General features: G+C 38.2%; 2 long non-coding RNA genes across 5 annotated transcripts; one reads left to right on the forward strand and one right to left on the reverse strand.

Annotated features, from left to right (window-relative positions):
• The first annotated feature begins 6,859 nt into the window (after nt 1-6,859).
• LOC107313567 lies at nt 6,860-69,785 on the forward strand. Of its 4 annotated transcripts, none has more exons than XR_001555060.1 (12): nt 6,860-6,961; nt 9,586-9,756; nt 10,069-10,157; nt 15,014-15,098; nt 16,846-16,974; nt 27,717-27,880; nt 29,422-29,551; nt 29,932-30,712; nt 34,236-35,791; nt 39,181-39,287; nt 65,374-68,804; nt 69,672-69,785. It is a non-coding gene; the product is annotated as an uncharacterized LOC107313567 (long non-coding RNA). The 4 variants fall into 4 exon arrangements; XR_001555064.1 differs by having other exon boundaries at nt 34,236-34,375; XR_001555063.1 differs by lacking the exon at nt 29,422-29,551.
• Nucleotides 18,915-105,403, reverse strand: LOC107313568. The gene is made up of 4 exons (XR_001555065.2): nt 105,306-105,403; nt 95,499-95,606; nt 23,078-23,115; nt 18,915-20,227 (listed from the first exon to the last, which is right to left on the reverse strand). It is a non-coding gene; the product is annotated as an uncharacterized LOC107313568 (long non-coding RNA).
• Nucleotides 105,404-144,179: the final 38,776 nt, after the last annotated feature.

Consider the following 144,179-nt stretch of genomic DNA (forward strand, 5'->3'; position numbering starts at 1 on the left):
AAATAAGACTTCAGGTACTTCAAATGAAACACCTAGAACTAGATTCACAATATATAAAACAGCTCACAGAAAGTCCCACACTGAGGTAGTTGTACACTCTCTAATTAATTGTAGTAGATTGATAATCCTTGTAGCAAGAATTAGCAGATTTTACAGGAAGGCTGTGAAGAAGACTGTACTGAAATGGAGAATGCCATTCGCAAGGCATTGTTCATACAGTGTGAACTGCCTCTTAGGAATTCGTGATTGAAATGTGGAAGGTAATCAGCACTCCTCACTTGGCTAAAAGGGAGTGCCTTTGTCTATAGATGGGAAAAGAAAGGAAATTAATTCACCTGTAGAGTACAATATTCCTGAGACTGTGCACTGTATGTGCAATAATCAGGAGGTGTTGGGTCACTCCACAGTTTTAGAAAACTTGGGGACACTAGTAAGAAATTTGACCACAAAGTAGTTGAAATATCAAGCCACAGAAAGCAGTCCTTGCAACCCAGTTTTTTACCTCTCAACCATCCCTTCAACATCTGTGTTTTTCCAATAAATTTTTGTAAGGCTAAGGTACAATAAACAACGATCCCTCTGTGGCGATTATTCACCTCCCTGATCTTGAGCGGGTGCTAGTTTGAAAGAGACCTGTATTTTTCTGTTTCTATAGTTTATTTACTGCCACTTCATCTGGTAGTCATAGGAAGGCCATATGACTGGTAGCACATCCTCCAGGGGACAGATGAGTTCCCTGATAACATCGTGCAGGAAGCTTTACGAAGCCCTTCAAACAGGCAGGTATGTTTTTCTTTCAGGATTTGGTGCTGCTATATTTCCTTTAAATGGTTTATGATTCCTCTGCGTGTACTGTGGGAGAGCAGAAGCTGCTTCATTAAACCAGTCTTCATGGGGATCCTCCCATGAAACCAGTAATAACATGTAAGGTGCCATTGTGCAGCAAAGGGTTGCAGAAAAAATATACATAGTTGATGATTAATACAGGTATTAGCAAAGATGCATTAAAAAGAACTTGATGTAGAAAAGCTTCAGAACTGACTAAGACAATGGCAAGTGCCTAAGAGATGAGAATTGGTTTTGATAAGAGCCCAAATGAAATTTCATCCCTCTCTCAAGAAAAAAGCATCCTCTTCAAAGTATCTTCCATTTCTTGAGCTTAAATAAGCAAATACATTATACTCCTGCTTATTGGCTTCAGAGGGCCCAGGAAAGAGTACCAGGGGGACCCAGACCATTTAATGGTCTGAAAGAAAGTATTCCCTAATTAGTCTGGATGAGGTAACATTGGTTCTTGATAATTTTCCACTTTTGTTTTCATAGTAGAGGGGAGTAGCTGAAGAACTGTGTTCACCTATACTTGCATTTGCTATGCACCAAAGAGCTGTGCCGGGTGCTTAAACACAGAAATATTTAATTGCTACAACTTCAGTTTACCTTAGCTCTAAAGGCACATTTTGTTACTGTCTTTAATTATCCAAACAAAATAAACACAGAAGAGTATCTCACTTTAATTTAGAACCTGATTCAGCAAGGCAATTTAATTAAGCACAAGTGTAATTCACAGCCCATTAGAAGTCCCACTGAAACCTACTTTTTAGTGCATACTTCTGTGCATTCTGCAAAACTAGTTTTATTTCTAAAGGTTGCAAGACAAGACTATCTTGGTGCGTGTTTTTCATTTCAGCTCAAGCTGTCATTAGTGAGGAAAGGTACATAAGGTTAAGAGGTGAAAAATTTTGCAGGTGACTTTGGGAAGAGATGGATTTTGACTTACCTGGGTGGGTTTAAACATCCCACAGGAAACTCTGCTCTTCCCAAAAGGCTGATGAAGCTGTGATGAAGGATTTGCCCTCACAAATTTGTATTAAAAATTTTCATAGAAACACTGACATTCACATTAGCTGAGTTGGTATATTTATTTTTGAGATCCAGTTCAGTGCAGCTCCCTGGTATGAATAGCTCCATTATGTTAAAAAGTCACAACTGGATCAATTAGAACAAACTTGGATAATGTGTCCCCTTACAATAAATTGTGGATGCATTTCAAGAATCAGTACGTAGTTGGTATATAAACTGAAAATACACGTAGGATAAAATGGTATCTGTTGTTATCATAGAATCATTAAAGCTGGAAAGACAACTAAGATTGTCTAGTCCCACCATCAAGACACACCTATGGTGGCTCTAAAGCATGTTCCTCAATGCCTCATGCATCATTTTCTTGAACACCTCTGGGGATGATGTCTCTGTCACCTCCTTGGGCAGCTTGGTGTGAATACAAGAATGTTATCACCTACCTTTATTTTAAAAAAAAATAAGGGGCTCTAGGTAGTAAAATCTATTGAATTCATGCCACTAAAAGTAGTGCCAGTCATTTAAAATACAGAACAAACTCAGCCCACATAAAATGTTATTGTTTCAGGAAAAAATCTGAACAACTTTCTACAAGTTTTGGATCACCTGTATGTCTGTTCTAATGATACAGAGAATGCTGGAAGATTAGCAGTTAAAAACCAATTTTTTTGTGTGTAATACAAGAAAAATATTCATGTTAAAGGGGAAAGGATGTAGCAGTGAGGCAGTTTGCCAAATGCCAACATAGGGTTATGAACAGACTCCAAGAAAGCTCTTGGCTCCTTGTCCATTGTGTCATCAGCAGCTTTACTGGGAACCTGGCATACTTGCATATAGAAAAATTGGAAATATGTTTCCATTTTTTATTTATCAATACATGATTCTGAAAAAGATTTCTCTCTTTTTTTTTTTCTTTTTTCTTTTCTTTTTCTTTTTTTCTTTTTTTTTTCCAGTTGTTTCTCTCCTTACCTGCTCCCTTTCTCTGTTTCCCCAAAATTTCAAGTGGAATACTCAGGTGGGTAGAGATGCTTGGAAACATTTTAACTTGGAGGAAGGACATTTAAATGCAAAAAAAAAAATGCTACTTCTAATAATAAATCTTAAAAAATGCTCCTTCAGAAATAGCACTTCTGTGCTTTTACACTAGAATAAAAGCCTGTCAGTTGCTGCCAATAGCTTTCTGGGGGACAGTTTATGAATGACATGATTTGGGTTGGCGAAAAGGAAGACAGTCGCTTTCTGAAGAAATTCATGCTGAGAAAACTTGTAGACAGGAAAACAAATGCCGTATGCTCAGAGGATAACTTGGCAGCTATTCTCTTGGCTTATTACAGGTAGAAAGATGGGAAGTTTTTTGCATTATTATAGGTCTTCAAAATACCAGAGAGTGTGAAGTCAAAGGTATTAGCTGTCTTTTTAGCTGAACCAGCTTGCTCAAGGCTGCTGCTCCAGATCTTTTCAACTACCATATGATGAGAGCAAACTCCCATGGGTGTAGTTCTCTTTGAGTCCCTCCTATCCTGCTGTTCCCAATCTGTAGGAAGCTTTTGCTCGGTTAAGAATATTTGCTTCGCTTACATCTTCTGCATCAGGCAAAAAAAAAAAAAAACACACCCTTGAGAAACAGCTTGGCAGAACTGATCTCAGGAGCAGGTCAGCTGGGACACATCTGCTCATGGGTGAGCATTTCCTCTGGGCCCTTTCTCGTTATTGAGGGGGATAAGCATGGGACCTGCACACTCACTGCACAGACAGCCTCAGATGGTTGATTGAAACTGCAGCCAACATGAGGCTTTGTGTGCCAGCTAATAGTTTCCCAAATCATTTAAAACTATTTACTGCAGCAAGAACTTTTCCTCACTATGAGAAAGACTCTTGAGGTCCTGGAGCACATCCAGAGAAGGGCAAGAAAACTGAAACTGGTGAAATGTCTGGACCACAAGTCTTATGGGGAGCAGCTAAGGGAGCTGGGGTTCTTCAGTCTGGAGGAGGCTCAGGGTTCTCTGCTTATGGCTCTCTGCAACTGCTGGAAAGGAGGTTGTGGTGTGATGGAATCAGCCTCTGCTCCCAGGTAACGGCAGTAGGACAAGAGGGAATGACCTTAAGCTGTGCCAGGAGTTTGGTATTAGGAAAAAATTCTTCTCAGAAAGAGCGGCAATGCAGTGGCACAGGCTGCCCTGGGAGGTGATGAAGTCAGTGTCCTTGGAGGTGTTCAAGAAACACAGAGATGTGGCACTGAAGGACATGGCTTTGTGGGCATGGTGGGGATGTGTTGACAGTTGGACTGGGTGATCTTAGCAGTCCTTTTCAACCTTACTGACTCTACAGTTCTGTGAACTGAACATGCATTTATTTAAGCGCTGTTGATTTGAATGTTGATTGAAGAAAAAGGGAGTGTATTCTATAATAAATCAGTCAAAAAATTAAGTAGAAATAAAAGACAGAATTTCTTTAATTTTTGGCTGTCATTTATGTTTGTCTGCTCAGGATACTCTCCCTAGGAGCTATTTGTCCCTGCAGCAGCCAACGCTGAACTGCACCACATAACAGGAATAAATGTTAAGCTGTTTAAGATGGTTCAGTTGTACTGTAAACAAGCACAAGGACTGCACTTGGATAACTGAAGGAGGAGTGCCAGGACTTTTCTGAATCACTTGTTTCCATTTAGCTCCAACATCTGTGCTGTTTCTGTGCATGGAAGCATTCTGTGTCTCACTCTGTAGAAGGGCTGTGGTACAGGGGAAAGAACTGGAAGCGGTGAGAGCTGCACAAATGTTTGCCAGGACATGTAGCCCTCACAGAAGATACTGAATCAAGAACACCAAGAATAAACCATGCACCAATTTGTAAATTCTCCTAGATTATTTCACACCTTAAATTTATGTAGGTTAGACCAAATTTACTTCATCTGAAAGGATTTACAGTGATCTCTGTAGATCTGAAACCATAGCCCCGCTCTCCAGGGTGACTGATTTAGTGCTTGTAAAAAGTGTCATTCACTTGTTTTTCACTTGCCCTCCAGATTTAGCTCCTGCTGTGCTGGCAGACATGCACTGTGTATGCAGACACCTGTGTGTGTTCTACTAAAGGAGTGTGGTCGCATACAACTCAGGGATGCCTGTGTTGCTCTGGACAGCTGTAGATCTGTCCTTAGAGAAATGACCTTACTTGCACAAATTACTTTCTTTCCTTCCTCTTTGTTCCTTTACTTTTATCTCTAACAATGTTACTGTGTTTCCCACTAGAATACAAGCTGGATGCCTTGTATTTTGCATTCTTCTGCTCCATGTTTATGTAAACTCTAGGTACTTTACATTCCTATTTGGTGTATTTCATCTTTGTTTCCAGAGCTATCCGAGGTCAGTGGTAGGATGAGAAGGAATGGTTTTAAGTTGCACCAGAGGACGTTCAGGTTGGATATCAGGAAGAATTTTTTCTCAGGAAGAGTGGTGATGCACTGGAACAGGCTGCTGAGAGAGGTGGTGGAGTCACAGTTTCTGGAGGTATTCAGGAAAAGGGTGGATGTGGCACTGAGGGAGGTGGTCAAGAGCTTTCACAGTGGGTTCATGGTTTGACTGGATTATCTCAGTGTTCTTTCCAGCCTTAATGATTCTATGATCCTAATGGGAGAGCTGATCAGTCCATGGAAACCATCAAGTCTCTCTTGTTTTATCTGTACTGAGCAGAGAACATTTTTGGGTCAGGGGTGGGGACCCAGCATATTTCCCCACAGCTGGAGGAGCAGGCTGAGACAAAGATATGCAAACCACTAATGAGCTCATAACAGCTAACAGAAAAGAGGAAGATCAGAGTGAAGCAGCTTGAAGCTGAGGGCCAGGTGGTCACCAGAAGGAAGTCCTGAGCTCTCTCTTGCTTTGGCCATGAGGGAAGGCAACTTCAGAGCAAATACTTACACAAGTATGAGGAATGAATGACTATCAGATTGTGATATTTTCAGAAAGTATCCAAATCATGTTGTACAAGTTCATAATTCCTAATACAGTAAAAGTCACAGCAGGGGTGATGGCTCACTTGTGTCTCTGGCACTTCTTGGGCTTCACTGAGCTTAATGTTGGCTAGGGGGTGCTGAACAAATTACTCCTTTCTTCTTAGATGCTCCTCACACATCTGCAGACCTCTGTAACATACTTTTGGGTTGCTTTTCAGATCCCCAGAGTGAACAGCCCTTGTCCTTCAGCCTTAATAAGCCACCTTCCCGAAACTCCTCAACATCCTTGTTCCTGTGCTTTTCTACCCTGTCATATCCTCCTGAATTGCTGGTGCCTGCAGCCAAGTCACATGCTTTCCATCACTATGCTGAATGCCAGTGGTGTGCCATGTGCTTTACAGATGATACTGCCATTTATTCATTTAGTTTTCCCAAAATGGTCTTTCATTTTTTTTCCCAGCAGTATGATATTGTTGACTCGTACCTATGATTTAATACATTATAGCTCATTAGAGAAATGACTGGGGCTTGAGTGGTTCAGGGTGTTGGGTCTTTTTTGTATTTACTTAAAGCAGCCAGTAGTGCTGTAGGATCACTGTTAGATCCAGACTGTGCAATTTAGATTCTTTTAGTTCTGAGGTTGAAAAGCCACATTCACAAAATACCTGACAATGCCATGAATGACATTAGGATTGCAGTGGGCTATTGGAAACATTGCAGTACTCCTTTGAATCAGTATCAGCCAGAGGTTTGTGCTTTACTGCAACTTTGTCTATCATCAGTGAACAATGTACATTGTAATTGGTTCTACCAGGTCCAAATATAGTCTTGGAAAGTGTAGGTCAAATCTGGTATTTTTCTGCCCAGCTTATTTCAGGGAAGCACAAACTGCTTTAGTTACAGGCTCTTTGCTGTCCCTGTTACAACAGTCTGCACTTCTCAGTTATCAGTCTGTCAAAGCATTTTTGCTCATGTCAACAAATACATGTCGATTGAAGGCTCAGTTTTGCTATACATGCTGAAAACTGCCTATGATTTCCTCTACAGGTCTACACTGAAGCCATTATGTAGTGAGAAATATCTGAGAGTAGAAGTCCTGTGAAGTTGTAACTTGTCCAGATTGCTACACTTCAAAAGGATGGGCAGGAAGAAAAGGTATGTTTTTTCTTTTTAACACAGTTTGGAAACAGATGAGTACTTAATCTCTTGAGACTTAACATATGTTAGCACGAAGCAGTGAGCTTGTATGCTTGTTGCCCATTTCATGACTACAAACTGAAAATATTTTGACATCGCTAGCCAAAGTTTGATAAAGCTCATTATTGTCAGAGAAGCACCCAGGATACTTGCCATGTTGGCTGCCTTTCAGTGCATCCCACTGAATATCATGGTGCTCCCCACTCAGATGTTTCCAGAGACCATTTTGTGAACACATATAACAACTTGGCAAAGTTTCCTTCCACTGAAAATGCACTGTCTGCATAAATCCCATGGTACTTTTCCTGCCTCTGTAATTTTCTTCTTAGGAAACCATTCAGTGCACAGAGTATATCTTCTGCGCACATTCAAATGGTAAAAAGAAAGAAAACAACAACAACAAAAACTCTTCCAACAGCTCATTTTCAGCTCATATTTTATGTTTCAAATGAGTCTGTGGGTGTCGCAACAGCTGTAGACTGTGCAAAGCAGAGCAGAAGTCACTCTTGATTTAGTCTGTGGTGTGATTTTGTTCATTCTTCCACTGCTTCCTGAGAGCAGCATGTCCCTGTGTTGTTTGAGTGAGATACCAGTCAGCTGGCTGCTCTTCCCCCAGCACTACTCTCAGCCATGCCTCCCCCTGCAGACAGCAACTTCTGTGATAAAGACAAGTTTTTGGCTCTCGGTGTTCATCAAAAAGCACCATTCCTCTAACAAATATGTTGGGTCTCTGATGCGTGTCCAATTTGTCTCCTGCACAACACTCTCCTTAGTTTGCTGTTTTAGTGCAATGGGATTGGAAATAACCAGACTTTAACTATACCATGTGGATGAGCACACATTACAGAAACCAGAACATATCAAAAGTGCATTATTATCTGTGTTATGCAGACGAAGCAGCCCACGAGAGACAGCCTTTTATCTGCTTTTGTAGCTTACCCCTCTCTCTTATGTACTCCTGGTGGAACTAGAATCTTGCTCTTACCCCAGAGATCTTCCACTCTTTGGCCAACTCTACAGGGGAGAAGGGGTCTTAGCCAGGCTGAGGTGAATGTTAGGCAGAAAAGAAGAACAGAAGATTCTGATTTCTTACTGGCAGCATGAGGAGACTGTTAACAGCTCAGCAGCCATCAGACCTGGAGGTCAGATTGCAACTGAATAACTGCAAAGGCTGCTGATATGGAATTACACTAGAATGAGTATTTCTAAGTTAGGGGGACAAAAGCTGCTATCAATAAAGAATAGGGTTGTTTTAGTTCTTAGGGCATTTAATGATGTACCAGCACATAGTAACTGCACAAAAAATACAGGCTGAAAAAACATGAGCTTAGTTTGGAAGCTGCTCTCCTGCTAAATTATGGGGTTTTGATCCTGACCTAAACTGATCCCACATGTTCCTGGATTCTCCCAACATGAGTGCACAGTAAATCAACCATAGCTTTTGCTTTTTATTGCAGAGAATGAACAGAAGAGTTAGGAAACTTTGGCATCTGTTTATCACGTGGCTTAGGATTGTTTGATATCTTTTTAGCTTTAAGGTTTAAACATAGTTTAGAACAGGTATACGAGTTCAAAACATCTCTGTTGGTGTACAAAGTAGTCAACTGGCATCAGTTTACAGAAAGTAGTCTGAGGTCCCCCAAAACACTCACGTTTCAGAAACATTGAATGCCTCCACAGAGAAAAATGCTATTATTGATTCTCCAAGTATTATCAGATTCTGCTCACAAATATTTTACATTACTGACTGCATGAAGTAGTATTGAACAATGAAGAAGTAGTAATGAACAATGAAGAAAAAAATATCAAGCAATTTTCTTTCTAGTAGCTGTTGTTTTAAAGCAACAGCTGTTTTATGATGGAGTACGCTCCTTCTGCTTAAAACTGTGCATATTCCCTGTGACATTTCTACTCTTCTAAGGCCATCTCATTCCTCTTTTCTTGCTCCTTGTTGGACCAGCTTCAGTGGCCACATTATAAGCAAATGGCTGATCTACAGCATAGATCTTAGCCTTTCCTTCTTAGCTCTGAGGCTCTTTGTGTTTCTGTTCGTGGGCACATTTTTGTCACAGCTAAGCTATATTCTTGGACTCAGCCATCCCAGTGGACCAGATTCCCCCTTAGCAGCATCAGCCTTGCAGCAGGATCTTTGCGAACTGGCTGCCCACACAGCCCCATTGTCATGTGGGCTGTAGAGTCAGCTTGTCTGAAATTTCACATGGTAATTAGCAGGTAATAAAAGTTAACTGCCCCATAAAACCACATGGAAGAACCGCTCTATTGCAGGCTTGTCTTACCAAGCTGTCCTCTTCCTGCCTGCTTGATTTTTGGGTGGGGGTGACTAACTGAGGTCGTTTCGGCCCTCTTTGTGTTTCTGTGATAAGAGCACTGGTGTCCCAGCTGTGGTCTGCAAGGCTCAGAGGACTTCTCTTCTGTTAGACTGGGTTGTAAGAAGTGGATCTGAACTAAATACTTCCTACTTTACTTATCAGGAAAAGGAAGAGGGGAGATATAGAAGGATATAGATATATGGATATAGAAGGCACTCCAAAGTTATCCTCTGACACTAAGTTGCTTTCTAGGTGTCATGAAAAATGCTTCACCTACTGATACTGCAAAGCACTGCAGCACTTAAATCAGCCAGTGAGGTGTGAAGATGTCAAGCATGGACCGAACAGCAGACCCACTACATTGGCTGTGATTCAAGATGGCAGAATGGGAAGGATGATTTTTACTTCTCTGTTCCATTAAGGGTATATAGTATCTTTATGGAGAAATGGAAAATGTCGGCTTTTTGCCAACTTGCTAACAGAATATCTATCCCTGTTGTAGCTTTAGGGTTTTTTGCTTTGTTTTGCTTTTTTCACTGTAGTGCCTGCCAGTACCTTATTTTATCAAATGTGTTTTCTGTCTCATGTTTTACTTCTTTATGTGTTTTCTGTCTCATGTTTTACTTCTTTAACAATTCTATTTGTTCCCTGTTGTTTCGGGTTTTGTGTTTGTTTGTTTGCATTTTCCTTTTATTTTTTTATAATCTACGTGACTAATATTCCTGTCTTCCTCAGTGAATATCTTGTGGGTGTAAGTATATCTGCACAGTGTTCCTGGGAGATTTGTGAAGGAGTTTAACCTGATACAGAAGACTATTAAAATGGTGAGTGGGAAAAAAACAAACAGATAAAAGAAATCACAAAACAACAACAACAAGAAGATTGTTCAATGACTTTTTTCCCGTCTTCTGGCTTTTTCCCCTGATTAAACCACACCTTTGGTCCTATGTGGAGCCAGGTGTTGAACTTGATAATTCTTTTGAACCCCTTCTAATTCAGGATAGTCTGTGATCTTTGCAGTACGGTGCATGAAATTAGACACAGTATGGCAGCAGAGGGCTTCTACTGGGGCTACCCAGATGAGTGCGGAGATAGCTTCCCTTGTAAGTTGTGTTCTCATTTATACAACTCAGTGTGGTATCTGAAGCTATTTACAATGTGATATTGTTCATACCTGTCCTGTCTGTGGTCCACTATAACCCGTGTATCAATTTCTAAGGAACTGAAGTATGATGTAGTTAAGCTTGTACCAGCACTGCAAGACACTATTCATCTCTCCCTCTTTCTACCTTTTTTTTACTGCCTGGAAGCTTAGCCTTGTTCCTTAAAGAAAAACAACCTATTCGGGACAGTGCAAGAAGAGTTCAGCTTCTCTCCTCTTGTAGCCCTGATTTTCTGGCAGTGGAGAAAAGCAACTGTGTGGGGAATGTCTCAGTGTGAAAGGTACTTTCAGAATGAAGGAGATATTTCCAATCCTTGTTGTGGGATTGCTCATTTTAGTGCTAGTAATGCCTGCAGACACGTTAGGGTCTCCCCTTGGCAGAAGGGGTCAGAGCTAAGTGTTCAGAGTGCTGGAATCAAAGCACTTAGCCTCTTGTGTTGCTGTACATGGCCATTCTGCTTTTAGTTAAAACCCAGTGAGCTGTTACGCTGAAGTCTCAGCAAGGCAGCTGTGAAGGCAAAATGCATGCGCGAATGCCTTGATTAATAGCATCTCCATTGACAATGGCTGTATTATAGCCATTATAAGGATTGTGGTGTTTCTCTTGCACTAAAAGAAAATGATGTGGTTGCAATTAATGTAGAGGCTCTTTGCTGAAGTTGTGGACTCTAGGAAAGAACCCAAGGGTTTCTCAGGCTCTTCTGTTATAAAACTAGACTGCTTTGCACACTCCATGGCATATATATATATATGTATGTATATGTATATGTATATATATTATGTATATTATATATATTATATTATGTATATTATATATATTATATTATGTATATTATATATATTATATATTATGTATATACATAAAATGGGCTTATCCCATTAGTAGCTGTAAATGAGCAAATAGCAGAGTGACATTGTTACTCTCCTTGCACATTATGATTGGAACTGTCTTATTGCTTCACATCGGACCTTATAAGTGCATGACAAAATCTCACCAGGCTCCACCTTGAGCTGTAAAAGGGGTTCAGCAACTTCAGGAGCAGACTGGGGGAAAAATAGTTAGGAGTCTGGATCCCTGACGCTTTTCTGGTACAACAGATGCTTCTGCCAGGCCATACAGTGCAGTACTAGCAAAGACACAGATATGATTTAGCCTTACAAGCCCAGCGAACAGTGCTTGTTTTTCTATACTGACTTTGATTTCTCACTGCCAAAATTTATATTCTTTTTCCTGCCTGCGATGACTGAGCAGGCAAATAGTCACATAATTGTATGGTGGCTGTAAAAGATATTTTCAGAATGAAAATTGTAGCAGTCAGGATTAAATTAGCAACATTTCTTAAGCATTTGAATGTGCAACGTGTGAGTAGCACAACTATTTTCCATTTAACCTAACAGAAATGCAGTATGGTGACGGTATAAAAGACTGGAAATTTAGCAAGTAATGGAGCAGAAACACCGTTCATCAGCCCAGGGTGGAGGTTGTAGGCTGGGTCAGGTGTTCAGCAGCAAGCCCTCTCATGCACTCTGTTAGGCCAGGGAAGGTAATGAGTGTCTCTTCTTCCATTCATGCCTTTTTGGATGAAGGCTATAATACTTGACAATGTCCATTCAGTAAGGTGTCTTTTCTAGGAGAATAGTCAGTCTGTCAGGAATTCTTCACAGACCAAAGTGTTCCCAAGGCAAACCTATTTTTGTCTGTCCACATTATTCTACAGACATTGCTTCTGTAATCTTTGCTAAGCACATTTGAAAACTTTAAATATTAGCTTTGACAATAATTTCACATGGATGTGTTTGAGCTCAGCTTGGTTCAAAAATTTCCTTATCACTTTCCACTGTAGAGAGTAAATATTCAGGTAAGAATAAATTATAGAGCTAAATCAAAGATAAATATCTTTCAGTCATGTATTTTGCCTCACGGCTGGTTGTTCCTGAAGACTGTTCAAAGACATCTTTTCTGAGAAATACTTCCATGACTTCAGATGAAATAACAAAGGTACATACGGACAATAAATACCACTAGCATATTACTAGCAGCTTCTGTTGCACATACCTGAAACAGATTTCTTCCTGGCATCAGTGATTTTCTAGAGATATGTCTCAGTGGGCTTGAACTGAATGTTCAATAGGTTTTGAATGAGGGAAAAAAAAGTGCCAGGGGAGGTTAGCATGTGTTGTATGAGTATCTGTTTTATAACAGTCGTGGTTGTCACAATAAACATGATTAACATCTTTTTCATCACCAGACACTCTCTTAGTTCTTCATATGGTGGCAAAGATGAATAGGGAGAAAACTTCATCCTTCTGAAAAGCTGAGAATTTAAGACATTTCTATCGCATAGTTGCAGTCTGTTGACTGATTCACACGAGTGCGCTCTGGCCAGTAGTGCTTTCCTTAGCAATGATTTTTAATGTGCCAGCCTCACTTTTTCCTTAGCACAGTCCCATTTCTTTCAACAATCAAAAGAAAAATAGGAATACTTTTTTCCTTTAGCAAAATTTTTTAGTCTGTGGGCACAGAGTAATTCATACAAGTTATGCAGTTCATAAAAGATAGGCATTACTTTTGTTCCAAGTTCCCCAAAAACACACGTTAATGTTAATGTCTCTCAGTCTGGCCTGTCACTACCACCCAAGCACTTATAAATCACTTTCAATTATACATATATTTAAACTTGGCTTGATTTTGGACAAAGCTTCAATGAAACACAGCCAGCAAGCTCTATAACACATCTGAAAATAAACCAGATAACTATTGGTTATCCTCCACAGATTTTCTCTTCTGTAGAGCCGCTGCTCTGACTGCTGCCTGATTTAGTCAGTATCGATTTGGTCTTCTCAGACTGCGCTAGGTTATTTTTCACAGCCATCCATCTTGCCCGTCAGGCGTTGTTTATCTGGGGTGATGATTGCTTACCCATTAATTAGCAATAGTGACTTAGATGCATGTTTTTTTGTAGGTCTGTATATTTTTAAAGAGGCCCGGACATTTCTGGGTTAAGTTGCATTTCTAGCTCTGCTTTTTGGATATCTGCTAGGTAACAATTGTAAATTTGGGGCTGTAACTTACGAATAATCATGAAGTTTGTTTGCAGGCACATGCAGATGATCAAAATAGACAGGCAGAATTGAAATGCAATGTTTACCCTTTCTCAATAAGTCAGTTTGTGACTTAAAAATGTTGTGGAAGTAGTTAAGGGTTTGTGTTTTTTATACCATGACTCTTGAAAACTCTCCAGACTTTATATGGGGTTGTGTGCTATGATCTGCAGAAATATGTATGGCACAGTCATTTATCTAAACTGACCAAAAAAAAAAAAAGAAGAAAAAGACTAATGTCTGTGCTTGAAGCTTGACATGTGAAGATGTGACAAATCAACCTCAAAATGTGGAAAATCTGTATTCCCTGCCTCAGTGAACAAGACTTGCTGCTGCTTCAATGCAGTATTGGGATTATGTATAGATGCTTACTGAAATTAGATGTGGTTACATGAAGTATTAAGTACTTATCTTGTGTAGTATTTCAGATCCCATTTGAATGTGACATCAAACTTATTATTTGGAGCCAACCATGAGATACAGTTCACAGAAAATAAAACCAGTATTAAAGAAAAGGACACATGATTTGATTGGACTTTGCAAAGACTAAGACAATAAATTAGTAAATAAAAAACACTGCTTAAGGGACAGTATTGAATATACCTGATGATAATGCCAGCACCAAACTCCATGTCTCCAACCTGCCATAGCCTTTTTGCTGTTGGAAGAGGATGATGGTTTGCCGTAGTCTAAAGTAGTGGAGATGGGGTTTTATGTTTATTTGCTTTTTCTTTTGTTTTAGCCTTACACAAAGCTTTATAAGTAACAAATGAGACTGATGGTGATGCAAATTTCCATGAATGATGAAGTAACTAAGTGATTTCTATTAGTAGAGATACCATCTATCAAGCAAGCAGATATTATTGCTCTATTGATTTATTCAGACAATTTTTGATGGATTGAATTAGAGACATTTGTCTTGTGGGCAGACTTTAAAGATGATTGTAATTCTTACTATGACATCTTCACCAGAATGATCTGTTTAGTATCTGTTTACAATTAACAAGAAAATCCAGGGCCAAATGGATAGTGAGAGTTGATTGATTACTCTGATCTATAAGGAAAGTAACTGCCGATGGAATAATTCACACCTGTACTCCACCAGAGCTCACACCTTACAGTAAATAGGTATGTTCAGGTAGAACCTGGGAAAAGGGGGCCTGAGAGATGTTTGGCTTGAGCAGGCACTTTCTGTTAAAGTCTGCTAGCTCTAGTTGAAGTCCTTGAGCAAAAATAGTTGTTATATCCCATGCTTCCAAAGAAGTGATGTATGCCTGGAATCCTACAAATTCTGCTGCTGTAGAATGATTCAATTCATTATTTTCCCTCCCTTCAGGACAAGGTTTTTAACTGAAAGAGAAAACTGGCAGATGTTCCTAGCATTTGAAATGTATTTGTCTGTTTTCTGTCTTGTAGTTCTAAACAAAACGAGACCAGTCCCTGAGTTACAAGATGGGACATGGAGGAGTGACACCACTGTGTCTGCAGAAGAGTGGGTGAGGTAACCTGGAATCTTTCAACCTGCTTGTGAAGGCTAATGTCAAGTAGCAAACAAAATATGAAACTGCCTTATAATTTACAAAATAGCTGTTGAACTGTGGATGTAACATGGACAAGGACTGTTATACTTTTAATGCTTGAGAGTTTGGCTTGTTTGTGCTGATTGAGAGGAATGGGCTGCTTGTAACTTCATAACCAGCCCTCTGCATCCAACTGTCTGGCCAGTCTTTCCTTCATCAGCCTTGGAGATGGATCAGAAGTTCCAGCTGAAGTTGAGACGGGTTTTAATCACCTTGATTTCCTATGAGGTCTATGAGCACTGAAACTGATTGGAAGGAAAAGGTTAACAGTAGTGCTCTTGTGCACAGAAAGCACTGTCAGAAACCATCAGTTACAACAAGGGTTTGATGGGAACTGTGAGGCCAGCCCATGTCTCCATTTCCAGACTGACCACTGCAGGTATCTACAGCCAGGGCCAATGCAAAGGGAGAGCAGATGATCAGGTTATTGCAGTGAGTGGAGATATAGGGGATGAAGAATAAAAATAGAAGAACTCAAGTTTTGCTAACTTTGCTGCTTGTGGAATACACATTTTTATCATAGGAATTAGGGAATAGCCTCATTGATAGCTTTATTTGTTTTTTTGTTTGTCTGTTTGTGTGTTTATTTGCCACAGCATTTCCAGTGCAAGATTCTTCTCACTGATCTAGTTTTCAAAGTAGATATCAGTTCAAACTCTGCATAATTTTCAGGTGTTTTTTTTTTAATGTGTTTGTTTGTTTATTTTTCTGACCTAATATCACTGCTGCAGAAGATTTATTATCCTAAGTATGATCAGAGATTCCAGGGTTTTCTTTCATGTTAAGGACATTTATTGCATGTATATACATAATGTTAGTGGAATGAGGGCATAGTCAGTACATGTGTATTGCCTACTGGGATCAAAACATAGCCAGGCTTATATTTTACTGTTTTTGTGTATGTTTTATGACCCCCTGAGCTGTTGTCAGCTGACTTTGAAGATGGTCAGAAGTGAAAATACCAAGTAACAATTTTGTGAGCAATCTTCCAGCATACCGCAGCTGAAGAAGATAACGCGACAGCTTAATTTCTTAATTCCTTGCATGTCTCTGCAAAGTGGACAACATTCTAGAAAAATACTCCTTCAGTGTTACTGATAAATCCATGAATATAGAGCCAAGTTGCAGCCAGTAAACTCCAACTATCATGCTCAAGCAGACAGATCTGGGGGCAGAACATCTCTTGAAGTCCAGGAGTTGCTTTTAATTGTTTTCCAATAACATTTGTTTTTTGGCCCTTGAATAAAAGGTGGAGGTAATTTACTCTGTTTTTGTGGTCCTGTGCAAAAGGAGATGTGCTTATGTGATAAAAACAGACAGTGTAAGACACAGCAGCCTTGAGTGAATTTCAACTTTCAACCTGGCTGGTTAGTTATTTGTTCAGAGGAGGGAGAGAATAATAAAAGTTATGCATTACAACAGTGAACAGTTGGCTGAAGCTCTAATCAAGAGACAAAGAAAATTATGCCTAATGACTAAAACAGACAGCAGGTTGTACATTTGGACCATGTGATGCATTCCAGTTAACATGAAAGACAGGAAATACTTTACATGTGTTGCCTCTGGGGAACAAGAGAAGATACGGAGGTCAAGCGTGGTTCTATGACGTTTGCTGATAAATCTTTTCAGTGGTGTTTTTTTTTTTTTTCTTTTTGTTTTTCTGAGCAGCGTGGTACTGCCTGCAAAGCAGTGGGAAGATCAAACAGCCAGCTGCTCAACATTGGTCACCGCCTTCAGAGAACGATGAACACATCAGCGTGGCTGAACGCTGCTGTAGATCACCCAGCACACACAGAGGTAAGCCACAAATGACCTTGAGCACTGTAGCAACAGCGCTTGGCCAAGACCAGCAATAATGTTAATCTATTATCTGCCAGTGCAATCCAGCAAGCTACTGGAAGCAGGCTTACAGACTGGAGGCTCTGGAGCAGTTATTAAATGCTTATGTTTGAAAACAATAGCTCATTATTGTTGGCTAATTCACAGGCTACCAAGGATTACAGTCCTTGTTCTGAACATTATCATTTAATAAAGAGTAGAAGTGAAGGAATGTTTCATGCCATTGACGGATTTCTCTTGTTCAGATATTAAATTTTTTTATTGTGGTGACACTACTTATGATTTTCTATATGACCATAGTAAAAAATGAACTCTTCTATTTCAGAATAAATAAGGTGTCTAGACCTTTAGGTTACAGAAAGTGAAGAGAAAGATATAGAGACATGGGAGGTGAATTTCACACTGGATTTTTTCTTCAGTAACTATAGACATTTCAAGGTATGTGGCTGAGCTCTTTGGGCCAAGACCAAGGTTACAATTCAACTAGACAACGTGAGTGGTCTTTTCCAACCTAAATGATTCTGTGATTCTGTTTGTAAATGGAACTGGTCTGTGGTGGCTCCAAAAGTCTCTATGCCACTATTTGACCACCATCTGCAAGATAGTATCAAACTCTGACTCACTGTCTCCCATAGCACAGCTTTGGGCTCCTGTTTGATCTATTCACAGTTTAGGTGAGTGGATGTGTCAGGACTTACAGTGAGAAATTTAGTAACGTTAGATTCCCAGTGGACAATTTTCCTTCAATTCATTTTTGAGACATTTTGATCTGTCATACAACAAATCTTGTGAGATTTCTGATTCTAGTCTGCTTGGAATGTAGATATGCACATAAAAAATTGTGATCATACTATACTAGAAATGGTTGGTTCAGAATATATTCTAGAAAAGAAGAGACAGGGCAAAAAGAGGGTGCATTTTTTTCTTGATTTCTTCAGAAACTGAAAAAACCTGTTTATTGTAAAACGTGCAAGTCTTTTTCCTGTGTGCTTTTTGAATGCTGTAGTAGTCTATGCAGTTTAGAAATAGCAGGGCTAGGGCAAAGAGAGGACTTTATCTAGGATTTCAACCAACTGCAGCTGGAGATCTTCTTAAGCAGCCAGTTGTGTGCTGAATTTAAGCTCAGTCCTGTTTCATCTGTGGGCAATAGCAGAACTCACAACACTTTCAACATTATCTGTTCAGGAATGCTATCCTTGGCTTGGAGGGCAATTAAAAATCTGCTAAGAAACACAGAGAATAAGCAAAAATACCTTTCTGAACTCTGAATTTAATCTGAACAAACAACTGTCAGAGCATCTTGTCACCTCAAAAGGTACAAATTAGGTTATTCTCCCAACTGTGTGTTGTTTGTATAGGGAGTGACACTCATCAACAAAGCTGTCTGTGCGTATATGTATTTTGAGTCTTTCAAGAGCTAGTGACAAGGTAATTGCTTGATAGATGCAATATGTTAGGGGATTGCTATCCAAATAATATGGGAATCAATATTTGGTCACATAGTTGGCATGTAAGCAATCTGTCCTTAAATTGCGTTTGAAAGCAACAAAACCAGATTTTCTCAAGAAAATAACTAACTAACTAAATAAAGTTGCATTTGCATGTGCAGTGGAGAAAAGCTTCCACTGGCAGTAATGTATTGTGGTCAGGTTTTTTAGAACTGCTGAGTAACTTATGCCGGACGTGCTGAACATACTATACGAAGACTCAGCGTGTGTTTGGCTGGTAAAGCTTAACTGTATTCAGACATGCTTAGTCTCCAAAAGGGAACGACTCTTGAAATTCCAACTCAGTGAGTTCAAACTGGCACTGCTTGGAGTGGCACTGAGTTATTGAACAGGAATGGTTCTGTTAAGATGAGCTTTTCAGAAAGCAAATAACACAAAATTAGTCAATGCTGTTGAAAATGTCCTTTATTGCTGCGCTTTGGTCTTCTTGCATTTTGCTTCATAGTCATAAACATTTTCCATTGATAGTATGGAGAGAACAACAATTTTATTTTTCCAATTTGATTAATTTTGAGCAAGATTAACAGCACAGCATTTCCATAAATCAGAAAGAAAGGTGGCATCAGTGATGAGGAAACTTGCTTCAGTTTGGCAGATTTTACTCTTTTAGAAAACTCTCTAAGTTGTGGTTTTGTGAAAGCAGTTAAAAGCAGTTCTGATGTATGAGGTAGTTAATATGATAGAGAAAATTTGTCAATACTTGATTTTAAATCATTTAAGATGACCTTTGCACCTTTGCAGTCTACTTCTTGTTAAGCCAATAAATTAGAAGTGACAGTCTAAATTGTATTAATACAAAATATAAGTAGGCTTAAATGTCTGTGGAAACCACATTCAGATTTATTAAGCATATCAGTGAAAGATAGCTCTGCAATACTTTCACTTGTATTTTTTCCAAATCAGAGAGGATTTTTATTTTATTTATTCTATTTATTTATTTTATTTATTTATTTTATTTTATTTAAACAGACATTTCCCATCCTCTGGAAATGTATTTGAAAGCATGTGTTCTGCTAAGAACTGACACACAGGACCACATCCTAGGAGCCTATTGGAAATACAAGATGTAGCATAACATATACTGTTAGCACACAAGAGTATTTGCAGTAGATCCTCTTTTAGGGAAAAGATTTGGTGTGGATTATTTTGGGCAGGACTTATTTGTGTAACCACTTTGTATAACCCAGGCCAGGAGAGATTCTGCACTCCAGCCCCATGCCATCAGCACATAAGCAGCAGCACATCCTTTGCCATGGAGAACAACTGATTTTTGTGGTCACCAGGGAATGGGGGATGCATGACAGCAGTTGCAACAGCATAGCCACATGCATGTGGTCTATGGCTGTGGCTTGCTCATGAGTGAGATGCACTCTCAGGTGCAAGGGGCAGCAGTGGCAGGATCACTGGGGAAGTGTAAGATGGGGTGGGCAGCTGAGCAGTTTTTTGTGGCTGCAGTCCCACATCATCTGGTTATGTGAAGGGCCCTTCAAAAAGAGTGGCAGGTTGCAAGCAGCAAGCCCACGGTTGCTTGATGAAGGTTGCTGAAGCTGGTGCCTCCCACGCACACATCTCCAGATGGTGCATTTTTCTTTCTGACGGTACAGCCCCAAGGCTGTTCTCATTCAGGTTAGGTGGTGTTATCAACTGCTAGTCAGGCTCTTGCAGGAAGTACTTCAGAAAATGATCCTTGTGTTATTTTTGTCCTGAAAATGAGCCACAAATTCTGATTTAAGACCACATTGCCCATCTTTTAGGAATGGTTTACTTCACCATGGAGAAAAAAGAAAAAATAAGTGCAATTTTTATCTGAATTTATTACCTGCTACTTTTCTTCATGCATTAAATATGATAGCAACCACAAAATAACCAGACTGGCTATATTGTGAAGGGGAAAAACTTGCTAAGCCTTAAAGAGGGCTCACACATTTAAAATAAGTAGCAAAAAGTTAACTTCTGAATGTTCAAAGGCAGGAGCTGGTATACAAGGGAAGGCTGTGCTGGCATTTTGGCTTGGAGTTTAACAGCCCATGTTTTCACTCACAGTGTGTATCTGTCAGTTCTGCTTTTGCAGAGCCCTCAGTCCAGATAAAGGGGTAGCAGGGTGTGTAGCTAAAGTCTGTCTCAGAAGTCAAGCTGCCCATAGGGAAGAAGACAGTTTATCCAGATATTTGGATGGGATGAGTATTTGCACTTGAAAATCATCTGCATCCATATCCTGGTTGAGCCTCAGCTGGGACATGACCAGAATACAGGAAGAGCAGGCTTATTAAATCGATGTTGGCACCTCGTAATTTTGAAGTTTTTTGAGGGCCTGAAGCAGCTGTTTACAAGGCACCCTTGTTTTCTCTCATTTATTCAATAAGAGGTAAAAATAGTTTAGAAAGAGAAATCATCTAATCAGGCATTCATAATGAAGTATTATTGCTTGTCCCATATGTTCCCTTCGGACTGTTGCTGTCATTTATTAACTCAAGCATGTGATTTGTAGCATCCTTTTTGGGAAAGTGTCCTACTCTCTAACATCCTTTTTGGAAGGCTGTTTCCAAAATCTGCCGTGAGTCTATTCCTTCAATGTACACACACATTTCCCTTACAGCAATTTCCCATTTTCTTTCTTGGGAAAAGAAAGTTGGGTGCAAAAATTGCACATAGGTTGTGGTTGGACTCGATGATCTTTAAGGTCTTTTCCAACCTGAGCAATTCTATGGTTCTATGATTCTACGATTATCTTTTGCTCAGTGCCACTGCTGCTGCTCTACTTAGGAAGTCCACTTGGCTGGACTTAAAAAAAAAAAAGATAATAAAAATTAAAGCCTGAACTTGTAGCAATGCTCTTGCCTTTGAACACGGTTCGATGTGCTTTCCTCTCTAGGAAATGGTTCCATGCTATCCAACTCTCCTTCCATTATCACCTAATTTTTCTACTTGTTTGTGCTTTTTTTATTATCCATATATGCTACTTCTTGCAGACCACAGAAGAGTGAGACATTTCCTTTTACCCAAGCTGTCGTCTTCCTGCCTCCCTCTCTGATGACCATCCATAGCCTCGGTGCTGTTGGCACAGGTCCCCTTTTGTACTGTGCTATGCCTAGCAACATAGAAAACCTTCTATGGGCCTTCTGCTTACACTTCCAAAAGTTAAGTTGCAGTTTTTGAGCTCGTAACAGCCTCTGTGACCTGCCTGTGTTTTTGTAAATGTCCCTTTTGCCTGTCACAGCTACTGTGATGAGAATGTGATTGTTTGCACAGTGTCAATGAATGGCCGGAATGTGAGAGAAAAATGATCAAGAACAGCATTTTTCCTGTTTTCTTGACTCTGGGGAGTACTTGCTATTTCTCAGCAAAGAAAACAATGCTATCTGAAATGAAAAAGCAATTTCTTCTAACTAACTCTCAAACATTTTAAAAGAACTTCTCAAAAAAAAAAAAGAAAGAAAAAAGTTCAAAGTTTTCAAGGAAAGCAATTTATTTATTTGAAGATTATTTTTCAGCAGTGTAGTTTTTTAATGAAAGTCATGATATTTGATTAATTTCAATGAATGTCCTTCTCAGCAGAACTAGTGTCTTCTTATCAGTCAGTCATCTGGCAGGTCCTCAGAACTATCCTAATAGAGGAATTTGCAAATTGGAGACTCCACGGGGAGCTTTAAATAAAGCACTACATGTGTGTTGCAATCATCTGTGCTGAGGGAAGCCCAGGCCATTAAAGCAAAACTAGATGTACTGCTTCTGAAGTCATTTGGTTCTTCTCTGTGTCTGAACATAAGCAAACCTTTATGCCATGGCAGAATTTATCTTCTATAGTGTCAGTCTGACTCCTCTGCTTCAGACAAGTAAGATATGTAATGTTCATCATAAGAGGAAGCTGTGAGTTGCAAAAATTAAGATTCATAGCCAAACTTCAGAGAAGCTCTCTGTAGCAGAATTGCTAAATCACAGCCTGAACCAGTGGTGGAGCACCTGCTGGGAAGGCAGGGCCAATGAGGAGAGCTCAGGTGCATGCAATGAACCTGAGTGACTGGAAGGGGTGGAGCCAGGATACACCCCTTCCCAGACCTCATTTAAGGGTTGGCAGTGGAGGTGAGGGGATTTTGTTGGTGATCTCTGTGTGGCTGAGGTCTTCCAAAGGAGAGCAGCTTTTTTATACTGGCTGGCACCTAGTCCTTGGTGTGTTTCAGTGAGCCTCAGCTCCAGTGCAGAGCACCGGTCAACACAAGGTGCTCGCTGGATTTAATTCCAGTTGTAGCTGGGGATACAGGCCATGTTGTAATTTTGGGCTCAAAGCCCATACGGGCTTTATGGACCAAGCTTGCAGTATGATCCTGTGAAAAGACACCAGGTCTGTTTCTGCCAAAAGTGGGAAGCAATGATTTTTACCGTTTTTTCCCTTTAAACTGTTGACACGGTGCTAAATTCAGTATGCTGAAGGTGTTTCCATGTGTCACTTCTAATAGCATACAGGTGTTGGACAATTTGAGATTATTTCAAACCTAATTTTCCTAGAGTGAAGATGCAAACAGTTACACTAGAAGCAGATGTTGGGTCTTACTCACCCCCCAGAAATGTGGTTTGGCATTCATCCATGCTGAGTCTATGGGGAAAAAGAGAAAATTATACTTAATTTTAGCTTGCGTGGTTTCCTCCTTTCAAAATCTATGAGAATGTGCAATAAAATAATTTTTTTTTTTTCTTTCTCCCCCTCCCCCCCCTTCCTTTTTCTTACATAAGGACTAAGTGAAGGCAGGTTGGGACATGAACACTTTTCAGTCTCCTCGCTATTACTGTGTGGCCCAAGACCTGACAAAAAGAAGTGCTATGTTTTCCTTTTCCTCCTTTTCCTCTGTGCTTTTTAGTTTCAGGAACTGCCCATAAACTGCTTCTTGCAGCTCTGTCTCTGGTCTAGCTCTATTGGGACGCTCACTGGGACTGCACTGAGACTTGAGAGAACTGGGAACTTCTCCTCCCTTCTGCCTTCGAGCTGCTAGAATTTCTGTGAGCTTTTCTTGCTTCGTGGTTCCTTTCTACCTCAGTCATGCAGGTCGTCACACAAAAATAGCTGAGGATTGGTCATTTTAACTGAATAATGAGAACTTCAAAAGTGAAGACCCATAAATTATTCTGGAAAGCAAAGGAGTGGGATATTGGTGTCATCAAGCATTATGTGCCAGAGGAAGAAGGGCAAGAAGTCCTCCTACACAAAATGGGGTCTTTGCAGAGGGGGTAAGCATATGACAGAAGAGCTCCCATGTAGTGGGTGGAAGGCTTTACTGCTTCTGTTTATCTGCGCTGTGTCATTACAAATTGCACTGCACTGGAACAGTTCTCTAGTCAGCCCCCCACTGAGGCCACCGGCAGAGGTAAGTAAATGTGATAAATAGGAAGCATCATGTTCTGGCTTGCAAATAAAAGGAAAGCCTTTGGAAACACCACTTTGCAAATTGGGTTTATTGCATTGCCAGGAAGTTATCTATAGAGGCGTTTGGAGACCAACTCAGAAACAGGAAATTAATCAAAAGCTTTTTAGAGTGGCTCCTTGGCCAGTGAGTGCTGTGTTGGTTATTTATACTGCTGAACTGTGGCAATTTAACCTGGTTAAGGGTCTGCTCAGATGTCACGTATTAGCCACTGCCAAAACAGGCAACCTTTTTTTTCACAGTACATTAAGAACAGAACAAAAAGATGGAAATTCCCATTTTCCAAATGTGGTCCAAATAAACCTCTGTGCTCTTGTTAATCCATCTGTGCTGAAGAGGAGTGATTATGACAGGCCTTTTTTTTAGCCTGCACCTGTCTCTCCTTCTGCAGCTGAGGATGTGCTGGAAATCTATTTCCCTATAGGCCCGATTGGGTAAAAGCTTCAGGTGGGAATTAAATTCATCATTATCTACATCTATTTTTACTTAGCCACTTAAGGGGAAAAACACCCTAAAGTCAGCAGTTACTGGAATATGCAACAGCTGCTAATCTGCCCTGAAGAAAAACTTCCTTGATTAGTCCATCACCAAATAGAGGAAAGTCCTCTTGCTCTTGTGGTCACCAAGGCTGTAAGAACAAGAAAGGAGAATGTGCTTCAAGCAGCCTTGCTTGGCTGGTTATTATGGCCCAGCTTGTGAGAAGATTGTATCTTCAAGGTGAGTGTTTCTGTATTGTTTTGGTCCAAAATCACAGGATTCTTCTGTCTTTATTGTATGCATATATATATTAGGTAATGTACAGTCTATATTTCAAAGTAAGAAATCAAAGTGGGACTTGGAAGTGTTTTGTGACAAGATACTGTATGTGGCAGGCAAGATATTATGATGTTCACTGAAAATAACTAAAGTGTGTCAAAACAGAGTGACAGCAATAAATTCATGTCGAAAGAAATGCTGCTTCATGCTGACCTAAATTAATCATATTGTGATTAAAGATGGGGTTTAAGAAATATGAATTTTCCAGGGAAACTGGAGCTACCCCTATTGTACGTTAATTTCTACTGCTTACTTGAAACAAACAATTTTTTAAAACCACGTTCTTAGCACTACTTATACAAGCAGTAATTCCAGTAATGTCTTGCCACAGAATAAAATCCAGGAAATACAAGCAATTTGAACGCATCTCTTAAAGGTTTTTAACAGATAAATTTTAGGAAGATGCAAACTTTAGTGAAGGATTTTTGGTATCCCATGAACAATTAGTTATCAACACGTCTGCACCAAAACACTCACTCAGGGTTGGATTTATTATTATACTATTATTATTTTGAGTTACAAAATAATTTCTGGAAACGCATGTCTTCATTTTGGTCTTTTACCATTTCTCTTTTGAGTGGAATTATATCAATAACTGCAGCCATTCAGAATTATGATTGCATGATAGAAAATGACTACTTTCAGCAAACTAATCAGCAAGTCAATAGAGTTCATAAAAACAAGGGATATGAACCAGAAAATGTTATTCATTAATGTTGTTGATGGTTATTCAACTTTAATCATAATACTTTAGAGCTATTTAAATCTATGGCTCTGTTGTACATAAGTTATCATAGCAAATTTTGCAAAAATAATCAAGGCCTGGTAACATAGATCACTACAGAACCTATAATTAAATCTTTAATTAGTTTCATAGTGATTTTTAAATGTTTGTGCGGATTGTAGAAAGTGCTTTACCAAAGTTGTCATTCTGCCTGCAGGCATGTTTCATGGGTACTGTCCAAGGTAAATTTTCTTTGGAGTTCAAAACAAATGTTTGTTAAGTGAATAGTGACCCTGGTGATAAATATTGTTTGTACACACACAAAATAATTTTCACACTTCTTTTGTAGTGTGAGAAGGAAGAAGAAATATTTTTCTATGAATCATGAAGGCCTTTAATACTACTGTTGCTGTTATGGCTGGTAGAATGGAGCCTCCATTATATCTATTGCAGTGTTTCCTTCTCTGAAGAGGTGATACTGGATCTGACCTTATGGCTCTGATTTTTGGCACCGTCAGATAGTCAAAAGATTTGACCTTGGCACTGACAGCAGAATATACCTCACTGCTCTCTGCATCCTGGATAAGGACTTTGTCAGCTGGAGAATAATTTCTCTGTCATGTCTTGATCTATGTTTTGTGGAAACCTGCACATGCTACTTAACTGTTGTTTCCATTGCAGGTTTTGTTCACTTTCATGCACCCCAAAGCATTCTCTCCACTGTCTCAGCACCCCTGCACATATAAAATAGGGTGTAAATAAGTATGTACTTTTTTTTTTTTTTTCCTGGAATAATTAGAGACAGGGCTTCACTACCTCATGTTACTACATGGGAGCTTGCAGGTTTCCAGCAGTAAGTGGACTGGTTGTAGACAATAAGAAAACTTCAGGGTTGTAAGAGTATGTCTGCTAAAATATGTTTTAGCTCAAGTCATTGTTTAACAACCCATATCTCTTACAGCTGTGAAATTCTCCCATTGTCAAGTAGGTCTCTGAGACTCTCTTAGGAACAGCAGGCTTGAGGTATCCAGCTGCTAGGAACAAAAATAAATCTCTTTGAAGATTTACTTATTTGCTGTCAGATTGTGCACAGACTTATTTACTTAGCCTGAAACATGATAATCATTAATCTCCATTCATCAAATATTGTTGTTCTTTACAAAACTCAAGAATAGTTTCAGATGTGAGTTGGGTGTTGATGACACCAAGCTCTGTACTTTATGCCACACGAGACATGGCTGCTGTAATCAAAACAGCTTGTCCCTATGCAAGGACACTAGAGAGTATTTCATAACTAACTATTATTTAAACGAGCCATAGATGATCTGGGGGAATAATAGCAAGACTTTAATGAATAGCTATCAAACACAAAACTCTGTTACTGAAAAAAAGTTTATAATACTGGTAGTGGTCACAAAGTCTGTAATAAAAATCACACAATTGTTAGATAAGAACAGGTTAGGCTGTCTTGCCAAATGGATACAGCATGGAAAGACAGAATAAATATCCTAGCCCCAAGGTTATTTTCAAGGGCTCTTAATTACTCTTTTGAGAGCTAAGCCAAAGCTAGCCACAGGCATTTGTGGAAGCATTCATGCTAATAGCAGAATTTTGTGTTTCCAGGTTTTGGACCAAGTTCAAGGAAGACAAAACAGCATTAAGACTTATGTGAAATAGGAACAGTTTTGATCTGCTTTTCATTTATTTCTAAGATACTAGTTTAACACTACATTCTGTTAATGTCTGAATAATACGTACTAGAAAAAATCTGCTTTTGTCCAGAAGAGTAGGACAAGAAGCAAGCCCTCCTGCTTTTTCTTTCAAAGACTAGGCCACAGACCTAGGTATGAAAGGGCTCTGGCCCCTTATATTACCACTGACTATTTACAACGGAAGAAACTCATAACCTAGAGCTAGAGGCAAAACAGCTTCAACTAGAGTCACAGAATCAAAAGGCTGGAATGGACAAGATAATCTAGTCCAACTGACCTATAACCATTACTAACCACTAAGCTACTAAACCATATCTTGCAGTAAAACCGTACCTCTCCACAAAATTAACAGCAAGCCAGACATGTTACTGAGCATGTATGCTCTCTTTCTTCCTCTTAAGTGTGGTTTCCTATCAAGCTTCCCATGGCTTCTGATTTTTATTTATTTTTTTTTCTTTCCAGAGAAGATTTTTCCTAGTACTGTTATTTTCCAGACTTGTCTATCTAATTTATGTTCTATTTTCAGGTCTTAATGGAGCAGAACAATAATGTTAGTCTTCAGCAGCCATGGAAAATAACAAAGATCACAAAACCAGTCTCAAGGCGACACAGCTCTCACAGAAGCAATGACTCCAATCTACCTTTCCACCAACTGGGAGCAAACCTCATCAATAGGGCTGGTGAGTACAGGTAAGCTGTATTCACTTACATGAAGTCACCCACACAAATACACTCCAGATTTTGCCATAACTAAGCAATGGCTATTACTGCTTCAGGGAAGAAATAATTAAAGCCATTTCTTGGTTCTGACAGCTTGATGCTGGTGGCTTTCAATGGCAAATCAACATCTGTACAGCAAAATTAAGCTACCATAGCAATTAATCAGCAGGGATGGCTGGAGAGGTGCTGCAACTTGTTCATTTTCTGTTTGTCCCCTGGCTGTGACCTACAGTTGAGACAATAGAAACCAAGGTCTCTGGTGTTACAGATGTAACTAAAACCAGATGGAAAACAATGTTGTGCAAAAACCCCCACGAAAACCAACCCAATGGCAAATGCAAAGACAAAAAAATATATATATTAAAAAAATAGACTGGAAAGACATCTGAATGAGTTTCTTAATCATGTCAGAGCTTCATGTTTCCATAGCAAGTTGTAAGTAGAATTCACTCAGTTCATTCTGTTCCCCTCTAGACTGATGGCTATTCATTCCCGCCTAGTGTTACAGTTGCTTTGCATAGTAAACATGTAAAGCCTGACAGTGCAAGCTGTGAACTCACGTTGGCAGTCCACACCAAGTAAGAGAGCACTGGAACTTGGCTTTGCTTTTGAGCAAAGATAAACTGAAAGTTTGGTAAGCTACTTTTACTCAAAGCCAGACATTTCTTCAAAACACCAGGTGGAGGCAAGAATAAAAATCCAAATAGGAACAAGAGGCCATAGTGTCAAGTATTCCTCTAAGATGACTGGCTTTGTATTCACAAAATTTCTTCGTTATCATTGTACTGCTTATGGTGTAGTTAAGTATCAAGATCTTAAGTTGCAATTGATTTTATTAGAAAAAATACCTATGTATTTTTAACTTCAGTTTAGTTTGCAGATTGGCACTCAGTCTTCAGCTTCAGGTCACTGCTTGAACTTGAGAACCAGATCAAGGCACAACATCCATTCTACTTGAATATAGCACCAAAAGTATGAAAGTTTTCCCTCATGCTTTGTATTTTCCTAACTAAGTGGGCTCTCGTACTGGGCAGCTACAGCTGCACATGCACACCAATACCACTCCCAGCTCCTTCACCTCTTAGAAAGAAGGGGAGAAAAAAGTCACCATACAACCTCTTCTTGCTTTACACAGTTCTCATGCATTGGTGCGTAAGGGCAGAACCCTAACTGTAGGAGATATACCTAACTCCACTACAGCTGCCAGAGATCACATGCAGCTTAATCTAGAAAAAAAGATGGGACTTAAAAGCTTTCCAAGCACTTCAAGATATCCAGGCACTGGAGCTCAAGACCTTCCATAAAGCAAGCAAGGAAGTGGGTTCTCCTTCCAGCCCACTAGGGCACAAATTCCTCTTCCCCCAATCAGTCAGCCCTAGAGAAGGGCCAGGACGCCCTCACTGGCCAAGAAGGAGAACAGTTCTGCAAGGATAATCACCCCAAGCCCAGTAACAGTAGGAGAACCACAGGATCTCCACACAAGTAATAGAACACATCTTTCCCCCCCCCAGGCTGTCACCCAGGGAGAGTCCCCATAGCTGGAGGATTCCCCCCTCAGGATGGATGGTCGTAGCCAAAAGGTTGTTGTCATTGGCTCTGTGTCCAGGTGGTATCTGGTCACAAATACGAGGATACGCTGAGGTGAGGATACGTTGCATCACTGTTTTGTCTTGTTGGTCTTTTGTTTTCTGTTACTGCTGAGTGTTCCACAAGTACTGAATTCTAACCATCTACAGAAAATACGTCCATGTAGGGAAAGCCAATGATCTAAACTGAAGTGAATTTTTCCCATGATTCTGTGTAAACCACTACTTACTTCCATCTACATCTTGATACTTGAGGGCGGTGACTTATTTTTATCAGATTGGTTTATGCAACAAGTTGTACTTGATACAGACCTATCTATTATTTATGTATGTTTGACTAGAGCCGCAAGTGAGTTGCAGAGCAGGGAATCCAACTGTGTCATTAACTAAACCCCAGGGCTTTGTATTCCCACGTATTTCTGTTTCATGTTTCAGGTTCACTACAGCCGGTTGCACTGGTAGGAGGCCAGATGGGTCTTGAATATCCCCAGAGTAGGAGACTCCACAACTTGTCTATGCAGCCTGTTCCAGTGCTCTGGTACTCTCATGGTAAAGTTCTTCCGTGAAGATCAGAAGATAGAGTGGTTGCATCACCAAGGTTCAAAGATAAGTGTTGCTCTCTGCACCTCCATGTTAGGCTTGGAAGAGTATGTGTTGGTGCTCCTGCAAATGTTGCATGTAGATAGAACTGGAGGCCAGAAGCCCCTAGAATCTTGTGTGGTCTTGTGATATGGACTTAACACAGACAATATTAATAAACAGCAGTACATACAGGGATGTTTCCCTGGCCTATTTAAAAAAAAAAAAAAAAGAAAGAAAAAAGAAAATAAAATACACAAACTAGTATTTCTCTCCACTGCCATCTAGTGAAGTTACCACACAGCATAAATAAAGGCTTCAACACTCTGAACTAAACTTTAAAACAGCTAACCTTACCTTAGTGGTATATGAGACTTTGTGCAGGAAACAGAGTTTGAGTGTAATGTGGGTAATATCCTTAGGATAATAGCAAATGGCACAAAATAAACTAGGTAGTTTAAGTCTAATCATAGAATTCTAACAATTATTATGACTATAAAAATACTCAAAAGGGTTTTGAATAAAGCAGGGACCAAATGTCTGCAGGCTGGGTGTGATTTAAATTCAGGATATTATTTTATTATTATTATTATTATTTTTGCAGAAAGAAAACAGTTTTCCAGGGGATGAAAACAAAGTAAGTTCAGAAATAAAAATATAACTCTTCTGGCAATTATATGCTCTCTGTTTTGTGAACTGTCCTAAAAGATTTCAAACTTCATATTTACTTGCTGTTGTTACTTCTGGATACTTGCAGATGGTTTGTCTGTCTTCCCTTCATTCAGGTCTAAAAGGGACCCTGGAGGTCCTTTACACATTGCTCTGTACCAAATCGAGCTCATAACTACTCCATTCCATCTCTTCGAGGAAACAGTCTATCAACAATCTTTTCAGCCTCTGATCTTTCCCGATCCACCTTTTTTTGTCTCATTTGTCAGCCTTCATCTTCTGTGGAGACTTTATATTTTTGTCTCCAAATAATGATGCTCATCAAAATCTTCACTCAAGTTCCTTGGCCTACAATTTCAATAACGTGTGTAAAAATATACGTTTCCCTATGCCTTAAAGATGAGCTGTTGGGGAAGAAGACTGGCATGGATGAACAGGTAGCTTTTCCTGAGGCTCCAGGAGAAAAAGAGAATCTACCTCCTGTGGAAGAAGGGATGGGCAACTTGGGGAGAGTACAAAGAAGTTGTTAGGATGTGCAGGGAGAAAATTAGAAAGGCAAAAGCCCAGCTTCAACTCAGTGTGGCTGTTGGGGTAAAAGAGAAAAAGACCTTTTTTGTCAATGTATTAACAGTAAGAGGAGGGCTAAGGAGATTCTCCATCCTTAATTGCATGTGGCGGGGAATGTGACCTCTGAGACCTGGAGGTGTTCAAGAAACATTTAGATGTTGTACTGAGGGGCATGGTTCAGTGGGAACTATTGGTGATATGTGGATGGTTTGACTAAATGATCTAAGAGGTCTTTTCCAACCTTGGTGATTCTGTGATTCTATGAAACGCAATAATCTGTTGAGATTTTCAGTAATCCCCGATCTGTCAGTATACACAGTGAGGGTGCTCTGTTTTAATGCTTGCAGTGCCTGGATGTGCACGTCCCCAGGTTACACTATGAGCAGTGCATAACCTGCAAATGAAAAAGTTATACTTCTCCATTTCTGTTCAACTCAATGAGATTGATTTTGTTTAAAGATCCTTCGCTATTTTTGTTACTTGAAAGTAGGTCAGCCCATCATTTCCTGATCATTAAAATTGCTAAAATAGGACATGCAGCTCTGCAATCATTACCCTCTTCATGTATCTTTCAGTGAGCAAAATCTCCATCTTAGTACTCCCATGAAAGCCTTTCTAAAATACGAAACTGATCCCAGTGCAAGAGACTAAAATTAATTTAAGATGAAAACATACATAATACTACCACAATTTAGAAGAGGACAAATCAAGACAAAAATAACCTCCTCTGAGCTGAAATCTTTATTTCCATTGCTGTAGCTGAGCAGGATCTGTAGACTCTGATTCATTCTCTAGATCTCAATTTCACTTGCACAGATGATAGAATGGAAAAGTATAAGCTCTTACAAGGTTAGTTCTGTACACTTGTGTCTATCTTTAATAGCAGAGTTGAGCTTTATCTTTTTCTATTTTCAGTTTTGTCCTACTAAACTTGTTATTTCATGCAAAATCTACTAGGCAGCAAGTAATGGCAAACTCTGTCAGTGTATCCTTTAGCCCTAACTGAGGAAATGCTATTTTCAAGTAGAAATAAAGGAGGACTTAATTTATACTTTGACTCAGGTTAACTGCTGAAATCTGCACTTGTAGACAGAAACTGTAGGTGCGTGGACTCACTGCCTTGTGTGGAGTTGTGGAAAAGAGATCAGAGAAGAGTTGAGGTTGGAAGGGATCTTTTGAAGGACAGCTGGACCAATCCATTTGCATAATCAACCTAAAGCATTTTGTTGTTGTTGTTTGTTTGTTTGAAAGTTCTTTAGAGTGGTCCAAACAACTCCCGGATGCAAACTGCTGGTTGTGGACTGTGAACACTCACAGTAAATTATTCACATTTTCTCTTAAATGTCTACTATTGTCACTGAGAATAAGTGTTTGCATTTGAAGACTTCTTCCAATGCATTAGCCAATCTGAACCTGAAAGACTAAACTAGAACATGAAAAATTAAAGTACAGAGTGGAACAAACTGGTCATCTGGCAACCAAAGGACAAGTGTAGGGTATAATAAATCTATGGCTATTATTTCTTCTGGATACAAATGTTAGTTAAAGTTCCCCATGGAACTGCTCTGAAAAGTGTGAATTGCAGAGCAACGTTTCTTAATACTTCTTGCAAAAAAGTTTGAGAAATCCAGGAAACTGAAAAATCTGAAAAATGCAGTTCTTACTGACCTTGCTATATAGAGCAGTTGGAGCAATATTTAAAGAAAGGAAAAGACCTCCTTTCAGTCTACTAAAAAGGGTTAAATTGGAGAGTTGTAGCCAGCACCTGCTGAGGGAAGCTGACTGAGTGACTAAGAAAGGAGTTGCTTTACCTCTCTCTTGAGACCGTCTTATAAATAATCTTAGATCATACAGACTGCACAGGCTTATTTACAGTATTTCTGGGTAGCCAGACAATGGCCATGTTGCTAATTATAAGTAAGCAACTAGGTTCATTGACAACTTCAGTACTTCTCTTTTTCCAAATAACATTTAATTTCCAGCAAAACTTGATTTACACTTCTTTGTTCGAGGACTTGCCTTTCTGAGTTAGAAGCGATGTCTATGGAACACTTAATTGTGTATTGCTGCAATACTTGCACTTAATTTTTATTGGAAAAATACCATATGAGTAGAAAGCTTCAGCCACTGTGTTATCTTTATTTACAGCTTCATACAAAGCGCAGCAAGTGAATGGCAAATAGAAACACACAACGTGACTCATAACTAGCCCTATTATCAACAACAGCTAAGAAAGAGTTTATTTAAGGATGTGTGCTTAAGGATATCAAATGCTTTAGAAGTGGGAAGCTGAGTTATTATGGCATTCCAAGGTTCATATTAGATTCTCAACCAGAATTCTGATTCCTTATTTTCAAGCTGCCAGGTACAGTTTTAGTGTTAAGAAGCTCTTCTTTGCTCTTTCCATAATTATTTGGATTGAACCTCACATACATCAAGCTCTTGTATTAGTTCCACAAAAAACATCAGGGCTTGGGGGCATTCCTATGGCTTGATAAAGCGATGTCAACTGCCTTTATGTCTCAATTTAAAAAACATTATAGCAGATTAAATGGCACGCTCTTCATTGAAAACTGGCAAGAAAAAAACTTCATGAGTGCAAAGCCACTTGATTTTTGCTTCCAGAGTAAATTCCTTGATGGATAGGTGGCTATAGAAGAGAGGTGATTCCAGGATATTTTGAGGCACAGGAAAGTTCAAGACTGATTACATACTCTAGTTTTGCATGTTTCAGGTTCAACACATAATATTAAATCCAGAATGAAAAGCAAAACTAAAGTAATATCACATTTGCTGATTATGGCTTTATATTGACTCTATTGCTTTTGTCTTTTCATATATATATATATATATATATGTATATATATATCTGAGGGCTGCTCCAAAAGTAATGCTTTCTATTTCATTATGTTGGCCCTTGTCAGAGGTGGATGTTGGTGATATGTCAGCAGATGCTGAACCTTCTCATCAATATTCCATTGCATTTTGCTGCCGTGTGACCGATGGAAGAAGAGAAGTGGTCTGACAGAATGGCATCTGATTTGGAAGCGCATATGAAGAAAAGGTGTGTCACTGAATTTCTCCACATGAAAAAAAAATGGCACTCATTGGCATTCACTGATGCTTGGGAATACTGTTGGAGACCAAACAATAGATATGAACACACTGAGGTGATGGGTTGTGCATTTCAGTAGTGGTGACAGTGATGTGGAAGACAAGCTATGTTCTGGACATCCATGCACATCTGTCACACAACAAAATCAAGAGTATCTCTATCAACTCATCTGTGCAAACTCATGGATAATAACCAGTGAACTGTACAGAGCTGAATATTGACTTCAATGCATTGGAAACTATAGCAGCAACACTGGAATACTGTGAAGTTTGCACCAGGCGGTTCCCACAAATGCTCACACAAGAACAGAAAGAACACTGTACATAAGTTTGTCAGGATTTACAGAACCAGTGTGAGACTGAAGGTGGCAGTTTCCTGGATCTCATCACTACTGATGATGAGATGTGGAGTCAGCAGTATGAGCCAGAGTCAAAACAGCAAGTGGCAACACGTGAGTTCTCAATTGAAGAAAAAGCTCAAGATGCATCCCCTCAGTAGGTAAAGTGATATGCACTGTCTTTTGGGATAGGAAAGAGGTGATCCTTCTGGATTTCCTGGAATCTGGACAAACCATCAACTCTGACCATTACATTGCAATGCTTACTAAACTTAAGGCTCAAACTTTCAGTCAGGCTGGAGAAGAAGACAACCTTTCTCTTGCAACATGAGAACACCAGGCCTCATACCAGTTTGAAGACCAAATGAGTGTTTTTGCAGAAGGCACAGAGATTTTGCTAATGAAGACACATTCCTTTGATGTCAGTCCTCACAAGGAAAAAACTTCATAAACCCGTTGGTAGTTCTTGTCATTTCTTAGGGTCTTTTGGCTTGGGGCCAAACAATTGATATAGTAGAGAGCTTCCAGCTAAAATAACAGCCTCTGCATCTTTATTTTCACATAAATCAGATTGTTGATGGAAGATAGGGCTAATTTGTCACTCTGCCCACTTGGAAAAGCTTGATTAATAGCTTAATTAGACTTTTTTTTTTTTTAATTAAGAAATCATATTTCTTGAGAACTAGAGGCTGGGAAAACAACAGTAAGGACTGAATTAGAGAAGGAAAATATTGTTTCTTCTGTAAAGATCAGAGGAGATGTTATGCAAGCATGAGAAGTGGAAAGAGTACAGTCAGTTGGAAGGAGTTTCAAGGAAAAACAAAACAAAAAATAACAAACAAGTGTTCTGCAAGCAGTGCAGTTACCTGGAGACTGTGTGCTGATGGTGTCTCTGTAGAAACATCAACCCACAAAGTACCAGTTTGAATATGTTGTTCCCCAAATCAGACTGTAATTAAGCCTGTGTATCAAAACCTCAAAAATGAACACAACACCATTTTAATTCAAAGACCATCTAAATATACTAGGTATGTATTTTTAAGTCTTTTTTAAACTTCTAGTACGTCATGCATACTGATCGAAACTGTGCCTTCCAGGACTCTCCTTGCATTCACTCAGGTGATAAAAAAGGGAGAGGGAATCTGTGTTAGTTTCAACCACCAAGTTTAGTTACCCCACATGCATAATTATGACATGTATGCACACGTATTCACACACACACAGGTGTGTCTGTGACAGCTGGCAAATCTTAACATGCTTTACATGCCTGCAGTTTGTAATTCCAAACATTTTTTTTAATATATAACTATTCTAATTGGGTCACTGAGGAAAAGTCCTTCTCCTTTCTCTGGTCTGTTATAAATTAATAAGGCAGCAGACTAGCTTCATTTTGCACTTTTTGATGAACTGTCCAGAAATTGGACATAGTTCAGAAATAATCCTTTAAAACTCCATAACCTCCAGGCAAAAAGTTATTTTAGTAAGCAAAAGAAAAATATTTTTCAATTAAAAAGATTTAACATCCCTTTCTATGCAGTGCAGCTAACATGAAATGACACTAGTGGTAATAGGCCTGGAATTAGTACTTCCCCAAGGAAATGTCTTATCTTTTGCACTAAATAATTAACTCTGTCTTTCTCACCCATCTCAAAGCTGTCAGTTTGGGCAGTCTGTTTAAGGAAACCTTTTCTGACTTAAAGTTTCTGAGGAGGAAGGAAAAAGAAGTATGTTTAAACAAAAATGACCTCTTATGCCTCAGCATTCATGACCCTTTCTGAAGTGGGTAGCCATTACCTCTACCATTAAATCATTAACACTCCTGGAAAGGTCCCCGGGACAGACTGTGGGAGTATAGCCTCAAATCTTGGAGATGTTACATCTGTAAAGGCACGGTGGAAAATAACAAGATACTGAGGCAGTGGCAAAATAACACAGGAACTGTGACTACCGTGTATGAGTTTGCTGGCTGGCCTGCAGGCAACCCGTACAGTGTCCTAGTGGCTTGTTTTAGACCTAACAGTCACAGTACAAACACTGCACTGCAAGTATTCTCTATCTCTGCAAGCCAAGGTCACCAAAAGGGGACTTTAAGACCCAGTTTTGCTGTTTTGGCTCAAGTGTTGAGGGGACACCAGACTTCATGGCTGCTCTCCCTGGGGGTGCTGGCAGGAGCAGCTCAGCAGACGTAGTTTGTAGAGCCAGTTGTTTTGTTATTTAGCCTCATCTGTGCTATTCAACCTCACTCCACTGTTAACATCAACTGCAAAATACCCTGTATTTTTGTAGATGCAGTTTGTAAGTGGCAACTATTAAGAGCTCTAAAGTAGATCCTTCTTAAAAATATGGCACATCTTTAATATAATGGGAAAACACATTATAAAAAGGTATTCAGTGACCATCTGATATTCCTGACTATAATTTATTTCTCAGTGTGATTCATGACTTTACTTGATGATCTTCTGTTAGAATATCAGGACTGGTACCCTGCAAACCTCTTCCGTGTCAGGGAGTGATTTGGTACACCCTAACTCACATGAACAGTGTAATGTTCATCACAGGATCAGCTGTGATGGGTGAAGCTGTTCTTGTGCATGCTTACAAGATCTGGTCCCAAGACAGTAACTGCCTTTAGCGTCAGAAATAAAACTAACCATGTCTAGAGTAATTCTTTTTTATTTCCAGGCAGTTGTGAATGTTAATAATTCAAATTAATTCAATATGTTTTGAGTTGTTCTGCCACCTTGTTTACTTGCAAACTAAAAACATTTGTATAAAAAGATGGTTTCAAGTCAAACCAGTGTAAAAGAACATGTAAACCTAATGGTGTACTTCAGACAATTAAGAAAGAGAATTCTGGACGACATAAATGACAACAATGTCAATTTAGAGCATTAGAATCCCAAACTAAAACTCTAACAGCACTTCAGAAAAAAAAGAAAAGAAGAAGAAGACTTCTCCACAATTTCATATTATGATTTGCCAATTATAATAATAATAATAATGATAATAATAATTCAATACAAAGAGAACTTGGGGGTCAGGGGATACACTGCTACAGTATTGAGCTTCTAGGAGAAATGGCAAGAGTAGCTGGGAACTAACGGGAAATTTGGAAGCCAAATCTTCTGTAAATGCTGTGAAAGACATCTCTGCAGTTTTAAGTGCCTAAATTTGTCATGCTACTGCACAGAAGAACACATCTTCCATATTAGCCAGTCAGTAGTGAAGTCTGGAGAGCAAAGCTAAGAGCTAAAGAGCCCTAGTCATGAAGCAGACACACAGAGCAGAAGAAAGTCAGCTTTAGGCATTTCCAATATCACAGCTTTGCTGTGTTATGAAACTGTGAATGATCAGTAGCTGGAAATAGCCTTTGATGTCACATGAAAACATCAATATGAGTACACATTAGTGAGTCTGATGTGTCCATGCTACCACCACACAGTCAGAGCTCTGGAAGGAGCATGTCTATTTAATAATTAGATGGTTCTCAAGCATTTAGGCAAATGAATTTGGTTTCTTACAAATGTTCAAGAGTTCTTTTATCAGCAGCTTATTACATGCAGAACAGGCTTGGATATTTTTGACAGGTGCATTAAGAACCACCTGCAAAATTATTGTAAATCTACCACTGATTTGCTTGTTTATACTTACTGTCATATACGCTTTAAAATAATCTGTTACCTGCGAATTGAGAGGAATAGTTCATTGCCTTTTACAATGATGATATAGAATACATATCGAGCAGCCTTCTTTCAAATGAAACAAAGCAAACTTTCATTACTTCACCTTACACTGTAGCTTTTATTCAAAACAAGTTCTTGTTTTATGTAGATCCTGAACTTCAGTTCTTCATAAAATGCTTAGAAACTCTACCTTTCAGTAAGAGCTTTCAAAATGATGTAATCACTGAAAAGTTCAAAAGTTTAAACTGGATGGAGGATGAAGGGCCATATTTATTTGAGTATTAAAAAATATACCAATACAAATCTCAACTGGAATTCAGTTATATAAGGACACCAGAATCAGATGAGAGCGATGACCTACAGATTGCCTGGAAAGAGCAGGTGGAAGCCATAACATTAAAGGTTCTTTTTACTCTAATGTAGAAAATTGCCAACTTCCTTCCCTTTCATGAAACAAAAAGGACTGAGTAGCAATGTTACTTATGGAGAACTCTATCCTTAGGGTTGGTCTGATACACTTTGTTTTGATAAGAATGTATTAATAATGGTTTGATACTTCGGTTGACAGCTATTTTCAGAGGGGAAGAAAATAACACAATCAGGAAAGTGCTTTATAGTCTCTCTAATGAGGTAGATAGTGTCAGATCTTCTTGTCTAGTTCATTAATTGACATTGTTTTCATTCACTGCATGTTATCTATGAACTAAATAAACTCCATTTTCTTTTCCCTACAGATTCCAGTTGCTTACCCAGTTGCTCTCAGACTCGTTAATGTGAGTGGGAAACACAGTGAACTTGACTGAATATTAAACCACGAGCAAGAGCACAAAGCAGAGGATGTGTATGTATTCAAATTGTTTCTGTATGTTTGCTTTGATCTTTAAATCTAAAACTAATGCTTATCACAAGTTAATAATTGCTTAGCAGAACAAGATTTCCTTTTCATTGCAGCATCAAACTTAGATAATGACATCAGTATGAATAAGAACTTCCAAGTTGGCAGCATGAAAAATAGCTTCTGAGTGGGTGATTCTTTGGACTCTTTGGCTTTCCTTTGCCTGTAGAACCAGAAATGAATGTATTATCCTTTCACATTGCTTTGACAGATCTCATTCCCTTTAGGATTAAACATTCCTGAACATAGTTATGCCTCACTGATCTCTTTCAAACAAACATAATTTAATTCCTTAGCTCAAAATTTCTACTCATGAGACCTAATTCTCTTTGTCTTTACCATTATTATAGTCAACTTTTTTATGTGTAAAGTAGCTATGGTGTTACTGTTCTGATTTCATACATAGCTGCTTTGTGTACAGATACTCATACACAAATATTTGTGTATATATACAGATACTCATACACAAATATTTGTGTATAAAAAAGTGTTACTGGCACAACATGACTCAGCTGTTTTGAAATTATTGAGACAATTTATACCACTAATTTCAGTTCAGCACTCTGTGAACTTCTGGAAGCTGATCCTATTCATAATAATGTGATACAGAAAACAGTCTTTCTACAGGAAAGATGCACACTGAAACTCAAAACACTACAAATCTCCTCCAGTTTGCTGCAGTTTCACAAAAGCCAAGTTTTCATTTGTTTTTATGGGCCTGCCAGGTAACACCTGGGTTTTCCAGTATATGTGTTTCTTTAATATTCACGTGGACAGTGCTAATTTGGTTTAAAGCATCCTATCTGGCTCAGCTCTCTGAGCCATCCAGAGAAGAGAGGGTTCAGCTGCTGTAGTATAACAAAGCACCCAGCATGTGCTTTGAGTGGTGGAAATAGCTTGTTCTAACCTGTTTGCTCAGTTGCAGTCTCTGGTTGGGGTTGAGGTTTGAGAGGCAGAAGCATAGAGTGAGGAGCTGAGGGGAAAGAGTCTGTTTCCCTTCCTGGCACAGCTCTGTGAGACATCTTGCAGCCAAGGGGCTCACAGGGAGCTGGGCTGTCCAGGCTGCCTTTGGAGGGAACCCAAAGAAAGCTGAGCCCCTCCCAGGTTTCTTCACTGCACATAAACTGAGCCTCTTGTGCACTGGTCCAAGCAGGCAGGGGACAACCTGTGAACTTGGTGTGTAAGGTGGTGGTTTTATAGTGCAGTACTGACACAGCTCACTGGGCTTTGAATGGCTCCTCAAAGGTGACCTCCTTTTCTAGACCCTTTGAAATACTTCTTAACCAGCCACAATCTTTTTGATTTTCTGGCCCTCAGCCTTGGCAAAAGAAGTTTCCAAGGTGGCTGAGGTCAAAGTATAAGAATGCTAAGAACAGCTCAGGCTTTACATTAAGAGAGTTTGCTGTGACATGACTTCCCTAAAGCCATTCTCCATTTTTCCTGATTGCTTTTCAAACAGCCTACTTTATCAAGGACATCCCAACACACAATTCACATCCAGAATTCAGTATTCGGATGGTAACTTTAGAGGAGGTATATACAGTCATGTAGCTGATAAAGGGCTTAAAGGAGATACGGACTTGATAGAAGGTAAATTCTTGTCCCAGTAAAACATTTTAAGGATATCAGTGTTTAGGAAAAAGGAAGGAATTCTAGTTCAGATAGAGCCTGCAACACAAATATATTAGTTCAATAATTGTTTTATGCTTAATTAATCTTAGATTATAAGACTTAATGATGTAGCAGTACTTGAATTAATAAGATGGCTCATGCAAATCAGATAATTTGAAAAAGTTCAAGTGAACAAGAAGAAAATCACAACTGGTGCTGCAGAATATGAATATGTATTTTAGAATTACTAGGACTTTGAAAAATGCTGTATACACTGCTTTCATGAGTTTGGTTTATAATATGAATGGACCGCGAGTTCTCTGGTTCAAAAAGAAGGCTGTGTATCTGATACAGTACAATTCTGAAGAATGGAGCTATAGGAGACAAAAACAATCTCAACTGAGATAGGTCTAGTTTGTAATTTACTTTGCACTTGACATGATATTTGGCTGCTCAGCAGTCACCCTGCAACTGGACTTAAAAAAACAACACGCTCGTTCCTTTTAGCAACAGGCAAATTAAAAAGGAAGTCTCTACTATACTCAGATTAATTTAGATCATCATCCAAATGCACAGATGCTATTCATATCACATCTAAAAATGAAGTGAGACTCTTCCTATTGAACAACTGTGAAATTTCCAGTGCTCTCGGCAGAGTAAAAATGCTGCTCCTTACAATGAAGTTCTGCTTCAGGGTTAGTACTCCCCCATCTCCAGTTAGGTGTAAAAAAGCAGGAGTAAAATATTTTAAATAGCCTAAAATACACATATTTTTGAAAGCTGATGGATGGATTTTAGGATTCAAATGTAATGTTTGCATTCTTCACTAAACAGTTCAAATTGATGACCATGTTTCCAACTTGTTTATTGTACTTTTGCATGTTGTGGATCAAGTTCAATCTAGAAGCAGGTAAGTGTAATTCCAAATGAAATTAGACAGAGGTGACCCACAGAGTTAATCCTGAATGCTTTCATACAAGCTTCCTTTTAGATCTCATTTAGTAAGATTAGGACTTGCCAGTTCCAGTGACATTACATTTATACCTAAGAGTTATTCCACGCCATTGGCACATTCTTATTAGTTATGCATTAAATTGCATAGTTCCTATTATATTTATTATCAGTTGAATGTATTATTTGTTAAAAATTGACCTCTTAAACCTTTCTCGATAAAGCTAGCTAATGCCAAGTAAAAGTGATTTTAATATCCATGGTTTTATGATGATTTCAGAATTACACTGTAAACATCATTGTCCTTTGTTTCAATGAAATATATATACATATAAGTAAATTTGTAAGGAAAAAAAAAAAAAAAGAAAAAGAAGAGGGAGAAAGAATCTCTAACATCACCCTGAAGAACAATGTTCCATTGCCAGAAAGGCTCTGTTTCTCACTAACCAATTCAGGCATATCTAAAACTCTGGGAACTGAAGGTGATCTTTTCAGGTACAGAAAGGTATTACAGAACTTTGTAAAATGATGAACCATTATTAATGCTTGGTGAGTTTCTATACATAAGCAAAGTAATTCTGCCATCCTTTCCAAATATTTACAAATAAATTCAGAGTTATAAACGTATATATTCATTATTACTGTGAAAAATCTTTGTTTTCTATACTGTTTGCATAACTGCCTTGAACATTTTACAATTATCCAAGATCACAAAGCTGTTAGAATTTAAAATTCACCTTTGCACTGTGCATACAAACGAACTCCAGTGAAGGTTCTGTGGTCATGAATAATATACAACATATTTAATACAATATTGAATTTAGTCTTAGGGAAGAAATTCAATTAAAGAATCTAATCGAGTTTGAAAAGTTCAGCAAAAGTGAAACTTTCTTAAAGAACAGGCAAGTTGTGAAAGCTCCATATCTAAAATAGTTTAACTGTCCTTTAAGAAAGTTTGACCCAGTGCCAGTATTCATCCACTCCCGTATTATAACAGTATTCTGGAAAAAAAATCACCATTTGGGAGCTATATTTCCTCAGGTAACGTTGGTAAAGCACAGAAAATTCCTCCTGTTTAAGCCAATGTAAGCCTGTGAAATCTGTACACTTCTATGAAGCATTTATAAAAATGTTATGGTGTTGAACTCAGTCTGTAAAGGCCCTTCTGTGGTGAATGCCAGACAAGTACCACATAGAGGATGTATTTCAGTATTGATGAAAATGGAAAAAGCAAGCTTGGCCAAATTTGTGCTCCACACTTGGACTGATGAACTCTTGCTACTGTGTCCAGCTGCAATGGCTGCAAGAGTTCATGAAGTGCACGGTCTCTCAATAGCTCTTATGTGCCTCTTCCTGCCCTAATATTTGAACGTCCCACAGTCATCTTTATAACTCCTGTGTGTGTTAGGGGAGTGATAAAATTTCAGTTTAACAGAGAAGTCTGAGTTTTAAATATGGCAGTGCTTTCTTACCAGGTAGAGGAGAAGGCACCACAACGAAGTGACTGATTCCAGACAAAGTTCTGATTTCTCTTTCTTTTCTCACCTCATTAAAAGTGGAGCGATGTCAGATAGCATGTTGAAAGAGATGCCTCTCTTTTACCTGATTAAATTAGGTAAAACAAATCTACCTTAACTAACTTTTTTAGCTTAACGGGCAGTGGAACAGTGACTAATTCAAGCTGGTATCCTAATTACAGATGTTATGCCAGTATTCTTTTGTTTGTTTGTTTGTTTGTCTATCTTGGTATAAGAATGCAAACGAAAACAGCAGGGAAGATGGTGTTCAGTTGACCCAAACAAATTTTTTCTTCTTTCTTTTTAACCTTTGAAAAAAACAGACATTCTGACTGTCCTGGAAAATCTTTCTCAACAAAAGTCAATCTTCAAAATTGTAAGGCTTGTTAGATATTTTTATCTTTTAATTGTTTAACTTAATTCTGTTCCAGTTTGCAAATCATTTCCTCTCTGGAACTATTTTCCTAATGAACTATATAAGAAAAAGCAAAACAGCAGCCCCCAGTTCATGCCAGAGAACTATGACCTTAGCTTTAGAATTAGCAATATCTCACACTGATACAGTGTCTCATGAAAACAGTGGCACCTGTACCATAACATACTAAGTTAACACAGCCAGGATAGATAAATACCTAAATATGGCACTGTGCATTAAGTTAATTTATCAACAGTGAATGGCTGTCTATGGATTTCAATTCATGAAGGGCTTCTCTCTTAATATTGGGGCAATTTATACTGATAAATGAGCAAGCAAATCCACAAGTCAAGTGATGTCAGGTTCTAGTCTGAATATACAGTATGTAATCCCAACAGCCTCAAACTGCTGTGTGAACATGTATCAGCTCCTTGTTGAAAAATAAACCACTTTAACCAGACTTTGTATTTAGTTTGGCTTCCCTGAAATGCAACATCAGGCCTCAACTTGCAGAGAAAAGAAGCCTTCCCCAGCAGAACACATCTCACTAAAACTGCTTTTTGCTATTTTGCATTAATAACATGCACCGTGCGCAGGGAATATTTTTCTCTTAAATCTGCATTGTATCATGCATGTGTGTGGAGTATGGCCCAAGCACAGACTGCTGGAGAAGAATAGAGGTCATTCATGACTGGAGAGGGGGTCAGGGCAATAACGAGGACAACAAATTGTTTTGTTGCACCTGATCTGTGTCAGTGAAGTGTGCCATAGTCACTGTCTTCTTGCTGGGCAAAACAAACTAGGGAACAAACAGGTGGGACAATGTTTTAACACACCTACTTACTGTAAGATTTTCTGTTGAGATCCCAAGCAGTTAAAATAAATAAAAAGTATAATTTGAGCCTCCATCAGTGAAGTGTTTTATGGCTGACAGCGCTGCCTATGTTTACAATGGATGCCGCAGATTTCAGAAGGCAAGAAAAGAATCTGTGCTCCCTCAAGGGTATCCGTTTGGCCATAGTATCATGGGATCCGGCATCTACTTTGCACTATTATGGGTTTATTAATTAAGGAGGAATTAATAAGTTTATTAATTAAGAAGGAATTAATAAGCCTGTGCTCAGTTCAGAGTGTAGTGCTGACATCCAAATGCAAAATGTGGCATGGATTTGAGTCTAAACAAAAGATTCCTTGACTGCTTTTCCCCTGAGGAATCACTTAGTTTAAAAAGTTGCACTTGATACATTTATTTGGTTGGTTGTTTTCTAGGGACCTTCCTTACCTCTCTCTGATGTTTTTCATATACAGGTTTTTAATGATGTGATTAATACCACCAGTGCTCCAGAGTCCACAAGCTACTTCTTATCAGTAGTTTTTACAATTTCTTACCCTTTATTTTCAGCCTGAGTTTTTTTGCTGTTTAACATCTGCAAAAGCCTCCCAAGGGATGTTGTAGAAAACTGCACAGGACCAACCTTAAGCTCAACCTCTAAAAACCTGCTCTCGTGTCTTGAGGTCATGTGCACTTTCCTCTATCTTAATCTCCCACTGAGAGCTTTTTGTTGATGGTTTTGTGGGAATTTGTTTTGTAGGAAATACTATACTGGACTTAGATATTTTCACTTTCATTATTTCACTTTTATGTTTATGTTTATGTTTATTTCACTCTGGCAGCTGTACAGATATAATATTATACATAAAATATTGGTTCATTTCTTCTTCCAATCAAAAAAAAAAAAAAAAAAAAGGAATTGTCCAAATTTTCAGACTGAGATTCACTGAAACAATCTTAACAAAAAATGTAAACAACTTCTGGTAATTATTTTAGGAAATGGAAACTGCTTCAGTTCAGGAGCTGAAGAAAACATTGAGGACAATGCCCTGAAAACACAGGCAGAACTATTTGCTTTGGAAATGTACATATGAAGCTGATCTCTTCTTAATACTAATATCTGAGTTTTTCAATGTAAAATGTTTTAAGTATATCACATTGAAAAGGCCATATAGAAAATGCATGAATTACAGTGGGCTATAAATCGTTGGCTCAAGAATGGTAAAATCAATGTAGACCGGTTTTCACAGATATTCAGGACAAAAATTGCAAACTCCAGATGGAGCTCATTTGGGGATGCTATGGTCAATACAAAATTGAGAGATTAAGACAAAATTAAATTTTAACAAAATTTTTCACAGAATGAACTTTCTTTTTATTGCTGAAACTATTGGCTAGGCTGCCAGCCCCTCCACCACAGAGCAACAGAAATTCCTGAGGTCTCTGCTGGTGCTTTGTTTCTATCTGGCCTAACAGACAGATAGCAATCTGGCCTGCAAAGTTATCATTATGATGTCAATATGAATATAATTACATTTTCTCCAGCAATGGAATTAGTATCGCTAGGAAACAAAATCATTTTAGGTTTCTCCTGCTGTGTTTGTGTGACCGTGGGGTCTAACAGGCAACCAGGGAAATCTGGCCTTTGTGCTCAAATAGTGTAATGCTATGCTTTCCATTTCAAGCTGAAATTACTACTGGTGAGATTTATGCCATAGGAAAAGAATTTTTGTAGCTAAATCTTCTGGTTGTTCAAGCTGCTTTGTCTCACCATACAGTTACTTAAATGATTCCACACATACTGATACCGAGAGATGTGTGTGTGGTAAGGGCCTTTTTAGGGAAATTAATGTGAAAGAAATTATGGTGATGCAAAGCAGCACATCCAACTTGAATTTACACTGCTTGTTCTGGTTCTTGTATAGCAGAGCATGTAAATTCATGTTCATCACCTTTTAAAGCAAAAGAGAAATAGAAATGTGGAAACAAAAAACAAGAAGACTTCAATGTGAAAACCAAAAAGCTTATCACAAAGTTTAAGATCACATACTTTCAAACAGGATTTTGCTCAAAAAAAAAATATGTTTTTCCTCTCATTTTTCTGTCATTGCTATGAATTAGTCAGATTCCCCAAGTCAAGACAAGTTTCTAGAGAGACTCTCTGGATATCTAGATTTAAAGTTATAGATGGACAGATTTTCTGCATAGGACTCACACTGTTCTTCCCTTCTGCATGTCTGTAAACTACAGCTTTAAAGAATTAGCCCCCAGAGTGTTGTTATCCACTTCCAACCGGTGAGGTATAAAAAGGCTTGATGACTCCTTCAATTCACTGTGGTAAGCCTAGGAAAGGAACCCAGATGTCATGGTTCCTCATCCTGTCCCCAAACCACAAACCACACGCTCTTGCCTTATTAGTGACAACCACAGCGCATGAAAACAGACTATTTATATCTAAATACTTCATCTGTTCTCACTTGTTATTCTCTAACTGACCAATGTAATTATGTTGGCAGGGCAACATATCTTTTCCTCCAGTAAGTGCAAACAGATTGCTAGGTTTTTTTTTGCTGAGATACAAGCTGCAGAAGAAGAGCTCCCAAATAACTAAGATCAAAAGGATTATGATTTCATTGGAACATCTTTGGTAACGTGTTAGAGGGAGAGAAGATTTCATAACATCTTTGAATCATAGAATAGAATCATAGAATCCTTAAGAGTTGGAAGGGACCTTCAAAGGCCATCTAGCCCAACTCCCCTTCAATGAACAGGGACATTCACAGCTAGATCAGGTTGCCCAAGGCCAGATCCAGTCTTGAAAGTTTCCACAGATGGGACATCCATCATATCACTGGGCAACATGTACCTGTGCCTCACCAACCTCACTGTAAAATACTTTTTCCTTAGATCTAACCTAAATTTCCCCTCTTTAAGCTTGAAACCATTTCCCCCTGTTCACAACAGACTCTGTTCAAAAGCCTGACCCCTTCTTTCCTGTACCAAACCTTTATATATTGAAAGGCTGCTTATCAGGTCACCTCGGAGTCTTCTCTTTTCCAGGCTGAACAGCTCTAGCTCTCTCAGCCTGTCTTCATTGGAGAGCTGTTCCACCTCTTGGATTTTTTTTGTGGCCCTCTGAACATGCTTGGCCAAGTCTGTCCTCCTCAGTTGACTCTAACAGCTGTATTAAAAGCATGGATCAAGAGAAGTTAAATTTGCAAATAATTTGACCCAGTGTGAGTTAAGCCAAAGATGCAAAAAACAATACAATAGGCTTTGGAAATTTCTGTTTTTTTCCACCAGTCCTGTTCTCCCTGAAAAAATGCAGCAATGTGCCCATTCCCTTGTGGGGTGAAACCTGTCCTGGTGCACATTCTCTGCTTGACACTCAGGCAAGGGTGAGAAACACAGACAGATATGAACAGAGCTTGAGTCTGCTGGGGACTTCAGCTCAGTGTCAGAGCCCAATTCCTATCTCTCTTGCACTAATTAGAACATTGCAACTGCAGACCTGGAGACAATAAGCTGTGAAAAGTCTGCAAAGCTGCAAACGTGAGACAGGATCTCTGCAAAGTGTGGATGGTAAGGAGGTTGAAATGAACAGGATGTTTAGCTGATTGCTCTAGTTCTAGTTATACTTGGTAAAGTAAGCAGCATGTCACTGGCCATTTGGTATCTGATATGCCATATGTTTCTTCTGTACAAGCAAGGGAGAAATTGGAGGAGGGTAAAAAATCCAAAGCTCACAGCAGTTCAAGGTATGAAAATGGACCCATAGAAAGAAAACCACATTGATTACAGTAAGCTACCATGAAGAAACACAATTCTTCCTTATCAATACTGACCTACTGACCAGTATTAGTTTGGGAGGCCCTTAGGTTATAGGCAGATCTATTTCAAAGTTCTTTCACTGCTTATTATACTGTATAAAAGTTGTTCAAGCAATATTTAAATCCTCAGGGTCTGCATACCAATCAACTTTGGACAGAAAAATAGGATCTGTGCAAGATAAATCTGAGATGTGCATTCTTTAAATGTTATAAATTGTTTAAGTGATTAGATATTCTTTGATTAGCAAAAATCACACTTGTCATCTCAAAATATTTACTTCCATATATGGAGAATAAAGATGAACCCTAGAGAAAGCACAAAAACCTTTGAGAATGTTGCTGCTGAGGTCTGCAATATAAGGCAAAGTCCTCTCAGCTATTGACACCTCCAGACCTTCTCTCCCAAGAGTGGCAGATGTAATCTGTCTCCCAGATGCTGATGTCTGAACAGTGTGTTACATAAATGTCATGTGCCCTGTTCTTGTTTTTAAGAGAAGCCTGGTTACATTTATTAACATGTAGACAACATGTATACTAGTCCTACTCAATGGGGTACTGTCATTTATCACCATAAAACTTCAGGCCACTAATTTCAAGCAGGCTCAGAGCAGAGGCAGGGAATATAACCTTGATTCACAATGCTTGAATTCAAGTGTCCAAAGCAATCACCAATTAACAGAAGCACTTGGGCTGAAACGTTTGGTCTACTGCCTTATGCCTTCTGAATTGAGTCTGTAGGCAATGTCCCTGGTAGCAGAAAACAGACATGGCTGTTGGAGAGAGGGGGTGGCTAACAAGAACTGTGTTTCCATCTGTTACGAGGTCAGAAACATTCCACTCCACATAGAATTATAGAACATCCTGTGTTGGAAGGGACCCACATGTGCTCTCTGTTTTCCCTTGCCTGGTGTCGAGTGACTCAGTGCAACACCAGAAGTATCCTGAAGCACAGCGCTGTTTAACACCATGAGCAAAATGGGCACCATAACCTCTGAATGGCCTTGAAGCAGCATAGGAATTATTTCCTGCTCCCTGCAAGGGAAGATGCCTTCAGATTTTGTTAAATGATAACAAATAAGGAAAAGGAGGCCTCCCTGGCTTTGGCAATCCTATCCCTCCCACTGGGCTTCACTAACGATGTCAGAGTTGAAACTCGCAGGTTTTATTTTCAGAACATGGTCATTTCTCATTTTGATATTTTAAAGTAAACAACTCTTGGTTCCCATGCATTATTCAAGTAAAGAGGAGTAGGTATCCAGTGCGTACATAATCAAACATTCAGAGAACCTCCTCAGACCACTTTTGCTATTGTTATCATATCGTATCATGTGCTCACTTCCTCTAGTTATTCAACACTTCAGACATTGTGCTGCATGTTTACCCCACAGCTGTGGGGTGAAGCAAACAAGGGCTCTGTCTCTGTGAGCTTCCTTGGGCAGCTCTTGCCCACAGAAGAAAAGAGGCAGCACACAGATGTGGGCAGTATCACATTCAGACAGGAATAACCTGTTGGAAGTCGGTTTGTTTTCAAATCTTTCAATAGGAAAATATCCATTTCAGAGTAAAGAGCTAATGATTTTTAAACTGCCTATCACACTCTTTTATTGCCAGCATGTAAAGTCTTTAGTGGGGTTTGAATCTGCAAGTGGAAATGTTGAGAATATTTTTGTTACTGCCAAAACATTTACACGAAACTGCTATTTAGATCAAATTATCTTGAAACTGCAAAGCGTGCAGTGATTCCAAATTAGCCAACTTGGAGAGATTACTGAATACTGAAATTACACAGCAGAAGCCAGAAGAACACCAGCACTGCTTTTGATTCACAAGAATGGCAAAAACAAGCCTTATGAGAATTCTTCTCCTTAAATGCACAACTGTAATGGATGCTGAGTGCTGCATTTAAAACAGTGTTTTGCTATCAGATAAATACAGCTTGTCATGCTTTCAAGTAGTCTGGTTAGTTCTGGCTGTTGTTTCCACAACACTCTGATATAAATGGCACAGCTGAGAACAGTGAGGTAGGAGATAACGGGGTATGGAAGTGACACAGGCAGCATTAAGGTAGAGAGCCACGACTGCTTGTGAAATTACAGACTGCAAATATAAATACGAAAAGTGCACTTGGCTGTCAGTGCTGGCAAGATCCTATTTATGATGCTATTTTATTTCTTTGTATCTCACATTATCATTAAGCAATATGCTAGTTATGGAAAAGACTCAAAAATGCCAGCAAGATTAGGACTGGGGCAATATTGTTAATTGTCTCTGTTTTCCTTAAAAGAATAAGGGAAAAAAAAAAAAAAAAAAAAGAAAGCCTCTCTTGCCTCTCTTGCAACATGAAATTTCCTTCATATGTCTTTGATTCAATGCATGACATTTTCAGAATGCTTGCAGTAGTGATGAAGAAGCTGACTGCCATGTCACACCTCACTATCCTGACTACTTCTGGCCCACCAGGTCTGGTGATGCATCTGGCATCACCCACAAGAAGAGAGAAACAAAGTTTTGCACATCTTTTCCTTTCCCAATTCCAAGAGCAACAGCTAGATCTTCATCTTCCACCTCAAAGAAAATGAAGTCTAACGTACGACTCTGATACAATGGAGCACTTCAGCACTTATTTTAAAGCCTCAGATGAACTCCGGTAAGCACAGGAAGTGTGTGGGCGATCAGAGTGACGTGGGTACACACGTAATTTTTCTGCTGAATAGGGGCTTTGAGTTGCATTTTGGAAAACATGCATTTAGATTTTAAAAAGGAGGAACACAGTAATTCCTTTTATTTCCTTTTATTTTCAATGCCTTAACTACATTTTTTCTTAGAGTAGACATGAAAAGCTGCACTACTATAGATATTAGAATCCTCAATGCTTAGCATCCTCAATGCTTAGAATCCTCTATATTAAAGATTTGGACATTAATTTCTCAGGGGACCCTTTTCAGTCTACACTATATTGACTTATCTTGCCAGTCTGCTTGACTGGTCTCTCTGTAAGCACAACATTTGATACTATAGGCAACACAGAGATCTTTGATAATCTTGCTAGTTCCTACAGCACACTATATTCAGAAAGTTTGTTGTGAACAGAGTGTTTAGCTTCTGGTTTTCTCTTTTGCCAATAATAGAGATTATCAAGTTGCTTTTAGAAAAAGTACAATTATTCCTTCTGTTTGCTATTCTCTGGTAACACCAAGATGGATCATCAGCCAGTGAAATCTCTGTAGAAGAAAAGTGTTTAAATCCAGAACAGCAATCCGGTGTTTCCAAAGTCACAGAGGAACCTAATGAAGGATGTAGTAGAAAACAGCACATTAATGTATTTGGAGATCACTCACATGCAGGAACACATCTTGAATCTGTGTTGTTATATGTATTAATAGTACATAACATTACTGGAGTGATATTCAATGTCTTTCACGTGGAGGTGGTGATAAAGCTTGTGCCTTCCGTGTGTGTTCAGCAGTTATCCAGTCATCCCAAGAAATCAGGCCTTGCTAAAGTTGTTCGGAATTTATGGGGTTGATTGGTTTCCTAATTTCCAAAATTAGACTCTTCCTTAAAAATGATCAATTTTGTCAAATTTTTCAGTTGTCAATAAAAGATTATTTTACCCTCCCAAACTTGCCACTTTCTTCCAGTCCTACTCAATTGCTTTCCACAAACACACTGGTAAAAATATGACTTACTTAGGCATTGCAAGCTACTTCCTCAAAACATATGCAGTAAGTTAGGCATCAAAACCTAAGCAATAGAAAATCTTGGAACATATTTGCTAATTTATCATTCCTGACTGCCTACTGAGTGAATTACTCTTTAGTTAATAACATTTCAATGCAATAAACTATGTCCAAATGTCAACAGGAAAATCTGAACAAGAAATTTCAGGTCAGGTCTGGTCTAAAGCAAATAGAAAAAGGGAATATGAGAACAAGATCAATGTACTGAGGACCAGAGTCAGTCTTATAACCCACTCTTCTGTCACTTTAGCTGGAATTCCTGTTCAGAGCAATCCTGTAGCAGTTTTAATGCATTGCCTTGCCTTCAGGGCACTGCCTTTCAACTTCCAAAAGTTAAAAGTGACCAAGTCCTGAGACCTTGGAGAGACAGGAGAAACAAAGGTGTCTCAAGAATGTGTAATATTTTACACTGTCAAGATTTTTCATAGTAAATTGTTGTAGGATATGTACATAATTTACTACTGTTTTCTTTGCACTGCAGCCATTTTTCCTGTTTTCATCTTATGATTTCATGCTTTTTCCAGGCTAGACAATTCTGAACTTTAAAATCCATGGTTAAGACAAGGTGTCTGAGTTGCTACTGCTGTGCCAGAGTCCTCTGAGTTTACCTTCTATGTGTTGCATATGCACTTCTGAAATGTCAGGTCTTGACTGTGATCTTGCTCATGACCTCAGCCTAGATTCTTTGATAGACATTTCAATACCAGTGAACTGGGAACTGGATGTGAACGACTGGTAACAAAGCTGAATGTGAGAAATAAAACGTATTTTTATCAGAAAGATTCCAGTAACAAAGCTGATCTTCAGGGGGTAATGCTGACTAATTCGTGGCACTTCTTGCAATACGTTCATTGCTTTTTGGTTAAGCGCACAATGTAGCTATGTATTAAGCCACAGGCGTAATACAGGACAAAAGGCACATCTGTTTTTTTCTGCTGGATTTAATTTTCCTGTTCTCGTTATTACTGAGTTGATTCCACTGGCAACAAGCAGACACAAAGAAAAGTTGTGCTCAAATTTTGCCATTTCAACTTCATTTGTAAAATTCATGCTGTTTTCTGAAAATATTAACTTGCACCACCAGGCATTAGATAAAAACAGGTTTTTTTCTAATTATCTTTATTAGTCCAGATATTTTGATTTGAAACAGGAAAGAAAAGACATTTGAAATTCAAATAAAAAACAAGCTGAGAATAGGAGAAATCTGGGGAAACTACCTCCTGTTACTCCCATGGCTAAATCAAATGTTCTAAAAAGTTAATGAAGCCACCCATGGGAATAATCAGATCTTGATTTACTTCAGAAGGACCCCAACAGTTCTCTTGTGGTTATGCTAATATCACAAGAGGGTAACGGTTAGATATGGATTGCCCAATGTACTCCAGCTAAATGGGGTACCCTGAGATTTAAACTACTTGTGGAGGGACTGAAAGTCTCCAGTTCAGAGCTCACCCCAAGACATGCAGCAAATTTTTGATGCATGTTCTATGCAAATCATGGTGATTCCCATTCTGTGGGAATCTAAATGGAAACTAGCCTTGCTGAGTTTGTCAGCTGCTAGTTCAAGGCTACGTGACTTGAAGTTCATCAAGACCAGGACAGTCATCAACAAGGCATGCCATCTCTATTTGGGATAGTTTATTTACACTAGCTTTCACATATATGTAATGAATGAAGTTGGGTCAAAGCCATCAGCCATCTGTAAGCCACCCATGGGAACCATTTTTCAAATTGGACATCCAGGCCTAATTAGGCTGACTTTCAGTGAGGAACCTATTAGAGTGTGCCAGTAGTTAATGTGACATTTGCTAAGCAATACCATTTCTGTTTGAAACTTCTGCAACAGTGGGAAAAATATTTTTTCCAATACATCTCTAAATATTGCACTAATTCTGTCAACATGGTCTGTACGTGGCCAAAACTTCAAATTCTGCTATGGTCTAAAGGGGCACCATGACGTAGTTTTATGGAAAATCTGCAATTCAGACTACCTGGAGCCTAGCTACTTTGGATCCGATGAGTAATGTTAGAGGCTAAAACCTGCCAAAAAAATAAATATTATATATTCTGAATATTCTGAAAGTTCTGTTTTGCTGCAGTCTCTGCCTTTTCCAAATTGAAAGTGAGATGTAGCAATCTTCTGTGGATTTTGTGGCATTCTTTTTAGGATGTTTTTCATATTCTGTAACTTGTGCAATTACACAAAAGGCCTCCAGGCTTGTAACTGCATTCTGTCTTTTTATATATAGTTCACTCAATTGCTGGGATGGCTGCCTTCCCTTATCCCTGGTGCCTTTTAGGTAGCTGTACACACTGACATAAATTCATCCAGTAAGTATCACTGGTTTTCCTTTGCTGAGCCACCCCCCATTCTGATGGATAAAGTTCTCTTTTACCACATTAATGTGACCCATAGCAGTTTGATGTACTCTTTTTTTTTTCTTTTTTTTTTTCAGCATAGCATGTCTGGAGTGATCCACTGTTTAAGCTGTTATCTGATGAAGTGGTTATATGGATAAATTCTTTAGGAAAGTCAAAGATCCCCACCAATAACTTGTTATTATTACCAGTGGCATGCGCCATGTTTAGATTCTTGTGGTAGGATTTTCCTGTGATTTAGGCTTCACTTAACACTGTTTCCATTGCATTCAGAGTGCCTAATAAAATCCTATTCACACACTTTTGAAATGTTGATTCTCGCTTCCTCTTAATATATTCTGGGAATCCCCCAGATAGTAATCTCGGCAATTGTACTAATTACTGCAAGCACTCTGTTTTCCAAAGACATTAAACTTCAGCAGTGGTATGGCTAGTTGTATAGGAAATTTGTAATCACAGCCTGAAACTCTGATTAACCAGCTGAGGCGAGTTTCAGGTCAGCTGTGGGAGCACAGGTGAAGGTAATTCAGCTGTGCTCCTGGAAGGGGTGGAACCTGACTCCACCTCTGCTAGACTTCATTTAAGGGCTGACCACCGTAACAGCAATTTCTCTTTTGGAGATTGTTCCATTGCAGAGTTTGGGTGACTAGCTTCAGCATTTTCCATTTAGATTGAAGGCATCAGAATTGGTGAGTTTTCCTATAGATTACCTTTGGCTATCTATCACACCACCATTCTTGTGTTGAATGCTACTTTCTTACTTTACAGTTAGGTTTTTAAGCTGATTCTAAATCAGACCTCAGTGCAGTCCAATTGGCTCAAGTTTTAAATCCAGAGTTTTTCCCTTCAATCTGATATTTTTAAGCATTTATAGAGGCTATTTATGAAGAGAAGACAGAGACCTTCAAGGAAATAGTGTCTTTCAAACAATTCTGCTGCTCTTCTAGAACTAGATTTAGTGTAAATTCAAGTTACAAATTAAAAGAAAAATCAAGCTCCTCTCTGCCTCCCTGTACATACTATAATCGACTCTATCTTTCATACCGCCATTGAACTTTTTAATATTTAATTTGTACTTCACAATCTTCTCACAGCGCATTTTGTTCATCCCCAGATTCCCTATGAAGGAAGATATTTAGTGTCTCTGCATGCGTTAGGGATGCATGGCTTTCAGATGATTTAGTGAGTAGTTGCCAGCTATCCACTTTTCCCTTTCAAAAATGGTAAGGATGGGGAAATCCTTACAGTTAATCTGCAGAAATATATGCTTGTGCTCATATGCAGGTTTGCAAAGAGAAGGATCCTGCATTTCTAGAAAGCAGTGGCATTCCACATTGTACTTTATTTGGGTACAATTGCTATGCAATTTTTCTTTAGATAGCTGCACATCAAATTTAGTAAAATGAAGCCTTCTGGTGTACTTATGTAGTTCTTCTAATGTCAACTGTTAGAAGACTTAAACAACCATTTTCTCGCAATACTTCCAATTTGTTTTATATTTAACCAAATACCTGACTACAACTTAAATGCTTATGCACAGTACAGCACAAGGAATTGAAAGAACCTGGTAAAAACAATGTACTTATTAATGAACATATTCAGCTGATTTTAAGGTTCATTTCATTTCCACAGGGGTACAGGCACTTGTGAACAGAAGTGATAAACTACATGACAAATATTGAGAAGTCTCTGGTGAATAAATGAGCAAATCTGTATACTGCACAGGAGGAGGAAAAAAACAAAAAACAAAAAAACCACAATGTATTAGAGGAACCTTGCATAATGAGCCATGATGCAGTAAGTTCCTTTCCACAGATGGGCCTTTATAAAATGTGTTACGTAAAATAATCTTCCAACCCTGTCTTTTCTAACAGTTTTTCTAAGTTTTGTAAATTTTGCCCCTGAAAAACAAAACCAAACAAAAAACCACTTATTCTTCCAGTGACCTACATCTGCAAAAATGAAAAACCACTGTCTTCAAACACCCAGCTGTGTAGATTGCTGATCTCCTCCCTTCCAAGCTAAACAAAAGTTTCTATTAACCAAAACATTGTCTCATGGCAGCAAACTGGTGAAGTATCCTCTGTTCTGAAGAAATCATTTTCCTCTTTCTGAGGCTCTCCATTAAGAGAGCAAGGCTTAATCCTCAGAACCACCCACCTCAGATACAGGTGTTCAGAGATGACCCAAACCACCTTCCACTCACTCTTTTCCACGGGTAGTATTACTCTGGGGAGATTTTTGTACAGACTGTAACAACCACTGGGCTACTTTAATTTTCTTCATTAAAATAGCAAGGTGTTTGGATACAATGTCATAAAGTGGTAGAAATATAGGAATTTTCTTTAGCAAGACTGCAATTTTGATTTGCTAGCTTTTATGTATCTTTGCTTATATCTAACACTGACAAATTAACAAACACCTCACACACCTAAAAATTTCTGTTGTAAACTTTCATCCTCAGACTGATTGCAAGCTACTAGTAAACTCAGTTTGTACTATAAATGCAAATGAGTTTTTGTCAGGCAGAAATTCCTTCCAAACTGTGTATTGCCATTATCCACTTTGAATTACCTAATTATCCTTTTTATTTTTTTTTAATTGTGTGGAAAAAGAAACAAGGATTTTTATTTTTTATTTACTAAATCTCTCAGAAGTGACCTAGATACTCATTGTCTAACTGAGATCACAGTTTCAGACTGTTGTCCCATTGTCCAGCATGGGTGCGTGCAATAGTCTGGCCTCATAAAACAGACATTTAACCAAACAGAACCAATTAGCCCTCCTCGTTGCCCCTGTTCACAATAGAAAAAACAGCTGATGTTCTCTTAACTTGAAACAATGGGAGGATATGCATGGGCTGTGCAACTCCTACAAGCAGAGTAACTCTTTCCAGAGTAGGACCGTGAGAAAGTAAAGCCCATAAATGCCCTTTCAGTGGTTGAACTCCTGAACAGGCTTTTATAATGTGAACTCATCAGTCAGCTGTCTGCAGATGCACTTTTCTTTAGAAAATCTTAGTTCAAATGCAGCATGCCACTTTTTGGTGATAAACCATTCTGCTGAATAATATTCTGTCTCAGAATTGTATTCATCCCAGTATTGATTTATTCAGCAGCATCTTTTCCCCACAAAGCTCTTTTACATTCCTTACCATGCTTGCAGTTCTTCCTAATGATCTCAGAATAGCAATGACCACCGATGAAAGTATGGCAAGAATTGAATGTTGTTTCTAACAAAAGCAGTGAGGCTTCATTTAAGATTAAGATGCTGAGAAAATTCAAGAGAAGAAGCTGATGAGCTCAGAAATTCAGCCCTTACATATGAATCCAGTAATTTACTTTCTTTTGACTGTTTTCTGCTCCATCTAGCTGGGATGTTGCCATCACATGCAACTGCTGGATATCCAGCTAAAGCTCCTGCTAGCAATGAGGCCCTGTCTCCTCCTTCAAAACTAGTACACAGCGTTGTCTCACTTCCAATCCACAACATTTTCTGAGCACCTTCAGGCAGGAGTTCATTGTTTGCAAGCATGAAAACACTTTGAACAAAGAGGTCTTCATTAATGGCAAGGCAAAGATATCATTAACTTCAGGGAAACAATTCAGAACAAATAAAATCATCTACTTCACTCAGTTCCTTTGGCAATGGTCCCTTGACTTTGTTGCCAGTTGATGCTGTGAATTTCCTGTAGGCATGCATTCCTTCTGAGAATCGTTTTCCCTTCCCTATCTTCTAAATTTCCCTAAAATTTTGGACACCACAGTTCCAGAGCTCTGTATCCTGCTCAGGCAGACTACTTAGTACTCTGTTGTATTCTAAATTCCCCTCCTAAAGCCCCTATCAAAGGGTTTAATTTTTGTTTCCTGGATTAGTAAAGGAGTTTTCAGTGAAGACATCTCAGTTCTGATGGTTTGAGATAGAAAACTTCCTTTTGTTCACCTCCATCACCTTCATATTTCTCCATCATTACCTACCTGCAAAATCCTTTGCCAGAGATCTTACAGATAAGTCCTTCCAACATAATAGGCCAGAAAGAATGGTAGGATTTTGTCAGTCATTTAATTTTAACTCATCTGGTTAGATAAAAAAAATTCTTTCACAGTGAAGGTGGTGAGGCACTAGAACAGGTTACTTAGTGTTGTGGCTGATGCCTTGTCCCTGGAGACTTTCAAAGCGAGGCTGAGTAAGGCCCTGGGCAACCTGATCTAGCTGTGGTGTCCCTGTTTATTGCAAGGGAGTTGGGCTGGGTGGCCTTCAGAGGTCCCTTCCAACTCTAAGGATTCTATGGTTCGTCTCCCAAAATGCCACTCGAGGAGTAAGGAGTGAAAGACAAAGAAGAACCATTCATTTGGTAACCAATTGTATCTGGTTATGATTGTATCAGTGAGGCCCTACCCTTGGATTGTATGTCCATCCAGTGATCTGAATGACCAACTAAACAGATTGACTAGCTTTTTGGGCATTCTTCTCTTGTTCACCAATAGATAGGAGCTGGCATTTATCTGCTCATGAAATGCTGAGGCTATGCTGCTTGTAGTTTTTTTGAAAGACTAGAAGGGTAAAAAAAACAAACCAAACAAAAAAATCCCAGACCCAAACAATGATCATAAAGCTAACTCATGTGTCCACAGGTAGAAGTATATTGTTTAGTTTAGTAGCTTATAAATTAGATCTGTAAAGGGAGTCAAATGGAGACCAGGAGACAGCATTCTTGAATTCTTTAACCATGGAAATCTGTATTTTGATATCTTGAAATGGTCAAAGGTGTTTTATAAATTTGGAATCTCTCATTGTTATTTCTCACATATGAGTGCGTTTTGCTTGGATCCAGGTCTTTACAAAGGCAAATAAACATGTCCTAAACTTCCATTCATTTTTCTTACGAGATCAAAGATGAAAACCTGTCCAGATGTAAATAGCTAAGCCTCTAATGAGATGATCAGTGAATAGTTTCTTGTACTATAAGCACTTAAAATACTGCACTGAGGGTGCTCTGCACTTCTAACTTGTATAGCAGTAGCCAAGCATCTGTAACAAGCCAGACAAATAATTTCAGCAATTAGCTTGCAACATCGATCTCTAGGCTCTGACCTTTCTCGTTCATCAGAGGCAAGCCAGATGCTCTATTGAAAAATATTGTGCCTGGCACTTCTCTAGAGCCAGAGACATCACAAATTGTTTCCTATTAGCAAGAGACTGTATGCAAGAAACAAATTTATGCATATTTTCTTTTCAGCAGGTTGACTCAGCCATACTGAGGCCAAGTGCCGGGTCCTGCAGTTTGGCCACAGTAACCCTATGCAGCACTATAGGCTTGGGGCTGAGTGGATGACTGTGAAGAGGAAAGGGACCTGGGGGTGTTGGTTGATGCTCAGCTGAACATGAGCTGACAGTGTGCCCAGGTGGCCAAGAAGGCCAACAGCATCCTGGCCTGTATTAAAAGTAGTGTGGCCAGCAGGAGCAGAGAGGTGATCATCCCTCTGTACTCAGCTCTGGTGAGACCGCACCTCGAGTATTGTGTTCAGTCTTGGGCTCCTCACTACAAGAAAGATATTGAGGCCCTGGAACATGTCTAGAGAAGGGCAACAAAACTGGTGAGGGGTCTGGAGCACAAGTCTTATGAGGAACAGCTCAGGGAGCTGGGATTGTTTAGCCTGGAGGAGACTCAGGGGAGACCTCATTGCACTTTACAAGTTCCTGAAGGGAGATTGTGATGAGGAGGGGTTTGGCCTCTTCTCCCAGGCAATAAACAGGACCCAAGGAAATGGCCACAAGTTGTATCAAATGAGGTTTAGACTGGACATAAGAAGGAACTTTTTCTCTCAGAGTGGTCAGGCACCGGAATGGCTGCCCAGGGAGGTGGTGGAGTTGCCATCCCCGGCAGTGTTCAAGAGGCATCTGGATAGGGAGCTAGGATATATGGTTTAGTGGTTTTCTGTAGGTCTGGTAAAGGGTTGACAGTTGGACTAGATGATCTCATAGGTCCTTTCCAACCTCATCACTCTATGATTCTATGATTCTATGATACTAGAGGTGGAAAAGTCTAGACTGGTTCTCTGCATCATGTATGTGGACAAGTAAGTGGAGTCTCTACAGAAGTAACATCTGCATGGTGCTATGTTGTGCTGCTCTTCACCTTCCTGGGTTTAGCAGGTCCCTGTCTCAAGGGTCTACCCACTGCACTACACTACATCCTGCACCTACTGAGCCCTGCAGACAGCCTATCCAGCCACATACATGTAACAGGTTGAGTTAGGATTTCTTTGTACTGTTAGTGAGAGAGATAAATGTCTGTGGAGGCACAATTTGGCTGTGCTGAGCTGCTTTCTGGTAGGTCGTTTGTGTACCAAAGAGATAGGACCTGGGGCTTGTAGATGCTCACCTAGGGATTAGCCAAGAGTCACAATGAGGCCGGATGAACATGGTACAGCAAGTTTGATTTGTGTACATATTAAAAGACAGAATGTTGCAGCTTTTCTGTTAAATTGAATTCTGCAGTTACCATCTAATTTTAAGAGTTGAAGCACTGTGCATCATGTTTTGTCTGCACTTAAAACTGTTGTCAAGTCACTGTAATTCCAGGGAACTCCATAGAGCTTCTTCTCTTCTTTAATTAGGTTGAGAAGTAACCACCTAAATGCAGCTGACTGCCACCTACAAAACCGTGTCTCAGTTCTGCAAAAAGTAATTTCAGAATGTGAAGCAAAAAACTCCTCTCACTTACAATAAATGTGCTATCAGAGAATATCAGCAGCTCAGCTCGTTTCAGTCAAATACCACGTATCTGCTTAGAAATAGTTTGTGTTGGGACACATGCTAGTCAAAATGTAGTCTGAGCTTTCCTGTTCCTTTCAGCTTTGCCAATAATGGACGTACTGGAAATTCCTCAATTCCAAAACATCCCTCCTAGAGCCCTGTGTTGCATTTGCGCACAACAGAGACTGAGCTTCCAGTTTCCTCCTTTTTACTTTACACTGCCCCCTTCAAAGCTATTCTATGGTAAAAAACATTAAGAAAACCTTGCTATTGTTCCAGTATGTAATCAGAGAGATAATCTACCTAAAATTCTGCCTTCTTTCCAGTTAAATCCTCAGTCATTTCTTGTTTTTTTGTTTTTTTTTGTTTTGTTTTTTTTTTTTCCCACTGACTTTTTTTTTCTTTTTGTTTTAGTTTTTGTTTCAAATTAGAGAAAACATTAAAAAGGAAGAGTTTAGGAAATTCAGTATGTGTTAGGAGAGTTAACTTTGAACACTTATGTATCTAGAGCTACAGTTGCAACTGTAACAGCTAAAATACAAGTCACTGATAAGGGCTTTGTATGGGCAAAACAATTCAATCCTCTATTTTTTTCAGCTCCCAGGTTGGCTGACCACAGGGCAGGCTGGCAGTGCTGTAAAGGCCCATTCAGTGGCCAGCAGTGTTAAGCCTTGCTCTGCCAGCGGCATTCCATATGGGATCCGTTATGAGAAGGGCTGTATGGAGAGGGGGAGGAACAGGGCTGGGGGTTACTTAGGCAACGGTCATGCCAGATCATAAATGGCAAATTGTTTTAGAGAAATGATTTGGTGTGAGATCTAGCACTGAACGAGGGTAACAGAAAATTTATTTTTCTTGATAGAAAAAAAGCAATGACAAAAAAAGTTGAAATAAATAGGAGTAGTTGTACTATAGCATACATCGTCCCTCCCCATCTTAGACCTACCACATGTGTGATTTACAGCTGAAGCTTCCACAGCGAAGTGGGAGACATGAGCATCCATCAGCTTTATTGAAAGTGCATCCAAACTCCTGAAAAGATTCTAAACAAATTTCATCCCACAACTCATAACTAAAATAGCCAAAGGAGCAGCTTTAGTAAATGTGTCATACCATAGATGACAAAGGGAAAATACTAAGCTAGCATCACATTTCTCTTCAATGTCTGTGTGTAATACAAGGCTCTGAGGGTGCATGCAATGTCACCTGTTTACAGGGAACGTGTTACCAGGCTGGTGAAAGGCACATATGTTCACTGAGCGACTCTGCTGTATCTCAGTTTGAAGAATGGAGATTGGTTGGTGCTGGCCAGGAACAAGGTGACAGTGATCTGTGAGTCTTGGAGGAGCTAGGTAGCTAGCTGGAAGTGAAAAGATAATTTTTTTTTAATAGGAAACTGGGCATGGTAGGCAGGCACGCACTATTGAGAAGGGCTACCTACTTGGATCAATCCAGTATTTACTGCATTCAGCAAACAACTCTGGGAACAAAGAATGTGAGGCTTTAGATCTGCTGCTACTTTTTCCACATTACCAGTTGGACTTAATTTCAAGGGTCACAGAAATACAGGTATTTCTAGACCTACAAACTATTAGGTAGGACTTTATTATTATTATTATTATTATTATTATTATTATTATTATTATTATTATTATTATTATTATTATTATTATTATTATTATTAGCTCACAGTTGGCAGTGGTTTTGCAATACACTACTGCATTTATGGCCTCAGATCTATCTGGATGGCAGCATTCTTTGGTATGCTGCTTACTCACCATAACATGGAGCATCTGCCATGATTTCTACATATTTTTCATTTTCTTCTTTAGCTTAAACCCCCAGGCCATTATTTCCTTCTGGTCCTGGTGAACCACAGTGTGTAAGAACATAATCTGGTTTGTTTTTCTATCAGATGTCCTATTGCCTTTTCTTTACTAACAGGCAACTAAAGAGCACAAGCCTCAATCTCACACGGAATTTGCTTGGAAAAGCAGTTTGCTCTTACCATAATTACAAAGAACAAGTGTTTTTTGAAGACAATGAATCTTTAGAAAAGATTCTGAGACTGAGAAAAGGTTTTAAGATACTGACAATTTCCATTCCACTTTAAAACAAGTCCATTTTTCTCAGTTTGCAATTATGAGATATAAATATAAACTTAATTGCCTAACTGCAGAAGATATGGGTTTCTGATTGCATAACTCACAACAATATACAAAAGCAAGCAGTCCAGACAGAACCACAGTATGGGGTGTCCAACATCTCAGAGCCTGATACTTTCATCTGCTTCTCTTCAGAAAGTATCAGGCTCTGAGACATTGGAGACCCCATGCTGTGGTCTGCAGGATGTGGATGTCCACAGAAGTGCTTCCAGAGCCCCACCAGACAGGATACTTATCCATGTAAGTGGGTTGGATGAACTTGCTTGCCTCTGCCGAGGCTGCTCTAAGCTCTTGTGTAACCATGCACTGCCTTCCAGCTGGAAGCTGTAAACAGACAGCTGAGAGGTCAGGAGAAGCCCTTTGCAGTAACGAAGTGCTTCTCAGTAGTAGTGCAGGTACACTGAACCCACCCTCTGCAGTGGATGCTTACAAAGCAGCACCAAAATAATGTTGGATTATTTTTGTTCACCTTAGGATTTTCCAGGAGGAAATTCTAGTGTTTGTTATGCAGTTTAGCTCGTTCACTTCCCATTTTTAAAAGATATTTTTTTCTTTATAATAAAAATATGTTAAACACCTTTTCCATGAACTCAGTTTTCTATGACTAGTGAAGTTTCAGAGCTCCCATCTTGCCCAAGAGTATGGGTATCTTGGCTTTGAATTGCATTTCCCAGATCATTTCATGTCATTTAATTTATCCCTGGGCAATGATCTCTCCAGATCCCTTTCATAGCAGAGCTTCTCTGATGTGAAAGTCAATTTTTTCCCCTTATGTCAGTTTTCCTACTGATGGGATTGGCCTTAACTAGCACAGCCAGTATAGAAATAGCCAGTACTTAAAAAAAAATGGAGTAGGAAAAAGAAATCAGATGACTGCATGCCAAGGAAGAACTTTTTGGAAGTTCAGATCTCTGATTTGTAGTCTGGGCCTGTTCCTAATTTATGAAAGCCACTTCATCATTCTAGAAATAACCTCTTTTTAAAACCAAACTCCTCAATCCAACACTGAATGTTGACTTTATGTTGGCAATAATAGCAGCCTTTCTGAAACTGTCGTTTTGGTGACTGAAGATGTCAAAATTAACATAAAAAACTTATCCTGCAATAGGGAACAGCTTTACACATTTTAAAACAGATTTATACTGCTTTGGGGGAAGGATTTTAAGCAAATTACTTATTAGAACATCAGATTAAGATGTCATAGTAATTTAAGATCATAATGAACCAGCTTCAGCTCATTAAGAATTAGCTACATCCCTCCAATGGAATAACCAGAAGAACAGGTACCTCTAGAGTGCTCCCCATGATATGAACGGAACATTTGCACATGGGAGAAATATATTTCCATTCAGTAGAGAAAGGTGAAATAAGCAGCTTAAGGCCAAGTGCCCAAGTTAATGTTAGGTGAGCTGAATCCTGCTCTGGTTCTGTGGCATTTTTTGAAGTAATAATTTCTACTGAAATCATTAGTAGAAGTGTCAGCCCTAAACTGGGATATAAAGCAGAGGGCTGAAGACAGCTACTTTTGACATGGTGTAAAATGAAGTTTCTGGCTATTGGCAGCATGTAAATAAAAAGAATCCACTTAATCATGTTCTTATATATATATGAATATGTGATCATGAACTATGAGTCAGAGCCAATGTACAAAATTCAAACTCTGCAAAACCTCATGGTTTTTGCTGTGCTACAGTTTTTTTTCAGTACTGCAGAGGAATATGGCTTCTATTACAAATCAAACGTTCTGAAGGGCAGTGCTTTGCTCCAGACTGTTGAGATTAATTCTGTAGATATTCTACCTGTACTCCTCATCTATCTCCCATGTCTTTTCAGACTGAGAAGCAGGCGATGTACAAAAGCCATGTGAAAGTAGTGTGAAGATGCAGTCCTGCCCTAGCATCCAGCCCAGGGACAAGTGGTGTGGTAGCTGCGTTCCTGCTGGGATGTGCCGCTGGACAGCATGATTCCCTGTGCTGGCCCCACAAACGCATTCCTGCTGCTCTGCCAGCCAGCTGTGGGCACAGGGCCCAGGCTGTGATTTGTGGCAAGGAGATTTTGCTTTGACAGCCCAATGTCACTTTGTTTTTACATAATCAGCCCTTTTTGTTATGATCTGCTGGCTTCGGATAACAGCAGCGAAAAACGTTTCCAAGTGGAAGTGGCACTCTGGGTAAGGACCAAGACAGAATACATTCAAAGAAACCAAATATTTCTTGCTTTTTGTAATCACCTGCAATAAAGTGCTGCAAGTGTTTGCTGATAGCATGCTCTGCAGGCAGGATGGAGTGACAGAGAATGGGGAGAGGGTTCTGTTGTGCTTTAAACAAGCCTCTGGTTCAAAGACAGATCTGCCAGCAGCAGAAAGTGAGATAAATATCCACAGCCTGAAGGACTGGAGGGGAATTCACACAGTCCTGCACCAGGCTTTGTTCAGAGAAACTCTCCATCTGAATGAACAGCAGGAGCAGGAGCAGGAGAGATCTCAGAGCTGGGAAAACAACAGAGCTGAAGACAACACAAACTTAACGTAACAGACATTGGAATAACGCACCATACTTGGGAACAGGCAGACAGAGAAGTTTCTGAGGTGTTTTTCTAAATGTCTTCAAAATATTGAACACAAATTACACCAGTGAGAGATCTTAGCTATAAAAGCAAATGGGGCTGCTTTATGTACTAGGAGAAGCAACCAAAATAATAAGAAAATAAGAGTACTCTAGATGAAAGACTGAGTGCCATGACATACTGTGTTGAGGGCAATAACAGAGCTGACACATCCTACAGAGGCAGCCAGAGGGGCATCACTTTCCAGTCCTCAGCTCATACAGGAGATTTTTATATTTTTCTCTATGCTCCTTTTGCTCAGAGAGAATGGAATCTGGAGTCCAAAGAATGACAGCCAACCCACCCTAGTGCATACTTGAACAGCTCTTCCAAGAGAAAAACATTTACTCAAGTTTGCCAGACAGTGAAAGAATCACTTATTGTCTGCCTTGAACCCTTTCCTACACTACCATCACTTTTTTTTCCGATCATTTCCAAAATATCTTTATTCTCTTCTGCAGTCAATACCCAAAAAGCTTTGAGCAAGTTGGACAAAATTTGGCCACACAAGGAATACCAAAATGAGAACCAGTGGGGTGATATGGCTGCAGTCTCTGCTACTGGATCCACAATCAGCTGAACCACTTCTACCTTCTTGTCCTGTACATGCAGTGTAATTGGCCTGGTTGCTCCAAGAAAAGGCAGCAGCACCGAATTACTGCATTGTATAAAGGTGCTTATAGCATGGCATAAGCATGCTTATGCTCACTTTTTTTTCTAGTGTAGGTTTCAAGTAAGCCATTTGCTCAAATAGGTCTATTAACTTTAAAGTGCCTAAGGCTAAAACTGTATTATGGGAGGCAAGCTTTGGGGGATGCAGCCCAAAACATCTGAGAAGGGCTTCTGGAGTCCTCTGCCACTGACTGATTTTTGAGCATCACTGGTGGGAAAGTAATTAAGTAAGTAAAAGCAAGCAGCATACCCTCATCTGACTGAGCAGCATGTTACTTTGAATGCACAGACCCACCTAATTTCTTGGGCTTGTTAGAAGAGCTCTTGGTTTCAGCCAATATGAAACCAGAATACAACCCACTCCTTCCTCTTCTATTAACTTTGAATAGTCACATTTTGCCAAGTCTCTGCTGGGGCATCAGGGGATCAGATGCCCTGAAAGCTACTGTGGGACCATGTCTCTGCATGGCACTGGATTCTTTTATGCCTAACAGCAATTCTCAGCCCAGCAGGGATAGTTAATCAAGCAAACAGTTTTAGCAGACCCCTAAGTGCAGCCCATAATTACCTATACCTGTTTCAGATGAGCTCCCTCCAGCTAAGGAATAATACTGTGTTCTAGTTGCAAATAAAAGTTTGACCTTATCTGGAATAAAAAATGAACATCTTCAGAAAACACCAATGAAGAAAAAAAGAAAATGATTTGAAAAGAACAGAATTAAATTAATGGAAATAAAATTTTGGGTAACTGCTGGAAGTAAAATAATATCTTAGCAATATGTACTAAACTGTGGCAAAACCTCCTAAGGAAAGTGAATGATGGAGTTCCAGGGTCTGAAGAATCACAGTTGCTTCAGGCAAAGCTTCAGGAAAGACATGACTGGGGAACAGCATGGGCTGGCTGTAGAAGTGCAGGGACAGAACATGGCCAAGAATTTTTGCTCAGACGTTTGCAATGATGCAAGTACACTGTACATGGAAATGCACATGGAACATACAGCTGACCTGTTTTAAAAGCTGTGCATATTTTTATTTAAACTAATGGGAATTTTACAGCTTAAAATAACATTAAGCCGTCAGGGGACACCAGTGAATCTGGCTGATTTTTTCTGTCTCATCTCCAGAAAACAACCCCTTAACAGCTCTTCAAACATACAGATATGATTTTGACATTTCTGTAAGTTAGAACATGATTATTACAAGATATCTCTCATTTGAAATCCTGTTTAAAAGAAAAAGAAAGCAGTCTTCTCTAGTTTTACAGTTATTTCTAATATCTAGTTCTATTAGGTAGAGACAGGAAATGAGACAAAAATGCAAAACATTTATCACTTTCTTTCTGGTGGGCAATGAGAAAGTATTTTCTGATCTGCAGTTGTCTGGGGAATCCCTTTTCCAGTAGAGATTTTGAGCACAATATTATCACAAGTTATAGGCTGATCTGGGAAAGCATAGCAGTTCTGTCAATTGGGAACAGCTCCCTCTCCAGCCTGCCATCCATTACCCGGCAATGCCTGTCCACTGCTTTTCATGCCAGAGAGCTGTTTGAGTGACAACTGAAATAATAACATCTGTGCCAAGGTCAGGATGTGATGCGCCATTCCCTATGGAGCCTGACACGTGTTGTTTTCTGACAGCCATCTGAAAGAACTGAAGACACTATGAAAGGCTACAGTTTTTAATTAAAAATCATAATGGTCCCTTGCTATACTGTGATACAAAATGGACTTGCAAACTTTCACTGCAATATTCCTTGGACCATACAAAATACTGTACTGTATTGATGTCTGTTGAAATTCAAGGACTGTGATGAGTGAAAATCCATTGAACCTGTTTCATATGACATTCAGACACTCAACTCCATGTACAGTGAGAAGCAGTGGAGAACTGAGGGCTGTGTCCTAGTGGAGCAAGTGCTGGAACAAGAAGCACGGTGTCGTCTTCCCTGGAGAGCTTCTTCCCAGGCCTGTGGAAAACACCTGTTGAAGGTAAGCAGGATTGTTTCACAGACACCAATACAAACATCCATTCCTCTTTTTAACACAGGATACAGGGGCTCCAGCCACTTTGACCACAGTGCTCAGAGTCAACCAGCTCTCGAGGCACCAGCCATTAGGCCTTGCTGACAGATTCGTTTCACTATTTGCATCTTACTACCACACTCCAGATACCCTGAAGGACTCAAAAAGAGACATGGAGTAAGAAACAGCCAGGGCTACTGACCTTCCTCTTCTGTTCATGTGGGCTTTCCCATTCACTGTAAATGTTTGCTTTCACCATATCAGTTCCCTTTGCACAATAAACCTCTTCCATTATTTCCCCCAGTGTTTCACAGTACACACTTGAAAGGCTTAGATTGCTGCACAAGTTGGGAGATAAAGATCTCACATAGAGCTGTGCAGACAGCTGGGGGACTAGAGGGAAACTACTCTCTTAGTCCCACATCCTCTTACCTGCGAAGCTACTAGCTATGTTGATTACATTTAAAAGAGCTTTAGAATCAAAGTGAAATTCCTTTTTGTCTTTATTTGCTTGAAGAATAAAAAACTTGAGAGCAGGATGATATTTCTTTCAGTTTAAGACAAGAAAAAAAAAAACCACAACAAAAAGTCAATTGGTGATAAATTTTAACACATTACCTCTTACTCCAAAGAAAGGGAATAAATTAGTGAGCTCTATTAACTGGAAAGGATAGGCAGACCATGGAGATACAGCAGCCTTGAGAAATCAAAAGGAAAATCTGTCTTGCTCTGCTGAATTGCCTTCTGAAACACAAAAGCCAAAATGCTGTGATCTTCATGAAGTTTGGGCCTTCTGATAACACATGGATTCTCCTTGTATTCCTTCATTTGCAGAGAATCAAAGCAACACTGTGGCAAAACATGGAATCAAGTGATAGGACATCCCTGCTATGCAAACTGTGTTCATCAGATATCTGGTCCAATAAAATTTCTTGGATGCAATGTAAATAGTTGTGATGGAAGCTAAATCTTTCATTTGCTCTTTATATTTACTGCCTTTTCTTTAGTTTAGTTTTCCTCTCTTTTCTTCCTTTGCAACTGTCAAGGAAGCATCTGTGAGTTTTATTAAACAAATGTTACACATTAAAAACCCATTGCTGTCAGCCAGAAAGGAAAATGGCATCTTATTTGAAAACAATATGTAATTGTTACTGCTGCCTGTTATGAGTTACACCCTTGAAAAATGATGAGGACTTATTTAGTAGCAACTGATGCTGAGGAAAAGCACTGAAACTAAAGCAGAAAACTGTTGCATTATCTTTGGGAAACAGAATACTTGGTTTCAAACAACATAGTACAAATGCCCAGAATATTTTCATCTTAGATGTGTTTATAGTCACTTCAAAGAGGAAGAGCAAGAAAAGTTTTCCATGACACTTTTGTCTGCCCATCTCAGTGTTACAACCAGTGAATGCTCACCATGGCCAACTGCACTGAAGTTCTATAGAAGAGCTGTGCCACAGGGCAAATATCCTGGCCATCACTCATATTTCATTTCACACGCAGCCCCTGGGACAGTGATGGGGACTCAAGTCTTGATTTGCCATTGCTTCTATTAGCACTAACTGATTTTATTAGCAGGCCTCATGCAAATATGACAAGAGCACGCCCACAGGTGCAACACTGATATATTATGTCTAAAGCATAACTTTTACTTTAATTGATACCCTTAACATGTATACTGCTGATATACAGCAACCTCTGCTTTTTTTTGTTGTTGTTGTTGTTGTTTTTGTTTTCATCTGGATATATTTTTTGTTTTCCTTTTTATTTTTCTTCTCTCTTATTTTATTGTTATTCTACTTACTTTGTTTTGTGTTGTATTTTTTTTTATGCTATGCACAATTCAGATTAGTGCTGGCAAATTGTCACAAAGCAAATCAGGAGACAACAACAATGCAGAAACCACTTGCAACATTTAACATTCTGCACGTGATCAAAGCCCCTCTCAGCAGGACTTTAACCACTTTAGTTCACAGTTACCTACTGTTTATTCAACACATATTTCATACCATAGGATCTAAATTTTCCAACCCACTTCAGGAAAAACATATAAGAATACCTGTATGATAAATTGTGGAATGATTTTCTAAAAACTGGATGAGACAGTACATAAAGAATTGTGGGGGCTAGTGTAAAGCTTTTTTCAGTGCTATTAATTCAAGTGGGATAAGAACATAATTCAGAAAAAGTAAAAGCCCTTATCCCAGCAGAGGTTAGTTTTTAATTACAAAAACAGCAACATATCCAGTATTTACAGGATAACAGAGGTCTGAAAGAAGCTAAGAGTTTTAGGCACACCTCCACAGCTCTATTATCATCGTATCACTACAAGTATCCTTTTAAATAGGTCTACTGAACTTTCTCATATTTCTTTAAAAGTTACAACTCAATTTGCAATTGTAACTTTTTAAAATTCTAATTCATTATTATTTTTTAAAAATCTGATCTTGGAATGATGTAATTTTTCTCATGAGTTGCTCAAATTATTGAAATTCTAAAATGTGGTTAAGTGAAATGCTTCTATTTCCTTTCTTCCCTCCAGCTTCAACAAGCTGATTCCCATGGTGATTATCACAGAATCACCAATGTCGGAAAAGACCGACAAGATCACCCAGTCCAACCATCCACCCATCACCAATAGTTCTCACTAAACCATGTCCCTCAACACAATGTCCAAACGTTCCTTGAACACCTCCAGGGTTAGTGACTCCACCACCTCCCTGGGCAGCCCATTGCACTGCCTGAGCACTCTTTCAGGCTGAAGTCTCACAGAAATCTTTTCTCAGGGAAAGTGTTGGGCATGCCCTGGGCAGAATTAAGGCGCATCATCTAAGCAGAAAAAGTCCCCTTTACTTTTCATACTGCAGCCTTGACAGCCTTGAAACGGAGAAATCTCTCTGGTATTGAACTCCAAGACTATACTGCAGAGGCTGCAGTGTGCTTCTTGTTGCGACTTCAGTGACAGACTCTTTAGCCAAACCAAATTTCAAAAGCCTGAAAGCCAAGATCCTAGGCTTTCTTTGGCAAGAAAATTAGCTAATGCATCCATCATGTATAACAATTGGCTGTGAAGAATTTGCCAGTGCCCTCCCTCTGGTGAGAATTTTCAATATCTGCAGTACAGCAGTTGATGTCATTACACCATTTAGATAGTAAAACTGGTGCAGTTTTTTCTTATTAAGACTGATTTATCATTACTAGAGCTTAAAGATGGCTGAACCCTGTGCCTAAAGGATTACCACTCATTGGCAGCTGGGATTACAGACCCCTTCCTGGGCACCCAGCACGCCACAGGTTGCCTATGTTTATGCAGACAGCAGAGCAATCACAGAGAAAAGCTCAGTTTCTCACCTTCTCCAAGAAATTTGTGAAACAGAGATTTTATCCCCAATGTGCAAAGTACTTTGCAGAGGTCCAGTACAGACACCTCATCACCTCTGCCATAACACCTCATAGCCCCTTGTTAGCTCTTCCCTTTTTATGATTTTGCAGGTAAAAAGGTTCACCCTGTTTAAATACCCCAAATGTTACCAACAAGGAAATATCAAAGTGTACAAGAAAACACTCAAATATTAAAACAGATGCCTGTGTTCACCTTGGGGATAAGCAAGCTACAATACAGGGCTCAACTCTGCTCCACTTTCACTTAATGGCAAGGCAAAGCAGTCCCAGCTCAGCGGCAGATTTCTGAGTTCACACCAGGCTTGAGGAGACGAGCGCTTGTCCAAGGATTATCATCAGGCCCCTCACCATCATGTTTTCACTTGCTCCAGGTGGGCTCAGTCTCATCAGCAATTCCCCAGACTTCAATTTGGAAGAAACATTTTCATGTTTGACCTTGTATCTCCAACGTAATGTGTCCTACCTCACCCACAGTGGGTGAGCCCCCAGTTTTTGTTTCTGCATTCACTTCACTGCTTTTATGAAACTGCCTCAACAAATACGGGTGACTGATTGATAAGGGCTGAACTTTCTTTCACCCTCAGCTGCTCCAATCTGAATTTTTAAAACCCCCCTGGGCAGAACAAATACAGAAGGCATTACTGACAATTTTCAAATCATTCACAGATTTTTCTTGTGTAAAAACTGAGAAAGCCAGAATTTTATCTGAACCTGATCCAACTGCTGAAGGCTTCGTGTATGCAGAGACTCCTTATCTTTCCTGTGAAGGAGGGGAGAACTCCGGGTGGTGGCCACAGCACTGCTCAAAAGAACTAAACATGTTCTCCCTATCCACTAACAGAAGCCATTCCAGGGCTAAATAAATTGATGTCCAATTATTACATCTGCACATAATAATGGGTGCAATGAAATAGTTTGTGGTGCACAGCTAAAGCAATGGGTGTCCCAATATCTTATTTAGAAAACTTCTACATTTCTAATGAATCATTAAATATTTGATGACCTGATTTTGGGAACAGAATCTTCAAGGTCAAGTAAGGATTAAAAGTGAGACAAACAAAGACATAATACAAAAAGCAACTGGATAGCCAGTTCCTGAGTAAGGCGTTAGAAGTGACAGACTGAAGTCTGAGAGACAGTGTCTGAGAAAGGCAGCAAAGAGCCAGAAGTACAGGGCCACCTTGACAAGAAAAGACCTGGCACATTCTTGGTCTGCTGTGGTTTGTGATTATTTCTATCGTATCTGAGTAAAAACAAAAAGGAAAAAAGAAAAGCCAAAAGTTATTTCAGTGTAAGCATGTTAAATAACTGGCATCGTTCCTGAAAACTTCTAAAATTAGTTGTAGCTCCACACATGTTGGCTGGGTTACAGTATCCTGTAAAATTAGACATCTCTAATAGGAGTGTTGACAAGCTCCTCACTGTAGCAACAAAGTGGTACCCACTCAGAGAATGAAGCAAAGTTCCTGGGAAGTAATTAAAGAACATTTTGGTCAGCTTGTGATGCAAATATGATTTTTTCAGGTTATTCAGAAATAAAATGGAAACCCACAGAACATCAGCAAGAAGGACTAAAGTAACAAGGCTGACTGATGTTCGTCCAAATGAGCCTGAAAAGAAAAGATGGGAGGAGATAGGAGGATTTAAAAGAAATGGTACAGGAAACATCTCCCTCTTCTGTTTGTTTTCAGTCTTTGTATTTTTACAATCTGCTGATGGAGTCAAAACTAACCCACCTTTTCATTAACCTCAACTCCTTCTCCTTCATTTAGGAAAAAAATAAAAAAATTTTTAAAAATACACTAATTATTACTTCAGATACACGTTTTTCTGGTGCAGAACCTTGTTAAAGAACAGCATTTGCATACTGAAATGTGCTATTTTTGCTAGTCTTCAGTTACATTCTGTCAAGCCAAGCCTTTTTACATTATTTTTAATGATGTTACACATAGTTCATCATATAGAACATCTCCAGTTCTAATTACTGTGAATTAAATTTAAGCAATTTCAGTGAAATCAGCAGAGATCATCTAGTTTTCCACTGGTTTATCTAGAGCAAAAACATTGCTTATATGTAATCTAGCTGCCCAAGTTCACTAATGACTCTATGGAATTTAGAAAAGCATTCCCACCAGCTAAACAAAATACATCCTATTTTCTGCTCAAAACCAAGACTTGAAAAATCAGGAGGCATAGAGGGAGGAGAAGCCAAGTCTCTCTTTTCTTTGTCCTTGAAGGGCTTCAGTCTCGCCCTTCCCAAGTATTACACATGCAGACATAATTCAGTAAGGGAGAGTTTGGAGAATTTCTGAAGGAAATACACTGAAACAATTAACTGATACATTGTTAGGGGTTCTTGGAATTCAAAGGCAGAAGGCTGAAAAATTAAGAGGTGTAAAGTAGATACAGTCACAAGATGTGAAGCAAGTAAAGTCATTTTAAATCACTTCTATCACTTTTTGTATGAACTGATGTTTAAAACAGTACTGGTTAACGACAATGTTAATTAACAACACAGCATATTTTCTAATGTACCCTAGAATCTCTAATTAGTTCTTAACCAACTTGACTGCTGTATTCAGAGTTTAAATAAACTCTGCTGGTAAATGGGGAAATCAGATAGTCCAAGCGTTGGCTGCATGAACATTCTTGCAATAGCTTCTGTTTCCAGTTGCTTCATTGAGTTTTCTATTTCATGAACTATTGTGAGAGAAAATCATGTGATAAAGGTGTAACTCAGCAATGTGCCAGCAAATAGCTTATCCTCTGACCACCAGTACTTCAAGAAGCAGGCATCTCAATGAAATCAGATTCCTGGGGAGTCTGTGGCACCAGACATACCAGAAAGAGAGCCATTAAACCTTGTTATATACCATGACCAAGATAAAGGAATTTTTTTTTTACCTAGGCAGGGCTTGTGATTAATATTCTGCTCTTGTGCTTAGCCTGTTGAAGCCTCGGTGTGCTTTTGTTTATGATCTGATTCTTGTTACACACTGTAAGGGAAACAGTTGATCACAGCCTGAACCTCTGATTAACCATCTGATGCAAGCAATGAGTCGATTAACCATCTGATGCAAGCAATGAGTCGGCTGCAGGAGCACAGGTGAAGGTAATTCAGCTGTGCTCCCAGAAGGGGTGGAGCTTGGCTCCACCTCTCCCAGATCCCATTTAAGGGCTGACCACTACTACAGTAGCATTTCTTTCTGGAGATTGTTCCTTTGTGGAGTTTTTGTGGTGAGCCTTGACATCAGCAAGCACCTATCTTGAAGGCCTCAGAGTTGGTGAGTGTTTTTTCTTAGTTATCCTCTAGCTATTTGTTTCTATCTATATTTGTACTATTCCAACCATACAAATACCATACTTGCATTATTTCCATACAAACACATGCAACTAACTCAAGTTGTGTGGTTATCTCTGGTATGAAATGGAGGGGAGATAAAATATTGGAGATTCATGCTTTGTTTTCAACATGGGAAAAAAAAAAACAAACAACTAAACAACAAGCTGAAACATCAGAACTAATGCATACATTGCTATATATATTTATGTAACTACAAATTAATAACTATATCAATATGTTTCTATAATTATCTAGTTTATTTGAGGAAAACCTTAAATGATAAATTCCTTATGTGATAGGATAGGGTTGTCCAGGTTCAGCTGGTTAAAAGGCTCCCAAGATCAATTAGGTTTTACTTAACTTCTTAGTGTTTCATTAAGTTAGTTGGAAGTACAGCTGAATGACACAGCATTTAGCTTTGCAACTGGTGGCAGTAGTCACAGCTTTATTAAATACTTCACCATCAATCTTTAATCATGACATACATACATATATAAAAACAACAAAACCCAACCTCTTAACATCCTTAGAAGATTAGGAGAAAAGAAGGCTCTGTTAAGACATATGGCAAGTAATCTTTTCTTGCAAAACAGCACACTTAAACACAGCTCTAATACCATGTGTTAAGGGATAGTGTCTTTTTTATACAATGCATTTAAAAAAACCTCTCTGGAAGCAACTGGTATACAACTTGAACTGCAGCATCAGGGTTGCAACATGTAATTTGACTACAAGGAATTGAAATGAAAAGGCAGGAAAGGAGATAAAATTCCATGAATTAAAACTGTGATTTCCCAAACAATATTCTTAACTGTTAACATAAGTTGGAAATTTGTGGAATGTAATTAATAAAAAAGTAAATGAGAATGCCTGCTGCACTGAGATGTCTCTCCATCAACACACAAGGAAATAGACAGGCATCAGAATTGATGAAATGGGCACCTATTCTAGGCTGGAACAAGAAATGAAACCATAGATTTAGTTACTGTAAAGATCCTGTAATCTTGTGTTTGCGTTGGGTTTTGTTTTTTTTTTCCTTCATTTCTTGATTCAATTATGTAATCAACCTGTTGAGATATCTGTGCACTGTATACAAAAAAATAGAAAGTTTTATTTTTGCACCCATCACCAAAAAATACCTATAGAAGCTACTATTCTTTGCTACTTCAATGTGCTTAGAAGTCACCATCCAGCAAGTGGACAAAGACTGTATTTTCAAATAACTTTGCTTTTATCTTGACTAAATCCTCTGCTCATAGTGTTTGTAATAATCCTAGTTCTGTGCAAACAGGCTGAAGGAGGCATGCAGGGGAATCCACTGGCAAAATAATGGCAACATGTCAGTACAGTAATCTATTTATTAATATTTTGCTGTTGTGTATTTGAAAAGGTCAGATGCAAATAAAACTGCCAAGATATGATATTCCTCTGAGAGGAATAAAATGGTTTTATGTATCTCAGCTTTGCCAAAAAACTATGGGAATGAGAGCTTCATTTTGTGAATAAAGATGTAGGCACAAATACTGCATCAAGCAGGGTGAAGACCACCCTTGGGCAGCGTGTTTAGAAGGAAAGTGGTGAAAGGTTGGGGGTTTGCTTTGTTTAGCAGAACATTTGGGTGTGTATAACAGGCCTGTCTAAACAGAATTGGTGTGTCTGATGGCTGATCCAATATTCTGAGGAGGTCCTCTATTCAGAACTTGTTTTCCTTTCACACTTACCCTACTTTGTGTATTGTGCTAGATTATACTGGTTTCATAAGTGGCAGTCACAGTAACTGTCCATCTGGATATGTTTTGAGGCTCTATAAAGTTTTAACAACTGTAAAGGGGAAAAAATAATGAAGTATGCAGCCAGTCTGAAGTGGTTATCTAGAGACAACCTACTGTTGCCAGGAATGCACAAAGGACACTTCATGTTCCATGTAAAATGTATTCAGATCTGTAGTCCTAATAATACAGCAAGAAGTTTTCTCTTGTGACAGAAGAGATTATCTTCCTATATTTATAACCCTTTAATGCATGAAAATAGTTAGAATAACAATATTAAAATTATAGTAATGCATTTCAACATCTAATCTTGATTCGGGGCATGTGTAACTGAACCACATACTTGATTAACTCTTGCACTTGTCCTATTGTTTGCTTTTTAATAAGCAAGATTTATGCTTCTCAGTGTCCTTTAAGATATTGGCCTGTAAGAATTTATTCATATGCTATTCAATATGGAATGCCAATCAGTTCTCATAATCTTTGTACACACTTGTTTCCTCACATGTAAAAAGTTCTCCATTTTGGATTTTCAGCATTCAATAATTCTTTTATTTAACAAGAATCTACAGCATGAGTTTAAGTTTTGTGTATTTTCATGACAAAAAACAGTTCTTAGCAATGAAATAAATGTGATATATGCAGTCAGACTGCATCAGTGACTATTTGGGGGAAAAAAAATATAGCTTTAACAGGTCTTCTGTTCTATGCTACTAGTATTTGGTACTTGGTGCAATTCTGCATGCTAACATAATTCCAGTTGCTCCTGATCTTTTCAACAAATGTTAAGTTCTCAGACTTCACTGGTTGAGGAGTAAAATCTCAAATCCCAAAGAGGTGAGATTTCCCAATAGAATCACCAGCACCTTATGGCAAGTGGCAAGAAAATATATAATGTTCACTTGTTTCAAAGTAGTGCCTGCACAGAGATACATTCTGGCAAATGCACCAATAACCTGCAAATCTAAAATCTAGATACAGTAAGATTTTGCTTTGGGAAAAAGAAAAATAATTCACAGGTGAACTTACCCTTTCAACCATGGACTCTTCTCAGCAATGACAGATGATCTGTTTTAAAACATCTCGCTAGAGAAGACATGGTTCTGCAAATAAACTGCTCAGGTGCATATTGTGAAGTTCTGGAGTAGGCCTTTTTAAGTCACTGAGATTTAGACAGATCATCTTTATGCTTAAAAAGTAGGATCGTACTTGTATCAGGTTCAAAGGGACAAATCAGGACACTGGGATTATGACTCAGCAAACTACATCATGTGAAGACAGCATAGTATAATCTACAAACTTCATTAGCTATTTCCTGTTTTATCATGATAGCATGTCCAATTGGATCTGGAAGCTGGGCCTGCATTGTCTCTGCTCACAGAGCAGAGCTAAAGACCACAGCATGTGCCAGGGAGGGTCCCCATGGTGCAAGCTTTCACTCAGCTCCAAATCACACTATCTCCAGGCTGGCTTACATTTGGGCTTTCACTTTGCTCCTGATGTTTTGATGAATATGTAGAAGAGAAGCCAAATCACACGAGACTGTCTCATTCTGATATATCAAGCAGATAGTTACACTTAGTCTCTTGAGCAAACCAATACCTAAGCTGAGAATACTGCCAGAATTCCTTGCACAGCAGCTGATATCATGCTGGAAATTGCAAGCATAATTTAAACCTGTCTTGTTCAATATGCAGCTTTTTATTATTATTACTATAATTATTATTAGTAGTAATTATCCTCTGGTTACCCCAGCTAGGCTAATTTTTTATTTTTATTTTTTTTTCTTTTTCTTCCCCCACCATTTGTAAGAGAAGATTAAACCTTGTAGGGCTGGAGAGAATCCCTTCATCTAGAGGAAGGGGAAAAAAAGTGCTCCATAACCATCATAAGGCAGATGATGTTAGAACAGTGAAGACTTTCCCTGTGGCTCTCTAGTACCCATCTGCAATAAATTCACATGGGGATTTGGAGGAAATAAAGGCCTCAGGTACCAAGCAGGTTCAGTGGGTTAGAAAGCTGTACAGTATGGTTAACAGCAAATCTTTGTTTTATCCATCCTGACAGGCTCTGCTGTATCATACAGGTATATATTTTTTTTAAGGCAATATTATAAATTGCTGTCAGGCCATCAGCATTCTGACAGATTTCCAAAGCATTTCTTTACTTGCCAAAGTTCCACAGTCCCAGGTTGCTGTATAAGCCACTCCCAAAATGAGGCATGCAGCACTGTACAGCACCCTCATTCAGGGTGAGATTTTAAGAAAGGAGCTGGCCCCAAGAGTTCTGGCTTAAGGACTCCAAGAGACTTTTATTAAGATCACCTCTAGCAATAGTTTGTATTAGCAAAATAAGCCAACATTTTTCTTAGATGTTTTTCTGTTCATTATTCACTTAGGGAAGACTAATAAATTAATTTAGCTAGTAAGATAATAAGTTAATGTGCTACACATGGTATGGTGACTTCAATCTAAATTATTCATGCATGTCTACAAATTAAAAACAGATTAATCCTCCTATTTAAACAAGACTTACTGGTTCAATTTTATACATAGTGGAACCATTATTAAGGCTTTTTGCCTAAGGCCAAATTACAGGTTCTCTGTCAGAACCCTGGATTAAGGCGAAAGTCCATCAGGGGCTTTCATAGGACCATCTTTCAGCTGAGAACAACTGGTGCATGACATGTGCTTGCCCTGCCTCCTCCTTTGCCTTGTACAGCCCAATACCATTGTATCAAAGAATCATAGAATCACAAGATTGGGAAGATCTGCAAGATCATCTAGTCCAACTGTCTTCCCATTATCATTGCTACCACAAGCCACTAAACCATATCTCATAGCTCCTCATCCAGATGCTTCTTGAACACTGTCAGGGATGGTGACTCCACCACCTCCCTGGGCAGCCATTCCAGTGCCTGACCACTATCTGAGAGAAAAAGTTTTTCCTTATGTCTAATCTAAACCTCCTCTGGAGCAACCCGTGGCCGTTTTCTCGGGTCCTGTTTGTTGGCCAAACCCCTCCTCAGCACAGCTTTCACCTTTCTTCTCTTTTCGGTGAATTAATTTCAAAAAAATATTATAGATGAAATAGAATTAAGTTCAGTCTTTATTTTGTGAGAATCATATTCGCTTCCAGAAGCTGAAAGTACCGGCTTTACCAGCTAGCAATAAAACTGAAGTCCTGATATTTGAAAACAGTATCTCAAAGTCACACAAAGTTGCTTACTCTGTACCACGGTAATGTTGCAATGCTATTCTGTTGCCCTGCTTTGCTAAAGGTTACAAGATTAAAACTAGATCCATGCTAAATGATTTGAAGTAAAACAGGCCCTTTATTCTCAGACCATCTCAAGGGCTTTTGCAAGTGGGAGGAAACCAAGTGCCAGCAAATGGATCTAGGAGGGCATGACCTAAGGATAAGGTTAAGTGGTATAATAATCTCCATGCTGAACTTGATGCTGTATAGCAGCTTCCCTGATGTGCTTGGTCACAAGGTGAATCACTGTGAGCCAACCTCACAGATTTTCTGCCCAAAATCACTTAACATTTGGGATTCTGTCAAACACAGGAACTCCCACCTAAAACATTTTCTACCTACTGAAGACTACTTTCCTTCAGGCTGTACTCACTGATAACCTTATCATATTTCTCATTCACTTTGGTGCACTGTTCTATATTTACTGCTCTGATATTTGCTTCCAAAAGCTACTTTTCAGATACAAAAATTTAATGAATAGTGCTAAAGCTGACATGCATATCATGGAAGCCCAACCTGAGCATTAACTTTTGTTCTATACAACCCCTCTAAATCTAAAACATCTCTTAGACTTTCCTCTTTGAGAATCAAAAAGTTAATGCATGAGTTCCCTTTGTTTGTCATTGATGTCACAGGATAGAATGATCTGGCTGATGAACTATTTCTTTTTAGATATTGTTGAATGGGCATATTGATCACATTTTTTGGTTGGTTGTTTTTAATCTGCCTTGGAAGAAAGATAAAACTAGCTAATGATTTGCAGAGTTTCTGTTTTAACGGCGTCCTTCTTGTTATGACCAAAGGCAACACTCTCCACAGACCTCATTAAGGGAAAATGTCTCAATGTCCGGCTCTCAGAGACATTACGCACATCTTCCCTTTGCAGAAAAAAAAATAGCTGAGCTAAATTTGGAATTTATCTGAAGTAAGAAAGAGACTCTAAGCTGCAAGAAGTATCCATGAGGAATTATTCCCTGATGGCTTGGGAAGGATTTGTTTCTGACATGTTCCAGCTCAACCCAACCACACACTTGAGGTACAACTGTGTTAGAGAAGTTTTTTTTTTGTTTGTTGTTTTATTTTATTTTTTTTTTCTTGCTTAGGAAGGATAACACCAGCTTACTCAAACTGAAACATGATGGCATTTCAGTATGCAGAGAAGAAATGGTCATCTGTTAAAATAACAGGAAACAGGTAGAAATGCTTAATATGTTGAAGATGGAAAATATAGAAAATTCTACTCATGCCTCACACAGGGCAGTACACAAAGAAAGATGACAGATTTGATGTCAGTTAGGCATGCTGTACAGAGATAAATACAAGTAGTCACATTGACAAGTGAGCTGAGTATACTATCTGAAATTTCAAAAGACTGGGATATGGCACTGATAATAGAATCAGTCAAAAGACACACAGAGGTAGAAGACCAACATTTGGTATGAAGATAAGGACAGGCTTTCATCTCAGCTAGAAAAAACAAATGTAACTTGAACAGTACATCAAAAGCAAAGGGGAGAAAAATAGAATAAACAGATGTTTCATACAGTATTGGGGTGCAGATTCATATACATTGGCAAGTAGGCAGCCAAGAAAAATAGTAAGGAATTAAAAAACAGAATAGAAATAATCCATCTAGGAAAGTTACTAATCTCCTAAGCAGAAAAGTAAGAACACTATGAACTGGTTTTAGAAACAGTGACTGCTACAATCAAACAGTCCACCATATTTGCAACAAATGGACACAGATATTCTGTGCTGACTTGTCTGTGGGCTGTACAGATAAGAACAGAAGTAAAATCAGAGGCTGAAAAACCTCTCCTTTTAAAATCAAAATGCTTGTATGTGCAACAGAAATAAGGGTGAGGACTCAGAAGTGGGGGCAAGTTGTTTACAGCATAAGCATTGAAGATAATATGTCTTGTTCGCATTCAGAAAGACATGTGAATAATCTACCATCTCAGCCAATTGTTCCAGAAAACTTATTCTTCTTTCCGAAATACGTCATGTGCGATTACTGTCTCAAACAGCTGAACTACAATCCCACAATAACAAGGGATTTCTGTCTGTTCATGTTCTCCAGCAAGCTTAGCCTTTTCACTTAATCTAGACCATAGCCCAAGTTGCTGAGACTCATTCCTTCAGCTCTGGAAATCCTTTGTTTGGCCTATTGAATTGGCCAAGGGAATCACAACAATAATAAACTCTGTAGGTTTTGTCAGGGGATTTTCTATTTCAGCCTCAAAAGGCCAACATCGCCCCTGTTTGGTTGATTTCTTTGGATTGATGAGGAACACTGTGGTGCAGGGAAATCACTCATATTCCAGTTCATAAGATGGTAAAAATTAAGGTGCTAATGTATAACTGTTAGGCCTTCAGATTGACACAGAAGTCTGTGAAGAAAATATTTACTGCTCTAAAAGTCCTAGGAGGAGCTCAAAACTCTAACCCATGGTCGATGTTTATTCCATTAAGCATGTTTCCTGATCAGTACTTGAGAAGTCTTAACATTGCTCTCCAAAGTAGTAAAAAAACCACACTGATTTTATCCCACTTTGTGTGTCAGAGATATATAAAAATGCAATATTCTTTCTTGTTGGAATAATTAACATTTTTTCCATTTACATAAGCACGTAAATGTATTAAAGCAAAGATTCTTGGAGACTAAATAACACTTCAGAAAACCACAAGGTAAAAAGAATAACAAAAGGAAGCATTAATCTGACTTAAAAACTGAAGGTGATGAAATTAAATTAAATTATCCTATTCCTACATCTAAGAATCTCGACTGTAAGCTCTACCATATTATATAACCAAAGCAGAAATTTGAAAAAAATGAAAGAAAAAAAAACACACCAAGACAGTATTAATAAAACAACAAGAAGTGTAGCAGAAAGATTAATGAAATATTGGTAATGATTAATAGTGTAGTGGATAACTCTGTATCTCTTTACAGAAAGAGCATACCCAAATTACCTCAGCTTTAATAATCGTATTCCCAGTGACTGCAGATGAGGAACTTAAAATGTATGTATAAGACTGGAAATGGTTATAAAAGATCAGAGGCTTTCAAAATTCACTGTGTACCGGGTCTAGTGAATGTAATGCCAAGAGTAATATATGAAATCTGATCTGACAGTTTCACAATTTTCCTTTGTCTGAGGAGATCCCCTTGCAATGAAAACCTACAGCATCATGCCAAAACTGAAAGAAACAGTGGAAAGGATTCAGTGGTAACTACCACTAGTCCATTTCTCACTGGCAAAATATAAAAAGAAGATGAAGAATTAATTACATTAGGAAATCCAAGGGAACATGGTTTAGATTAAAGGACACTCTTTTTTAAGCAGGCAGCTGGAAGGCTGATATAGTACTGCTCATGCAGATGTTTGGAAAGTATTTCACAAACTCTAATTTTGGAGAGTGTTTCTAAAGGCTTTTGCTCTTCCACTGCTCCATGCCATCTCCAATTTATCTTCTGTATAAAATAGAAACTACAGCTTCTAGTTAAACAAGATGGGTAGTTAAAAGCAAACAAACTAAAACCAACACAATAGGACATGAGATATTACAGTCCGTATTCTGTAGATCCAGAACGCATAGCAGGTTGGCAGGTCCCTTTTTATCAATAAGCAACAAAAAATAGAGTAATAGTCTATCTGTCAAAACAAGGTTTAATTCAGTCCCTTGGTTTATATTGGCTGTATATGAACATTGCATAGAGCAGTATATAGCTACATCGAAATCTAGGAGTTCAAACCTATCCATGTGGCTTACCTTGAAAAATCCAGCTCTATATTGCTTTCTGGGTAGTCATGGTCATCTGCCTACAGAAGTAGCAGCTCTGCCTGATCTCGGTGTCTCAGCTCATCCCCACTGGCAGTTTCTTTTATATTGATAGTTCCACAGTATCCCATAAACATTAGACACACAGACAGGTTACTTAAGAAGTGAAGGAGTACGGCAGAATGTCTGACCTACATTTAACAATCCTAAGTGGCTTTAAGATTCTTAAGACCAAGGTATGCCAAGGCAAAACTGAAAGTTCAGTCAGAAGATAGAGCAGTATGTCTGCTCCTCATCTGGTTACAAGTATCACAGTATCTATCCTCAGATATGCTCTGTTCCCAAAGCAGAAGAAATCAGAATGAAAAGGGCTGTGATGCTGACCACTCCACAATATTAATTCAGTATTGTACAAGTCAGAGGAAATATCAGCGTCCTTGGAGCTGACCCAGTTTGATAGCTATTATTTATGCCCCAATGTCTTGAAGTGATAGATGAGGAAGAATAATTTTGCAGTGTTAATAATTGTGCTCTCATAGAGATGTGAAGGAGCTCAGAGCTTGCCTTGGGGGGCAGGAAGGCCACCCCTGGAGCCTTTTCCAGAGACAACAGATGTGCAGGGAGGAAGCAGAGGTACAAACAGTGTGGAGTCAACAGCAGTGAGTGATGGGTAGGAAGAAGGTGAAAGAGGAGGCAGGCAGGTGAGGGGCGAGAAGAGAAAGTCTTGCCAATAAGTTTTGGTACAAAAACATTGAAAATCTCTGAGCTTTTGTTTGGGTCAAGTTCTGGGCCAACACTCTTGGGTTCTGTTAATTCTCTTTGTAACTGCTCATAAAAATTTCTGTCTAGTGATGAGGAGCTCTGAGTGCTCTTCAGCTTGAAGGGTGAGGGCTTCTACTGTCATGCTCTTAATCTACAATGCTTCTCTACCACCAGGAATTCTGTGTGTGTCTGAAATATATAGAGAATTATTGATTAAATTTGTAATAAAAAGTATTTTTTATCACAACATTATACATCTAGAACTCAAGGGAATTTTTGCTGCAGGGGATCTCCAACCTTAAATTAGATACTAAGCCTTTTGATTCAGTCTTTAAAATCAATTTCTGCTTTCAAAAGAAAGAAGATTGGATGCAGGGAAAGGTAAAGAAAATGGATATCCTTCTGCCAATCCACAATTCATTTAGAATTTAGATTTTCCAACTTCCTCATAAGTGTACATTTTTTCTTCTCATTCTAGATCTTTCATTAATTATTTCTCTGAACTCTTGCTTTCTAGCCACATTCCACACACAGTCTCGTCCTGCAATTCCAGTCATAGCCTTTGGGTTTCTAATTTCCCTTCTTTCCTAAAGCAGAATTAAACCCTGCTGGTTAGAGTCAGCAGTCTCGAAGCTGGGAGGCAGCTCAGACTGTGCAAGTTCTCTGTACCGTGATTTGCTGCAGTGACAAGAGCACTCTCTCCCTCTTGGGGCGCTTTCCAAAAGACTGCTCTTCCTTCTGTCTCTACCCACAAGCTATCAGGTCCTGCAAAGAGAAATGCTTCATGCTTCTTTTCCCCTAGCTGCTGATTAGATGCATTTTTGCATATCTGTTCTGAGCATCTCTTAAAGTCTGTCTCAATGACTAGAAGAAGTGTTACCTAATGGCAATATCCAGCCAGACAGATTCTCCTTTGCTATCCACTTCATCATTGCAAGTATGATTATGAAGGATGACTCCTGTGTTAATGAAAGAGAAGTTTCCATTGACTTTCGCAGGGTCAAAACTTCACCCTGAAGGACCTATCAGTTGGAATGGGACAGAATTTCCATTTTCACAGAGAATTTGTAACCCTTTAATTATACTGCAAAACCTCAAATATTTTCTTCACAGGGCAAAGTTCGTATCTATTTTCAGATGAATGTAGTGGCTGAGCATCATCAGCTGCCAGAAAACCTTTAGAAGTTACTTAAAATAAAAACAGGCATAAAAGAGAAGCAGGGTGGGAAAGGGTTGTTTGCTATTAAACATGAACACAAACCAAGCTGGGCCTTTTGTCTATTCCCTTCCCCCATTTCGTTCACACAGTCCTTATCACCCTTCAGACAGCCTCGGAATGCTAATTTTTCTAATCGCTTGGGGACTGAAAACTGCTGTAGAAATTAACCAAAATATTATTTTAAACCCCATGTAATGAGCCTGGATTCACACCTGTAAATAAACTCCTAATTCTTCCATTCTTCCAGTAATGGCATTTCCACACTCTGTACATTATGAGAAATTAAAATTCAAAGCAAAAATTTGAAAATGTCTCCAAAAGTTTGTTTAAATCAGAATGAGCAGGTGGTTTTTACAAAGAAGTGGTTTTAAATGAAAGCCTAATTGTCCTCTTTTTGCAAATGTGTAGAACTTCATATAAAAGCAGATGATAAGGATGCTCAGAATGGTTCGGCAAAATGATACTGTAATGATAAAGTTCAAATCAGCTTTTAGCTTCCTTATACTTTCCACCACTTTCTAAACTTTAAGGCTTTCAATTATTCTGTCTCTCTCAGGGATAAAATCTATATGCACGTATCCCTCGTTTAACACTAACAACAATGTGAAAACCTTCGCACATCAAATATGTGACTACATGCTTTTGTCTATCCTAATGACTTGAGAGAAAATCTTGATAAATCAAGGCTTTTTTTTTCTTTTCCTCTTTCTTAAGTTTTGTTGCCTCGATTAGATAAAAAAATAGGAGCCTGTCAATCTGTTTTCTTTTCAAGTCTTCTCTGTCTCTTTCTAAATTAGTTACAGCCTGCTTTTTGTAGCTTTATAGCCAGCCTGACCTAATTTAATTACCATGACTTGTGTGGCTTAAAGATAAATAGTTTTATTCAGTCAGTCTACTTTTGTATAAGTTTTCCCTTTCATGCATCTCCTTATGTTTTGGCATTCAGAATTCCTGCTCTCTGTTCCTCAGTGGGTTAACACAAGGTTAGTTTTATAGCATTGTCCATATTCTCACAAAAAGGACCCTTTGATGTTTTTCTGCTCAGCCCTTGCTTTGCTCTACCCAGTTGCATGCTGTGAGTGTACAGGGCTTTGTATGGCACAGGCAACCAACCTATGGAGCATCTCCATGATGCTACTGGCAGCCAGTGGCACTGGCTCAGTCACTCTGAGGAGCTAGAGATGGAAGACACTTTGTCATTTCTATTGTGAGCTGCAAATCCTCAAAGCAGAGGTTGCTCATACACCAGCTACTGTCTGTACTTTCCTTCTTTGAGGAAATTACTTCATAAATCAAACTATGAGACTGCTGAGAGAGGAAGGCTGGAAGAATTGGGACAGTGAAGATAGTGGCTACCACATTGCTCCTGTGCAAACACATGACAAATTGCCTGCTCAACACATATATTTATGTTCATTCCAGGTTTAAAGAGCAAAGAGAAACAAGTTTCTAGGATTATGATCAGGCCATCATCAATAATAGTGAGATTAATTAAAAAATATTTTTAAATCCCTCTGGATGTACCTTCAGGTATTCTCTTCTATGGAGGCTTTGCAATAACTTTATTTAGAATGATAGGGTGGAGTATGTGATGCACTTAAGAACAAACCACCAAACAATCATTACAAACTTCTGATATCAGAGCTGGGCTCTCAGTCGGCAGGGCTTTAACAGAGATACTGCAGTAGCACTTTGCTTGCGCTACAAAACTGTCCTAAAACAAGCTCTGTCAGGATAAGCACAGAACATCTGACTGCAAATGTATTTAAATAAAAACACGTGTGTGTGGAACTACACAGAAATGTGTGAAAAATATCGCCATTCCTTTAAGATCACTGTTCAGTGGAATGGCACCAGCAAAAGAAAGACAAGTAAAAGTATTTAAATGATATTGCAATTTTCAACCATTTCAAGTCAGTTGCACGGACAGATGAGAAGATGTCAAGTTTTGCAGATAAAACAAAAGGGACCATCAGGCCAAGATCTAGTGGAACTATGTAAACAGCATCCTTAAGTAAACAGAGCATGTCTTTGTACTTGTGCCAGAATCCAACCCACCATAGATACAAAGTAGAAACAGCAATTCCATGTGTTAGCACCCACAGAAAGGAAAGAATCCATTGACACTTCAATGCTTGGAAAACAGAGGTGAATCATTTGTTTCCAGCCACGATTAACCAGAAAACACTGCAGAAGTAATAAAGAGGGAAGAAAAGGGATGCATTTGTTTTCTGTTTGTACTAAAACAGCTAAACAGTGCAGCAGTGCATTTGTCATAAACACCCACTGATGTCCTGCTTCAGTTCCTCTTAAAACCTGTGACTGACTGACTTCTATAAGCGGTAAGTTTCAGTCATTTCTGTTGATTAAATACTCATTGTATACCTTACCTTCATCCACTTCTTCACAAACACTACCAAAATAATTAAAAGGAAGCCACCTCTAAAGTGCAGTGCTGCATACACTCAGAAACAAACCTCTACAACTGTGGAAAGCAACTGGTCAGGTCACTGGGGCAAGCCCCTACTGCTGTATTATTATTATTTTTTTTAAAAGAAGGCCTGCTGAGAAGATAAGGTTTTAAAGGCTCCACAAATGGATACAGACATATACACACAAGAGAAAGGGAAACTTTATGGCACACTATTAATCTTCCTTAGAAAGATGAAGTGTTGCTGTGACCTTGATGACATCCAAAGCTGTCATTTGGAAGGGGGGGAAAATGGAGAACAGAGAACTTCAAATAGAGCATTTTCATCACCAGAGTACACCTATCATTGAGACTCCCTTTACGTGCAAAGAAAAATACTTATTTTGTAGGATACAGCCTGTCTGAATAAGTTGCTTGCTGTGGCTCACTCTCACAATTTCTCATACGAGATTCTCAACTGAGTGGATCTCTTTCCCCTACCTTAGAAGTCAGATTTCCTGGCCTTTTGCTGACCTAGCAGAGAGTTGTTAGTACATGTCAGCCAGAGACAGAACTTAACATCTTCTCTACTACTGAAGATAAACAACAATAACTATGTCTGTGGTTGTATTTAGACACTGATGAATAAGTTGTCTACTAGGTAGCCTTCTTAGACATTTGTTTCCCACTTAAATCAAGGACCAAACAAGAAGCTTCACTTTATGGACTTTTACAGAAGGCTCAAAATTACTGTAGCCATACAATAACAACCACTGATTGGACTCAAAGGTGCACTGGGGAGATTGCATGCTTTTCAAGAGTATCTAAAAGCATAAAGATGACCTAAAGGCTGTAGTAGATGTGTTGGCTTATTCACGTGAAGTGCAGTTGTATTCTTGTATCTGATCCAAATCACAGCTGTGTTTCTTGTGCATCAGTAAAGATTCTGTATTATCAGTTACAGAATCACAGTCTGAATGTGCACAATACAAGTTAGTTACATTAGTAGCTTAGTTCATTCATCCTTATGGGACAAAGTCACTCAGTACATCTTTGGCCCATAGGTCTGTGGCATTTATTGGTGCTCCATCTGAACTGAATTAATAATGATCATGACCTCTAAAAAACTAAAAACTGAAATATATTTTAAAAAAAAGAAAAAAAAAAACTTGACTGCAGATTATTTTAAACTGTGTTAGAAACAGATGCAATATCTCCAGTAATAAAATTTTCTACTATGAAAATGCTCTCAAAGCTGTCCACAAACTAAAAAGCTTTAAGACTTACCAGGATAATAAAAGTGATAATATTACAAATATATATATATATACATACACGCACACACACACTATATATACTATATATATATATAATATATATATATATATGATTCAGCTCCTGTACATTTCTATAGCCACTGTATTTTTTATAATCTCACATATAAGTTTCAGATGAATGTTAGTATCATTGTACAGAATATTTCTATATAAATATATGAAGTTTCATCTATGAACAACAAATACATTCTGTAGTGGTTTTAGAAAAACTCAAGGTTTACTGTAGTTTTTAATAGAAATGTAGAAGTGCTACTTCATGCTTTATCTTGATGTTGTCAGAAGAGCCTCCAGCCCTTCTTTAAAAAGGCATCTACCAGGGTTTAAAAAGAGAATTCAGGTCATTAGTGAAGGAAATTGCCACCATTAATTCTGACCTGCCACAAGTTTAAAAAGAACAAACTGTGAAACTTAAAAGAAAACCCAACAAATGTGTTTTATGAATACATGCGCAATATTTTGGTTACAACGAAACAAAATGCTGATACGTGTCAGACACCCTAGAGTTGCTCTCCTGTGACTAATTCTTCTGAGCTAGTTTTTAAATTAATCTTCCAGCATTTGACCTCTTCCCACCCTTATTATTAAACTAAAAAAAGCAGTTTATACCAACCACAATATGAGCAAAGAAGTAAAGAAAACAAAACTTCTTCAAGCATCACTTGGCCTTGCTGGGCAACTTCACCAAAAATCACATCAATGTTCTGTTGAGTAAAATTCCATACAAATAATTTTATTTTAGTATATAAAACACTTTCCTTCCAAATGAGATATTCAAATGCCTTCTTTTGGTCTTTGTTTCTCCATTTAAAGGGAATAACCTTAAGAAACTCATAAGAATCGAATCATATCCCAAGGTGTCCAGCACTGCTAGCTGGGTGAGGGAAGACTGTCCCACTCTGCTCTGCACTAGTGTGGCCTCAACTCAAGCACTAGGCACAGGTTTGGGTGCCATAATATAAGAAGGGCAGGAATCTATTAGAGATTATCCAAAAGATGTCTATGATGATGGAGAAGGGGCTAGAGAGAAAGATATATAAGGAATGGCTGAGGTCCTTTGGTTGGCTCAGCCCTGAGAAGATTGAGAATGAGGGAAGGCCTCATGTCTGAGGTGCAGTGCTGATCTTTGTCCTATGGTGACAGCAACAGGACTTGAAGGAATGGCATTAAGCTGCTTCAAGTGAGGGTCGGGTGGGGTGTTATGATCTGCACTAGAGGATGGGCATGGAGCAGGCTCCCCAGGGCAGTGATTGCATCCCCAAATTGTTAGAGTTCAAGGACCCACTGTGGGTCCCTTTCAACTTGGGATATCTTATGATTCTATTACTCTAGACAGAGTTGCAACATTTCCAGGAAGCTGATTAACTGCAGAACAGGAGAGTACAATGCTTCAGTACATGCAAATCTTTTTGTCCCCTCCAAAAAGGAAAAAATAAATAAATAAATAAATAAGAACAACAAAACCCCTCATATGAACTTTTCAAGAAATACTGCAATTCTTAGAAAAACCATCACCAATGGATTTCAAGAACGAATTCAAAACTGTAATGCCTGAAGTTGTTTTTCCAAAATAAATAGTACATATGCAAACAAACAGTTCAGAGAAGTCCACCCTGAGGCATCTCAGTGGTCCAAGTAGGCTTTTTCACTGTCTTTTATATTATGAATTGTCTTTATTTTGATTTTTCCTTTGACTGAACAGGTGTGTAATTTCAGAGTGCCACCTCATGAATACAAACAGAACAGAGTTGGACAGCTAAAGCAGCAACTCTCCTTGCCTTTAGCCTTAAATCCTGTCCATCTGCCAGGGCCTCTGGGGAAGCAACAGGTGAGCCAGAAGGGACAGGCAAGCAGCTTTGGATTACTCAATCCCTGCAGACTTGGTAACCTGAATCTACAGTTCACTTAATTAAAAAAATTAACACTTTGTGAAGAACAAACCAGAGGTGGCTAAGAACAGAAAAAGCAGGTACACAGAAAACAGGACAGGAAAGATGTGTGGGAGGTAGAAATTTGTGCTGGAGGGCTGGAAAGAGAGCAGCTAGCCCAGTCAAGAGACTCTTCTGACAAAGGCAAGGCATTCTTGACATCCACAACCAATCATTTCTACTCTTCATTCTAATTAGGTATAAAGCTGCTTTATCTGTGGAGAGTATTTAGATTTAAAATGTTTTGTAAAAAGCTACCTTTGCCAGTAGGAGTGCAGTGGTCAACAATCTCATTTGGTGTCTCTAGATGTTTTCATTTTACCATCAGTAATATAAGAGCAAGCACAGCTCAATTTTAGAAAAGGTCATACCTTATTTGCTTATCTGTCTTTATTATACCGTATACAAAAATAATGCCAGTAGGAAATATGCCATTAAAAAAAAGCATTGATCAATTCACAGATCTATATGTGGATCAAACACTGATTGTATTTAGCAGAAGTCACATCTGATCATTACTCTGTCCAGACTCAAGAAAATAAAGGACTGAATGCAGCACAAATTACACTGCTCTGGTCACACATAGAAACCAGCTGATACTTTAAGCTTACAACATGTGGATCTTCTGAAAAGCAGACAGCAACCTTGAGGTTGTTTGGTTTTTCAACTGAAATCTGACATGCATTATATATGAACATTTGGAAGTCATATTGTTAATTACACATTATATATAATTGCTTTAACTTTTATAGCGAGCAGTCATTAAACTGACTTTCAAAATAACAGAGCACTTAGCAAAAATCTTACAGACGTGATCTGATGAAAATGAATGAGCATGGTGTCCAACTTTACAAATTCAATTTAGCATAAATGCACATCAGACATGATGCTTGCAAATGGAACAGGTTTGTAGGGAGTTGGCAGTGGTGTGATCTATGTACAGATATATACATAAACATATAAATTACTCAGGCACAGATTTATTTTAGCCAAGATTTTCTGAACAGCAGGGAAATACCTGATTTGAGAAAAAGTAGGTTCTACCTAATTAGTCTGTGACAGAACAGAACTTTTCCTTCATTCAGGCTGCTAGGTTTAAATTTGGTCTGGACCTCTGGTGATTTCAGGTTCTGACTTCACTGAAAAAAAGTTCTTATCAGCTGGGATCCTGGCATTCCTTCCAGGCACAGCAAATATCCCACTTGGCAGGAACTGGCTCTGATATGCAAACCTTACTTCTATGTTATGGGGAGGAATGTTTTTGTATTTACATTCCCCAGAAAATCCACAAACAAGGAAACAAGCTAATTTTTTACATACAAGCATACCCTTTCAAAGCACCACTGGAAGACTCAACCAAGTGATATCCAGTAATATCAGTAGTGGTAGCAAGACTCAAGAATACTGCTTTGAAAATTTACCTTGCCATAGCTGTGCAGAAAAGGTTCACTAGAAATAGTCAAGAAAAGCTTAGAGAATCTCCTGCATCATCAAGTGTTGTTTTTTATATCTGTACATTACTACATTCTCAAAGTTAAGAAACATTTTACTAAGACAGCATTCTCCAATGTACATAAAAACCCATAGGATATTTTATATTGTTAAAATGGCCAGTTCACTCCATACATTAGCTCATGCTTGAATAGATGTACTTTTAAAGATTTAGAACAGTGCTTTCATTAGTTCACTATATCAGCAAAAGCAGCATCTCATCTTTTTCTCAGTGAGAATTTAATGGCATAAACATTCATGGGTCATTTATACCCATAGAAAAAGTGAGATTCCCACATTTTTTTTCCCTCTGTGGTTCTCTACTGAAAGAATTAAGAAGTCTGTATCTTACATTATGACAGTGGAAAGAGAATGAAGTGAGAGTAACATTACACATTTTTCAGGAGCTGAAAAGGAAGGAAGACATGCAGGAGCTATTAGGAGTGAAAAGCAGCTTCTTTTCCCTGAGACAAGTGCTCTCAGTAGTGGCTCTCAGCCTCCACTGCCCTCTGATCTCAAGATGGACACAATACCTTGCCATCCTTAACAGTTCACAGCTAGGCTAATGGGTAAGCTGACAGGCAGTAGTGGTCATAGCTGCCTTCTGAGCTCAGGAATGCCTGATAGTTAAATATGGTCTTCTTGTCCTTTGTATTGGGCAGTGAAGTGCCTTTAGGTAGTTGATATTCCTAAGTGTGTCTTCCCATTGAAAGCTGCATCACAACCAAACAGCACTTTGTAGCATTTATGTATACACAAAAATATAAGGATGGATAAAGGAAAATTGTCCACTGAGCTAGGCACTGATTACAATACTAAAAAGTAACATAAGAAGCCATAAACAGCAAAGAATGCTGTTAGGCTTAGATCAGTAAATAGAAAGACTAACAATAACAGGAACAACTTCAGTTCTACTTCTCTTTCCTTTGTACTTGTCATCATTAGTCTCAGATGATGCGAAGACTTACCTTCACTAATGCTTAGCCCCACTGGAAGCAACTAATACTGATAAAAACAGGCACTTTTCAAGAGATTTGAACTGATTATATTCTGAAGAGCCCAACATTTTTTTTCAATATTATAACCAGATAAGTAACAACAGAAAAAGATCATGCTCTACAGGACATTCATTTCTTTTGCCTTCTTAGTATGCACTCTTCCTATTCTTCTAATGTTCTGAAGAACAGTATGTGGAGGATGTTGCAAAACTACAAACAGCGAAGATGGAAGAAAAATGCCACTACTAAGGTAGGCCTCTTACACCTTATATGGTATGCATACCTTAGAGGATGCCATGAAAAAGAAAAGCCTCTTATTGTACTCACACTTTCAGGGAAACCATTTTGACTGAGCTCCCAAGTACTCAAACCAACCTTCTCTTTTTAATTAATGCAAAGATGCCAGATTAATTTAAGTTAATTGGATTGGGCCATGTAGAAATTAAGTATACACATGTATTGCTAAAACATTTCTTTTATTCCATGTAGCCAGGCTTAAAATTGACTTAAGGGGTTTTTAAATTTCAGTATTAACAGAAAGTCAGTGGAATGCATTCTGTACTGTATAAACAATTTGACCTTATCTATTTCTGGATACTGACAAAGTAGTAGGATGCCCCTTGCACCCAAAAATTTGTTACTGCACTGGGACTAGGAAGGTTTGAGAAAGACTGACTTAGCGCAGTACACTTCTAATTTGGCTCATCATAAAGCTATTCTTCACTCTACAGATAAAATATTAGAGCAGGCAAACATTCAATTATGAGCAGAACTATACTTCATATGCAAAACACGATTATATCTGTTAGCATATGAATGCTAATAAATGTTGAATTAATCTTCTATTAATTCTGGATTAGTAATAGTCATAGATTTGTTTAAACTCAACAGTGAATTCACATACTTAATTATTTCTGACTTCATAATAATTTGACTTTTATGTGAAAATTATGTCACTTACTGATTTTTTCATCAAGCTTGTACAAAGAAGGTGGAAGTGCTCTGAAATGAATGCACCACTGGCAAAGGTCTTCCAGTGTAAAGAGGCCAATCTTCATTTCTGAGAAAGCTGAAAAGAACAATAAAGCATGTAGTTGATTCTCTATTTATCGTAAAAAGGCATATTCTGTTTTAAGGCACATGTCTAATAAAGACTGGGATCTCTCTTCTATAGTGCTGAAATGGGATTATGAAAGAGACACTAAAATCTCAACCTTATAACCACGCTGATGATTTGATATTTCCCCTTGCCAAGACAAAGTGGTAGAGAAGTTGGAAAACAATTTAATTAACCACTTCCACACTACTTCTCCTGCTTCTGAGCTTTACTGGATTTCAAGATTTCTTTTCCCTTTTCAAAGTTTCTCACCTTCTTGATTAATCACTTAAAAAAAACACTTTTATTTAAAGATTTTCATAACTTCACCTTCCTCCCCTCTTCTTTACACCTCTTTTATCAGCCTCCCATTTAGATTCAGGGGGTATTAATTTTCAGGATTAGCTAGACACCTATAGAGGAGAAAATCATAAACATGGGAAAAAATACATACAACAACTACAATAAATATTTTAAAAACTTTAAGAATTGTAGGAATACCCTCATCATTTTCAAATAAATTGTATTTATCCTAAATCAAATGCATAAAAATCCTACTTCAAAAGGAAATATATTGTCAATTTTATCAACCTTTTGCTCGAAAATATCAATTAGGTCAACTACAATTAATTAGAGACCACTTGATTTCTTGCAGCATCAAGACTTCCTGAGTCCCCACTATCTGAGCCATCTTCAAAGCAAGGATTTAGCTTACCCAGTTCTGCAGGCCTCCTGGTGAGGACATCCAGGGAGGGCATAACAGATACAGACCCCAGTCACACAGCTCCCTAGCGCTGAGTGGCTACTAAAAGCCACAGGTGAGGAACCAGCAGTCCTTCTCTGCTCCTGGGAATCCCTTTCAGGCAGATAAGGCTACAGACCACCTTCAAGTGGCCATGCCAGGAATGAGATTTAGTCATCTAATTAAAAATGGGTTTGCAGACTTCCCCAAATGTGTCTCAGGTTCTAACAAAACATCCTGCTTTCTGCCCATCACCAGGAAAGCTGAGTTCTTATTAAAGATGATGAGATTATTTTCTTTCAAACAGGAAATAATAGCAAATTTACTGGGCTTGAAGATACATCCCATTGGTACATACATTAAATGTGGTTTAGCTGTTAAAATATCTCAGAAATAATTCTCCAAAAGTGAAATTTTGTCTGAGAGCCTACTTACTCAAAGCAAAATAATGGCTAGGAGAAATGTCCTGGGATCTGTAAAGCCTACTGTTTCTAAAATTAATCTCCTTTACTCTGTGAAAAAGGCCACGGGAATTGCAAACCTGGGAAGTAGCAAAAATCACTCTATTATAGTTAGTTAAAATGGATCATCAAACTCTCTTCCTACAAACTACTGAAGTCAGAAGAGTTACAAAAGCAGTGGTTTTGGTCTGCAGCATCTTATGGGTGACTGGTGTAACAGACCTTAGGGACAAAGTGAAGAATAACTGTGGGATAGAATTCTGTAATAGGTAAAGAAAATAAACTTCAGAAAATTCTACAGCAGAATGATATGATTGCAACTTTGAAATATTGGCACCTTCTGACAAAGTCTGACCTATTTCTGTTAGTAGGTCTGCAACTATTTGGGCATGCTCTGTTGCAGACCAATTGAATCTACAGAATTCCACACTGTGCTTCCCACCCACACAAGCATCCCCGAAAATACAAATTGCTAGTAAGTGTTGAAATTGCAGAGATTTCTGATATGTGCAAACCAAAAGCAGTTCATATGATAAGATGAGCAAAAATACTGCTGAATGGTAGTGAACTCTCTCTCTTCTTTCAAACCATGCCGAATTCTGCAGTCCTGTTGAAGTCTTAAGTACAGTGTATGTGCAGAGAAAATGGAGATGAAGTGTACAGGTAGCAAAGTAGGAGATTGGCTCTTCTGTAGCCAAATACATTTTTAGCCATTCTGTGATAACTGCCTCTCACCAATTAAATAGACCTGATTTACTGTTCCTAAAATTTATTGACTTCTAAAATAAAATTATTAAGAGGTTAAAAACTATTACGCATGTCATGAAATGTTCTGGGCACTAAACAGGTAGTCACCAAGTCACTCTCAATGATATTTGAAAAGTTGTGACAGTCAGGTGAAGTCCTTGGTGACTAGAAAAAATGCAACATCACACCTATTTCCAGGAAGAGTAAAAAGGATGATCCCAGGAACTACTATCAATTTCACCTCTGTGCTGTGGAAGATCATGGACATACAACAACATGCCTGTGCTCCAAGCAGTCAGGCAGGACAGAAATATTAGTCAACATAAAAATAAGAGGGAGATGGTCAGAATTGCCAAATAAGGTAAATATGTTTTAAGAGAAAGCAGAAAAGCAGAAAGATCAGCTTGCCCTTATATGATACAAGTCACATTTGCAAGTGTACATGCTTGATACTAACAGAAATAAGGATGTGCAGTGAGTGTTATAAACAAAACTGGAGGATAATCAGTTAAGACAGAAATAAAATGAGCTCGCGGAGCACTTTGAAGAAGTTCATACAAACTACTGTAACACTTTTGGCTTACTGAACACTTTGAAACAGAAACTGAATACTTCAGCAGAACCTCATGAGTCCTTGGAACTGACTTTTGTTTCTCAACCATAGATTAATTACTCTAATGACCCCTTCTTCCTTTCTGCACTCTATTCTTTTATTATTATTCATGATTTTTCAGCAGACAAGAAATTCCTCTGAAAATTCATTTAGGCTAATTGTTCCATTTACTTTAAAGGAACAAAGAAATATATCAAACCACATTATTCTTTTGAGGCCACTTCCAAATCTTAAATGTTAAATCTGTTGCCAGTCCTTATGATTTTTGGAACTAAAAACTGAAGATTTAACTTTCAAAAATATTTTATGTCAAACATCAGCACACATTGAAGATATTATGGAGAGATGGTGAAGAGTGAAACAAAGTTCTTGCATTTGTTCCACTACATATTTCACCTTAAGATCGCTAGTTTTCCCAGAATGCCTTGGCACATCTTGGATACAATACCCCTGAGCAGAGGCTCTTCACTGTCCACTCCTCAGACACATCAGCAAGATTCAACGCTGGCTGAAATTTCTGCTTAAAGTGTGTTAGAGGGAAAGAGCAGAACTGCAGCATTACGATAGCTGAAAACACTCTGTCTAAAAAAAAGTGACAATCACTATTTTAAAGTACTTTTCCTTTTGCTGTACCTGGACTGCTATCCATTTAAACTGTTCTCCAATCTCACGTACCAGCTAACAAGTTAAAATTCCCCCAAAAGGAGAAAGTAATGTACCATTTTATTACGAATTTCTGGGGCATTACTTCCTTTTTACAGTGTCAGTACTTAATAATAATGTTAACAGCCACTTGACCTCAATAGCTAGCATGCTTCTCTATACCCTACAGTTGTTAAGGGAATGCAAACACCACTATGACATACATTCCTTAAACTGAATCTCTTCTCTCACTGAACACAATCATAATTCTTTCTTTATTACATGGTTTTGCACAAGACTGAAAAGAGCTAGTGTGGTGCTGGAGCAGATTACCCCTGGGACAAGTAGAATAAATAAAGGAAGAAAATACTTAATTTTCACACTTTATAACACACACCCTGATACCACACACATAGGAAACTTAATGGCTCTTACTTGTTCTTTTTGGACAAACCAATTAATATCATTCTGTGACGTGTAAGGTACACATTATATCCACTCTACCACTGATTTGATGTACCATCCTAGCATTATCTCTCATACCTTCAGATGATGCAGGCAGTGAAGCCTGTGGCAGCTGTTAAATCAATATTTAGTTCACTGACGTGTGACACCAAATTGACAAAGTCTGACTAAGTGTCCTGGGCATTCTCCAAACATGTTGTATCTGTTTAAAGTATTGCTGTCTGCAGGAGTGACAAGCTCAGGGGGAAGATTTATCATTGAATCATTGCTATCAACTCGACTGTGTAATAAAACCTGTATTCGAATAATGCTGCCTGCATACAGCATATTTAAACCAATTTAGTTCTAGTTGGAGCAATTTAGCATGTTTATTTTTTCAATTGTAATGGTCTTTCATGTTTTCTAGGGGATTTTCTTCAAGGACATGATAAAATAGAAATAAGTTTGTATATTTTTTCCACAGCTAAACCTGAAGAGAAAGCAGCTAATAATATGGAGATGCAGCTGGTGACATTCACGTGTATGTAAATGGCTGTGTATTCTGAAAGTCAACTGCAAAATTATCATAGACACCTCTACTTTTTCCCCTGCTTAGTATTAACATACTTAAACACTTCTTTGTCACCAGTCAACCTAATACTTGAGAACAAGAGAAGGCACTTAAATTCAAAATTACACTGAGAATTTGCTAAGGTCACACTAAAAAATAGACTTATTCCTTTCATATGTATTTATATAAACAAATAATTTACCTGCATTTTGTATCATGCACTTTGAGCGCAACATACATAACATATCATCTCCCTAGCAGCAGCCCAGGACTTCTCTTGATTCTGGGCCTGCCAGCCAATATGAAGATTTATTCACTGGACAAAAGAGGAAAGATTATTCAGTACATAAATCACACTCTTCCCCAGAGTATGTCCCTTAAAATCTACTTATTGCATAGCCAGCTCTGTACAGTCAGATTCCATAATGCCATGCTTTCAAAACAGTATTTACTTAAGAATCCATGGCTGAAGTCTAGCACAGCAATTCTACACCACATTTACAAGCAACTGATAGGCATTGCATTCACCATGGCAAACATCTCATTTAGGGGAATGCAAGCTATTTTTTTCAGACAAACCATCATCTTTTGGAGTATTAATCACCTCTTCCTTCCTTCTACTATTACTTCTACTATTCTGTATTCTCAAAGGCAAGAAATGGAGAACTTTTCACACTCTTTCACTTCTCTAGCATCATAATTTCTACCAGCTTGCTATCATCAGGTTTACTGGCCCCTAAGATAAACAACCTTTCTCGTACAGAGTAAAGTCAAGAAAGAGCCTAAGGCTTTCTGGTTAAGACATGTTTGTCCCATCTCAAAACTCTGCTGAGCACACAGTTTTCCCTTCAATTCTTTACATTATTCTAAGGATTTCAAAGTAGTAATTTTAGATACTCTGTCACATTAAAGAGAACAGCTTTTCTGCAGTTTTTTCTCAAAGTCAATAGGTTCTGTTTCTTCTCTAACTTCAGTATCTATTCCTGCCTCCCTAGTTTCTGCCTTTGTTGGCAAGTGGTTCCTTCCCCCTAAAGTTCATTATAATTTTTGCTTTCCCTCTTGGTTTGTATCTTTCGTGCAGCCTGATTATTCATGTTGGAATCTTCTGACTTACTTCCACACTGCGGTTCCCTTCTTGGAATATTTCACAGAATCACAGAATTGCAACGTTATGTAACACAGGCAGTATTTGCAATTCTTTGACCATTCCTCCTCCCTACTCCGGTTATTCTATTCCTCAAATGGGGCAAATACATTATGAACTGAAGATTCCTATTGTAGGTAAAAGAGTAACCTTCTCCTTGGTGACACAGCCTGCCTCATTTAGTTCTACATTTTGCCTCATTACTAACTACTCATGGAAAATGTAAACATCATTTCCCCCATAAAATCATAGAACATTTAGTCTAGTAAGCTCAACCAAGCAAACAAATTGATGCATACAAGGGGAACAATATAAAAGCTATCAGCAGGGCACACATTTATTTTATGCAGATGTGCCATTTGCATGCTACGGGGCTCAGCAGCACTCAAGTTTCCAAAAAACTTCTTTTTTTTTGCTTGATCAATTTTCTTCATTACTTATAGAACCCTGCAGAATGCAGAACTGCTATTAATAAACAAACACATTGCAGAAAGAACAGTCTGACATGCATGGCTTTTTAATAAGGCTTTCATTAACCACTCAACTGATATTTTTTTCTTTTCTCTTACACCCTGCTTTTAATGTCTGAGCCTTCATTCAATACTGTAAAACAAGAAGTGGAATATTACTACAGAATATCTTCATGGAAGAATATAAAAATAATCACACAATGTCCTTGAAGCATGAAAGCACTCTAGGCAATATGTAGTTTATGCATCTATTTTGGAAAAGTTACCTTCTTTTCCTATACCAGATTAAAACCCCAAAATCAGTCTCAAAGCTTTTCTATTTTTAAAATAGAAAATAGTCCATGCTATTATTTTTTAATCTGACATTCAAAAGTAAGCATTCACATTTGTGCAAAGAATTTGGTGATGTCACTCAAGACCTGCACTTGTGAAACTGTACAGCATGAACTGGTGTTCAAAACTAATTCTATCTCAGAGGATGCGAGCCAAAATAAACCATTCTTTTAATCACTGAGGAGTGTTTCGGGTGATCTAAATTTTAATTATTTAAGGCATACTATGTAGTTCTCTATCCTACCACAGACATCAATTGAGTGCCTGATTACTGTAAACTCAATTCCATCAGGACTCTGAGGCCAGTTTACTCCACAACAAGGTAAAGCTTTGATTTATTAAAATAAGCATATTTTTGGTGTAACTAATTTTAACAAAGTGTGATCTGTACTCAACACTAAACTGTACATCCAATTAATGAGGCAAAATATATCAGGGTTTTTCAGCCAGTTATTGTGGAGGCCAGTGATGCTAATGGAATGTGAGCACAGGTCCCACCAACCTGACCACAGCATCTTTCCAGACCTCATCCCAAGTGGAAACAAAACCAGGTCTGGCCATCAGAAACCTGATTAATTGGTAATGATATTCTGGGCCTAGTATTAGTGACCCAATGATTGGGAACTGCCCTAGAGGTTTAAAGTCTCATGTCCTTCCAAAGGCTGCAGTCACACATATAACAAAACTGCCTAGTTAAATTACATTAGCCATCTACTGTTTACAAATTTCAGGATCACACATGGTTTGCCCATTGTTTGGCACAGATAAACACAATCAGTCCTGGCATTCGAAGCTGCTGACAGATTGCCAACCACTGGTACAGATGGTGGCAGAACGAGAGTGCTAATTAGCGATGACATTAATGACGAGGTAACCTGTCTCTCTTCAGCTAATAAACAGATGGAATGTGTTTCTTCTTATTATTTTTTTTTTCAGATAACAAATTGATCAGTTTTAATGGTAGAGAGCAACAAAACCAAATTATATGTTCTTCAGAGAAATTTGTTTTCTGCTAATTGCTATAAACAATCAATAAAAGAATTACAACTGGTATTATCCCACTGGGAACAGAAGCAGAGAAGTCAAAGTCAATTAGCTTCCTATAGTACAATGCACTCAGATGGAAAGAGTCATTATAATAGACTATAAAAGTCAAACTACAAACCATGCAGTTCCATGGAAAAAAAGCAGACTTAGATGCAAAATCTAGTCAGGGGCTTTTAAACATATTTTTCTTCAAGTACCACTGTTGTTTCCAGTTTTTACAATATAAGGAATAAAGGCAACTGTTCAGTGCTTATACATTATCAACACTTAATGTGCAGTTTTGTTTCAAGTGATGGGATATCACCACTAGGATTGGAAGTCCCTACCTTGTAGGGTACACCAGATACTAGCAGCGTTCCGAATCTCATCTGTAAGAGGCAGGACCTCAAGCTCTTGCTGAGAGCCTGAAAGAGCAGAGGGACCCCTGTGCTCTGCAGGGCCTTGACAGCCCTGCAGAGCAGTGCCTCTCATTGCAACCCTCAGCCTGTCCAGGAAGAGACAGCTCCCCACACACAGTGATACCCTGCTTCTAAACTGAGAAGAAATGACTTCAGACATACACTTCATATATCCATATCCCCCCATCATAGGACTATATAATACATCAGACAGCAAATAAAAAATATATTAACTAATCACTGAATATTTTAACTAAAAGCAATTGGAAAAAAGTAGCAACCACACAGCAACAACAAAGGAGTAACCATCAGAAAAAAATCTCAAGCACATAAGAAACAGTAATTCTCAACTATAAAAACTTTTCCTTGTCTTATTTGATTGTGCTCAAATGGATGGAGCACGGTTTTAGGTTAACTTTTAAACATTATTGATGGATTGCTTGTTCTAATACATTCAAGTAAGAAAGTGACAATTCAATACACTTTGTGTGGAACACAAATCCATTTGTATGTTGCAAGAATAAAGTCCAGAATATTTCATATTAACTCCCTGTACCCCACAGTTCCTCGTCAGTGGAAAGTTTAGTAGAGTGTTTTTTCCCTTGAAGACTAATCATAGAGCTTTACACAAACCCTTTAGAGATATAACTTCTCTCTTAAACTGAGCTCCTAACTCTTGTAGTAAGGGGTAACCAAACAGCCAAAGTGTTCTGGCACAAGCTACCTGACAGTACTTATTTCTCTTATATCACTCCATCAAGACATTTTCCTGCACAAGTTTATTTTTCTACAGTAATGTCTCTAATTTTAAACTGGGTAAAAATTGCTGGCCACCCAAGTTCTTAACACATTCATCAGTGTCTTCAGCAGTGATGTAATGTTGTATTTGAAAACACATTATCTCCCCATTTTTTACTTTATGCTGTTGCACATAAAGGAGTCAATTGACTTTTTTTATGTACATACAATTGCAAAGGCATCCAAAACTTTTGTTAAAGGCCACCTACTTTTTCCATGAGTTATCAGAAACAACACAGACAGCCTATTTAAAAGTGAATGACAATGAGTAGTTGTGCTAGGCTGGGAAAGGTTTACATACATTCTCACAGCTCACTTTATTCAGAGCTCCTAAACAACAGCTTGCAAGCCCTACAGACACTAATTTAGCACCACATTGTGACTCCTGTTTTCTTCCATTTGCCTGAAGCAAAATCAAGTTCTAGTGACCTTTTTTTTGGCCAATATATATGAAATTTGTTCGCATGACCTGGGTGCTGTTTTGTGCAAAGTATTAAATACCTTGTACAAAGCAGATGGTACAGACTGCTGACCATGAAATTCCTATGACTGTGCTTAAGATAGGATGTCTGTGCACTGGTGAATAAATGAAGTCTTGAACAAAACTTGATTGAAAAGGAAATCAAACATTTTTAGTTTTGTTCCAAAACATTCCTAATTCAGAGGCTATTCTGCTAAGCAGGCAAATAGAAGTTTTAAGAAATCAAATGTATTTAAGCATTTTCAGTTTTCCTCCTTAGCCAGGCTTCATGTAAAATGAAGGAAACATCCCTCTATTGCTGTATGTGCAACAACAATTAACTGACACTTGTAACATGTTTTGTATATATTCCTATGAGAAACAGCATGTGAGGGTTAGAAAATATACTCGATGCAGAAGGAAACATCTCTCATACAGACAGTCTGCAAAACCAGTTATGAAATTCAGAAATTTGCTGTGCATTTCTAGCCTACTTTTCAAGCAGAGATGTTTTCTTCCTCTGCTAATGCAAGACAGATTTCTGCAGAACACCAGATGAGCGCTAGCATTTTTCTTGACAACCTATTCCTCTACAGATTATACCAAATTCTGTCCTCCTCATTTTGGCAACTGCTGCTTAAATAGCAGTTGCACAGCGCAATCCTGAATCACAAATTTTGCTTATCATCTATAAGCTGTTGAGGTTTTTTGGTTTTTTTTCCCCTTAATGCTGTAAGCCTAATACGTTATCAGCCATAGATGCAGAGAGTGGTTATCTAACAAAAACTAAGTCAGCTCCTACCATGTAACTGTTGTTTTCCCTCTACACACACAGAGCAATCCTGAAGTATGTATACTGACGAGAGGAAATCTTCTTTCCTACTCTTTGCTCATCTGGGTCACCTGAAACACGAAGGGCAAAATTAAATTCTGACGATTAGTAAAACAGTTAATTCCTCTTTCTGCACTCTCCTACACTTCCCCATGCACACAATGTGGTAATTGCTTTTGCTTGACTTGTTCAAACAGCCATGTTCATGATGTGACAGCTAGGGCACTAATATATTTATGCCCTTTGTAATCGGCCAGCATTGCTTGTAATTAGGTGCGAAGTTAATTAAGTGCAATACATCTAATAACTGCCTGCCAGTGATTGTAAAGTTTGATTTAGCACATGAACTGTCAAGGTGTCAGAATGGTGCGTTAAAAAATAAGTTGCTAACAGAAAAACAATCTTGCCACAAGCGAAAGAAAATCACTGTGAGTGTGAGTCAGTTGAGAAACAGAAAAGATACTCAAATGCCTCGTCTTTCTGACTCTGGGAAATGATCTCACCAGCATGACAAGAAGTTGTACCTTACTTTGCTGAAATCCGAACTGAAATATAATTTTATCTGCCTGCTGAAGTCTTCTGCTATAGACTACTGTTGTATAAATGCATTCTTAAAGCTTATTAATGTCAGTAAGAGAACAAATTACTTAAATATATACTTAAGGAGAAGACTGAGAGTACTGGTACTTCATACTTACGGTCCTGGTTTTGGTGTATTTCTTTTTTGCACAAAAACCAACTGCTCTTCTATTGAGTGTAAGAGAAAAGTATGCATACACCAAATACTTATAAGTAGTGACAGCTTAAAAACTCTGTTTTAGTTGTTTGGGTTCTATTTAATTTCACTATTTCAAATCTTCACCCAAGGGAAAAAAAACAACACACAGGCCCTTCATGATCTTGGTCATTCTTTCTCCAAATAACAATTTCCAATTACTTGTTCTTTGTTTCAACTACCTACATGTACTTTTATTTTTCCCTTGAGGTTTCTGGAAAACCAGCTCCTCTCCTGTTAACGATAATAATTTCTCTGTGGGCATGGTATGTTTTCCAGAAACATATTCCTCTTTCTTAAAATCAATTACTTCAGATGTTTCTTTCACCTCCTTTATGGTGTCAACTGTAAAACATTCTCTTTATGCAAGGCAACCAAGGCAAGTCTGAGACAAAGCATAGCCGGTCAGTTGTAAAAAAAATAAAAAGCAAACAGATGGCACAAGTTCTATACACAGAAGAACTTAGGACTAGCTGCACATCAGACTGTTGTTGTGCACATCAGTTTGGTTCCTAACACTCCCAGATGCATGAAGTTCAGAAAAATTATACTTGTAACAAAGAGAAAAGTACAGACAACACTCTGAAGGTTTTTCAAGCCAGCAGGTCCAAATGGAATGAATGAAAGTTGTACACAAATAGGTCAAACATTGACAAACTTTGAGAAATAACACAAGTTCACAAGAGCATTGCTGCTTCCAAAGCACTCACCAGCAAAGCTTTCTTTCTGAAATGCTTCACAAAAATCAATGTTAGATAAGCCAGTCTTTGTGGTTAGTTATTATGAACTGATATTTGATCAGGGAAATTATGCTGTAGATTGACATGAAATTAATAAAGCTTGTTGTGTGGTGCCCAATGACAAAGGTAAATGCTAATGGCTCTGAAATCCTAATGACTGCCAAAGTACTCCTCTGAGCTTTGATTAGTGCTTGTGTTGTGCAATTATGCTTTTCTGTAATTACTGTGAATTACCATCATGATATTATTATTCTCATATTTTTTATTCCTCTGAAATTGTCAAAATTTCCTGCAGCTAAAAATGGATTTGATTTGCATTACCGCAAGCTTTGATTGTTTAATGAAAAATAATTCCATGCAGACTCTCATGTTAAATTGTCCATTTAAAATTTTCCTGTTATCTAGATTATGTTGAAGTGCTCCTTCTTTCATTTATCGTTTGCCTTCATTATCACAGTCTTTATGCTAGATTCTGGAGAGGGAGGAAAAAATGAAAGACATTTTTATCTATATCACTGCTTCTGGCCGGAAGCCCTTTCTCAACATGTTCTTTCTCTTCCTTAAAATCACCTATTTGGAAAGCTTAAAAATGCCAGCACTTTCCATCAAAATGTGCTATCTGTGCTATTAAAATTATTTTCTTTGGGTTGTAGTAGCTTCTTCAGAAATCATGCCCTAAGCCAGTGAAGTGACCAAAGTCCATGAGATGACTTTGCCTATGCCTGATGTTTACTGAATATAACTAAACATAAAGAGGCAGTGCATGCTTCCTAGGAGCTTCCATTTCTCTGCTAGGTTCACTTCTGAAGTGTTTTTGGTAAATGTGGATATCTTTGCAGTTTCTGTGCTGAAATGGCTTAAAACCTCACAAGATAGCCTCAAATGAAGACCATTTATCAAAATGAGTCTTCATTTCAACATGCACAATTTGAGGAAAATCTCAGGAGTAACTTTCAAGGTGCCTGCACTCCATGTAAGGAGTACTGATCATTTTCATTATCCATACAGGTACTTAACAGCCTTGGAAAGAACAAACAAGGAAAACAAAGAGACCACCTGACTTTCAAAAACTAAAAAATAAATAAATAAAGCTATTTTTTGTCCATTTTACAGGGATTTTTTTTATGTACTGGTAAAAAATAGACTCAACTTCAAGACTTGATTTTTGTTGTCTAATTCTTTTTTCCCCCATCTGTATATATTATTATTTTTTTCTCCTTTCTTGGTGATTTTACAGCACATCACCCCATGTTCTGTGTTATGGTTTTGAGGGCTTCTCAAAGCCTGCTCCATGACAGCTTGCAAAACATGACTGCAATCATGTCATAAGGGAATACTCAAACAAAGTCAGCATGGCTGTAAAGAAAAAGGAGCTTAATCCATGCTCAAGACTAATCTTTAGAAAATATTTTAGAAGCAGAAATGAAAGAACAACTGAGTTTAGTAGATTTCTGGGTACTGAAAGTATTTCAAAGTGCATACGGTATGAGAACCAGCAAAATCCATCCAAAATCTGAGAAAATCTGGAACAGGTTTATTTCTCATACCTAAAACCATTTTGTGAAGTATTCACAAATGCTGGACTAGGGCAAGATGGTCAAGATAACTCTGATTTTATATTATCTATTTAGCTACATACGCACAAGATATTATTTTGAACCTTTTCCTCTCTCTTTTCTTTCCAGTCTTTTTCAACTGGTTCTGTTTCCACTTCATATATGCATCAGATTTTTCTTTCACATACACATCAGTTTCATGTGCAAAGTGTTAATATAACACGTATGGTCACAAATCTACACTTATAATATTCAAACAGGTTCAAAGTAAGTCAGAATAAGTTTGACCATGCCACACATACACTTGAGGAGATGAAGGCTCAAATAAGATTATTATTATTATTATTATTATTATTATTATTGTTATTGTTATTGCTATTGTTATTATTTAAACCTGCTACTATATATATCCCTCAAAAATTCTGTTTTTCATTTTAACCGTGGATACAAATGTTGGATACAACAAATGCAGGTAATTCATCTAAAACTTTATTGTGATGTGGGGAAATGTGAGCTGCCACTGAATATCTGTAAATTGCATCTTTTGAAACAGTGTTCCACCATTAAGACTTTAGAGTGATGCTGGGTTTTGGAGCAGCAATGCACACTCATGAAACCACAACTCATCTGTTTGTCAGAGCTGTGATTGTGTTCTCATTGCTTCCTGGATGAATCATCATTCCATGCATGTTCTGATGAAATGAGCACGTGTTACACGGCTATCTTTGACACTGTTTTAAGTACTGGTTCTGTATCACTCAACCCAATTAGAGCTGACACCAAATGAACATAGTAAGATTAGCACCTTGTACACTTTCATTTCAATCTTCTTCATACCAGTTCTACTTGAAAGCACACTTTATAAGAAGGGTTCTCATTTTTTAGATACCAAAACAACATTACATAAACAATCAAGAGGGAATAAACAAGCAGGAAAAAGAAAAAAGATGGAACATCACGCTTTGACCTTGACAATGAGTGAATTTCCCATGACTGGAACCAGTACAAATGCAAATTATTAGAGAAGATCCTGCATTTCATGGAAACTTCTCCTCCACCACCCAAAAAGTCAGTGCCCAGTCTTTGCCCTCATACAGGAGGTCAACACAGATCTTGCTTGTTTCAGCATTTCTCTTTCCTATTACAGATCAGCTAATCTTACACACATGTGCCTCTGGTGAGATGGCAACTGTCCCTGACTAAGGAATTAACACTCCTTTTAAAGTTATGCTCTTTCTTTTGAGCTTTCAGCAAACAAATCAAATCCAGCATTTAGCAACTGCATGTTTCAAATCACCCAAAGCCCTTTCAGATCTTGAAGCTGTACACACTGTCTGCTAGAATAACCTCAGGCACTCTGTTACAATTGAATCATAACCAGTGACACCCTTTTTCCCATCCCATTGCACTAGGTTACCTCCACTGTCTACGGGGAGGACTCCACATGCTTCAATGCAATGAGCAACAGAAGGAACATATTATTAAATATTTATCTTCAGTCACAACAGGCACAAGTCTAACCAGTCCTCAAATATTTTCCATTGGAGTATTACATCTACAAAGGTTTCAGAACTTGGAAACTAAATGGCATTTAGGTGATTATGGCTCCTCAGTCTCTTTTTTCTAGCCCAACCAATTTTATCCACAAAACTTTGATGAAAATACATGGCCACATGCCACAGTGCAAGATGAAACATACGTAATCATCTATGCTGCTTGATTTCCTCCTGCTAGGCCTCACGCTCTTTCTCTGAGATAGCATAGTTTTTGCCTGCTGATTTCTCACTGGAGTTTAAATTTTGTTTGAAGGTGCTAGAAATGTTTCAGTTCCTGCATGGTTGCATTTGACTGGAGACTGCAGTCAGTGAGCTGGGTGGTCCCTTTTAGTTCAACGCTTTTCTAGGCTCTCAGGAACTGACTATGCAAAACCAGCACTGGACATGACATACTTGAACAGCCATACTATTTCTTTATTGCAACTTACAGCATAGTGTGGAAGGATTTCCCTTCTCTTGGAATTTAAAACTCTGCTGGAATATAATGTTGGAAGGTAATATATGCTTTACCTATAGGCAAAAGGCCACGTATTCTTCGTTCACTCTGAATGTTCTGAAAAAAACCACACTAATGGAAGAGCAGCCTGAAAGCAAAAAAGTTACCTGCAGCGTTGTATACAAATCCCTGTCCCCATTCAGACAAATGTTCTGAAATATTAATATCCATCAACATATGGATGTTCTGTTTATGAATTTTTGTAAATCTTTCAGGTTACGCCTAAAGCAGCATCTCCAAGCTGCCTTGTAGCCAACACAAGGGCATTTAGTAAACGGAGGTTTAGTCCAGGAACTGCTGTTCAGCATGGATCAGCCACTTTCTTCTTGGTGTTAACTATTTCTCTTTGCAAAGCACAGAGTTAATTAAGGATCCTATTATAGAATATTCCACTCTCCATACTCCCCTGAACTACGAGAAGGGTTAAAAATGCACTGCTGTGACAGTCAAGATGAGTGCTTTATTGGCCAAAGTACCTACTCGCACCTAATTTAAAGTAATTGTGGCTAAATTTTAAAATGTTTTATTTTATTTTTTTTCTAAGCAGCTACATATATGCCTGGATGAGTGCATGACTTGTCTTAGTGTTTTATGTGTCAGAATAAAAAGATATCAAATAGATTTGGTAGTTGAGTACATCACTCTGAGTACTCAGTTGGAAACTCAGGGACAATATGCAGCAATAAATAGATCTTTAATAAATAGATCAGGGCAGATGAATGCTAAAAATACTTATGCTTCCCTGTGAAATAAGTACTGACCTTCTCATGTACAAAATAAGCTAGGTAGGTATTTTATCTTCCTTCAACTGGTTTTAAAGTTTAAAAAATCATTTTGGCATAACAGCTATCGAACAGAATCAAACGAGTTGAAAGTTACTTTTACCAAAGCAGATGAATAACTGTCATCTGGATACAATGACAGCAAGACACGCTTAATGAGAACTATTGCACCTGTACTACTGCATCCAGATATGCTTTCCAGTTGGAATCTTCAGACTAATACTGAGCAAGCCTAAAGGCTAAGCTGTATGTTGTACAAGGTCAGAAGCAAACAAATACCTTAAGGAAATTCCAGAATAAGACTAGAAGTATGGACAACAGCATGGGGTGAAGAGGAGGATGCTAGTAATAGTAGAACATCCTAGAGGATATCTGAGAGATTACTCATTTTCCCTGAAAGCAATGTTTCTCACAGGGATGTATTTATTTCTTCTGGAGGAGCTGGGCCTGGCTCCAGCCTTATGAATGCCATTTCAAGAGTTTTAAACTGGAGGCCTCATCCCGAGGACCCCAGATGTTCCAAAAGTAAAGCCAAGCCAGAAGCTAGCTGGCAGGTAAATTTAAAATATCAGCCCTGAAAACCTGATTCATTTGGTGATATCACAAGAGTGAGCAAGAGAAGGGCAACTCTAAAAACCACAGTGACCAGCAGCTGTGGAGAAAACTAGTGGACAAGGTTAGGTATAGAAATACCACATTTAAATTCTTCCCACCTACAATATTGTGGGATTCCTGACAAAACAAATTTACTGAATTTTCAGCTCTTTTCCTCTTAAATAAATTATTAAAAAGAAAAACTAGTTGAAGAACTTACTTTAGAAGACCATAGCAATAGTCAGGGGGCATGACTTTGACTAATGTTATTACCCATTTGTACTTCTCACCCTAGGTCTCCAAAGTATGCTTGTTCTCAAACTCCTTGAAATTTATTTATATATTGATTTTTTTTCTTTACTGCTCTTTTTAAGCCTCGTGTATTATTTTTTTTTTTCATAAAGCACTATTCTAAGTCACAGTCTCTCCAAATCTCATGAAACAGAACAGTCCATCATTTAGCAAGATTAATAGCTGCCATGGTGTTGAATGAACTGTATACATCAACTACAAAGATCTTGGCATTTTTTCTACTTTTTCCATTATTAGGGGAGCTTCAATCTCCAGCTCAATAGACAGAGCTGCTAATCTGTCTTTCCTCTTCCAAATGGCATTTTCTTCTACAAACCAGGAGAATTCTGTGTGAATGTTAGGAATAATATATATTATTAGTTGCCACAAGAATACTGTAGATGTTCAAAGCCAGGAATGCTTGGGGAGTTTTACCTCCCTGAGATGCTTTCTTTCATAGTCTCGTTTTATGTAATTCCTATTTCCTTCTTTTTCCAGCAGCAGCATTCTCCCATTTGGAGAGATCCGGTAAAGAAGGTTCAGTGTCAGCATCTTCCTAAATAGTGACATACCAGCCACTTGCTCTCTATGCACAGTTTCTATCAACAGATTAAAGCTGATGAAATCGAATATCTGCAAATTCTCCAAAAGTGGTTCCTGACAATAAAAACATTTTTTCACATCTGTATCCACTAAAGATATTCTTATAGTATTTTGAAATTACATTTTAACACCACTGGCAAACACAATAAAGTCCCTCAAAGTGAGCGAGAGGTTACCTTGACTCTGGCACCATCTACTGAAAAGTGAATAAAAGTGCCTGGCAAGCAAGAAAACATGCCCTAATTTCTTCTAGCAGTATGAATACTTCTATTTTCTCATCATCAAGAAGGTTTTCACTTACAGCCTTGAAAAATATTTTCTTAGCTTCTCATTACTGCTGACATTCAACAGAGTGCAATGATATAATGTAACAGGATCTTTCCAGTCTGTAAGATAACCAGTACAAATAAACAAAAAGTTGCTTGCCTTGACTTTGCAAGCAATTTTTCACCACACAGACACTGAAGAGGAACAAGGTATTTCAGTGTAACTGCCAGGAATGTTCTTAGCTGTGCAAAACCCGTTAAAATATTAATATGCAAAAAAATAAAATAAAATTAAATTAAATTTTTTAAAAATCACACAAAGGATTATAGTTTAGAAAACAGTTTTCTTATTCATGCCTTTCTATATATTTCATTCTCCCTTTCTAGACAAAATATACTTGCTGCACATTAACAAAAAGAAATACGTATAAATAATCAGGAACTGTAATCTGAGATTAACAATTAAGTTGAAAATGTTTGGAAGCAAAAACTTTAAAAAAATATCAGATTTTCACCTGTTTTCTATGGTTACTTGAAAACTGAGTTTCATAAACTCTTGGCACAGTTCAAACACGGAATTGAAACAGAAAACAGCATTTGTACTAAACATGTTTAAAACATCAACAGGACTGAAAATGACCCCAAACATCAAATCTCTCATAACCATGAATCTCCCACAAGAATTTAGGTATTCCAGGAAATTACTGTAAGGTATCTCTTTCTGTCACAAACATTGTTTTGGTTTAGAATTTCCAAAGAAGACAGGCATTTTAAAAAATGTAAGAGCTTATGAGAAAACAGGTGATAGCCTTTGTATGTTTATACAGGACTCAAGAATTAAAACTGCAAGCAAAATTGTTAAGGATGACGAGGGGTTACTGAAACTACAGAAGATGAAGACAAAGTTTACTAAAGAAAAAAAAATGCTGCAAATTAATAAAAATTGATCACTTATACCTCTGAGCAATGAAATGAAGACAAGGAATATTGGCTTAAGCCTGCTGGACATTGAGAAGAACAGAGTCATCAGAACAGAGTCATCATGCTTGCAGGGTCTGATGATTAATGCTTGGCTTTAACATAATATAAGATTTATTGCATTTTGCCTGAAGTGGGTAATTGAATAATCCCCCTAAAAAGCAATAATTTTTCCATGAAGTTCATAAAGTTAATACACTCCAAACCTCCAAGTAGCAGAAGAGAAACAGCTACGTGTCTACCTATGGAAAGTATTAGATGTAATTCACAACACACAAGCATTTTTAAAGGAAAGAGTATACACATTATTCTTAAATACTGCCTGTGCACATATATTTTTACTTAGTGAATGAACAGTAGTTCCTGACTTATTTTTATATCATAGTATCTCCATTGAATCCTTGAATAGCATTTTCACTTCATAAAGGCTAAAATCAAACTGAAACTCAATAACATCCTGACTGTAAATAAATGTACATGAAATAAAAACAAATAAACATGAAAGAATGTTTACTTTTTCTAGTCTTTCAAGCTGTGTTGACAATATTTCCAATTATCGGTTAATGGGAAAACAAGTTCCACAGGTATTATTTAGACTTGATACCAATAGAAATACAAAGAAAGAAAATTCATACTGATTTAAGCTATATTTTGGTCTATAGACCATATCCTATAAAATATCTGTAAGACCCAGCAATCATCCAGAGATATAGCACCAGGCCAGATGGTATTTTCTGTAAATATTTGGTGTATATAATCTCTTTCTATGCTCTAGAGTAGAAGCTACTGGAATTAAAATCCTGAAAGGTCACGGAAGAAAACAAGATATCTTCTTCTATTGTGTTGTGCTTTTCTAGTATGTAATATCTATAGAGGATCAAAAGAGCATACAGTAATGAATATATTTCCCAGGGCCAGATTTAAAAGTCCACAAGCGTATGTTAGATTAAAAGACCAAAGACTTATTTTGTTTATGCAAGAAGAAATGGGAAAAATAAAAAGAACAGTATTTGGATGAAAAGAGGAAATCATTAATTCCAAAAATGTTAGCAAAGAAATCAGTTCATAGCATCTTTCAAACCAGCACAAAACAAAATGCAATAACCTTAAAATCAAACCTATCAACATCCTCAAGCTTATGTACTTAAAAGATATTACCCACAGCTATTACTACACCTCCAGACATTCTCATCAGCAGAAAGTTCTGGACAGATTAAATTCATTTATTCATCCATTTTTTAAGAAGATGAAAAGCCATTAGTACATCACAAAAAAGGCTGTAGAGAGGAAAGGCAAAAAATATAATGCTGTAATAGCCTACAAAAGGTGGTCCCAAGCAGTAAAACATAGTCAGTGCAACCCATAGCCTTCAGCAAGCATTATTTTTTAACATCTCTAGAACAGCGTGTTAACTCCTGATGATCAGGCTGCTCCTGAGATCAAGCTGAAAAACAATCCACACATAAATGATACCTGCCAACAATGTCACAGTGAGCACCAGACGCTAGCATTTTTATGACTCCAGGAAGTAGTATTCCTATTATGGTCATCCTGTAAGGAGAATCAATTACAAAACTTCACTAAAAGTCCCAGTGTTTCTCTTATGAAGAAACCACTAATTAATATTAGCAGATACAAAAATATATCAAAACCAAATTCTGTAAGAGAATGCTTAAGGTTTAATTCAGAACAACTGAATAAAATGAGAAAAGCAAGTAGAATCAGAGAACCACAGATGCTGGCAGTGACTTTTGGAGATCACTGACCCCAAACCCCTGCTAAAGCAGGTTCCCTATAGCAGGTCGCACAGAAAATTGTCCAGGGGGCTCATGAATATCTCTAGAAAAGGAAATTCCACAACAACAGCCCATTTCAGTGCTCTGTCACCCTCACAGGAAAGAATTTTTTTCTCGTGTTCATTTGGAACTTCCTGTGTTCCAGTTTGTGCCTGCTGCCCTCTGCCCTAGAGTGGGCCCCACTGAAAAAAGTATGACCCCATCCACTTGACTCCTGTCCATTAAACGCTTATATGTATTGATAAGATCCCCTCTCAGTCTTCTCCATGCTGAACAGTCCCAGGTCTCAGCCTTTTCATCTAAGGGTGTTGCTCCAGGTCCTCCATCATATCTGTGGTGCTCAACTGAGTGGACTATAAAGTTTCATTTTGAACCATCTGGTGATCTCATCCAGGTATGAAGTAAATTATGGGCCTCCAATATATTTTCAGGACACTGTCTACTACTTGTTCTCCTAGATAAAAACCACATTTAAAAAATATGACACGAACATTTAAAATTCAAAACCAGTGCCATTACAACTCACATAGTAAGTTAATGGAAGAATAAGGGCACATTTTTGGTACTGAGGTATACTTAAAAAGACACAACACCTGCACCTTGAAATCAGGGTTAGCACAATATTACTTCAGGAATTCTGTGCAGAGATAAAGGTCAGATTGGACATATTGCTCCAATACCTCCTAGGAAGTAAATGTGTTTGACACCTGTTAGTGTAGATTAATAGCATATATACAAGCAACTGAAGAGAAGTTACTCAATCTTGAAAGCAAGCAAGCAGTGTGGACTGACAGTGAAGATGGAAGGGAAACTGATTTTCTCAGTATGAACAAAGGACTTTTGCCCTTGAAAAAAGAGGCTGAGAGAAAAACAAATCCACCTAACTTCAGAACAGAATGAGATTCACAAGTGTTTTGTACAGGCTGCAGAAACTCAGTATAGGAAGCCGCAACAATTTTCCTGTTTGTACAATAAAATTCAATCCACCTTTCCATGTATGCATGGCTTGCAGTAGTAGAAAGCTACAAACATTAGGCTGACTTTGGCATACATAGGACAGCTCAGTCACAAATTTATGCATGTTCAATCTGTAATCAGATGCTCTTCCAGCTGAAGCTGAACTGGATTAGCAAGTAACACTCACCACTCCTTCTCCCAGTCCATCTCCTCGGTAGAGGATTCCTGACTTTGCAGGAGTGCAGGCCTTCCTACATTTGATCATGCTCTGATTTAGTTCAGGATAGTTTATATAACTTATATAATCATTACTCTATTTCTGATACCTTTGTTCAAACCAGATAAAGAAATGGCTATATATGCTTTGTACTGTCTGATCTCTGGAAGAGGAGAGAGAGAGAGGTCAGGGGCAACAACAGCACAAGACATAGAAGTGAAATGCAGCTAGAAACACAAACAAAGGGACAGTACTTGCTCAATCAGTAACTAGAATAGCAAGCTGTACAGAGCACCTAAGCAGATGGTTTGAGACCTAGTTGAGTCAGTCTTAAAGGGGATGGCACCAGTGCGAGACTGGCGTGAGGTCAAAATCAAGAGAAGTAAAAGAAGGAGCAAATGGAATAGTCAGCCAGCACTGGAAAGCATTGCATAATACTTTATCCAAGCAATTGGGTTAGGAAATAAAACAGACTCCTTATTGAATCACAGATCAATATTTATCATTTTTCAAACTAACATGGGATGGGTAAGAACTATCAATTCTACCTGAAAAAACTATCTGAAATTCTAAAAGGAATCAGCATCTTACAAAAATGTACACAGGGAGCTAGGTTTGACTGAATAATTGATATTTGTGATGCTAAATTTGCTGACTTCAATAAGCAAACAAAATGTGTTATTTCATGTAAAATATAGGAGTTAATGATAACACAATGTTATGTAATAAGTTCCATTCCAGATACTATGGCAGATAACAGCAGAGAAAAAAACAATGGAGAAGGAAAGTCCACATCCTACAGGCAAATTACGGTGAGGCCCATACAATAAAAGATGGAAGTTTGGAATGGCTCAAATATTTGGAGGGAGAAGGAGATGGACTGAAAACTGGGAGTAATGTGAGACAGCAAATCTTGCCAAAATATTTATGCCTCTGTGACCTATGCGGGTTACATCTTCAGATAAGAATCTGTTTGTAACAGAGGCAGCTAATAAAAAGTAAGATTTATAGCTTTCTCATCATAAATGTTGCCCCAGATGTTCAACCACAAGGTACACAGATTAATCACCAAACCAAATGTAAGGAAAAAGATCAATAAAATAACATCAGGGTATCCTTTTACCAGTAAAGGCAGAAAATTTGACTAAAGAGCTAACAGTATATGGTATCTCAGGTGACTCCTTAAAACTCATGCTGTAAAGTTACTGAGGACATTAAAATGAAAACTGCAATATGAAGATCAAAGGCCATTTTTTATATTTATCTCCTTTACAAAGGGAGAAGCAGAACGTCTTTCACAATCTGGACAGGACTGATACTATGCCTGATGGGTTAGGAGAAGTTCGTGTAATAAGATAAAACCCCCACAGTATCAGAAACAGAACCATACTGTTCTTTTTTTGTTTGTTTGTTTTGTTTTTTTAATCAGATGTAATTCCACATGTACTTTGTTCTATTTTCCAGCAATATCTTATTTTACAAATTTCTACACAAAGAATGACATTGGAATTACTGGTATTTGTGACCCCATTGCTGCACACTAAGTACTGTTTTGCAGTCTTTCACTTTACCCATCCACTGGTTTAAGGTAAGCGTTACAGTACCACTGTATAAATTTGATTAATTGCTGCATACCCTTCATAATCCATAGCCAACAGTATACAGAGCTATAACTGTTGAAATGCAAGATTTCCCTTGCTGTTTTCTGGGTAAGCTTAATAAAGCCTCAGATTTAGCTCAAAATGTCTGTTGTCAGTTACAAATAGTTTTTCTGCTATTATTCATAAATTTTAGGGCTAGCTGCATTATTATGTTAATCCTCATGATAAAACAGCAATAAACTTATAAACAGTCTTGGTGAACGGTCCCTGAATATGATGGAAGACTAAAGTAGATATGTGAATATCTACATGGACTGAGCAGTCAGTCTTTTTTTAATATGTCCCAGTAGACAATTTTCTGGGATTTTCTTTTGAGTGATGAGACTCAGGACCTCTTCATTCAGTTTTACATAAAATTCAGCTTTCTCCACTCTTCTTCTTATATATGTTGAAATTTTTTTCCTATTGAATTTTCAGAGGTCATTGATGATCTTTTCATTGCTGAAGACACAAACTGCCTGTTTTTCTTAAAATGTCTCGGTGTCTTTGGATGACAATAAAATAATGAGAAAATATGTTTTCATAGGTAAAAGAAGTTTATGCTAGAATTTTGGTAGTAGACCTTTGCTTCTGGAATAAAGCCCTTTTATTGCTATTCTCCTCACTCAAAAGTGAGGGTCAAACAAATCAAACTTAAACACAGAGCTGAAGCATTCAAAGAAATGGAAGAAAGCCTACCTTGTATTAAGGGTTACTAGTAGGAATGCAGTAGCCCATCACACTGGATTTACTCCTAAAGTGTTTTCTTTGGTTTGTTTTTTTTCAATTAATTACAGTTTCAGCCACTCTTAAACACCACTGCTGTGCCTGTCCTCGTTAGCATGTGTTTCTGGATCAAAACTTTCTGGGAGAACACATGCCTTAATATGTCAAATGTAATAACAGAGCTGTTAGACTAATAGTAAATCTAGTCCAAATTTCACTTCCTTTCACATTCCATTCTCACTGAAATGAAGTAGATGAGAAAAATACAGAAAGTTCAATGGGAATAATCTTGTGCAGATGGAGGAAACCCAGATGCATTTAAATAGAGCAGCTCTTTGTCACTCAAAGGAGTCCAAAGGACACATGCATTGTTTGTTAATCATTTAGAAAACCCTTGTGATTATGAACTCCTAGATCTCCAAAAGGCCAGCCAACTAAAAAAGATACACTGTGCTCCAACAGTCATAGTACTCCGTCTGGGAGAACAAGAGGCTTCATTGGCCAGAAGTAAGAACAATGCAAATAAGGTTAATATACATTAAATAAATAAATAAATAAATAAAATCAGAGTGCATGCCCTAGAGGATGGGGAGATTTCAGTTCTATAAATCAGTAGAGAAGATCTGGCAAAGTTCATTGTCCAACCGGCTTACTAATTTAACAGTAAGACTAGTGCAGACATTTCCTTAAAAGGATGAAGGAAAAGCAGAGGTACAGTCAAGCCAATGAATTAAAATACTATGAAAAGTAAGTGCAAGCCACTAGAAAAGAACCTGAAGGCAATATCCTGCAACCTCTAGAGAGTATCTCCAAGTGATATAAGGGGGCAGGAAAAGCAACATCCAATGAGAACTAACATAAACAAAAGCCTGATGTCACAGAATACAAAAAGACTTCAGCATGCACTGAATTTTTATATAGGTGAAAATAAATGTCTCATTGTTATACAATTTACTTGATACACTAGGTTAGCATTTGCAACTCCTGTTGCATATACTCAACACCACAATTAAAAAAAAAATAAAAATTATCACTAAATAATTATTTGTATTATTTAGAATATGGTCAAGATCAAAGATTCCAGTTGCCAAATAAAGGTGGACTGTGCAGCTGCTGCCCACAAATACAGACAAATAGATAAGAGATATTCCAAAAAAAAGAAACTAAAATTAGCGGTATGTTCAGTTGCTTCAATGCATCATCTGCATACTGGTTTTCAACATTCCCATGGACATCGTGACAAAGTAGAAATATCAGAGGCTAATGAAGAGCTTTGAATTAGCTGTGCCAGCACATGTGCAGATCCATCTAAACAGGAAAGACAGCTTAGTGAAAAGCACAAGACGCTTGCTTAGCAATCTAACAGCAAAAATAAACCAAAAATAAACCAAAAAAAGCCTCTGAAATCTATGAGAGATATTTGTTAGAAGTAGTAGAGCAATGATAGAGCAACGTGGCTTGTACAGTAACTGCAGAAGAGAAAAGAGGAACCAAGATGTTGAGCCAAGTTGGTGGTAAAGCATTTAAGAGTGGAAGCTAATGGAGAACGACAAAAGTTTTCAGTCTGAGCCAACAGGGACAACTGTACATCCTTGTTGAGAAATTAACCAAAGTTGAGACACAGAAGTTGGAAATCTGTGGGTGTTTTGTGGCTCAGACAAGGAGAAGGAAATCAGAGAGGATCTGGTCATAAGATGTGCTGAAGAAATAAATAGGAGGTATAAAAGAAATCAGGAGAAGACAGAGGCTTGGCAGCCAGACCGGATGTGATCTCAAACAGACAAGTACAGTAGGATGGGTCAAAGGGGATGATCAGGGACAGTGATCAGAGATGCCTCAAGCTCCAGCTGGAACTTCAGTCATGCTGAGTTATGAGGCAGCTGTAACAGCCACTAACAAAGACTTGGCTCAGGTAAGCACTGTATTTAAGTACTGAGACACACTGGAACAGAATGGTACTGCACAGCACAGTCATCTCTTGTTATTTTTAGTTATACAGAGTACTGCATAGCTTTATGGCCCATCTGTTGGAGACCATAGCAATTGAAATCATATGTGAATGGTAGGACTCTGGTTTGCAAAAGATTTTTTATTAAAAAAAAAAGTTTTTGGACAGAGTTTAGTAATTTTTTTTCAGTGTGACCAGGCACTGAGGCCTGGAAATAAACAAGTGAACACACTGCTGACTGTATGATAGATGAATCCATGAGCAAGCCAGGAATAGTTTTCTTCTATCCTTCTCTTCTCTTCAGTTTTCTTTCTATAAAAGAGTTGACTGTTCTACTACAGGTTTAATTTGTCACGTTTATTCTCCAGAACCATGGTTTTTAATGTTCAGTTTTTTAATCAGTCTGTCTCCTTACTGGCTGCTTCCCTTCCTTGCAGCATAATTCTGTATATGTCTCATATGAAAAAGAAAATATTGATTAACAGTAATGTAAAAGCCAGAGAAAAAAAGCAACTGGGAAGTTTCCAGCTCTCTGAAAATACTACAAGCAGAATAAGCTCATTGTAGCATATTATTATCGTTCATGAGAATGTTTCATTGTAGCATTTTAATTTAATAAATTAAAAGGAATAAAATTAGTTTTTCAGGCCTGATCAGACAAAACTTGCAAGCTTTATTACACAAAATCCACCTACATTTGAAGAACTTAGCAAGACACTGATTTTTATAAGCAATAATACTAATGCTCCATGAGTATCCACATTAGCTATCCTGGATGATTCAATACATCACTTTCTTATTTAGGAAATATTTAGGAAAACATTTCACCATCTAGAAAACTCCACTGCCCTACACTTAAAATTTTCCTATGTTGGTTACATAGAGCTCAGACTTAGTGACTGAAGTAAGAGATCAAGAAGTTCGAATTTATTCTTTTCTGCTCACAACAGAAATAATCGACAACAACAGAATCAAATTCCATTACAAACACATAAACCTACACTAGATCCAATGTCATTTACATCAGTTGGGTTACTATACCGATGCATGTTCATGAAAAATGTGCACATTTTTAGTGTTAATTTTTCCTCATATACTGTCAAGACTTTTGGGCAAGACAATGTTAACTGTGTCAGTGTAACATAAAACAACTACAGCTAGAAAATCACATTAGCCAACATAACACCTGATTGAAATGCAGAAGGGGTTTGAACAAGACAGAAGCTACATAACATACTTGAGTTTTTATTTCATGCTTAGCAAGTCTGATTCAAAGGAAATTAGGCTTTCACCATATACAACCAGAACAAATAAGCAGCTTGCCAGCAGTCAGATGCAGAAGGCCCTCTCAAAATAACATTATGAATAAAACCAAAATGAACAAAAATGCTTTCCATTTACTAAGCCACAGTCTGATATTGACATTTTGTCTAACAAATATTTTAAGTGCCGATAAATTTTAAACAGAGGAAAAAAACAACAGTAAATCTATCAAGAATTATAGAAGAAAATAAAACACTGAATCTAAATAACTGGATGAATTACTTTCTATTTCATTTCAGTATGTAAGTTCTCATCAATTCAGGCATAGACTACATTAATAAAACACATTTAAGGAAAACCTCTTCCAGATGAGCATCAGCTGCCCAGAAAATTCATTTTTATACTGTATAACATTCAAAGATATATTAGATGTCTGTGAATTTACTTTTATTTTCTTACTAATGACAGTTACGGACAGCAAGTAAAAACAGAGACAAGCCAGCACAACAACTGTAGAACAAAATATACAGATACATCATTTTATATAAACCAGCATTTAATTATTACTGTTGGTTTTGAGAAACAGCGTTACCAGCTGTGTCAATATGCATAAATTGTTCATAATCTGTAATACTTCCTTAGACAGCTGTAAGACCATAAAAAGCCAAATTTTATTCCTCAAAAGCCCTCATGAAACATATCATTTGGTTTAAAAATTGACAGCTGTTTCAGAAGACACACAGCAAAACTAGAAAGTAAAATGTAAATTTTTCTGTTAAATTAAATGGATTGTTGACTAGTTCAGCCAGTAAAAACTTTCATCCTAAAAGGAAGCCACAGTTCAAGACATACAGGGCTAACTTAGAGTAGATCAGTTTACCTAGAAAACTCAGTGAAACAAAGAAACACTACATGAAATGAATCAACAACTTGAGAATATATCAGCCTATGCAGGAGGTTGCAATTCACTGATTTTTATTTATGTTTGAATGTTTTCTAACATGAATTCAATTTCAAATTTCAGTTTCATGTAGAAAACATCATTTTGAAATGATTGCAAGAGGAAGGAGTCAGGAAGGCCAAATCACAAGGGTCCCCACTGTGATGCTACGATGAACAATGTCCTAGTGCCCACTCAGGAGCTCAAGTAGCAGCTTATTTTTCAAGGTCTCTCAAATGGAAAGAATGATCATTTCATTCATGAATTCATGAAAACTTCATAAATTAGTCCTATGACTTCAACAGGAGAGGGTCTGGCTCTGAGCCCCTTCACACCTTGTCTTTTCTACTAAATAGAAAATTAACTCGAAGTTGTATAAGTCAGGTTAGGTCTACTGCTCCATAAGGGCAGGAAGTTCCAGCTTGGATAAAAGCTGAGCAGCAGCATACAAACCTAAATCTTCATAACCTTCATGCCACTGTTGCACATTGCCACAGTCCAGATTTCACAAAATCAAGAGACTGGTAGGGAATGTAAGAGACCTCTGGAAATCATCAAGTCCAACCCCTCTGCTAAAGCAGGTTCCCTACAGTATGTTGCACAGAAAAGTGTCCAGGAAAGTTAAGAATATTTCCAGAAAAGGAAGCTCCACAACAACAGCCCATTTCAGTTTTCTGTCACCCTCACAGGAAAGAATTTCTTTCTCGTGTTCATATGGAACTTCCTGTGTTCCAGTTTGTGCCTGCTGCCTCCTGCCCTATCAGCAGATCCCACTGAAAAAAGTATGACCCCATCCACTTGACTCCTGTCCATTAAATGGTTATATGCATTGATAAGATCCCCTCTCAATCTTCTCCATGCTGAACAGTTCCAGGTCTCAGCCTTTTCATCTAAGGGAGATGCTCCAGGTCTCCCATCATATCTGCGGTGCTCCACTGGGCTCACTAGAGGATCCCTGTCTTTCTTGAACTGAGGAGCCCAGAACTGGATACAGTACTCCAGATTTGGTCTTACCACGGCAGAGTAGAGGTGGAGGATGACCTACCTCAACCTGCTGGCCACACTCTTTTTAATGCACCCCAGGATACCATTGGCCTTTTTTGGCACAAGGGCACACTGCTGGCTCATGGCCAACCTGTTGTCCAGCAGGATCCCCAGTCCTTCTCTGCAGAGCTCCTCTCCAGCAGGTCAGCCCCTAACCTGTACTGACACATGCAGTTATTCCTCCCCAGGACTCTACATTTGCCCTTTAAACAAAATTACTGTTTGTCATGCATTTAGAAACATCTTCCATTACTACAGTTTCTCACCTTCCCAAGAACAAAACAGTCAGTCTCAGTAGTCTGTAATTCCCAGGATCCCAGAATCCTTTCCTAGACAGGATTCACAGTGGCAATCCAGTTTCTAGCAGAGTTACTGTTTGCTACATAGTGATAGTTTTAAACCTTAGCCAACAACTGTGCAATTTTAGATTAACTATCAGTCAGTCATACATAGATTGTCTAATGTTAAATCTGTGACACAGGAATACAATTTATCTTTTCACATCCTCCATCTTCCCACCAAGTTTTCCATTATATAAGATTTCTACAATTAAAGCATCAACACAAATATGTTTCTTTAGGAAGTGACACCACATCAAGGCTATCTGCAGGGCAGCTACACACTGACTTCTGATGTTACTTGCCTGATAAATCTATATTTATATGTATAGGTGAGGAAAAGTCTACATACCCAATGTTATGTATTATATGATCTAAAATGCTTTCTTCCCTGAATCATGCTGCTGTACATGTTCAGCATTAGAGTTTGAAAAATTCCAGTGGTTTAGCAAAACTCAGTTTTACTGTGTCTCACTTTAAACAACTCAGGAAAAAATAATCTTAAGCAATAGCTTTACTCTAAAAATCAAGAGTTATTTAAAAAGTTTTGTGTTACAAAAAACAAATATACCAAAAATGACAGAATAACTCAAAGCACTTATTATTACTCACAAGTTCACAGCTATAGGAAGAGCAACTTTCCAGAATTCCTCCCATTTTCTTTCTTCTCAGAACTATACAAACAGCAAGTGAATGCCCCTAAAAGTCATGGCATGAAAAACACTGCAAACAAAGTAAGATCACAGAAATATTCAGACTATGCATTGTCTGAACTCAGTTGCTCAGAGTTACTGATTTTTTTTTTGCAGGGGCTTGTGCAAACATATCTTTGGGAGTCTGTATCTCCCACATCTAATTTTCAGATAGAAAGTTACACAAACCCTTATACTCATAATAAACATCCCTAGCTACATCTCACCTAAATTTTCCATGGTGCTGAGTTTAATAAAAGTTGGATTTAACACCATTATTTGGATAAGGTTTATTAAAGGGACTGTGATAAACATTTTTTTTTTTTTAAAAAAACTTTTTTCTTCTGTCCAGGCTCACCCTTAAGTTTATAATGAACCCTGAAGCTAACAGAGGCATATGACTCAGGACCTTATGATATATACTTTGCATGGCAGTAGCTACTACAAAGAAAGATAACCTAAAGATTAGCTTACTGGCTTCAGCATATAAATACATTCATTTAAAATGAGGGAACAAAATGTTGTTCACAGTAACATGACTAAATATGTGTCATCAAAAGAAAAAGTTAGGTGAAATATGACACAACATTAAAAACATTTAATTTCCACAAATAAATACTAGTTTCTGGCCAATATACATCAAAACAAATTTGATTGAAATGTCCACCATTGGGTACAACATTTGACAACCTTTGTTACAGCTATAGATGTTCTTCAAATGTTTGAATGAAGGCAAAGTTTGCACGTGCTCATGTTCAATTTTCAAATAGCTACAACTGCACTGAAGCATAGAATTTAGCATTTTTACCTTTTAACAGCATGCTATCACGCCTGTGATAAAACAAAAGTAGTCAAATATCAAAGCAATCTGAAAACTGAGTGTCCATTTCATTCAAAATTGTCCTCAATATGTTGCTATAGATTCCTAGCACCACCGTGATATTGAAAGATCTGTTTCCTTTGCTCTGTGTGTTTTAAAAGACCTTATTTATGAAGAGTATACACATCCCAGAAAACCATGCCCAAGGCAAGTGTCGTTGCTTAATCTGCTCCTGTTTGAACAACGTGCTCTCTCTGAAACCTATAGGTGCCAGCTTTTCAGCCTTCTGTGTACAGTAGGAAACACTACATTGTGTTCCTTTCAACAGAGACTTTGATAACAGAACTCTGTTGTGCTTCCTTGCTGGAGTTTGCATTGCCTTAGGCTGATTTAGAAGGCCATCTGGAAATTACAACTGATTAATTAGCTGTAAGCCTATGATGTGAAGAGGGCAGATGGAAGTACACAGTACTTCATTGCTCTCTGCCCCGCAGGAGCTACCAGTCCAATATCAAATCCACATAAAATATTCTGATGTCTCTATCGAGGAAGATTTAGGAAAATTCAGGCTTGCCTTTCACAGTAATTGTGTTTCCAAAGGTGCTTTTACACTTTGCACTCCTCATTGGAGATACCAATGCTAACAAATACAATGTCTAAAAATCATTACCTGACAACAAGAGTGTTTTCAGCTTAAGTCCCGCCTTGGTTTTATATTTATTGCTCCTAGATATATATTCAAATGAAAAGCCATGGTATTATAAGCCTAAATGTTATGTAATAGAAAAAAATGCTTGTGAGAATCCTCTTGGGCACTCTATGTATATACCAGATTCACTTGCACATATAACATACATTCATACTTACTGCCTCTTACTTTCTGGTCAGAGATATGGAATCCTTTCACCAACCATCCTGGTGCTGTAGGTAGCATAACATTAGTACCAAGAAACAGTTCTAAACTACTGAAGGGTGAAAGCTATTCAGCATCTCAAGATTTATCTTCCTCTCTAAGTCATCTGTCTTCCTCTTCCTATACACTCTAAGTAAGATGGATAAACAAGCATCTGCGAATCTCTCTTCTTCCTTCTTCATTCCTTTATATTTCTGAGAAAAAAGATTTCTTCTCCATTACTACAGCTTGCTATCCTCATGGTCAGCTTGAATTTACAAAGTCAACAGATTGAGTTAGCAGATCCCTTTGGCCTAACAACTGTGTGAATACCACAGAGAAAATATTATCAAAAAGAATGGAGATTAAACAAAGTCAGTACTTTTTCATCCTCGAGTTTAGCAAGTGAAGTCTGAAGAAAAATGCACCATACAACAGAAGTGGTAAATATATTACTGCTCTTGATAAGATAACTACTTTCTGGAACTGCAGTCATGAATCAGTACCCCACTATGAACAACACAAAGTTTTAGGCAATTACAAAGGAATATCTGAAACAACCAGTACAACAAAGGGGGAGAGACAGAGATTATTTACTCAATTTAGTATTACAGCTATGTTGCATACAAGTTATTAAAAACAAGGCAATTGTTGTAGATATACTAATGAAGAAAGCTTACACATCATGTTCATGGAAAAACAAAAACAGCACAAAAACCAACATATTATCCCTTCATTATCTATACTGTTTTGCCATCTTTTATTTATGAGTTAAAGATAGATAAGATAGATAAGTATAATCTTTGATAAATAGCTTTTCTGCACAAGCTATCATGTTAACTGCTGATGAAATACGTTATGTGTGAGCATCACTAATAGTTGCAAATTCAGATGTTTTCCAAGAAACTTATGCTTAAGAAATCAATATCAAATGCTTGCTAGAAGGCAGCTGGTAAGAGAGGAATGTAGAGTTATGGCACATTCACAATTAACGTGAAGAAAGAAGACAGAAGTTCTTCAATAAATGTTTTAAGAAATCTTTCATTGTACTTGGACTAAAACTATATTTTGGGTCCAGTTAAAATATCAGGCTCAGTATTAGAGGGTCACAGAGACTAGAGCTACTAAGATGACCAGAGGGCTGGAGCAACTCTCCAATGAAGAAACATTGATGGAACTGGGCTTGTTTAGCATACACATATATGCAAACTCTTGTTTACCTTCCCCTCTTCCTTCTTTAGGCCATTCTAGTACCCGTGCCTTGACATACTGAACTCTGCACATTAGGCTGCTTTTGATTTGTGAGGAGAGTTACAATAGTTAATTACAGAGCACAGTCTTCTGTGACTCAAACATTTTGCATTTATAGCCTCTTGATATAGTCCAGAGCAAGAGGCTAACCCGTATTTAATTTGTCTAACACGTTTCTGGTTAAAGTTCCATCAAATGGGTGACTGGAATCCCTCCGATTCAGCTGGAAAAGTCACTTTGAAGGAGGCGTTTATTAGCAACATTTGCCTCAGTCACAACAGGAGGCCCTGAGGGCCTGGGGAAAATCAGTGGTTGCTTATAACAGTCAAAACCCGCTATTCCCCACAGGAAAAAGTGTCAATAATAGGTTAGATATCATTATTTGGAATTGATTTTACAGCGGGTATAAAATTAAAGGAAACGAGGCTGTTCCTCCAGGCGGTGAAGTCTGGTGCTTTGAAAGGCCCTCTGGCCTGACCCTGCAGCCCCAGCTCCAAGGAGCACAGGCAGGCCGCAGTGGGGCTGGCCTCCCAGGCAGCGGCACAGCTGCTCACCATGGAGCACAGGGAGCGTGGCTGAGGGCCTGCAGCACTTAGCGCAATTAAATCAACAGCCTGTAGCTCATTCCTCCAGCGTGACAGGAAAAAGGCGCAAAACCCAGATGCCTTTGCTTTCTTCTATCTTTGTGTTTGCTGGAGTGATTTTTTGAGTGTTTAATCCTCTCTGCGGCCCAACGTTCACATGAAAATTTAATGTGCATGTGGCTTTGACTGAAAAAGTCCCAAGCCAGAATATCATTAGCTCACAGGTTTTACAAATGATATATCCAGTAGTTAATTCTGAGGGGTTTCTACATTAAAACAAGAAATGTTTTCAGCAGTATTGTGAAGGAATGTGTTGGGCTGCAGTATTTCTCTAACAGACTCCAGAACAGCTCTACAGAGACAGTAACAAACTCCTTCAGCAACGTAAAAATGTTTCATCTCTAGGAGAGTTCTGTGGTCTTCTACAGAGTTAGTCTCTGTACAACTCTGTACAGGTACAAATCCATTAGTCCAACTACACTTTACTTAAAAGCAGTATCAAGCCAAAATTCCATCATTTGGGGGACTGTTTTTTACTTTCTTATTGTATTTCCTATCTCTGTTCCTTTCTTTGCCTCCTTCATTTTGCCACTTTACATTCATTTATTCTGTCAGTCCTCACCAACCCTCCCTCATGACTTCAAAAGTTATTTTTAAGCATGTCAAGATCAGGAAAGTAGGAACGAGTTTCATGATGATCACAATATTTTGAAAGAAACCAGACTGCACCAACAAAAGGTTTTTTTTTTTTTCTTTGTTTTGTTGTTTTGGTTTTTTTTTCCTTTTTACGAAAGGTTAACTGGTTTACCAGTCCCCAAAGGTCTTCTGAATATGGAGAGTTTGTGCTCTCGATGTAGGAGGCACAAAGTGCAGGGCAAGACTAAAGAATGTTATGGAATATTTGTTCTGTCAGCACAAATACACATTAGCCACAATAATTTCTTCTAAACCAACCAGTGCATTGCCTTTTTTTTTTTTTTTTTTTTTTTCCATCAAGGGAATCAAAGCAACATCTGCGTTAAAGAGGAGCTTAAATAGATGTTAACAGAATATTGCTGTTACTGATACAGGCCTGTAAGCAGCACATCCTAATGCAATGTTCTTGATGCTTGTCTGCCCTGTATCAGTACACCACCCTGCTCTGTCCTGAGCTTTCACACAAGGTTGCAGAATCCAAACAAGCATAGTAAAAAGCAGGAACTCTCCTTTCTTGCAATCAGAAAATCACTAAGGTTGGAAAAGAACTCTGAAATCATCCAGTCCAACCGTTCACCTACCACCAATATTTACACACTAAACCCTGTTCCTAAGTAAAACATCTAAACGTTTCTTGAACACCTCCAGGGATGGTGACTCCACCAACTCCCCAGGCAGCTCATTCCAATGACTGACCACTCTTTGAGAGAAGGAACCCTTCCTAATATCAAACCTGAGAACTGAGCAGGACTTTCCACCGAGAACTTCTCCAAACCCTGGTAACCCATATACATTAAAACTGATGCCTACTGGTGCAAAGAGCCAACATGGCTACATTTCTTTCTGACCATTTAACACAAATCTCATCCCGTTGCTTTTATGAAGAAATATGATTCTATCACACTTTTTAACATGCTTCATATATTAAAAAAATATTTTTTTCTGGTCTCCTTTACAGAAGAAAATTGCAATCTGCTTATAACCTGTATGTTCTAGCAGAAAAGACAACACTGAGTCCTAGGGATAAGAATGTTAACACAAAGTCTCTGTCATTCAGGACTATTTCACAGATGTTGCTGTAGCATTTCTATCCACATTACACTAGTGCAAGGAAAAAGTGTCCTGTACACTCTCAGCTGTGAGTTATAAACTAATAGCTAAATTGTAGCAAACTTCCATTAGGAACAGAGGAACTGTCCTCTATCTGTTGATACCTTACCTCTTATATTCACCCTCATTCCCTTCCCTAAGCTGTTGTCAGATAAAGCTGAGGGGACCTTGGTAAACCTTCCTTGCTGTCAAGGATAAGCAAAATTTAACAAAACAGTGCAGGCATGAATCTGACACAGTGCTACAAAACTCAGCTGGGACAAGAGATGGAATTTTAAAAAGGCTAGTTTTGCAAATATGGTAGAAAGATACCTGTATCAGACACATAAAGCGACATCACCACCAAAAAAATAAATCAATATAAGCCCCAGCTTACTCTCTAGTTCATATTATGATTGCATCTTCTCCACAATGTGGAAAAACAAACAGCCCTCATGGGATCCTTATTTGATTTACATCATCACAAAACCGGCACATTAAATGGGTATTAGAGATAATTTTTACCATGTTCTTGGTGCAGTGCCTTTTGACAGTTCGTGCACAAAAAACATATCTGGTCTATTAAGCTATGGAGTCATTGTGTGAACCACGTGGTAAGGGCTGATGGAAAAACAGACTAATGATGCCTGCAAATGTAAATACATTTGCCAGGAGCGGAAGTCTGATTCTGGTAATGGCCAGTACCAAGCTGGGATAATGTAATTAAAAGCACATGATGATACATGGATCCAAACATAGCAGGAGATTCTAGTAAGACATATAATGTGCCACATAAAATGCTGACAAAATAGAAAGGAGGAACACCATCCAGGGCAGCCTGGACATGCTTGAAAAATGGGCCTGTGATAATCTGATGAGGTCGAACAAGGCCAAGTGCAAGATGCTGCACTTGGGTTGAGGCAGTTCCAGATATGTGTACAGACTGGAAAAAGAACTCAATGAGAAAAGCCCTGTGGAGAAGGACTTGGGGGATGAAAAGCTGGACATAAGTCAGCAGTGTACACCTGCAGTCCTGAAGGCCAACTATATCTTTATGTGCACCAAAAGAGAGGTGGCCAGCAGACAGCAAAAGGCAATTGTACCTCTCTCTACTCTGCCCTTGTGAGGCCCCATCTGGAGTATTGCACCCAGGTCTGGAGCTCCCAGTACAGGAAAGACACAGAGCTGGGTCCACAGGAGGGCCATGAAAATGATCAGAGTGCCAAAGCACCTCTCCTATGAGGAAAAGTTGAGGGAGTCAGGCTTGTTCAGCATGGAGAAGAGAAGGCTCCATGGAGATCTCACTGCAGCCTTCCAGTAGTTAAAAAGAACTTACAAGCAGCAGGGGGACCAACTTTTTATGTGATCTGATAGGGACAGGACAAGACTGAAAAGCTTTAGACTAAAAGTAGGTAGATTTAAACTTGATGTTAGGAAGAAATTCTTTACTCAGAGTGTGAGGAGGCACTGACACAGGCTGACACAGGCTGCCTGTGTCTGTGGATTTTCCATCCCTGGAGGTCCAAGGCCAGGTCAGGTGGGGCCCTGAGCAGCCTGACCTGGTGGGTAGCTGCCCTGCCCCTGGCAGGGGGTTGAAGCTTGATGATCATTAAGGTCCTCTCCAACCTCAGCCATTCTATGATTCTATGATTATTTGAAGTTTCCAAAAATCATAAGATATTTCTAAAAACAATAATCTATCAACACAACCAGTCAGGGTGAAACTGCATCATTTTTCTCTCTTAAAAAAAGTACTAACAGATTTGCTATTCCTACAAAAAGAAGTTGCTAGGTATCTACCTGGGATCAGTTTCTCTGGCAAACAAACCTCAGAAGATGCTTTTTATTTTCACAGACATCTCTGAAACACAGCTTTGTAATCAATTTCACAGTTCAATATCTCTAAATACAAAATGAATTACTTTTCACATAAGCTATTGATCTACTGTATTAAAATAGTTTGGATCATTTGGGCTGTCTGGATTTGTGCTGACTGAGATAAACAAATAAATTTTGATTACATAAAATTAATGCCTTCAGGTGCCTTCAAAACTGATAATTCAGATGGTTAATGTCATGACTCAGACTCACCTGTTCAAGTTTTCTGTTTGAGTTTACTCCACTATTCAAGTTTTCAGTTTGATTTTATACGTGTGTTTACCCTGCTGTTATTTTTTATACAGGAGCAGGTAGCAGTACTGGGTTCTGTTACTAATTACACATGGAAACAGAAAACCTGAAGTAAACCTGGTAGCATTTTAAGAATCCAGCTATTGTGAATTCATCTGGAATTCATTGGGCTACTCCTGGCTGTAATGAATTCCTGCTGTATTAGAAGTAACATCACATGTACTCTAATGGATGTTCTACTGAGATCAGTATTATTTAATTGACTCAAAGGATTAGCTTAAGACCATTCTTCTTTGAACTACATTTTTAACACAGTATTAGACCAAAAGAAGACATCAGAGAAAAAACATTCATACAAAAATATACAAATTATGACATTTTTGTCTCCTTGGGAAAGGTACAAAAAGCATTAGAATTGTATAGTCTATCTTCCACATAAACAAATCACTTGAGTTTATTTATAAAATTATTTTCTCTGTAGGAAACTGAATATTTAATTTTAAAAAACTAAACACATACAATTCAAGAGTGGCATTAACATCGGTACCAGCTGCACATCTGTGATATGATAGGTAATGGAAAAACAATAGTTTGGATACTGGAAAGGCAGATCTTCTTAACTGTTTGCCATGCCTTGTGAACTTACTAAAAATACTAAAAACATCAACATGACTAGCATCAACCATTTTTAACTTCAATCCTGTTCACCAGTAAGTGAACCATCTTTCCTGGATTAGCTGACTAAGATCAACAAGCTGGTCAGATATCAAGACCCAGATCCATTTAATAAAATCACTCAGCACTTCCACTGCTTATAAGAATTAAATTAAAAAAAGAATACATTTTTAACAGCAAAAGTAAAGAACAGGCAAGCTCACCAATTCTCAGGCTTGGATGCCAACCTCAGCAATGGCAGAGGGCAGTGCTAAGCCCGAGGAAAAGTGAATGCAAACACCACAGATAAGGAAACCAGTGTCCAACTATCTGAACATGCAAGTACCCAATTAAGGGCATGTCACTGAAATATTTGCAGAAAAAATCTTCCAATTCCAGCTCATATTTCTACCTATGCTCCCCTCATAAAGAATCTGCTTCCCCAGATGCAGTTCTCACCGCTTCAGTATTGTCTCTTTCACAAATGACTTTAATTTTAATTATCATATGTTGTAGCAACATGTAGTAACTTAAAATATATCACTACAGAAATTCAACTGCAGCTGTGGTTCCTGTAGGTCACATATCTCTATTTTTTTTTCTTGTTATCTTTATACAGATCCTTGGGTCAGCTTTCAAATTTAAAATAAAACCACGTTCGATCAACCTGTGCCTACAGTACACATTACCTACCCCAAGATCTAAAAGTGAAATGGACAGAAGACAGGACAAACAGCAGAAAGCACAACCAGGTAGTAAGAATTAAGAGAGGAAAATTAATTACTTGTGTGATAGAGACAATCCATTGTACTAACTTAATTTTGCAAGCAATTACTACAAATACCCTACCATTACCCAGGTATCACCATCTCTTTAAGTACCCTGCATTCCTCTGTGCTCATCTCAACATATATTCACAACTCTCCCTCCATTGCACTCCAGACTTCACTGCACGACCAGGAAGTTCCACTCCCTTGGGTGGCATCTTTATGAAAACACTCGCATTTAAGGGAAGTCTCATAGCAAACAAATGGTGTGGCTTTACACTAATCATCCACTACATTTCTGCATACAGGAATGTGGAAAAAAAGCTCAACAGGGAGGTCTGCCAAGTCTCCCCTGGGTTAGTCTTTGTGTAAAAAGGAGTACTTTGGAAGTTAATTAGAGTCAGTCTGGTTTTTATATTCAGTAAAAGAAAAGCCAGTTACAGTTAATGGGAATTCAAATGATTCTAATTCAAAATTATTTATAGTTAATATTACAACTCAGTTTTTCACAGCAAAATAGCAAAACGAACATTGAGAGTGACTAAACAATGAAAGAATCCCACTTATTGGAATTTTCTTTTAGCAGTCTTATCCCTTGTGCAAGAGTTGTGAAGGCACTAGGGATTAATTAAACAATGCAGGAAAGATATATTGAACATATGGACACATCAGAATTTTCTAATATTCACCGTGCGAGTCATTAACACTGGGAATGGAGACCTCCTTTGTGAGCATGCTGCCTCATAGCACGTGTGAAAAAGACCCTCACTACAGTGCTCTTCTCAAGCACAACCAACAGCAGGGGAACAGTAACAGACTCCCACTAAAGACAAACATTCACATTCAGAAGATCAAGTGAATGACTGAATAAAGAGGCAGAAATTATACAGCAGCCATCAAACAAACTAAGCTTCCAAACAGTGCAGCACTTCAGTTACAAAAAAAGTAACTGCAGAAAAGAAAAGCACAGCAGAGAGCAGTGAAAAAAGCCTAACACATTCCTATGCTTCAATGAAGGGTACATGCAGTGCTACCAGCTCTGAACCCAATGCATTTGGATCCACAACAGTCCCCAAAGTTGTTTTCAGGACAGGTACCTGTTTCTGCTTGTAAACCAGCTATGGGCATGCAAGGAAGACAGGCCAAGTATGCTGTGGACAGCTATAAATGGGCTAGGAAGAATACCTGGGTAACACTGAAAGTTAACACTGCTAACTTTCAGCTAACACTGAACTCTGAGGTTAGTGCTGAGCTGGGACCACCTGGCATATATATGACTACAGCTGTCTTTTACTTGAAAGACAGCTTTATTTACCCCACTTTGGCAAAGGCTTAGCACCATACCATGACAGTGATAAGCTCTACCAGGACAGCAAAGATTCCAAACTAATTTTGATACTGAACAGTAAGATGAATCAACGATTTTTTCCCCTCTATCAAAAAAGCAGCTATTTTGGCCCAAAATGAGAGTGAAGTAGAGATTTCATAGGTAATATTTTAACTTTTCTATTGAAAAAGGACATCAACTATTATTTAAGGATTATTTAAGGATACGTTCTGATAAGCTTCCACTTAGAGTACTGTTTTTTCCTTAAACTCTTGTCTGAACAAAGCTAAAATAAAACAAAATAAAATAACAGAAGTAAAACTTAATACAATAATAATGAAAAACTAATTGTGTATACTTACATTTTTATTTTTTTTTTCTAAACTGTGGCAAGAGATCATGCCCTCTGGAAGCTATGTGAAACCACAGACAGAAGATATGGTGTTATGTTAATATTTCTGTCCATACGCCTATACAGTCACTTTTCCAGGATTAGTAGAAAGCAAATTATTCTGTTTCTTAAGTGCCACATTAAAGCCTCCCAGCTGTGGATCTTATGTAGCTATGAATGCTGCACTCCCACGATTCACACCTCTGAAGCCTCTCACCCCTCTGACCAAACGTCTCCTTACAACAATGCCAGCAACTGAAATACTATGAGCTCTGAACAGATCCTTTCTCAAGCAAATACCCACCGCGATGAAGAACACACACGTCTGGGCAGCATACACAACTTTTCAATACCTTTCCTGCTCTTAAGATGTTTCACAGAATCACAGAATCACAGAATGACCCGGGTTGGAAGGGACCTCAAGGATCATGTAGTTCCAACCCCCCTGCCTAGCAGGGCCACCAAACATACACCTTTACTAGATCAGGTTGCCCAGGGCCCCGTCCAACCTGGCCTTGAACACCTCCAAGGACGGGGCATCCACAACCTCACTGGGCAGCCTGTTCCAGGACCTAACCACCCTTCTAGTAAAGAACTTTCCCCTAACATCCAACCTAAATCTTCCCTCCTTCAACTTAAAACCATTTCCCCGTGTCCTGCTATTATCAGCCCTTTCGAAGAGTTTACTCCCTTCCTGGGAGTAAGTTCCCTTCAGGTACTGAAAGGCTGCAATGAGGTCACCCCGCAACCTTCTCTTCTCCAAGCTGAACAAACCCAACTCCCTCAGCCTGTCCTCATAGGGGATGTTTCCTACCTAGAATGTTCTTGTGTCTTGCCCAGGTACTAGTGGGAAAACTACTTCTTTGCTTTCAATTCATTGTCCACCTACTTCATCATTGCTACTCATACAGAAAGATGTCAAGTGATTGAATAAAAAAGAGATTTTGTCAGAATGTTTTCTTACAGCCTGAACAAATATTACCTTGTGATGAAAGATGAAAACCAATGAATTTCCAATGCTACTGATCCCAAATCTTACTTTCGCACTGAAAATTTCATTTAACCATATTTACTGTCAAAACCATACTTAGAAAACTGTCATCTAAACCCAAGTCTTCAATCTCAGAAGCATCTACTTTTTCACTTTCTTCTGTATTTTCCATGAGCTTTATTAATATGACTACAATACAATTCATAATCCACACTGGTTCATGGTAAATTTGTATGTGATAGCAGAGTAATCATATATATGACAATATAGTTATTAATAAAAAAAAATATCAGGAGATAATATATTTTAAAGTGTGTTTTTACTTCCTATAGAACAGAAGTTAAGAGCTTAGGCTGAACAGGCACACAATATTGCTTTCTTTTGGTTTAGTAAATCTGGATAAAGCCAGAAAATTCTATGGACTTTTGTATTTTATGTTCATAATCTGATCAGCCTATTTCCTCCTTGATGAGGAACTCCTGGTAGATAAAACTTCCTGTAACTTTTCACAGGACACATGTACAAACTCAGACTATCGCTTATGTCTGTGCATTATAATCTATTACTTTTCCTTGACTGTGCTCTTGAGACAGAATCATGCACTTCAATTGTATGACCTCTGTTTTAATAATACTGACATCAAACACTCCCTATGGGGTTCTAGAAATACCAGCCTTCTAGCATTTACCAGACAGTGCTGACCTCCCTCATGCTCTAATGGAACAACTGTTTTTTTCATAAGTTTAAGTTAGAACTATTTCTATCAAAGACAGACCCAAATACTGCTAGTCATGATTTAACTCTCAACTTAAATCTTCAGTTAGTAGTGCCAAGATCAGCTGGTGCTTTAATCAAAATGGCACACAATGCCATCTATCGTATTTCATGTACATAAACACCCAGTGGTTATGAGTTTTTGTAATTTTAAGGAAAAGCGTGCATTTAATGAAATTGTTGCTTCCAAATGATACCTACACGGTACACATTAATTTTAAAATTCTTTAAAAATAGCAACCTGGAATTCATGGAATATGCAGCAATCAAATGAAGACTGTGACCTCTCCAGAAAGGGAAAGAATCAAGAGACACTAACATTCAACAGCAGACACTGCCCATCACAAAACCATGTTTTTTTAATACATAGTGCTTACATTGCACCAAAAGCATTTTAAGAAGTAAACTTAAATAAGGAGCAGTAACTCACAAAAAATTAAGCAGCTACACTCTCAGACTTGTGAACGTTAATGAAATTATCTACATTCATACTGGGGAGGGATGTTTCAGTCTCAGCACTTACTCTATATAAGACTGTGCTCAGCATCAGTAAATACAAAGCGTGGGGATCTTCCCATTGGAATGCCTTTATTCCTGTACCCCCTTTCAGCATTAACAGCTAAATAGATTTACTAATAAATTAATCTCAATATTAAAATGCATTGAGAACAACTGCATAAAAAAAGAAAAAAAGTTCTTCTCTGCAGGAAATACATACTGCAGCTTTTATAGTGTTCACTGTAAACAAGCAGGTCATTGTACTAGGTCTGTTTACTGAAAAAAAAACAGTTTCAATCACTTGTAAACAAAAATGTTATTATCTCCAGAATAATTTAATGAAAAGTTCATTTACTAAAGTATCCAGTTTAAATCACATATTAAGAAGTAAAAAGTATCAGGTTATAAATATCCTCAGTACTTGTTGCTTCTTGTGAGTTACAGGCAAACATCTGACCTCACAGGTACTGTGCCAAGGCCTGCCCTCATTGACACAAATGCAAATATGGTATAGCTACATCAGTTTTATTGCTTAACTGAGCTTGCCTTGCTGAACATTTCCATAGGGAATAACAAAATATTACACATCACTCTTGAAAGTATTCTGATGTGAGTTTTGTCATGATGAGGGCTGAAAGCTTTCATTCCATCATAATTGCATCATGTTATATTTGCTGCATCAATTCACCCAGTATTCGGGGAAAGACAAGACTACAGTCAGAAGAAACCCAAGTCCAGTAACCCACTATCAGACATTCAGTCATATATTCCATTATAAAATCACTTAGAATTCTTGCTACTACTGGGACACCTGAACAATTAGGACTTCTGTTTGCTGTTCTGTATTTTGGTCAAAAGCAACCAAAGATGTTTTCACGCTACACAGATGCCAAACTTTGCTGCTTACCTTTCCATCACAACATGCTGGAAAGCAGCAGAATCACTGTGCTGTCACTGACAGAGAGCTCACCCTGTCTCTCTCCGATGAAACAAGAAAAGCAGATGATTTGTCAGGTTTAAGTCTTCTGCCTGAAATTCTCCCATTCAGCCAAATTTCCTAAGTAGGAAAGTCCAGTATTTCTATGGTGTGTAAGAGGCGGCTGGGGCTGTGAACTCTTGTACTGCTAAGAGACAAAGGAGATTCCTTAGTCTCAGAGCCTTTGTACACAAAGACCAGAGATGGCAAAGAAACCACACTTCTCATAGCAGAAAAAAAAGAAGAAAAAAAAAAGACAAAAGTAAAAAGACCCTATTGATTTATTAGGCTGCTGAAACTTCTTCTCTAGAGATGAAACTGTTCAGAGAATCAGAAGGAATGACAGATGTGGTCTGGGTCATGCTGCCTTCCAGAAGGACATCAGGAGGGATATATGGGCTGACTAATAATAATAATAGCCTCTTGCAGTTGGGCAAGTAGAAGGGCAAAGTCCTGCAACTAGGATAGAGTAATCCCTCAAAGCACAACACTTACATACACAAAAACATATCTAAGAATAATACAAGTGTATCTAACATTATAAATACATACAAGGAATATTTTGAACTCGACTCACTTGTGACTATTTCACTTACATGTAAATTTACACCTTTCCTGGTCTCTTACATTACTTAAAACATTGTTTTTAATTTTCCTCCAATATAGACAGACTTGGATGATTTTAAAATCTGCCAGCAAGCAGCTGCCAATTTTAGTATATACATGATTTAGACCTGCTTTCACTTTAATTGACATTTTGCTTATTTGAAACACAAAACTTGGCCACTGAGGGAAAAAAAAGAAAAAAAAAGAAAAAAAAAACACACTCATTTTTAACAGGATCATGGAAATATTAGCAACAGCAGTCCATAAATCACTAAAAATGATTTTTAAATTCTCAGAGCGTGAGCAGTCACTGTGTCAAATAGAAGGGAGGTTTGATGGGAAGGGAACATTCTTTTTAGGAACAATGATTTTGCTTCAACTAAAATGAGTTCAGTTATAAAGAGCAATCCTATTCCAACATAAGCCTAGCTTCTCGAGTTTCACTTCGTAATATGGTTAATGAGATATAAAAAGATCAATAATTAAAGCCAATTCCTCATGCATACAACTAAGTATGCTTGCTTGTTATCATTATTCATTAATATGCGGGTCAGGACCATTTTCCAACATGCATTTAAAGTCACATCCAACATTGAATTGTGAAGGTGAAAAGTGTGTCTCTCCCTTCTCAGAAGCCCCAGAAAGGCAAGCATTGCCATTTGCACACAAACAAGCCATCCCCTTGTCTCAGCAGCTCAGACGTGAGCTGCTCTCTATCTAATAGTAGTTGCAGTTGATCTTTATGAGCTTTTAACACAGTGAAAGTTGGCTAAATCATACTTCATCATGATTTATCATCTAAAGAAATGGGGCCTTTTTAAAATACCTGAACAGTTTGCCAAAATCCTAAAGAAGTCTCAAGATACTACGCAGCCAGTACTTTCTCACGTTATTTCTCCATGCAAACATAAAGCCACTCATTTCCCAGTTTTGGTTGCAATCAGCACTTGTGCAATACAGCTTATTCTAACTGCATACTAAAATAACTCTCTCAAGCAGAGGCGGCTGATGAGTAGTGCCCAGAAAAACCTCACAAAACCTTTCAAACCCCTATTACTTATGGTGCCATGACTACGGCAGCCCCATTCTAAAGTATGAGAAATTGAGGAATGTGGTTAAAGTTAAAAGAAAAAAAAAAAAAAAAAGAAAAAAGAAAAAGAAAGGAATATGATACAGCAAGTCACGGGTAAATGAGAATGTGAGAATAAATTCAGCACTTCCTAAGCTCTAGTTTCTCGCTGACTAGTAAGAATGCACCCATATGGAGGTCATCTCTGCCAAGTTGTTTTCTGTTTACTGCATGTTTTAAGGTGTTATACAATTTTTTTGCTCACTGCACTCACCCACCAAGTAGACCACGTCCTCTGGTATTAGAGCATCCCATATAAACATGAACACCTACACAACATGGCTGTTGCTGCTTTTTCCTTCAGGTTTTTGCTTAAGCCTAGCTCCAGGTTTGTTACTGCCAGTGTCTTTTTTGTATTTTTCATGAAATATCAGCATGGTTGTCACTGAAGATGGAGTAAGCACATCCATCTCATCAACTATATGCAAAGAACTTGGTTAGATTATTTTTCCCTCCGTATGAATGATAGTACGATTTGCTTTGTAAACATAATGCAAAATCAGCAAGGGTACTGTGTAAAAGCCTGCAGGTGAGGAGAGATTATTATGACTTCTAAATTTATGTGCAAGCTGGTTGGCCAAAATGTGTTCAAGGACAGAGTGAGGATATGGCAGCTACACAGATGAAATCTAAACATCATCAGTGTAATGAGAAGTGCATGCGTGGCAGTAACTGCAGATAGCCAGTGACAGTGAGATAAAGCCCTTGGCAGAGAGAGTTCAGCAATCTGATCGTGCTGTTGAGCGGAAAGAGCTACACACAACTTTGGACACGTTGAACACAAAAACGTGCAGGATATTTTACCTAGCAAATTAGCACTGGAAACACGCAGACATGGTGAATCCTCTTGGAGCATTTTAGTAAATTACTTCAGTAATAGAAATAGGGAACATTACACATTACAACGCATACTTCTAAATTTTACTATCGTGACTCGAGTGTACGTCTTCATTATCATTTCCCACTGGTATCATTTTGCATTTTTTTTTTAACATTGCTTACAATAAAACCCATTAAAAAATGCATCAGTCATTACAAAGAAAGATTAAAAGAGACTTTCTGGCATAAGTTTAATTTAGAGCAGGCCACTCAGTACATTTGAATTTTACTGTATTAAAAAGTTTATGCAAAGTGAAGTTATATGGAAAAGCAGTAGGTGAAATAGAAAATAACAGGGCAGATGAACTGCAGTTCTAGACTCTCTTTGCCAGGTTTGACCAGTAAAACTCATTCTCTTCCTTCTCCCATTTATCTTTGAATGGATTTTCAATTTCCTTTTGTTCTGTGGGACAGTTTCAACAGATGGGATAATAAATATCACTCAGTTAAACCAGCCTCATTCATGATGCCAAAAACACCTCCCTGGTCATGGGAGGGAAAGGAAAGTTTAAATCTCTTCTGGTTGCAAAAGTCACTGAACCTGTCTCTTAAATGGTAGGTAACTGTTCTGATATTGCAGTATTAAATAAGTAAACATCAGCATCACCACTGTCACATCTTCTCTACATATAATTAAAAGAAACAGAACATCTCTGCTCCTTAAAACATAGCGATGGCAGTGACCAATGCATTTTCCAGCTAGATGTTGCAGTACCTGAGCTTCCAGGACTTGTAAATCCTTTGTTGGAAACACTGACTTAAACAGATCAGTACAAGCTTATATCAACTCCCCAGCAAGAAGGGAGTGAACCAGATTGCCAACTCCAAGGCGCAGCAGCTGCAAAGGACAATGTAACTTTGTAAAACGTCATAGAGTTACACTGCACAGTCCCCAAAGAGATCTTGTAAAGAAAGCAGAAACTATGGGCCACTCTGTAGCTTAAGCAAAGAGCGCAACAAAACAACAAGGTGACTTCTCAATGCAGCCGGGCAAACAGTTACTACCCAATGGCTTCCTCTCAACTAGCAGAAGGCCTGCAGATTCTCTCTTCTGTTTTGACAGATCCTATTGCACTTCTGCAACAACTGAAATGCTGCATGTAATGAAAATGTTTATGTTCCTATTTATGATTTTTTTCCCACTCTCTTTACACATCAGATCATTGCTTAGGTTAATGCTTTATCACATACAAGTCCAAATTTATGGATTTCTTCATTAACATCTCACCACAACAAAGATGCAGCAAAACCTTCAGCAAACACAAAGTAAGCTTTGCTTTAGCTCAACAATTTTTTCTCAGTAGCACGAATGCCCAGAATCTTAGAGAAACTAACTACCCTTGGTCTATCCATGTGCTAACTGCCAGATTACAATGAAGGAAGAGCTCACCTTGAGCAATAATGCCATGTTTTCACTCAAATCAAATTTCCAGGAAGGGAGACTGTAGGGAACAATTAGCATCAAACTGCTACTCACATTACTAAGCCATCTGTTTTCCATTTTTACACAGCATCAGATCATGAGGTTTGGATGAGGCCATCCATTATGTAGGAGACGCAGATAACTAGCTTGAACTTTCAAATATTACTCCAAATTTGCTTGTTTGTTTTCCAAAAAACTTTGCCTTATGCAACAAACAAGTGAACAGCCCTTTTGGTCTCACTAATGGTTTAGAAAATAAAAACATTGCTTTGAAATTGTTCTAGCAAATCCTTTCTTGGCTACTTTGCAAGTGACCTCATGATCTATTGTTAAGTGATTTTTTGTTATTTTAAAGAGCAAAGGGAAGCCCAAAGACCCTTTCCATGCTTCTCACATGGAAACCTGACTGAAAATGGATCAACAAGTACATTCTAAGAAAAGAAAAGAAAATAAGTACTTATTTGCTACTTTGTATGTTCTTAAAAGTAATTAAGAAATACAATATTTCACTTTCCATGTGACCTACATGAAGTGGTTGAAGTAGAGTTCCATAAGCTGGATTTTGTACCTGATGTTGCCCATATCTAGTTCACTGCTGTTCTTGTGCAAAGACATCTTTACTTATTCTTAAGCTATTAATGTAAGTACACAAGTATTGCCTAGATAAACGTGTTTTCAGCAACTCATCCAATTGACAAACTGTTCATGGTTCCTCAGCTATTACTCAGCAGAGCAGATGAACTGTAATGCAAATATAACAGGAAGTTCA

The sequence above is a fragment of the Coturnix japonica genome, chromosome 4, assembly GCF_001577835.2.
Source record: "Coturnix japonica isolate 7356 chromosome 4, Coturnix japonica 2.1, whole genome shotgun sequence".
Classification (NCBI taxonomy): Eukaryota; Metazoa; Chordata; class Aves; order Galliformes; family Phasianidae; genus Coturnix; species Coturnix japonica.